Below are 144,179 nucleotides of genomic sequence, written 5' to 3'. Positions count from 1 at the left end.
TAAGTTTTGGAGTAGCTTCTTCCATAGCAGTATATCACTAATATAATTAGTGTCAGACAGTATGTTTCTAGCAAAATAATGCAAATATCATGATTATCTCTAAATGTTAATGACACTTGAATTTACATACATTTAATCTTTTTAAATGCACTATCATAGACTTGGTTTGTATGATAGGTAAGACAAATATGCTTATCTCATTTTAAAGATGAGAAATAGATACCAAAAAATCCTAATCATTCAGCCAGTTGGTATTGAAGAAAGGAGTGGGGGTTAGAATGGATTAAAGAATAGCATCCAGTTCTACATCCACAACAATTTCCAAAAATTCTTAAGATCTTAACTGGGTACATGTGAGTTTGATTTAAGGATTAAAAATATCAGCATCCTGGTAGCCCAGGCAATAAGGCAAGTCTTTTTCTCACCATTAGGAAAACTAGGGTGTTACCGCCTCTAATAAATCTGCTAAACAGAAGAAAAGAAAAAAAAAGAAAAGAGAAAAAAAAGAAAGTCCACATAAAACCTACACATAATTTAACATTAAATGTTGTCTGTCTCAGGCTTCCATGGTGTTAATTCCTCACTGAGAAGAAAAGGAAGCAGAGGGAATACTCACCTCTCTTACTTTGGTGTCAACCTTTGGGCTACTTAATAAACTAATTAAATTAAAGATTCAGAATGTACCAATCTTTACACTGAAATAACCACTGAGCAATCAATGATAATTTTAAAAATCAATTGGTCTTCTGTAGTAATTAAATTTGTCCACTTAGATATAATTGATATGGTTCGTAACTAATTATCCAAAGAAGGACTCTGAGGGACTTTTAGAGAATAAAGAATTGAGCCAAAGATTCTTCCTAATCTGAAATTGGACTGAAGGCCATGTTTTCTCAAAAACGAATTTAGTTTTCCCTGGAAACACAGTATTGAGCAAACCCAAATGCAGTCAGGGAATCAGTATTTCATTAGGGGCAGTTTAGCATAGCTGGTGCTCTGGGTGTGACGGGGGCCCAGTCATTTAACCCTGGAGTTGCAGTGCCCTCATCCATAAAATGGAATTGCTGTGAGCACTAAGTTATTATTAGTCAAGTGTTTGGAACAGTAAACCTTGTGTTAATATCATTATTAGTTATCTCTTGGTAATATCTTTAGAATGGTAAGATAGTCACCAATCCCAAATGTATTCCTCCTTCACACCTAATCCCTTTAGGTATTTTGCATGGAAGGGTTAACTGTCCTTTCCCCTATTATGTGATGGAACTGCTCTTCATGGGATAAAAGACGGTGAAAACAGGACAATGGGAAGTTCACATTTGCTGTGTGGCATATCTGATTACAAGTTATTAAGCCAATACTCCCTTCCCTCTCATAAGCAATTCATTTCTCAGCACCAGAGGGGAGGAATAATAATAAAATAAAATGCAGGACGATCTTATCACTGATGCTTAGCATTTGTATATTCACTTAAAAAGGTGGCAGAGCAATTTACCGCAGCCCTTGGGCAGCCTAAACGACATGTTAGTGAGTTCTATAGATATGCTATTACCTATTTATTCTGATATTCAATGCAACACTGTCAGGGAGATCTCTACTTAAGTACAATAAATTACTGACTCCTGGGGCTGCAAAGTACAGTGAGAACTTATTAGCTATTGAACCCATTGCTTGGATAAGAATCTATGGCCCACATAGATGCAAACAAACCTTTCCAAATTCTAGAGAAAGCTATTACACTATCCGCTACATTAAGAGTGTCACTTCCAGGAAATTCTTTTCAAGGTATTCGGGCTTCAATTTAGCACACGTGCATTTGTTCCATCATTTGACAGAATGCAAACAGTTGGTGAGCCTTCTGACACATGCAGCACCTCTTTGAATTCTCTCCTTTGTCCCCAAGCTGTATTTGCCAGCACCAACAGGACAGTTTTATCTGAACATCATGCTCTTATTCTACAGTCTGTCTTCTCGTATGAGATTCAACTACGAACATTCTCTGCACTCTGTTCTGACAATGCAGGCATCAGTCTAGGTATGTCTTCTCAGACCCTCTGAAACACCCATCAGTCAAATGAGGGTTAAGGAAAAAAGAATAGTATGGAGGTCAGACCCCACTGGTTACTGCCCATAAAGTGTTAAGCTAGCTATCCTGACAAGGATCAGAATTTGAGTCAGAAGGCCAGCGACAAATCATAGCAGATTAGTTCTTGGCATGTTGTAGCTCCAAAGTAAATGTAGAATTGAAAATTGGTAGGAATGAAATACAATAAAAAAGTAAACTCTTCAGTTTCTAAGTATATTTCTTAATTAAGGCAGTCAACAATTAGGCATTCTAACTGCCACTGGCGGAAGTGGGGTCCCTGTGGTGTCAAAAGGAAAAGAACTTCCTGAGACCCACATGGAGGATGTGGCTCTGTGGTATGGTTGATCGATGATGTACAGTTAAGAGGGATCCCCTCCTGACTTCCCAGTGTCCCATCTCTGTCTCACCATGGAAAAAGTCCAATCTTGTCTTCAGTAGGGCAGGATGAAGGCCACTGCCCAGAGTTTATGTTCCATATTGAAGCACAGTCCAGTCCAGCGTCTGCCCAGCTTGGCTTGTGTTTCCTGTTGTAGTCCATGTCAGGCTCCCTCCTGGAGCCTGCGTGTGGCCGTGGGCCATGTGGCTGCTAGGGCCACAGGACCACAGAGAGAATAGGCAAGTGCACAGTTAGGAGAGCAGGTCCCAAGCAGGAGAGAGAGTGTCTTTGTTCCCTTTGAATTTGAGATGGACCAGATGGCCTTTCAAAAGATCCATTCAACTTCCCAGGCTTCCAAAGACTTTGGATGGGCCCACCTCCCAACCAATCCCTTGTTTCCGCAGGCTAGACTGGGAGGCCTCTTTGGTCAAGCACCTCCCCCTTGCGCCATTTGGATTTCTATTTCTTGTGTGCCTGCCATCCCCTGCTCCCACTTGGCAGACTGGTACCAGAGGAGGGAAGGGAGGAGTATTAATTCTCTTAGCAGAACAAAATGCTGGGGGTCTCCTGGAGTGTGGAGCTATATCTTCCTGTTGAAGCAAACAAGCTTATGTTCCCCATTTTATTAAGCTCAAAGTCTAGTTCCCTTTACTCCCCTTTATCAGTATCTAGCTAAACACCGACAGTAATACAACTCTCCCTCACCCAGTCCCTGCTTCCCTCACTCTCTTACAAGTGTTGTTCCCTAGAGCTCCCCCTTTCAGACGTGTGATCTCTGGTTCAGAGTCTGTTTCCCCTGGAACAGAACAGTGACACTTTTCCACGTGCAATACACTTCAGAATAACAAACTGGTTGGTAACAGAGTTCTATCAAAAAAAAATAGAAAAGGATGATATAATAAGACTAACAGCATTTCACAAATTTCTAATCGAATATTGGATCTAGGCAATGATCATCAATGCTGCAGATATCAAAAAAAGAGAAACAACTGGATATTATATTCCTCCTGATGGAAATATACATCACCACCTATGGGGTATTCTTGCAAAAAATGTAATCTAAATTAGACTAAATCTCTAGGTCCAACTACTGGTTTATAGGAAATATGCAGGCAGAGAGTCATGCTAAATGATACTGTGAGTATACAATTTTTAAATACATAGTGTAGGAAACTCAACTGGACAGCCCAGTTCCTTCAATAAAGAACTTACAAAGGGGAAAGGGGGTGAGGGAGGAAAAAACCTGTTAACAAATTACAACAAAGTGACTTTAAAAACAAGTTATACAAAATTAGGAGATAATTAGGGAAATTTTAACCCTCAGTAGATATCTGATAACATTAAAGAAATGCTGTTAATGTTTAGATTTGATTAGAATATTTTGGATATTTTTAAGGATCTTTACTTTTCAGAGATACAACAGAAATTTACCAATGAATGATTTGGTGTGTGGTGCTTGCTCTAAAACAAGGGAGGGCTGGCGGGGAGGGGTATGGGCGGGTAATACAACCTTGGCCATGATGTGATAGCCGGTAAAGCTGAATAATGATACATGAAGGTTTGTAACAATATCCCTTCTATTTTTGTATACATTTGAAATTTTGTAAAACATAATGTAATATAAAAACCAATCCCACTGACTGCTAAGCCAAATGAATGGAATTCAGTACCCAAGATCTCCCATTGTAAAAGGGGGCAATGTCTTTTATTTGTCTTCAAATAATACATTGTAATTCATGGCATTGAACTATAATACAATAAAAGGAACATAATGGTAAAATTCCTTATTGATTTAAGGTTAAAACAGAGAAGAGCCCAGAAATGCATAAAAATGTTTTAAAGGTACATTAAATCCTAACCTATATAAAAAGATGAGTGAAACATAGTGGCTATTTTGAAGGGAAGTGTAATTTTAAAGACATTAAATGATAATCAATTCATTCAAGCAATAAGTATAAATATTTCTAGAATAATTTATTATAAATATCTAGAATATAGAATATTTATTAATATTAATAATGTTCTATATAATATTTATTAATATAAATATTTATCAATATAAATATTCTATAGAACATTTCTTTCATTGTGGAATAATTAGAACAAAACTAAGGGAAAAGGAGAGGACTTCATCAAAGGTTTTCTAAGAAAATATAAAACACTGAGTTAAATTTGCATTTCAGATAAACAAAGAATAATTTTTTTCAGGAAAGTATGTCCTAAATATTTTTATTTGCCAAATAGTTTTTCTCCAGCTTTATTGATACATAACTGACATATAACATTGTATAAATTTAAGGTGTACAATTAAACCTTTATTAAATATTTATAATATTTATAAGGTTATTATAATATTTATAATAAATATATATATATAATTTAATTTTATATATAATTATATATATGTATATATAAATGCTTTCACTTCTTTTTGTAGTTAATTTTTTTCTTCCTTACCACCATTTGACTGCCTGTCCTAAAATGTTATCCATATGGTAGGTACTTCATTAAGGCAATGATTATTTAAAACCTCTCATGTTAAGAAACCAAGGCAGATTTTCATACTGTCACTTTGGAGATTGCAGTTCTGGCGCAGGTATTTAATTTTGAGATCTCAAAACTCCAGCAGAAAAATTATCCCCTAGAGAATGAGGAACCTGGAAAATGTTTTTGACAGATCCACCACATTCTTACAACAGCAGAGACTGCCACTTTGTTCTCTCTCTTCCTCCCCTTTCCCTTGCAATAACATGCAAACTGTATTAATCAACCAGATAATGGTGGTGGTGAGTGGGGGTTGATGAGGCTCCGCTGTACTTACTGCACTGATTCAACCAGACATATGGCTTGAGGTGGGAAAAATGGGAACCAGAGTATGGCCCCTTCATTCCAACCACAGCCCTTTAGAAATGACCCCATCTCTTCTACGTCTCCACAACTGTGCACTCATACTTGTGCTGTTCTCAAAGTTCTCTCCCACACTTCCCTTTGCTACTCAGAAAAGCTCTAAGAGATAAAGAGGTTAAGCAAATGGCCCAAGGTCACACACTTGGGTGAACCTTGTACTCCTGGCTCTCATTTCTGGATTCTTGGCACCATAATTTAAATAGGATTGAGCTTTGGTAGAGTTAGGGATTCTTTCCACTGGAGTTTCTGTGAACTGGTAACAGTTCCAGACCCAGCCTTTGATCCGACTAAGTGAGGGGCTCACTGTGCACATACCCTTACATTCTCAGTTCATTCAACGCTCAATACGTATTTAATAGTCATTAGAGTAGCTATGAGGAAACAGTGGTAGACAAGGAGGAAACAGGCAATTAGATATGTAGCAACGATGTACTGTGAAAAGTGCTGTGACGTGTCAGAACACACGCTAAGAGTCTCTAGCCTCTATGTTGGGGAAGCCTCTGAGAAAGGGATGCTTAAACAGAGACCTGTGAGACTAATAAGAATAATGTAGGAGAAGGGAAAGAAGGTGAGAGAAAGCAGAAAAGTATTCCAAGCAATACGACTAGATGTGCAAAAACCTGGGGGAGAGAGGAGGTGATGTGGGGATGGTGTGAGAGACAGGGCTGGACACAAACACGGGGACACACAAGCCAGGTCAACCATTTGGTGCATCTGCAAACCAGTATGTTGCATGTGTTTGTTAAATATTTACTTGGAGAAGTTGATTAAGCCTGGAGAGAAACTAGTGAGAACACCAGTGGGCACTCACTACTTCTTTCTGGTCCTAATTAGTGACAGGCTTTGGCCTAGAACCTGCAAAGCCTCTCAGCAAGAAAAAAAAAAAAAAAGGTCTGCAGGGCCTGACTTTCTTAGAAGCAATTTAATGATCATCTATTGTTACTGAATTAAGCTCTCTGGAGGGATCATCCCCTTACAATACTTACTAACCTAAGAAGCTTCTTTGCAACTAACTAAAAAGGCAGTTGTTTCTGAGGTGTTCTACTAAAAGTAATTTCCTCTATCTTGCTACATTAATATATTTTGTTTTAGCGCCCTTTCTGATTGGCTGACTTTCCCTATTCCTGACCTTGTGAAAGGAACAGATGGGGCTGAAGAATCAAGGGGGCACCATGGAGGGAGCTTTTGTGCAGAGTATGAGGTTTTGTGCACAGTATGTACTGTGGTAGCTGCTCCAGCATCACTCATGCATTGGTCCGAATCTTCAGGCTGCACACACCCCAACTCGTTGTTCATACAGGAGTACTCTTTTTTAAAAAGTAAAAAGCTGTACAAGGAGACATGCATCAAAATTTCCCTTTAATATAAATACTTGGATTATTTAGCAATGTTTGTCAGAATTCAGTTTTTAAACTTATTTCATTTTCCTCACAACATCCTTATGAATTAGGTGACAGCACATGGTTTCTATTAAAAATAACATCTTTCTTGATGGCTTGATGACAGAGTCTGCTAACTGGTCTTTGATTTTCTGTAAAAACTGTTGGTATTTGCCATTCTGCTCTGCCACATTATTAAAAAGATATGGAATTAGTACTACCCATGTATAATGCATGCCCTGATTTTTCCCTCAAAAATCTGGGCAAAAAAAGTGCACATTATACACAACAAAATACGATACTTACAGTAGGAGAGCTACCTTGTGGTCATCTTTCTTCCATGTTGCTTAAAGTTACACTTCAAAGGGTTCAGCACCAGGTCATGTAAAATAACCAGTCCTGAGGGCCTGGAAGCCCCAGTTCCCAGTTTTTGTCTGAGCTCTATTCCTAACTTGCAGTCTGATCTTGGACAACTTGCTCGTCTCTGTGGTTTCATTCTATTTTAATAGATATCTTGAAGATTCCTTCCTGTTCTGACATGACATACTTTTGAACAGTCTTATTCTTTAAGATGCTCTTTTAGAACATTTCTGGAATTCTCCCTGTTAAAACGTAATTTGCTTGCAGTGGCTTCCTTCTGGCCATCAAACATCTTTGCTTCCATTCCTTGTTCTAGTCCAACCCAAGAGACAGTGCCTAGAGGAGGGCTCTATCCCAGAGTTCTCTTGTCAGCAGTACTGCTCTTGATCCAATCAACCAGGACTTCCTTCCTGGGTTCTGTGCCCGAGATGACCCTATTCCAGACCTCCTCTGGCCCTCCTCTTCCCTGAAGAGTGACTGGTCTATCAGGATTTGCCCATGTAGAACCTTCTCCCCCTCTTCTAGGCCAAGCTCTAACTACTCAGGAAATACGGAATTCCCTCATCCTAAAGCCCTAAGCCTGTTTCCAGTGCCTGCTTGGCTTCTGCTCATCTCTGCCCTCTGAAGGGCAGACTGTATTGCCCAAAGTGTGATCAAAATGAGATTCTTTGTGAAATTTGTGTTTGGAGTTATGGACAGGGCTTAGATATGTAAGGTGGAGTCTACACATTATACACAAGTTCTTGGAGGTCAGCATGGATGGAAAAGTGTGTGGTCCATTGGAGGGGAGATTGGAGACATCCGTTTGCATATTCGCCTCAGGTTCACAAATGTTAGCAATTGGCCTACTTGTGAGACACACTGTCCTGCACAGAGAGGCATAGAGCTGGGGAGAATGCTTCTTCAAAGACTCTATGAGTTATCTGTGGCCACGTGGAGAAGTCACTGATTGGAATGAATGAGCAACCGAAAGAGCATGGGGAAGCAACAGGCTTTGCATCTTTGATTCTAGCAAGATGCAAGTTCTGGACATAAAGATAATTTTATAATTTCTTGTTTGGTCTTTTTACTGCCAAACTAGAGTTATAATCTTGTGGGGGAAAAGTGTGATGTTATATTAACAGTAATAACAATAGATTGTTGAGCCTAACCTGATTCCCACATTCACATTATTTCTATTTGTGTTGGTCTGTTTTCTCTCACCTCCCTCCCCTGACAAAATAAAGATCATTAGGTAATGCACAGCAATCTTTGTAGGCTGATCTAGCCACCCCTCAATTAACTACTACACCTGAGACCATAGTTTTATTTTTTTAATTTTTAATTGTATATTTTCCATCACCATTTAACACTCTCTTACTTCCCTTCCCCCTGCAATCACCACACTTCTGTCAATGTGTCCCTTTTTGTTTTTGCTGAATCCCTATACCCCTCAACCTCCCCTCCCATAGCCATCATCCTGCTCTCTATCTATGAGTCTATCTCTACTTTGCTTGTTAGTTCAGTTTGTTCATTAGATTCCACATATGAGTGAAATCATATGGTAGTTGTTTTTCTCTAACTGACTTATTTCACTTAGCATAATACCCTCCAGGTGAGACCACAGTTGTAATAAATGGCCTATTAAAAAGAATGTTAATTCTAAATCTCATTTAATTATTTCTCACATCACTATATTTTTTAGGATTAAGGGTCATGATTTTATAAATTTGATTCTGTTAATTATATTCATATGTTAATTATATTATATTCATATAGTTCAAAAGGATCAAGATAGAACAGTAGGTGCCCTTTAAGATGGTTTTAGTTGTAATTCTACCCAAGTCAAAAACTAGCTTGGGAAAATTCTACCCAGTTTACAAACTAGATGGATGATATTTAACAAGTTATTTACCTTCTCGGAGACTCAATTTATTTAACTGAAAATGAGGTGGTTGAATTAAATGGTCTCTAAATTTCCTTAAAAACCTAGCATTTTATGATTGCCTGTGATTTTATAAGCAGTTATACCTATAACTATTTAGCAGAGAAATTGCAGTATGTGAAAACATTCAGGATTTAGTGAAGAAATGAAAAAAAACATTCATTGGGAAATGGGATCAAGTTAGAGAGCAAAGAGTGTAGTTTCCCAAGCAACTTGAGTCTGAAAAGAAGTTGTTACAGAGTTAATCCCAGACCTATGCAGGCCAAGAAGAAAGAAAAGAAAGGAGAGTTCCATTTATTCCTGTTGCCGTCCTGAGAGAGGAATCATATGACAACTGTGTGACTTTCTGCAACAGGGTGAGGCGAGCACACACATAAATACCCAATCATGAATACCCAATCATGGCTATAGTTGAATCTGCTAGGCTTTGCTCCTAGTGTTTTGATCCAAGTCTGAGAGTTTGAATGCCAGCTCTCCATTGATCATACAGTGGCTACTCACAGCATGCTATTTTTCTACCTCTTTCAGCCCCAGAAATTCTCCCACCAAAGTCCTTCAAGTATAATTCTATGCTGAAGCTAGGATTTAAAGCTGTCACTGAGCCCCCAAAATCTGTTAGTGATAATATGATGAAGTAAGACATTCAACTTTGCTGTAAAACTAAATTATGATCCAGCAGACAAGAACAAGAAGCTTCTTGGCCAAAGTATTCAGCCCAAAGCTGCAGTGAGACTACCTCAGAGAACACAGGGAGGTCCCCAGAAGAATGGGGCCCTGTAGTGCCGTATCTTCCTACTAAAGGAAAAGTGAGGAATGATATAGTTTGCCTTGGAAGTCTAACCATAGTATGAAAAACCAATTTCATACCCGATTACTCGTGCTTTGCAATCGATCAAAAGGCAAGAAACGGTCGAAGTAGACCTGTAAAATCTCATATCTGGCTAATCAGCTCTTGTATAAATAAAGATTGGCTATATTTCTAATAATATACTTCACAATTTGAAAATGTGAGGTATAAATATATATTGTCAATGAGTTTTATATCATTCTCTTGTATTCAGAGAGTCACCAATTTCCAGAGAATTCAGGTAATTTTCACTGTACTTATGTTTCTGAAATCTGACTCCGTATTTTTCTATAATGTGTTTTTGAAAATCTCCTCTTGTTAGAATATTTTGTTTAATACAGAGAATGTGCTAACAACTACCTAGAAAACAGACATGTATAATATATGTCCATTTACTCTTCAACCTAAATATCACTTCTCATTAGGAGTTTAGACTTCCAGAACAGACCACGGAAATATTGGGCATCTATGAACACTGCATAAAGAAACCTCTGAAGTGAAGGGCTGATGAGAAGGAGAAGGGAAATTTTTCACATGATATTTTGGGCAACTTCAGCTGTTCAAGCTTTGGAAAAGTGTGATGAACAGCTGCTTCTTGAGGAGACTAAGGAGAACAGTCATGGGTCCAATGACATTGTATTACTTTAACAAACAACTGTACAGAGTTGTGCCAGACCCTGTAAGTGCTTTACAAATATTAATCTTTGCTTTTTCATAACAGTCCTATGGAGTAGGTGATATCGTCACCATCATCATCATCGTCATCGCCACCACGCCCATTTTAATAGATGAAGAAAGTGAGGTGGGGGGAGGTTCAGTCATTTGTTCAAGGCCCACAGCTAACGAGCGACAAAACCTGGGGTATGTGGCTGCGGAGCCCGTGTTCCTAGCACCGCACTCTGCTCCTCTCGGAGTAGGTCATTATTTGAGGGGAAGGGGGAGGGAAAGAGTTCCAAAGAGTCCTGGATGTCGCAGCCCTTTATCATGTCAGCCGTCTAGTGTGAAAACACCACTTTTAACCCCTAGCAACTTCCACCTCTTAACCCAGAGAGCCTGGGCCTCTTAGATGTTCTTAGGATAAAAGATACAATATAAACACCAAAGGAGAATTTTAAGAGTAGTCTCCAGAATGACCTTGCTTAAAAAGCTGAGACCAGTGAGCTAAAGGAGAAAATAGCAAGATACAAATGGTTCCCACCAGATCACAACTCCCTTAGTCACCTCTATAATTTACATAAAATCAATAAAATGCTTTTTGTTGCTGTATTTTGTTGCTGCTAGATTATCTTTGGTTTAAGAGAAAAGAAGGTATCGGTTCCTATAAAATATATATGTTGGCCAAGGACCTAGGAGAGTGAGGTCCTTCACATATGACTAAGTAGTACAGGGATATTAATTTGAAAGATTATTTGTCATATTAAAAGTTAAAAAAAATAACCTATCATGGATTAAAGAATATCCATGCACTAGAATACAAAGCAATCATTAAGAAGAATAAGGTCAATCTATACATATTTATATGAAAAGATATATGTAACATTAAGTGAAAAAGACAAGTTGCACAATACTTTCATAGTATTATCCTATTTTTATGAAAAAATGATGTAAGAAACACTTGTTTTCTTATGTCTATAACATACAGGCATGTTTAAATACAAATAGAAAAAATCTGAGAGAATACATATAAACCTTTTACGAGCGGTTGGTTACCTCTGGAGAATGTGCTGGGGGGGTGAGTTGTGGTGAAAAGGAAATAAGCTTTACTTTATAGACTTCCACTTCCTCGTGGTAGGTAAGATGCACCAAGTGCACATAAGTTACAGCATAAGAAAGCACATGGAAACAATTAAACAACTGCAGGAGGATTAAGAAATAACCAATTATAAGCGAGCTGTGTGTGAGTTTGACAAACTGGCTCATGAGAGTTATCATACAACCGCCTTAGGCACCAGTTCCTCCATAATCACACCTAAATTACTGTGCTAGCTTTACTAGATTTTTATTTTGCCAATACTGTGAATTTTGAGGTTTTACTTTCATTAAAAGTTAAACAGGAAAATAATAATTCCTAAAGACTTGTAAGTCAATAGTTAACACACTCATCTTTTAAAATTATATCCTCCTTTTGAAAACTCAGGTGTGCCCCAGTGCGGACCATCACTGCATTGCAGATGGGTGGGTGGCCTGTGGGAGGATGAAACAAGGTGGTTTGGAGTTGGAGGATCAACCCAGGTCCCATCACCAACTTGCTCATTAGCTACTGCCACTTAACACCTGTGGGTCCCTATTTGCTCCTCTTTGAGATAATCAAAGCCTCAAAAAAGCGAGAGTGGTATCTCCACTCTTGGTTGACTGACAATGAGGTACATCTCCCATGCTGCCAAAAGCCTTGTTATGCAACTCAGAAGCAGCGGTGAAGGTGACCCTGGACCTTATCAGTTACATCAGTGTCCTCTCCCAGCATGTTTCCCTACACCCTCACGTTTTATTCACATGTCCCCTTCAGAAGTCTTGACTGCAGATCCCCACCATTTACAACAAGGCATAAAAACCTCTTTCTGCCATGGTCCCAGTCCACTTTTCTGGCCTCCTCACCTGCCTTCCAACCCCTGCCCAAATCTACATATGAAAGGGGCTTCAACCCATAAGGAAAATGCCTCCAGTTTACTATTTGCAGGCCCTTATTCCCACAGCAGAAATCCCATAAGCCGGAGGTGTTCCAGAATTCATAACTGTTTAGGTTTTCAACAAGTAACCCCATGCTTATTTGTATATTACACAATATCCCAGAGGGTCCCAGGCATCAACTCATCTTCAAACACATAAATGTGTTTGCAGCAAACCTCAAATATTCACGTTAAGTGTGATAAGGTTGCAAATAGCCTCAGTCAGTCCAGGTCTGGTTTTGCCCCGGAGCCACTCCCTTTGCCCCCCCGCCCCAGATCTGTTACCCTCACACCCTCCACCTGCTCCGTGCTAGAGAAGCTGACCTGTCTGGACTTTCAGCTCCACAGTGCATTGCCCCAGGCTTCTGATAAAGTAAGGCCAACGGGGAGCCCGGCACACTATCCAGGAGGCCTGGGGTATCTCATCTGTAGGCAGTTGCTTTTTAGGGAGTCTTCTTCTCATGGCTCTGTCCTTCTGGCTTCCAAGAGCCGCTTCCTCCTCTTGTCTCCTTGTCTCTAGGCATTGTAACAGCTCTGCTGTTACTAGTATCAGGTCATGCTCTCACAGGGCTGCCCCACCATCACATTCCTGTCCCTTTTGCCAGCTCTCTGCCTGCATCTTTGTAACTGGTCTCTTTAGCAAATCCTCTTCAGAGGGTCCCAATTTGAGAATGCCATCTGTTCCTTGAGGGATTCCTGGCAAATGCAGCCCACCAGTGATTTCAGATTGAGCCAGGTATTCCTGCCCAATAGGTTAAGAAACAGCTTTCATCTTTTAGAACTTTTTGGACTTCAGAATCACAACTAAGATATTGTGAACCCATACACTTGACCTTTTTTTCTTCTATTTAACACACACTGCTCCTTCTATCTGGAATGCCCTTGTCTCCTTGTCCAATTGGCTGACCTCAATTTAGTCTTTAAACACCATCTGTCCAGGGAGTATCAAGGGTAAACTCGTCCCCTGTAGAACCTCCCACCCAACAGTCCTGTAAAGTTGGTGGAACAGCCTTGGGGAACGTGAATGAGAGTGGGGCTGGAAAGGAAAACCCCGCCCAGGGAGACAACGCGTTCACAAGTACTGTGAAAGTTACGTAAGTCAAATATCTGCTGGATAAAAGGTTTAAAATTACTTAAATATTACTGTATTATTTAACAAAAACAACGGGTGAGTGTACCACTCACAAACGTCTAAAATATGGTGCTTTCTAGACTTCTTTGGTCATCTTGCACCAAAGACAAACAAAACATAAACAGAAATTTCCGAAAAATACTCATCCTTAGTATTTTACTCAATGTATTCTGGCATTTTCTAGCCTGTTGTAGCCAACACCACTCTTTAAAAATACTGATCATACCCCAGAAATGGGTTATGCCATGTGCAGTGTGGAAGACACCAAACTAAACAATATTTGTCAACTAAGGCTTCCAAACATTGTCAAACAAAGAACCCAAATGTTCACTAAAATTACAGCCACAGCTGACTTAGTTCTCTGCCATTCACACCTTTGTGTTGTTTCTCCCCGTGTTCAGTGACTTGCTCTCCTGAGCAGGGGCAGGAATTCCTGTCCTGAAGCTGGATGACCTCTGGCTTGAACCTTAGGACGTGTGCTAAGACAGAAACCAGAGCAGCCAGCCACTGGGAGTTGGGGCTGTCTTAGCCAATTTGGGGTATTTGGTCACCTTATCTGCGATTACATGTAAACTCACTTTGTTTCAGTCTCTTAGAAAACAGTTTTTATTGTGTAATTTAAAAATAATTTTTTATGTGTTGTTTAATGATTTGGGTTAATTTTAAGGTAGGTTTATGAAATATGAGCTGGTGTCAGGAAAATGCAGATAAATTTTGCTTCCCTAGAGAAAGCAGTGGTGCTTTTAATAATGAACCCTAGTAGAGTGCCTATATTTCTTTTAGGACTTAAAAGACAAAGGAAAATGTGGGTTGGAAAGAGGGTTTCTGGTGTGTATATGGACTAAATTACACAAGCCCAAGTAAAAAAAAAAGTGTCCTAAACAGAATCTTGTTTATAGCAACCAGATAATCATTTAGGTGACTTTAAGAGAAAAAGAGTTAATATGGCATTGCATTACTTAGGATTACCATTGGTTGCATGTGGTGGAAATCCAAAATAGCAGTCAATAATAGTCTGATCTTAAATAAGAGAGTATTTAGCTCTCTTGTAAAAGATAAGGGGTTGGCAGTCCAAAACTGGCATGGCTCCATGATGTCAAAGGACTAGGACTTTTTTTGTTGCTGCTAATTACTGGGATTCTGTTGATGCACTAAAATTTCAGACACCCAGAAGAAGGAAAGGGAGAGGAATGGTGTGCCCTCCTTCTTTAAGGACATGTCCAGCAAATTGCACATACTACATCCTCCTATAGTTTGTTAAACAGAATATGATCACATAGCTTTTCTCAGCTGCAAAAAAGGTTGGGAAATGTAGTCTCTATCCCAGCAGGCGATATGCCCAGCTGAAACAATGGAAGGTTTCATATATAAGAAAATGGGAAGGACAGGTATTGGGGTAAATGAGTAATTTCTCCCACAAATATACATGGCCTGGGATTGATAAACCTTTAGGCTCAATTTCTGCAGCCTTTGCCTCTCTTTAATCTCATGTTAAAGGGAATTACAAAGAGCACTACCCTGCCTAGCTTAGTTGATTACTTTGCCCCTATAGGGCAGAGCCTGGCATGGCAGGACACGGCTTGACCTAGAGGCAAGCCCTAACCACGAATTTGGGAAACAGGATCTACCTAGGAATCAGGAAGAGGGAAATGAATGCTGGGAGGTAATCCACAAATATCTCACCACAATGTCTGAGAAGCACCTCTAAATTATGTTCAAATCAAAATTCTTTATTTCTCTCCCAAATTGCACCTTCAAATGAACTGCCATCCTCCAGTCATTTAAGCCAAAAATTTGAGTGTAATCCTTACGCCTCTTTTTCCCTCACTCCTCATATCTAAGCAGGACCAGCTGCATAATTTGTGGGGCCCAGTGAAAGTGAAAACTCGGGCCTCTTGTTTAAAATTTACTGAGAAGCCACAACAGAGCATTAAACCAACAGCAGAATCCTCCTAAGTGTGAGAACTGATGAAGCTGCACCCAAAGCCAAACCTGCATCCAATATACTTCTGTCAATTGTACCTCTCTGGTAGTTAATTATATGTGTCAACTTGACTGGGGCCCAGATATTTGGTCAAACATCATTCTGGATGTGTTTGTGGGGTGGTTTCTGGATGAGATTAACATTTAAGTCAGTAGACTGAGTAAAGCCAATTGTTCGCCCTAATCTGGGTGGGCCTAATCTAATCAGTTGACGTCCTGAATTGAACAAAAAAGCTAACCCTCCCAAGAGTAAAAGGGAATTCCTTTGGCCTGACTCTTTGAGATGAGGCAGGAGTCTTTTCCAGCCTTTGGACTCAAACCGAAACATCTCCAATTCTTGAGTCAGACTGAAACTTTACCAATGGCTCTCTAGTGTCTCCAACTTTCCAAATGCAGATCTTGGGACTTCTCAGCCTCCATGATTTTGTGAGCCAATTCCTTATAATAAATCTCTTGTTTTCTTTCTATATATCTACATCCTATTGGTGCTGTTTCTCTGAGGAGCCCTAACTAATACAACCTCCAAAACATTTCTTAAACTGGTACACTTTGTCCATTTTCATGATATTTCTGAATCTCTGGTTCTAGATTAAATGGCAATGGCTTCCTAACACACGTACCTGCTTTCACTTCTGCCTGCTGCTTCAATGGTGTTTAATCAAAGAAGAACCATAAGAATGGATATATATATCCATATAGTCTGTCCAGAAGGATGAAGATATATATATGGTCTGTCCAGAAGGTATCCAGCCATGTAATATTAAAAATAGAGACATTTATTGAAGAAGATATAAGCAACATTCTACACAGGACAGTGATGCCTCAGTCCCTTTCAAAGTCAGCACCTTGGGACCTCACACACTTCTCCCAGTCACTATCACGTGTCCTGTCATGTTTTCCTGAATCTCATGAATGGTCAGAAATCTCTTCCCCTTCAAAGGTGATTTTAGTTTTGGGAAAAGCCAGAAGTTGCAGGACACCAAATTTGGGCTGTATCACCTGGGTGATTTGATGTTTCACAAAAAAACTCTGCATGAAATGTGATGCATGAGCGGACACATTGTAATGTAATGAAACTGCCTATCACCAGTTGCCCATAGCTGTGACCTTCTGAATCATCCAAATAGTTATCACAGAGGAACGTTCAAGCTTAATGCAAAATCTGATGCAAATCCATTGCTCTACTTCCTCAGTCATTTTGAATTCGACAGCCACACAGTACACATGCTCACTCAACAGTGTCTACTGCCCCCACTGACCAGTACAGTGAAGTCATCATTGTTCACACATGCACATTCCAGTCCACTCTCCTTGGCTGCCTAGTTACATCAATGTCATGCAAACTGTTCTCACATTAACAATGTCTGGACTTTTTCCAGATAGACCTTGTGTGTGTGTGAACACATGCATAAATGACAAGTATATAATACATAAAATATACATATTTCATGTATAATAAATATTTAAATATTAAAACATTACATATTTTAAATATAAAATACATTTAAATATATAACATATATACCATTTATATAAAATATATTTATATAAATATGTTAAAATAAACATTTATAGAACTATATAAATCTTTATATAGGTATATAATATATAAATTCACATGCGTGTATATGTGTGTGTATGTATATATATACAGGGTCCAGCACAAGTAACACCCCTTTTTTATTACAAAATCTTTTATTACACAATCATAAGCATGTAATTCAGTAACATAACAATATCACACTCAAGCACACCATATGGCATTTTAGATGAAATGTTCAAATTATAACTATACATTATTATACCCATATTATTACCCTACCAACCACACTCACGCAGGCGTTACTTCTGCCGGACCCTGCATGCATGTGAATTTATTAGAGAGCTTTGACCTTACACAGCTTGGGAGCTGATTAAACGTTGTGTCTGGAGCAGGAGCCTGGGGCTGGCACTTGGAAGGGATGATGACTGTGAAGAGGGGGATTCAAGGATCAGCTGGAATCTGTGAAGATAAACCTGAATTTATAAGGATAAGTTAGAATCATTGTCAGTCTCTCACCACCTCTGAGCCTATGACTTTGATGAAAGTATGTGCCACACAGAAGAGGCTGATGCCCTTAGTCATGGAGCTAAATATGCTCTTGGCCCAGGATTTAGAAAAGCTCCAGAAGAAAATTTGGCAGAAGTTGAAAGAGCTGCAGGCTGGATGTTGCCCCAGGACCACAAAGTGAGCCAGCAGAGATTACAATAATGTGAATACACTGCAATGGTGCCTTTTTACCCTGCTTCAGCCTTCCAAGTACAAGAACAATAGAATACTGTTTCCTTTTCGCCTTCCAAATAGAGTACAAAATTCTTCTTGTGAGGCTGGCTAACCCTGAGCCATGCAGAGAAGACAATTCTGGGATATATAATTCTGGTTTAGCTAAATTGACACCACACAAATCCTTCATACTCCAACATGGCAGCAGTAGATATCATTTCAAAATTCAAATCAGACTATTTTCCTTCTTAACGCCTTCCAAATGCTTCCACTTGCATCTAGAATAAAACCCAAATTATTTACTGTGCTTTACAAGGCTGCACAGGGTCTGACCTGTGGGAGACTTCTGCATGGCGTGGGCCTAGCTCCCACTGGGAGATACACAGGACCCACACCCGCGGATAGGTTCTCCCGTGGGGAATCAGGCCTGCGATGTGCCTAGGCCACTATAAGCCTTGCTTTTTGCTAAAACTCCCTCACCCTGAAATGAGGACATTTACTGCAAAGCAACTTCCTGAAATCCATGCTAAACCTTCCAAGGATGAGTGTAACTGGTCCAACTACTTTTGCCTTTTCATTTGCAAATATCCCTCTCCTGTGATGTTATTAGCAGCATTGGCTCCTTCGTTTTCTGTATAAGGTAACCACCTAAAGCGAGCCTGTGCATAGTTAATGAGGACCTTCTTCTCCTGTGCCCAGTAAGACAATAAAAGCTCATTGGAGCAAGGGTTGAGGCTTTTGCTCCCCTTGAGAGAAAAACCATGCTGTCCCTTTTCCTCCACCAGATTTGGTAGTCCATGTGAATGTCTCATTTTCATCCGTAATGACGCGGACCCCACGAGCTGGGGTCTGCATCACTGACCCCACCGTTCTCTGAGCTCATTTCATTTTCTACCACTTCCTCCTCAAGTGCCACCCTTGAGCCACTGGCCTTAAACATGATGTGGTCAGTCCTGTCTGAGGACCTTCGTGCTAGCTGCAACACTAGCCTGCAAATCTCTTCCCATTGTCCTATCTTCACATCACTAGCCCTTACTTTTTCATCAGGTTTCAATTCCTACGTCCCTCTCCGAGGAGACCTTCCCTGACTACTGCATCGAAAGAAGGCCTCACAGGCCTCAATTCTCTCGTATCACCCTGCCCCAACGTCCTTATCTCCACTGGAAATTACCTTACTTATCATTTGCTTGTTTATCTTCTCTCTCACACCACCATCACCTTCAGAATGTACCCTCTCTAAGAGCAAAGACCTGGCCTATCTTGTTTCTCTGCCTGGCATGTGGTGGTACTCAATAAACGTTTTGTCGAAGGAATAAATAAAAATATGTGGACTTACACTGTTTTCCTAGGGCTACTGTGACAAAGGATCAGGAAATGCATCATCTGAAACAACAGGAATTTATTCTTTCATGTTCTGGAGGCTAAAAGACAAAACCAAGTGGTCAGCAGGGCCGGGCTCCCTCTGAAGGCTGTAAGGAGGAATTCTTTCTCTCCTGCTTCAGTTTCCAGTGGCCCCAGGCATTCCTTAACTTCCACCTTAGCCTCTGCATCTTTGCCTGGTCTTCTTTGTGTGTCTGCGTGTCTCTCTGTGTCCTTTTCTTATAAGGATATCGGTTATTAGATTTAGAGTCCACCTTAAATCCAGGATGATTTCATATAAAAATCCTTAATTACATCTGCAAAAAAAAAAGCCTATCTCCAAACAAAGTCACATGCACAAGTACCTGGGGTTAGAACTGGAACACACCTTTTTCAAGGACACAAGGCAACTCATTACAGTGCTAATGAAAAATCCCTATTATGCCTGCTTCTTCTACCGAGACAGGGTTCCTCGCAGGTTCAAACTTCAGAATGCTCATTCCCCTAGTGAACACCATATACCACAAGAAATATTAACACTTTGTGGTAATACATGAAGGAGGATTTTTACATTCCCCTGACATATTAGAGAGGTGGCAGTTAGGTTGTGGACAGTAATTAATTACAAGTTTGCAGGATCCAGAATTAGGAATTTATGTGATCGCAAAGCTGCAAATGCATCCCTCGGGGTACCTGAATGCTTAACAATACTTGGTAATGTGGTAAATAAATCAGATGTTTGACAATGTAACAGCTGGAAGGAGAAATGACCTTTGCATTTGTGTTAAAAACCTAAGAGGCTTTGGCAACAAAGCATTCCTCATTGCAGTTGGAAAGCAGTTTGGAAAACCCCAGCTTGTTAGAGCAAGTTACTGTAGGAGGAATTTGAGGCAAGGCATTATAGGAGAAGCTGAGAATTTCCTGTGAAAATTTGAATTATTCTTTCTACTCCATGATGTTAAGGGAGTTATTCAAGGGAAAGAAGAGAGAAGACTTTGTTCGTGGTGAGAATTTAAGGCACTGGTCCAGCTGCGTGGAGTATGTAGAACTCAGCTACCCGAATTCACATTTTTAACTGCCAAAGCCACCTGACTAGAGCTGAGTGGCTTCCTTATTCTGGGTCAGAGAGTACACCAGAAAATCCCTGGGCCTTCTGGCCGAGTGGCTCATTTGATTAGAGTGTTGTCCCATGAGCCAAAATGTTGTGGGTTCAATCCCCAGTTGGGAGGGAGACAAATGATTGATGTTTCTCTCTCCCATCAATGTCTCTGCCTTCCTTCCTCTCTCTCTCTCTAAAATCAAAAAACATATCCTCAAGTGAAAATGTAAAAAACAAAAAAAGCCCTGAGCCTTAAACAGGAACCATGACTACTGAATTGAATCAGTTAGGAAGCCAGGTCCTAAACAAGAGATCAGCAATATTCTGCATGTTTTCCCCTGGAATCTAACAGCCACCAGAGACAGATTAAAAACCCACAGCACTACTGGAGGGTGGGGCTGAGGAAAAAACACCTCGGTCTGCTCTGGCTCTTCTGAAGATGGGTCCTTTTTTGGTAGAATGCGCCTGTGGGAAGAACTCTACCTTGTCTGCCAGAAATTAAGATCTAGAAATGAAGAGAGATCACAGTATTGAGTTCTCCTGACCCCATAAACAAAAAACTTTGATTTCGCCACTCCACCCTCCCTCCTTGGTTGGACTAGACGATTAGGGTAGTCAGAGGGCCATTTAGTGAGAGTCCAGAAGTCGGCCCAGTACCTAACGGTGAACAAATGTGGCCAAAGCCTTCTGTTGGGAATCCTGCCTGCCACCTGGATAACTGTGGAACCCCAGTGCTACCCAATGAACCAACACCTGAGGGGTCAGTGGGGTGGGGCAGGGTGCTGCTATATTGCTAGACCTAGAAATCCAATAGGCATTATCCCCAGTGGAGCTTTAGAGAAAATTTCCAGCAACCATTCAGGAGACTGGGACTAGAGAATGAGTTGGAGATGGTCCAACTGCCTTAAGTAAAATACAGCTGTACTCTGTTCTACCGTCTGATCCCAACTCCCTACTCCCCACCTCCAGCCCCTGTCACCCTGCCTTCCCAAGTTGTGCAGGAAAATATACAAGAGGCTGCAAATATTTTTCTGGAGCAGATTTATGATAGGAAGAGGATTTTATTCATCAAAAATCCACTTAAAAGGGGCCTTTGTTGGAAAATTTCTTCGATAGTTGCTTAGGGGTAGAAATCAACACCTGAGGAGGTACAGATTTTAGTGAATTATTTGCTAGAGGGAAGTGGATTGGTTTTATTAGTTGCTCCACAGAAGGAGGAAAAAGAAAAAGGGGGAAATATATATAAGAGGTGGAATAAAAACTGAAAATGTGACCTCTCTGCTATGCTGATCACTTGGGGTCAGGAAAAGGCTTTAACAAGCATTAAAACTTAGTTTTAAATGTTCTGCTTTTAAAATGTTCCAAAAGGCACACGAAAGATGCTGCAAGTGTGGGTTTCTTTTGAGTGCAATTATTTTGGATGCACTTGTCAGTGGCTCAGCTGCTCCCAGGACCCACGTCCTCTAAGCTGAAGCCTTCTTCCATAGTGACTCCTAAAATCTTCAGAGAAGCATTTTTTAAAACACACAAACACAACTTAATGTGAATGGATGCTTTTCTAGAAACTGATGAAGAAGCTAAGTTCTATACTCAATTCTATAGTCAACATATTATTGCTAAAAAGAAGATAGCCTAGAGGTCAAGGACAACAGAGAATAGATGCACACTAGGAGCGAACTGCGAGAACTCACAGGTATCATGATGATGGTCTCAGGGCACAGAATTGTATTTTCATCCAAATTATTTAAGGAGTAAGCAGCCCCCCGCTGACAGCATGGCTGTTCTAATTTTGCCTCCTCCGTGTCATTACCTACATTATGTCTGAGTGAGTTTTCTAAGACATAAATCTAAACATGCCTTACTTGTGATCAAAATTCCTCAAAAATTTCCAATTCTTGCTGAATAAAAAGAAAAAAGAAGAAGAAAAAAAATTGCTGGGAATTTAAGGCGTTTCCCAGCTTCTTGCAAACAGCCTGGGGAGTAGCAGGGGTTCCAAATGTGGAACATGGATGAGCTGGGCTGGCTCTCTGATCACTATTAGGTGTCGACTCAAAAATCACAGAAATTCGCAGTAAGTTCAGCCCCAGCTACCTACTAAAAAGCCAACAAGCCCTCTCCCCCAGATTTTTATAACCTCCTTCTGTGCTTATTTTCTCCTCAGTTCTTATCAATACTGAACGTACTGTATATGATATATTTTACTTTATTGTCTACCTCCCTCAGTAGGCATATAAATATCTAAAATATCATCTATGAATATAAACTCTATGGAAACAGAGATTTTTAACTCTTTAATTTGTCTACTACTCTATCTCCAGTACTTAGAACAGGAATTGGCACATAGCAAGTGCTCAGTAAAGTAAATGTAGGATGGCTGAATAGTTGGATGAATCATTAAAGCCTCAGCTCAAAGACCATGTCCACTTGAAGCTCCACAGGCAGATTTAAGTAGTCCCCATGCCCACATCTGCCCCATACATGTCTTCTCCTATTATACTGTACTTCTTTGTCTGCATGTTGCTCTGTGCTGAGAACTGCATTGAAGCAAAGGGCCTCACTCTTTCTTCTTTATATACTTGGAAGTGAATCCCTTGTGCTTGATGCATGATATATTATTACATAAATGAATGATTGATTGTATTCCCCATTTTAAAGATGGCGAAACAGAGGTTCAGAAAGGTTAGTGACTTTTAAGGACACACACTAACCAGGTGCAAAGATAAGACACTAACCCAAATGTATGTCATGATATCCCTTTTCTTCTCCTTACCACTACTCCCATCTCTCCCTTTGAAGTCCTGTCCCACTTCCACATATTCTACTTATCCAAATTATGCCTTTTACTAGGTTTTTGTTCCAACCTCACCTAATAAAAACTTCCTGATGACTCTTATTCATGGTAGTTTCCCCCCTTTCCCCAGAAGTCTCCTGGGACAGCTGTCAAGGTAAATACGGAAGGTTATGAGGTAGGCTGTGGCCTTGGAAAATAGCTTATCCAGGTCCCATCTGTGTTCCACTCTCCATATTCATGTTCTTAGTGCAAAGGCCTATTTATTTTGCAGGTAATGTACCCACTGTTAGTCCCTAGCCTCAGGTAATAGTCTCTCACGATCTACATTTTTCTCCTAAGATTTTATGTGGCTGGTGATAGATGCAATTGTTTGCATGGTTTGGCTGAGCTGAGCTCCCAGGAGAATCTGTTGAACAGAGCAAGTTTCCAAGGGTTATTTGAACAAACAGATTCCCACCATGAGAATAGCATACAGGGCACCTAAAGCTTGACTGCTTTTCTCTCCATTATTGCTTCTGTTGGAAGTTGGGGCTTCAAACATACCTAAACATGACTCCTTCAAGGTACCTACGTAAGAAGGAAAAGCTCATTTTCTATTAGTCATTTTTTCACGTTACAACATCCAAAATAGAGATTTACTTATCACTGGTCCAACATCTCCCTTTTTAACTTTAGAAATAACAACTTTTATTGTCAGTGATCTTTTAAAAGTAATGCAAAAAGTTGCAGTCCAAAAAATGTGCAGGTGGAGGACCCAAGATAACGGAGGAGTAAGTGGAAGCTACACTAGCTTCCCTCCTAGGACCAATCTGGAATTACAACCAAATTGTAGAAAAATCATCCTGAATACACAGCTGAACACTAGCTGGAGAGAAGCCTTACAACCAAGGACAGACAGAAGAAACCACTTTATCACAATGAGACTGATAGGGAATGAGGAGGAGACCAGAGAGGGCTGGCTGGCCTCCCACAGGTAGGACAACTGAAGTCCTTGAGGGATATTTCAGCAGCAGTGGGGGTTACTCCTAGAAGCGTGGGGTCTAAACCCAAAGCTGGGCTCCCCAGCTTATAGCACCAGAGCCAGGAAAGGAATCCAGATAACATTAAACTGTGAAAAGCAGCAGGGTTTCTGTGTGCCAGGGACAGATGATTGGACATGCAGAGAGCCTCCTAAAGGGCCAACACATAAAATTTTTTTTGCAGCCACTTAGCCTGGGTTCCAGCAAAGGGAGGGCAGAGTGGAGTAGAGACACTTTTGGAGAGTCTGGGAGTAGACTCTGAGGGTAGAACTGAAGGAAGAGCCGCCAGGATCCCTGTGCTGAGTGATTCCCCAAACTGCAGAGGCCATCTTTCTCAGGCAGAGCACTGCCCTCCAAGGGGCATCAGCCTGAGGGGAAGCAATAGCTCCACCCACAGGAATTACTCTGCCCCACCCTGTGAGGCTTAATTCCAGCTGCTGAGTACAACTTGAGGCTGTATCAGTGATTTAACAACTAAGATGGATCTCTGGGTGCTCAAAGACATCAGCTGCCCTTCCCCTAAGCCTGGTGCAGATAAAGGTGGCCTGGGTGTGCAGCTTGGTTCTTTCTGCACATAAAGAAGCCCACCAGAGTGAGCCACATGCTATGGATCGATCACTGATAGCTCCAAACAGGTTGACCAGAGCCAGTCACAAGCAGCATCTGACAAAGGCTTACACCAGAGTCTTTGTAGATCTACCTAATACAAAAACAAATCCAAGGAAGAGGCCATAGAGGAAAGACAAAGAAACAGACCCCAACAGAAAGAACAAGAGAATTCTCCAGAAAAAGGACTAGATGAAATGGAGGCAAGCAATTTATCAGATAGTTTAGAGTAATGAGTATAAGGATACTGAACAACATGAAAAAAAGACATAGAAATCATAAAGAGGACCATTCAGAAATGAAGAGTGCAATATCTGAAATAAGTAATACACTGGAAGGAATAAACAGTAGGTTAGATGAAGCAGAACATCAAATCAGTGATTTGGAAGACAGGTAGAAAAAACACCCAGGCAGATCAGCAAAAAGAAAAAAGAATTTTAAAAAATGAGGCGAGCTTATGAAACATTGTAGACAACATAAAGCATAACAACATCGATATCATGGGACTAACAGAAGAAGAGAGCGAGCAAGGGATCTAGAACCTATCTGAAGAAATAATGATGGGAAAAGCCTAATCTGGTGAAGGAAAAAGACACACAAGTTCAGGAAGCTCAAAGAGTCCTAAACAAATTGGACCCAAAGAGACCTAACCAAGACACATTATAATTAAAATGGCGAGGCTTAAAAGCAAGGAGAATCCTAAAAGCCACAAGAGAAAAGCAGGTAGTTACATACAAGGGAGCACCATTTAGACTGTCATCTGGTTTTTTAACAGAAGCGTTTTAGGCCAGAAAGCAGTGGCATGAAACATTCAGAGTGATGAAATGCAAGAACCTACAACCAAGACTGCTTTGCCCAGCAAAGCTATCATTTCAAATCAGAGGGAAAATAAGGAGCTTCTCAGTAAAAACAACAACAACAACAACAACAACACTAAAAATTAAAGGAGTTTGTTAACATCAAACTATACTACAACAATTGTTAAAGGGCTTGCTTTAAGAAGCAAGAAAAAGAAAAAGAGGGGAAAAAACAGAAAAGATTCTAAAAATAAAATGGCACTAAATACATATCTATCAATACTCACCTTAAATGTAAATGGCTTAAATGCTCCAACCAAAAAACAGAAGGTAGCTCAAGGGTTAAGAAAACAAGACCCAAATATGTGCTGCCTCCAAGAGTCCCATCACAGAACAAAATATAAACACAGACTAAAAGTAAAGGAGTGGAAAAAGATTTCATGCAAATGGAAAGGACAAAAAGCAGGGGTAGCAGTACTTATATCTGGAAAACAGACTTTAAAACCAAGGCTATAGTAAGAGAAAAAGAAGGACACTACAAAATGATAAAGGGAATAAGGCAACAAGAGGATAGAACCCTAGTACACATTTACACACCCAATGGAGGAGCACCTAAATATGTGAAGCAAACTTGGTAGACATAAAGGGAAAGATCAAGAGAAATACACTCATAGTGAGGGATTTTAACATCCCATTGACTTCAGTGGGTCTTCCACACAGATAATCAACAAGGAGACTGTGGCTTTAAATGACACACTGCATCAAATGGATTTGAAATCTTCAGAGCTTTTCACCCCAAAGCAGAAGAATGTACATATTTTTCAAGTGCATGTGGAATATTTTCTAGGGTATACCACATTTTAGGACAGAAAGCAAGTCTCAATAAATTTAAGGTGGTTGATATCATACCAAGCACCTCCACTGACCATAATGCTATGAAACTAGAAGTCAATCACAAGAAGCACACTTAAAAACATACAAAGACATGGAAGCTAAATAACATGTTATTAAACACTGAATAGGACAACAAGATAAAGGAATTAATCGAAAGATACCTTACCCTGGCTGATGTGGTTCAGTGGATTGAGCACCAGCCTGCAAACCAAAGAGTCGCTGATTCGGTTCCCAGTGAGGGCACATACCTGAGTTGCAAGCCACATCCCCAGTATGGGGCACGCAAGAGGCAACCACACATTGATGTTTCTCTTCCTCTGTTTTTCCCTCCTTTCTCCTCTCTCTAAAAATTAATAAATAAAATATTTAAAGAAAAGATACCAGCCCTGGCTGGCGTAGCTCAGTGGATTGAGCACGGGCTGCGAACCAAAGTGTCACAGGTTCGATTCCCAGTCAGGGCACATGCCTAGGTTGCAGGCCATGACCCCCAGCAACCGCACATTGATGTTTCTCTCTCTCTCTCTCTCTCTCTCCCTTCCCTCTCTAAAATAAATAAATAAAATCTTTAAAAAAAGACTCATTTAAAAAAAAAGAAAAGATACCTTGATACAAATAAAAATGAGGACAGATCAATACAAAATCTGTGGGATACTGGGAAAGCAATCCTAAGAGGGAAATTCATAGCATTACACACCTATCTCATAAAACAAGAAGAAGCTTAAATAAACAATTTAACTTCACACTTAAAGAAACACACACGAAAACAACAAACAAAGCCCAAAGTTAGTAGAAGAAAGGCAATAATAAAAATCAGAGCAGAAATAAACAAAATAGAGTCTTTAAAGATACAAAATATCAACAAACCCAAGAGCTGGGTATTTGAAAAGATAAACAAGATTGACGACCTTTTTCCTCAAATTATTTTATTTTTTTATGTTGTTCAAGTACAGTTGTCTCCATTTTGCACCACTACTTTCTCCAGTCCCTCCCATCCCCACCTCCCATCCTCAATCCTACCCACTTTTGGCTTTGTCCATGGGTCCTTTATACTGTAACATACTACACATAAATCCTTAATTGTGACTACATTAAATGCTGATATAATTTGGGAAGCAATCATGAATTTAAAGTGCCGGTCTGGTATTAGACTTCCTATGTTCAAATCCAACCTCCATTATTTATCAGATGTGTGATGTTGAGTAAGTTCCTTAATGTCTGGACCTCATTTTCCTTATCTTAAAATGGGATCCTATCACTTCATAAAGTTATTGTATTTAATATAAACACAGTAATTAATAAATGGTAATAACTATTTGAGGCTTACTACACAATAGGCATTATGTCGAACACTTTACACTCATCTGTCAGACCAAGCTGAAGAAACTAAGACGTTAAGCACAGATATTTGAACATAGTAGACTACCAAATAGGTATATCGAATGAACAGGGCTTGAAGAAGCCCACAAGGTCCACAGCTGGCAGGCCAGTGGTAGAGCCGGGAGTGGAGCGCAATTATGTCTGACCACAAAGTCCATGTCTCTGACCTCTATGCCATATCTGACGATATACAGTGTGCTGAGTTCAGTGCTAGTATAGAAAGCCCTAGGTGCGTGGCATTTTGTTTATCACTGGCCTTTTGCGTTAGAGGGGACGAGGCAAATGGGCTTTGAAGGCTGGCTCGCTAGTTTCCAGTCTGGCCTTATGCCCAATGGTGAGGGCTACAGGATTTCTCTAGTCGAGACTTAGGGTTGAGACGGGAAATACACCGTTCTTCATTCCTCAGATCTCTTCCCCCGCGCAACAGAGGAGCGCGGTGAGTGGCGCCGTGTTTGGAGACAGCTGTCTCGGAGCATCCTCTTCACCACGAGACTCACGGGTAACACCGAAGCGAGGGAGGCCTTAGGGTGCAGGGGAGGGTGTTTCCAGCCGGACCGCGTCCCTGGGCGCTCCTGAGTGCTGCGCCTGCGCGCTCAGCCCGTCGCCGGCCTTGCCGACCTGCTCTTGCTGCTTTGAACTTGAGCATGTAGCCTTCGTTGACTGCTGGGCCCTGAGATGTGCGGCTGCCGGGTCAGTGCCAGCTGCAGGTGCGTGAGGAGCACGTCAGGAACCCAGGTGTGAGGTGGAGCGATCCCCGGGAAGGGTCGGACCTGTCTGGATCCCTCCAAGGTGCTCAGGGACCCAGAACGGGGACGCCACGACCTCAGCTCCTTTTCCTTTCCCACTTCCCCGCGCCTTGACTGCGTCTCACGGAGAGTGGGAATCGCTGAGAGGAAGGCCCAGAGAGACTGCTTTTCCTTTGTTGTGACGGGTCGTGTCACATAAGGCATATTTTTCCTGGCTGCGGCCAAAGCGATTTTCACCCTTGTTTGCCCTTCCTTTCCTGTTGTGGGATTTTGCAGCCTCGGGACTCTGTTACCCCCCTAGGTGCTTATTGGTTATGGACGATTAGGGCAAGGACTAGAGGTCAGGATCCTTTCTCCAGTGCATTCCCCCTGAGAGGAAGAGGTGAGGGTTCAAGGCCAAGAGAGTGGATGGGGGTGTGGGGATAGAGAAACTAGAATGAGGGAAACGCTGTAATAAATGTCGCCAGAGATTATTCCTCAACTGAAAATTGTCTTAAGTTTCTCTCAGGTCTTTCGTTTCTATTTCATTGCCTTTTGTGATATCCTTACATCGTTTTCATGTTGTTAGTTAAGGCTCAAAAACCAACAAGTTTTCAGCCTTGAAGCAACCTTGGAGGTTTTTGAGACCAGTTTTCACAGACTTTTAATGATTATATCTTGCTGTTGTCAGAATAGTTTTCAGATCGAACCATTGAGGTTTACTATTTTATTTTTATTTTCAGTTTAACATAGAAGAAATTACATGGTTTGGGTTTAAAAAAAAAGAATATATATTATTGACCAAAAGAATCAGTTGAGAGCCCAGAAAATCAGTTGAAGTGGGATTTGGACCACTATCAAATTAATACGCACCCTGTATACATGTGTAGAGGACTACACTTGGAGCATTGGGGATCCCTGAGCTGTCACTTATAAATAGGAGATGAGATCACTGCTTGCCACCAATAGCACTAACAATAAAGAGCTCCCAGTAAGTGTTTTCCCACGTGGTTTGGAGACTGGTGACAATAGTATCCATTCTTAGTCCTAGCGGTGGATTATCAACCATAGCCTCTTTGGCACAGGAGCTGTAGATACTCAATTCCTATTATAATCAGAGATGGTTGTTTGTGTTTGGTTCTAGTGTGGGATTTTTTTTTATGTGTTTCATAGACACTATTAAAGGGAAGGAGAAACATACAAAAGGAATTGAGTAGTTCAGTCCCAGGCCAAAATCCTTTGTGTGATCTTTCAGACCCAACCATAGATAATCGCAAGACTTTGCCTGGCTGTCTTGGGTAGGGAGCTGGGGAGCTCCCCTACTCCCAAAATACACCAGACTTTGTGCCCGGTCAGTGCATTGCAGTTTTCTGGAGGGAGTTGCAGTTAAGGGCTGATCCTTTCCTCCCATTAGCCATGCGCATGTACTGTACTACATTCCTGGCTTAGGTACCTCAATTATGAGGACCTTGGCTGAGGCATTTCCCAGATGCCTACACCAAGACGTGATTGGGAAGGGAATGCTGTGACTGATGCACTTTTCTCCATTTTGACCTAGGACCTTTCCACTCCTAGCCCTTCTTTCCTCCCTGGCCTGGACAACCTGTCCATAAAGAGGCAGAAGCCTTTTGTTTGCACCTCCTCGGCAGTAAGATGATTTGTGCACACTACGCCCACCTGACCCTCACCTAGTGTCATTCCGGTTAGCCTTTTTCCTGCATTGTCACAGTAAGTGAACAAAAGCTTGATTATTTTTTCAGTTTGGCTCAGTCTTAATTGACCACATCGACACCTGATTGCTTGACAGGAATTAAATAAAGTACCGAGTTCTTGGCAGTTCACTGGATTCATGACTTAATTTTAATCCTCATAACACAATTGTTAATGTGTTTAGGGATATGGAGGTTGTTCACCTGTGATTTCTCTAACTTGGTGTCATGAAAATGGATATTAACAACACCAACAGCTGATTGTTCCTGACATGGATATCTGGGTATTTTATAAATTAATATGATGGTTTGCACTCAGATTATTTTGCATAAATTTCTATGGTATATTTCATTTGCCCTCTAATTAGATTTTTGATAAATGGTTTGGGATTATATGGGCCAATTGGACAAAACCAGACACTTATTTTTCTTAGTAATCCTGTCTCATCCTTAGCCACTTTGAATGAAGTGATTGATTTGTTGTGGGTTCCTCTGTCTCATGTTGTGTGAAGAAGTATGTCAGGAATAGCCTTCACAAATGTTTTTACCTCTTCCTATGGCAGTTTCATAAAACAGTATTTGTCCTTGCTATATGTCATGCAATCTGATATTTTATTCTCTGTTTTATTAAACAAAAATGCTGATCATGATCCACTAAATTGATTTCATAATCCATTAATGGATAGTGGCATGCAGTTTGAAAAAAATTGATCAAGCAACTAGTAGAAGATATTTGCTCAACAAATAAATTGTGATTTTATTTTTGTCTCTGATTTAGATTGCTGAAGAGAATCACACAGTGGGTGTGTTTGTGATTTTGTGTTTAAGGTGTCTTTTAGGAGAGGACAGTAAATAGCAAGTAGCATATATATGTTGGAGGTGGGCTAAATCAATGGACAGAAGAACTCTGAGTTTCTGGTAAACTCACCAACTCTGATCTCAACTAGGAGATACAAAATTAGAATGAGAGAGTTAGAACAGTGGTTGTTGTTTTGTTTTCTTTTAAATCTCTGACTTCCTTATTCAAGGAGAATGCAGTAATAGAAGAAAGATAAGAAGAAAATTGGCTCATAAAAGAAGGGAAGATGGGTTGTAAGATGGTTGTGAAAGTACCTTTTTTATGTGTCCTACATAGGTATATTAGAGGGAAAAGTTTTATCTTTATATTAACTCTGCAAACAAAATGATCCTTTTATTATATTGCCTAAAAAGTGAACCACACACAACTTCCAAGTTAACCATAGACAGATATATGTAGCCTGTTTGTGGATATCATTGCTTGTCTTTTAGGAACTGAACAACAAAATAGAATGGAAAAATAAAAAGAACTATAGATTTAGTTAGTGTGTTTAACTCTTAGTCAGAAACCCTAGAAATAATATTAGGTAGAGAAGGATAAAGTTTTAAAATTGAATTAGTATTGAGCTAAATAATACCATAACATGTATATCGTTTCAGTTTTCCAATAGACTCAGAGGCATCAGGAGGCATTTTTCTCTATTTTACAGATGAGGAATATGTTTTTGCTTCTTCCCGCCACCAAGATTACATGGTGGGAAATCTAGGGCTAGAACGCAGATTTTCTGGGACATTTTCTCCCAGTTGTCCATGTTGTCTTTTGGTCCAAAGAAGTAATTGAGAATAAGTATTGCTATTGATGTGGCTAAGGAATCTAACTTTGATAAATAAAATATTCCATTCTCAAATCATGTTTAGAGTATGCTACAATTGAATGCAAATACATCATATTTTTAGTATTATATTTTAATTCTTACACTGTGTACCTTATAAGCCCAAAGTTTTAAAAAAATGAAAAGCAACTATATATTGATAAATCTACTTAATAGTGAACTAGGAAAATTGGAATTAAAAGATCTATTTAATGTTAAAAAATTCAGTTGAGTCTCATTTTAATATAGCATCTTAATTAGAAATAGAGCTTCAAATTATATAGGTATTTGAATATTTCCTATAAAGACATTATATATATGAAATTATTTTTATGATTCTAAATTATTCATCTAAAACAGATATTAACTTTTAAGCACAAGAAAAGTCCAGATCTCTTTCTTATCCTTAACATTTTAGCCAAAGGACCATTTATTTATTTTCATATGAATAAACAATTTTAAAATTAATTTTTATTTTTAATTTTTAGACATCTGTGGAGATTGAGAATACTATGGAGTTTATCAGAATATACAACTGAAGAATATGATGGCTGAAAACAATTTAAAAATGCTAAAGATTGAACAGTGTATAGTAGCCAACAGACTACCAAGAAACAGGCCATATATTTGCAACATTTGCTTCAAACACTTTGAAACACCATCAAAGTTAGCCAGGCATTACCTCATTCATACTGGTCAGAAGCCATTTGAATGTGATGTGTGTCATAAAACCTTTAGGCAACTAGTTCATCTGGAGAGACATCAACTAACTCATAATCTGCCTTTTAAATGCAGTATTTGTCAGCGCCACTTTAAAAACCTGAAGACATTTGTGAAGCACCAACATCTTCACAATGAAACCTACCAGAATGATGTTAAACAGGTCAGAAGATTGCTGGAGGCCAAGCAAGAAAAACCAGTGTATGGAATGTATCATACTTTTACCACAGAAGAGAGAAGGGCATTACAACCATGTACTATGTCTGATCCTACCTACAGCCCTACAAAGAAAAGAAAGAATATTCATGCATGTACAATCTGCAGCAAGATGTTTCCATCACAATCAAAACTTGATAGGCATGCACTTATTCACACTGGTCAGAGGCCTTTTAAATGTGTCCTGTGCAGTAAATCTTTCCGACAGTCAACTCACTTAAAAATCCACCAACTTACACATTCAGAAGAAAGACCTTTTCAATGTTGTTTCTGTCAAAAAGGATTTAAGATTCAAAGCAAACTTCTAAAGCATAAACAAATCCATACCAGGAATAAGACTTTTCAGACTCTTTCATTAAAGGTGAAGAGTCCAGAATCATGCCCCCTCCCTAATAAATTAAACTCAAAGCAGGATGGTTTTGAAAATGGTGATATAGGTGAATCCGAGGAGAATAATCAACTTGATGTCCACTCTATTTATATCGTTCCTTTTCAATGTCCAGAGTGTGAAGAGTGTTTTGAATCAGAGCAGATTCTCAATGGACACAAGTGTTTTCCTGCCAGAAGTGGCAAAATTCCAAGCAGTTTCAAAAGAAGCTTCAACTATAAAATGATTGTTAAAAAAATCTTGGCCAAGCTGAAACGTGTTGGGAGTAAGAAATTAGATAATTTTCCATCTGAGAAAAAAGTATTTAAAAACGGTGTCTTAAAAAACTGTGATTTTATTTCTGGTGAGCAGAACCCCGAACAAACCCAGAGAACATTTATGGGCTCTCTTGGCAAACATGGAACATACAAGAAAGTTGGCAATAAAAAGAAGAAAACATTGACTTTGCTGTCTTCTTGGCAAAAACACTTCCAGAGTCAAAATATGGGAAAAAACTTGAAGGGTATCCTTACAACAGAAAACATGTTAACAGTGGATAATTCAGTGAATAATAAAGAAATATCTCTCAATGGTTCATCAGGTGAGGAATTCTTTGATAACTGTGAAGTGCTTCAGTGTGGTTTTTCAGTTCCAAATGAAAACATGCCCGCTGGACATAAGATGTGTCCTTGTGACAAATGTGAGAAAGTATTTCCTTCTATATCCAAACTGCAAAGACACTATTTAATTCATACTGGACAGAGGCCTTTTGGCTGTAATGTTTGTGGGAAATCTTTTAGACAGTCAGCTCACTTAAAAAGACATAAATTAACTCATACTGAAAAGATTCCTTATAGAAGATCTCTTTGCCAAGTGGAGTTTGACAAGTTGAGCAAACTTTTCATTCATCCGGGTGATAATGTCAACTATAATGCTTCCCAACAATGCCAGACTCTGGGTTTTCAAAAATGTGAGGCCCCAGAGTCGGATCAAACATCAGAAATAAAAGCTCAGGCAGAATCAGAGGATTTCATTCTTGGTACCCACTATAGGAACAGGCAGCCCCATCTCTCTAGTGCACTTCTGGACTCAGAGCAGAGCCATCATAGCCACTGTTGTAGTTACCCAGGACATACTGAGAAGAATGATGGCCTTCTTTACCAGTGCAGTGTTTGTTCTAAAAGCTTTAGATCTCCATCTAAACTGGAAAGACACTATCTAATTCATGCAGGGCAGAAGCCATTTGAATGCTCAGTTTGTGGCAAAACATTCAGACAGGCTCCTCACTGGAAGAGACATCAACTTACTCACTTTAAGGAATAACCACAAGAAAAAGTAGTTGTCCTAAATTCGGTTATGTAACTGACAGACCCGCTAACAGGTTTTCGGTCTCTGCTGATCTTGTTTTTAAAGCCTGTATCATTTAAAATGTATTTCTATCAAAAGGCCTGCATTAGATTGAATGATTTTATAGGCTGTTGCTTGTCTTGCAACATAGGTAAGATACATAGAAAATTAATACAATGTTTTAGGAACAGCCACATTTTTAGAGGGAAGAACATGATTTGATGCCAGAAAGTAAGCATGAATTGTATTGTAATATATACTTTGGCTGTATTGGAAGTGTTAAAAATCCATGATGTGGTACAAACAATTCAGCATTGTTCATTTTTTAAAGGAATTATTCCTTGAGACATGCCATCTCCTATTAGATACAGTCAAAACTGAGGCAAAAATTGGTTTTTGGCTGCAGCAAGTAGCTCTACAAAATTTCATTTATTTTACAATTCACATAAAAGCACAATTTTGTTCACTGATAGCTCAAATTCCATTGCATAACTTTTTTCTTGTAAGTTTAAAAAATATAAAGGTAATAAAAGTGAAAATGGATGAGAATATCAGCATTATTTCCACTGGTCTTTTCCAAGCTATTTATTCTTAGGATTCTGTGGTAGCTGCACCTTCTTGTTCACAGGTGATTAGAATCAGTTTTTTGCCCAGCCTGCTGTTGTCTTTCCCAAAATACTTTAAAAGTAGGAGAGAGGCTGATGCACCTCCACACATTTACATGTTTACTTATCAGGAATATTGTCCAAGTGCCATAATCTTTTGATGATGTGTATGCATGTTACATTTTCAGAGGAATAAATGTAATTTGTCTATTTGCATACCAATGATTGACAGCAGTTGATTTTTAAATTCACTTTAGTAGAACTTTCTTTTAATGTCTATTAATTGAGTGGTCCTATGACTTAATATATTCTGTTAAGTTTGATCAAAATGCAATGACTAGGTCTAGTTATAGTTTTTATTCCTCTGTTTTTTGCAAGATTCTGATTCTAAAGAATGTTTTTTGATCCTTAGTAAGTTGTTATTTTAATTAGTAAGGTAATTATTCCTGTATAGGAATAAGATGCTAATAGAATTGAGGGTGTCATTTTTCTAAACAGTATTGTCATGATTTCTGAAATATTTCATCTTAAACTATAAAATATTTATCACAAAATGCCCTTCATATTTGCCATTTTTTATAAAAATCTTTAACATTTCCTAGCAATAAAAAAAAATACATGATCTTTCTAAGGTGAAAAGAATAGGTGGGAATTTATCCTGGCACACTTAAATACAGTGATAAGCCCTCTACTAAGAACAGATAAATGAACAATTTTAAGTTTTGCATCAAGCTATACGAACTATCTGTGTGTGGTGGTGGGGAGAGGGGGAAAAATTTTGAGAAACTTAGATTTAATTTACAGAGATAAAACAGTACAGCTAAAACACCCAATGATGTATAAATATGCAGGAGAATCATATTTCAAGGAAGTTCTTTTAGGTTTCCTTGAGATTCATAACTCCAGTGCAAGCAAAGTAGTTTATAGAATTTGCTTTAGGCAAAACTTTTCAAAAACACATCTGTTACAGTAAGGCAAGCAATAAAAAGTTCATATTATCTAAGAATAAAGGCTCAAGGGATTTTTTTCCCTTTTTATGTCTGAAATTATGTATTTTGGGATTTTCCTAAGCTGCTAATATAATTTTATTTGAAGTAAATATCTTATATATTTCTTTCCCACCTAAACAGGGAGAGTTCTTAACCATGTTGTGCTTGTAAGATAATTAGTTGTTTTTTTTTTTTTGCCCATGCCTTTTTAAGCTGTTTCATATTGAAAGTGGGACACTGTACAAATTTTGTCAAAGATGTACTGTAGTGCTATTTGAAGTACCTGTAACAAAATACTTACCTTTACTATCACTGCAAGCTTCTTGTGGAAACTATAGGAGTGAAAGTAAACTGTATACATCCATGATAAGATTAAATTTTAGATATTAAATGATGATTTGCAGCATGCCACAACTATTATGTTGAGTCAGTTGCATTAGTTTTCTGAAAAGAAAAAATAAACATTATAAATATCTTCAAAGAGAATTAGTAGAATTTTTTCTTTGGGTGATTCCAGGTTGTAGCATGATTATTTAATGAAGTAATTTGATTTGCTGAGTTAGTGGAATTAATGTTTCTTGTTTTGTGCTGTATTAGGTTCTACAATTTTCAGACAAAAATGTGTATGTATTGAAGAAAAGTAGATGGTGGTTAAGATTCTTGAAAAATTCAGATTTCACAATATTTTTAAAATAAACTTTCAGATTACACAGTTTGGACTTTTTCTTTTCTTTTCTTTTTTTTTTTTAAGGGAAAGTCACATCGTACTGGATCAAGGTACCGATTATGAAACACTTTCCGGAGCCCACTCCAACCCACCTTCTACACTGAACTTCCTAAGATGGATGTTTAGTCTTTTTTGTTTGTATTACTTTTTTTTAAGATTTTATTTATTTATTTTTAGAAAGGGGGGAAGGGAGGGAGAAAGCGAGGGGAAGGGAGGGAGAAAGCAAGGTGAAGGGAGGAAAATATCCATGTGTGAAAAAAACATGGATCACATCCCAACTGGGCGTACACCCCAACTGGGGACTGGTCCACAGCCCAGTCAGGTACCCTGGTCAGGACTTGAACCAGTGACCTTTGGCTTTGTGGGAGGACACCCAACTCACTGAGCCATGCTGGTCAGGGCTCATGTTACATTTCTTTGATAGCTTCTCCTCACCCACAAAGGATGTGTTAACTCCATTGCTTGCCGCATGATCTACCTGTCTGCCATTTATCCTCCTCTTTGGCCTTCCTCTCCAGAGCTGTATTAAAGAAGTGTAGAAGTAGTTCCTCCAGTGCACAGTAGTCTTGTCATTCTTCTACTTCCTATTAATTTAAATTTGATTTAGACTCACACTTTTCAAAGAAATTTAGTTGAGCCAGATTTTATTGTTTTCCTCCATGATTATGAGAATACTAAAGTGTTCAAAGCTGACTTGTAGGAAACAGATTTCTTTTCCTGTGTTATGTAAGATAACCAATTAGAATTACAGACTTTTTAGGAACACTTTCAAGTCTGGATATCTTACAAGAATTCTTTGTTAGAAATAACATTTGCAAGGGTCTGTTTTATGATGCAGAATACTTGCTTTTTAGAAGCTTCAGGGAAAGGGAACATTTAATTCCTATCCCGCTGAGATTTCTCTGATTGGCACTTTGAAGGGCTTAGAATTTCAGAGCTAACTGCAGGGATTCTATTAGTACTAGGAGAAAAAAGAAAAAAGTAGTACAGTGGTACAATTAAATGGAATATGGAACACCTAGTATTTTGTATCTACATTAGCAAATTTCCATGCACTCGGACATTTGAGCTCAAATGCCTTCCCCTGGAAGCCTATCTGATACACTCAGCACTCCATCCTGTGCACTCCCACTGCCTTTTGTTCATAACGCTATTGTCACTGCTGATCAGTGGTTTTCAAACTTTAGAGTGCTCTGGAATCATCTATAGGGTTAGTTAAAGACAGATCGCTTGCTGCATGCTCAGAGTTTTCGATTCCTTGTCAGACGGAGCTTGAGAATTTGTACAGGTTAGCTGTTGCTGCTGCATTGAGACTGCACTTTGAAAACCTCTGAGCTAAACTGTGCTCCTGGAATGCAAGGGGATGCATCTTTTAAGTTTTATATACACAGTTTAAAACCCTTTCTGTGCATCTTGTTTGTACATCTTGATATCCTCAAATATATACTGAATGTATGGATGAAGAAACGCATGGAGCTATTCTTACAAACTCTTAACATTCTCCATAAATCTATAACTTCATTTAGAGGTTTTCCTTCACTCTTGGAATGAGTTTGGTTTCTAACGTGTTGAGATCAAATCCAACCCAATACGTACTCTCATAACTTTCCCCTTCCTCACCCCATAATGTCTTTTTACCTTTACAGTTTCCTTTTCTCGCCATATATCCTGGAATAATAATTTTCCTTCACTTTCTGAAGCTAGGTTTTCCTTATTCTCTTTTGGTACAAGGAATATTTTCAATAGTCCCTTCGTTGCTTTTTTGTTTTGTCTTTTGTTTTTAGGGAGGTTTTTTGTATGCTTAGGTTTTCCCTCTCCATTGGTTCCTTCCCCTCTGCTTAGGAAAGAAACAATGTGTTCTATTCAGTTGTGATGATTTTGGCTGTAACTGACAGAAGGATTGACTCAAACTGCTCTAGCAGCAAACACCTTTATTGGCTTACAGAACTTGAATTCCAGCGCCTAGATAAGCTCTGGGTTGTGAAATAATACAGTTGAGTTGACTCTGGGTCCTTTCATCTGCTCTGCCTTTCATAATGACAAGGGTATTTCCCTTATGGTTTTTGTATGCTTTGTTCCCAAACAGGACCCTATACTTCCTCCATGAAGGTGGGAAGGTGGGACAGCTTGCAAAAGAGCTCCAGAAACACTCTCGAGAATAAAGAACAACTTGCCCAGAAGCCTAGAGTAAACATTACCTCTCAGCTGCCAGAACTGCTTCATGGGCACATTCCTGAACCAACAAGGATGAGGGAGATAGAATTACCTGGAGCTGGAGCTGGGGCTCAGCTCCCTTTCTTTGGGTACATGATTACCTGAAGATGATATGGACACCAGTCAAATCTGAGGTTGTTTGGAAAGAAGGGAAGATTTGATAGTCAATGATTTCCACTGCATCTAGCTTAAAAAGAGATAACAGGACAAACAACCTGTTATTCTGGTATTTGTTTTATTTTGTTCTCTGCCTTTTATAGACAAAGTTGTTGAAAATTCATTTTGCACCTACTTGCTCATTGCCTCTTCCCTCACTAACTTCTTAGCCCTTTCTCACCTAGAGATTTCGCCACCTCTTGGGAGCTGCACTGTGGATGATTATTGTAGTAGGCATTGTTAGTTGCAACCATGACATCTGTCCTTTGCTGTGGATCAGCCGAGTAGTCTGGTTAGGACGAACCTTAATTGCAGCTTCAGCAGTAGGTCAGCTTCAGCAGCAGTAGATTATCATCTAAGACGATCAAAATGTCCATATTCTCCTTTTCATCATGACCATTCAGAAATGGGTAACCGAAGTCTAAGCCAGTCAACACCCAGCGTTACCTCGGCTATAGTAGTTAGCTCAGGAGTGAGCACTGACCTAAGTTGAAAGGTCGTATGTAGCTTCACAGTGAAACCTCATGATTGAGGAAAGAGAAGTGAGTGCAGAAAAGCTTTCTCTAGTTTGACAGATGCTAGTCTGGTGAGGTGGTCAAACACACAGCAGGGTGAGGTAGGAGGGACAGGGACAGCAGAGCCAAAAGAATCATTGAGAAAAGGAGCTGGAAGCCAATCAAAATGCCTGAAGTCTAACCTTTCTCGACCAGGGGTGTCCAACGTTTTGCATCCCTGGATCACAATGGAAGAAGGGTTGTCTTGGGCCACACACTAAATACATTGCAACATATAAACCACAAAAAAATCTCATAATGTTTTAGTAAATTACGATTTTGTGTTGGGTCGCATTCACAGCCATCCTGGTCTGCATGCAGCCTGTGGGCCCCAGGTTACACCCCCCGCCAGTTCCTTTATTTTAAAGCCAAATTTGAATTACATTTTTTTCTTACAACAAGAAATCCCAACTAGTAATGGTTATCAATGGTCTCCTAATTGCCAAACCTATGGAGTTTTTGAAGTCATTGTCCTTTTAGCTTTCTTTGAAGCATTTCACACTACTGATAATTGTGGGTTTTGAAACTCTTGTTTTTTGATTACATGCTTCCTTTGCTTTCTCCCTTCCTTATTTACAAAACAGATTATAGAAGTCTTGTAAAAATAAAAGAAAAATAAAATACACATTGTATAGTATCCAAACCCATCAGTCAAAAACTTGGCTAGGAGAAATGATAGGAAAATAAAGGAGAGGAGGGTGGGGAACTATTGAGAAAGAAACAGATATTATGATACTGCATTTTGTCACAGGTATGATAAATTAGAACCTCTTAAATAGATCACCAGGAAGCTACATACGACCTGAAGCTTATTTGCTTAATATTCTCTTGGCCACAAAATTATAAGATAAATTATGAATAAATATTTAAATTGGCAAAAAAGAAAAAAGAAAGAAAGAAAGAAAACCCTGCTCATCACCACCTGGATCACTTCCTGCTACCTCAGGTCGTTCCTTTGTAGAGAATAGAATCACCTCTTTTTAAAACCTGCTCTACCCTCTGTCTCCTCTGCTGTGCTTTACGGTCCCACTATTCTTCCAATTACTTAGAACGAAATTCTCTTTATTTTATCTTTCCAGTGTTTTCCATGTTTATTCTTTCCTCTTCCTTTTTATTGCCAGAACCCAAATTTAGGCCTTCTGTGCTTTTGTCTTAGATTTGCAATAGCCTCCCAACTGGTATTCCCATCCCGGGTCACCTACTCTAACCCATCTAATATACTACTGAAAAGGCATCTTCCAAGAGTAGATCTCCGATTGATGGTTTCCCATTGCCTCCCATAGTAAACACAGTCTCCTTTCCCTAGCTTTCCAGGCCCTTGACGTGTTAAGCCTTACCAATGGTTCCTAACCTAACATGCCCAGAGCATGGCCTGCTTTCTTTATCTGTTCTGTGACTATTCTACAGATATTATCCCTGCTGTTTTTCCGTATCAAAATGTTGTCTACTTCCAAACTCATCACAAAAGCTATTCATAAAATCTTATTTTACCTCTCCCTTGTATTATAGATATATTTGTAAATAAAATGTCAATAGATTTTATTATATATTCAAAATCTGTTGCATGTAAAATAGTGATCATGCAAATTTTCATTTCTAGCTCTATCAGACTTTACATAATAGCATGTAGCAAGAAAAAGGACTCCACAATTAATTTCCATATCTACACATTTTTTCCTTTCACAGCTTCTTACTTTCAAACAGATTATAAATGTTACAAAACTCAAAAGTTAAAAATGCTGTAAATGTAAAATAAGTCTTTCCTCACTCCTGTCTTCCCCTTCTCCAGTCCCTCCACCCTAGAGGCAGTGTTACCAGTTTCTTGCCTGTATTTATCCAGGGAAACTTTACCAGAGATACATGTTTAATTTATGTGTGGACTTGAGAAGAGTACAGGTGTGTATTCAAACTCAATAATAAAAATCAAACAAACAAGCAATCCAGTGTAAAAATGGGCAAAAAATCTAAAGAAGGGTTTTCCCAAAGAGCAATATGGGTGGCAAATAAGCACATAAGTAGATTCTCAACATCATTAGTTACTAGGAAAATACAAATTAAAGCCACAATGAGATATAGTACATTACTAGTAAGATGGCCATCATGTAAAAGACTGACATATTAAGTATTGGTGAGGAAGAGGAGTAACTGGAACTCTCATCTGTTACTGGTGTGAATGTAAAATGACTCAACTACTTTGGAAAACTAGCAGTTTCTTTAAAAGTCAAACATACACCTACCAAATGCTCCAGTCATTTCATTCTTAGGTATTTACTTAAGAGAAAGGAAAATGTATATTTATATTAAGACATATATTCACAAATGCTCATAGCAGCTTTATTTATAATAGTCAAAAACTGGAACCAATCCAAATGTTTATCCACTGTGAGTAGTTTAACAAACTGTGGTATGTTTGTTAAATAGGATACTCAGCAATAAAAAGGAATAAACTACTAACACATGCATGCACATGGATGAATCTCAAATCATTATGCTGAGTGAAAAAAGAAGAAAAACAGTACCTACTATATTGTTTCATCTATACAAAAATCTATATAAAGTAAAGTAATCCATACAACTGCTTATTATCATTATTTTGGTGATGTTTTCCCAGATGAAAACGGATCAAATTTTATTCTAAGCATGTGCAGTTCATTATATGTCCACTTAAATATCCATGAATCTGTTAAAAACAGTTAAAACCAAGCCCCGCATTCCCGGTCTGTTTTTTTCAGGGTTGCAAGAACCTTTAAACCCCTCCAACCCCGCCCGGGGCCCGCCGCGGGCCGCGCCGCCACCGCACCTAGAGAAACCCAACCTAGCACCATCTACTTGACTCCTCACTGAGACTCAGTCCGGCGTGGTGGGTGTCTTCTCTGAGTCTCCCGCTAGAGGGAGCATGCTGAGGAGGCGGACGCCGTCGCCTCTCTAGCTCAGCACAACGCTTCGCAGGCTTCCGGCTTTATTCCACTCGGCTTCCGGGGGAATGTACGGCTCCTGGACTTGTACCTTGCGGGACTGGGGGAGCTGAGAAGATCCGGGCCGGAGGGCACTTGCTTTGTGGGGTTAGGCGGCCACAGCCACCTCTCTGGGAAAGTGCATCGCATTCACCGTTGCTGGAAGAGGCCCTATTTACAACCCTGGAGCAGAGGGAGAGTGCTGCCATGGCGGCTCCTGCGCAGCCAAAGAAAATCGTGGCCCCCACGGTGTCCCAGATCAACGCGGAGTTCGTGACCCAGGTGCGATAGGGCGAGTCTGGTGTGTATGAGGGATGAGGATGTGCCAGGTGCTGTCACGGGGAGGGGGCCTTCCTGCTCCGAGGAGGAGTTCACGTTCCATGGAAGGCAGACCTAAAGAGAAAGCCAGTGTGCGAGCTTGCTGTATTAGAGTCTGTCATGGGAGAGACGGCTTCACCCCCGTCTACCTTAGACTGGCAAGAATGTTTCGTAGCAGAGGTGATGCTGAACTGATGGTTGAGAAAAGAATAGGCTTTTTTTCTGAGCCGTAGGGTAACCTAGGTTTCTGAGTAGAGTGATGAGAACTTGCGCGTCTGTGAAGAGAGCAGTTCCGTAGTTTGAGAACCTTTATTTAGAACCTATTTACATTACTGCTTCATGAACCGCGCGGTTGACTTTGAATAGGGAAACACAATTTTATAGCTCCGGGCAACATTCCTAATTCTTAATTGTTGCTTTGGGTATTGGATGAGATTGCAGAGATCTCAATGCAGAAGTTTGTTAACCCACCTGCTTCCTAGTCCCTGTCTCAGAGAATTGGCCGGGGCAGAAGCCTTGTAATCATTTGACTCTTTCTTTTCCTTTAACCCCACACAACTACTACATTCTTAATAATCTCTTAAATCTGTCTGCTTCGCTACACCTCTCTACTCCAAGCCAGGTTGTCCTTGACTGCTGCCTGTACCTAGACATCCTAACTTGCCTTCTTTCCTCTTGTCATCCTCCAGCCCATTCTTCATATTGCTGTCAGAGTGATTTGACACAAATGCAATTCAGTGCCCTTAGGATAATGACCCGAATCCTCCAGAGCGTTGTGTGATCCAGCAAGAGTTTATATTCACTTTCCTCTCTCTGTCTAACTCTGTGCTTTAGCCACACTGAACAGCATTTATTTGAATGTACTTTGCTATCTTTAACTTCCGGGCCTTTCAGCATTGTTACCGGTGCTTGAAATCCACATCTGCAGCCCCTCTATTACTTTAATTCACTATCTTTCATCTTCATTACTTTGGAGAGGCTCTTTCGACAATTTAGATTAGATTAGATCTTCCATTTTCCATATTCTTGCATTTTTGTGGTGAAAGTCATTTATTAGTTTCCTTTTCTCATGGAGCGTGTATTTCAGAGGAATGAGCCAGCCAAACAAACAGTGTAGTTTTAGACAGCGATAAGTCCTGTCAGGGAACTGGAACAAGGTGTTGTGACAGGGACTGGGGTGATGTCTAATAAAAAGCAGTCAGGAAGTCACCTTTCTGAAGTCACCTTTGAGCTAAGACCTGAATGGAAACAAACAAACAAGAGACAACCAGTTTTGGGAAGAGCAGAAAAAAATCCAGGGAATGGCAGGTGCACATGGGTCTTCCCATGTGAAGGTCCAGAAAGCCAGGATAGCGAAGAAAGGAAGTGAGAGGGAGAATGAATGGTGTGAGATGAAGGCACAGAGCAAATGTGTAGGGGCCAGAGTCACATTCAGTTTTGGAGGCTGAGGTTTGAAGTTTGGATTTTATTATAAATATAGTAACTTTTAATTGCAATCTAGTGGAAAAAATTAGGAAGATAAGAAAGATCACTGTGGCTAATGTGCTGAAATTGAATGAGGGTAGGAGAGCAAAAGTAGTAGTAGTAGGGTCACCCTTTAGTCCAGGTAAGAGGTGATGGCCTCTGTGTTAAAGACTGAAGCTGACTGATACACTGTGAAACTAGAGGCAGTAGGATTTGATGATGAGTAACTGGAGGGTTGGAGAGTGAGACACACTGAACATAGTTTGAACAATTGGGTGAATAATTTGGACATTTACCGTGATAGGGAAGACTGGGAAAAGGGATGGTTTAGTGGGAATGTCAAGACTTCTTTTTTGTCCATGTTATGTACGAGGTGCCTGTAGACATTCAATTGAAAATGTTGAGAAGGCTGTTGAATAAGTGAGTCTAGAGCACGTTGGCAAGATCTGGGTTTGAATATAAATGTGGAAGTTAACCACCCAAGATGGTATTTAAAACTGTAGGACTGACTGGGATGTGCTACATAATGTTGTTTTTAAATGTGAGATAGTTCTTGTATTCTGTTTCAATTGTCAGAGCTGAGGGTAGGGATTGTGTCTTTTATTCTTCTTGTAGTGCCAGCACGCAGCATGGTGTTAGGGCATACTGTGTGATGCATAAGTATTTTGCTGAAAGAGTGAGTGAATTAATGAATAAATGTACCGGGACATAGGATATAGTAAAAGGAATAAACATTCTCAGAAATCTTTGGCCATGATAGAAACATTAATGTTTAATATTTGACAGATAACTGTCTTGGGCTCCTTAGGCTGCAAAGGTGAATCAGATGTGGTCCTTGTCCCCAGGGAGTATGCAGTGTGTGAATGGAGACTTGAAGAGACGGAAAGAACTCACCATAGTTCAGTATGATACAGGCTAGAATAACGATGTGAGGGGAGTGCTTTGAGAACAAAGTTTAAAATGATTACAATTTGTCTAAGGAAAGAATTTCCAGAAAGAATTTTCTTATTGAGAAAGTGCCATTTGAGATGGACTTCAAAACATAAATAGGAAGGTGGGGAAATGGGTTTTCTTGGTAGAGAGGACCTCAGGCAGTCCTATTCCTTTTCCTCCTCCCTCTCCCCTCCCCCTCCCTCAGGCACACCTCACCAGGGAAGATGCTTTTTAAGTATTATTGAATGAATGAAATGTAGGTGTAAATCTTAGTTTTAAGATTACGGATCTGAGCTTTGACCTATTTTTTTATGCTACTGTGTTTTTCCTTTTTGTCTTTCAGTCAGATTTGTTTTGAACAATTTGTGCTGTCATTGCTGCACTGAGTGGAGAATGGAGAGTTTCTTCCTTACATGAGACTAGAGTGTGAAAGAGGGCAGTGTATTCCTGGAGGGAGAGGTGTCTGAAAAGTCGCAGGCTAGACCCCAAGAGAAAGGAGAAACTCCGAAAAAAGAGACACGATAGATGCTTAATAAATGTTTGCTAGATCTTTAATGAAGTAGAGATGTACAGTAAGCAGTGTGGATCAGAAGATAGGATTTGAATATTTATTTGGAGGTCCCTGAATCCAAGGAAATAGATCAAATTCAGTTCTCTTAATGGTATGGTGCCTATAGGGAGCAGAGTGAGGAAGTGAGGATACCACAGAATAATTGGGGGTGAAGTATTTTCTTTTTGGTTAGAGGGTGATTGATGATTTGGGCAAGTGTCATATGAGTGGGCCATTACTGTAATGTTCTTGAGACTTCCTCAGGTCCAGTGTCCTCACTGCTGGCGAGGCTCTTCGTGAGTGCTGACTGCCATGTGTCTGCAGCTATAGTAGCAGAGAACACATTAGGTGGGCAGGAAAGTTAGATAAGCAATCAAATGATTAAAGAGGGAGAATCAATAGATGGCCATCAGGTAGGGTAGAAAGGCTCATAGAAAGCCTCATAAAAGAGGTAACATTTCAGATTTTACTTCATTCGTCCATTCATCAGCTATTATTTGAGTGCCTCTAATATAACACACTCAAATTAACCTTTTTTATACCTACCAACTCTTATTTTCTGTAATGATCCACTGAGAGACTACAGTTTTTTAAGGTTTTGTTTAGGTGTGTATGAGTGTGTACTGCTCACTTAAAGATTTATTTTACAAATTAACATTCCCAAAGATTTTGATTCTGGTTTTTAGTACTGGTTCAACCGTTAACTAATTGTAATCTTGGGCAGCTCCCCTAATCTTTCCGGACCTGGCTTTCTTTATCTCCGTGCCAAAGGTATTTGGCCATGGTCTTCAACTTTGCTCTGTTGTTTCTCTGTGGATGGTTAAAAAGTATGTTAGGTTTTTAAAATCACAGTGGCAGGTTGCAGTGCAGGGCGTTAGTGGCATTCAGTGGGTTGTGGCAAAGGGTGTCAACTGAAGTGCAAGCCCAGAGAATTTTCTGAGAAGGTAGAAGTACTCTGGTCCCCAGCGTCAGTAGTGCTCTGTTAAGAAACAGTTGTCACTGAATAATCTCAGTCTTTCAGCTCTACAGTGGCATGACTCTGTTACTTACTGTTAACACTCTTTTCTTTTGCAGTTAGCATGTAAATACTGGGCTCCCCATATCAAGAAAAAATCACCTTTTGATATAAAGGTAAGTATATTTGCTTTGCAACATCCTTTTTGAATAGGTATGCTCTTTGTATCTCTTTTTAAGAGCTAATTCAACCAAAGCATTCAGAATGTTTTTAAAAGTTAAAACTACAGTTTCTGATTATCAAACTAATAAGTATTAATGTTAGAAAATTTGGAAAGAATGGAAGGTAGACATAAAGAAAAATAACTACTCAGGGATGACCTCTACTATTATAATGTTAAATTTCTTTTAAGCTTTTAAAATGTGAGTGGATTTTCCTGTGTAAGGTTGTTTTTAATTTATTATTATTATAAAAGACAATGTAAATATAGTAAATTTTGATAAATATAGAGAAATTTTTCTACAATTTTTGACAGTTTATTTAGAATGGAATCTGTTATTTTCTTTTTCATATTTAGTTGATGAACTTTGATAACAATCTTTAGTAATGATCGAAGAAGTGGGCGTTGTTTAATGTAGGGGGTTAGATGACTAAGGGTCAGCAGTAGTCGATAGAGGAATGGATTTATGGCGCCTTTGATGCAATTTCGAATGAATGAAAGGAAGAAGTTCTTCAATGTAGAATTAATTCTCATTGAAATAAGTTCCTAAAGAAGAGGTCTCTAAATGAAATGGGGTTGGACATGCTGCATGCCATTTCACAAGCAGTCGAGACCTGCCTTAAGCTTTGCCACTATAAAGTGAATGGTGGTGTTTAGGGAACCCTTACACTGACTTAACCCAAAATTTCTTACATTGAGCTTAAATGTTTTGTTTATAAATATATTTTGTTTTGCTAGCAATTCCATTTTATTCCTCAGGAGGATATTATTAAACATGGCATACATAATCTTAATTATTAGCAGGGTTGTTTTCTCTTATTATATGCTGTTTATATAAATGTTATGCTTGTATATCTTGGGTTTGGGGATTTCTAGGAACATTTTTCATTAATAACAAAAAATATCTTGATGACATTGCTAGATTGAATTGAACCTAATTATATTAAGCTTTCTAGAAATTGAGTTTCTATCCAGATTGTTTTTGTTAACACAGAAATTCTAGATGAACCTATATATGCCTGTTTAGAAGAACTGTACTATTGGTATTGAAGGAAGATTATGTCCTTCATTTTATTATTTGAATTTTGAATTTTGATAAAATGCAATAACAAAATATTTCATAAATTGAACAAGATTTGTTTACCTAATTGTCTTCCTCTAACACTCACATTTATTTAACAAATATACTTTCAGCAGTTAAAAGGCATTATAGTTACCATAAAATAAAATTGTACCATGTTAAAGCACTTCATAATTTTATAGTAGCATATTGGTTTTTTTTTCTATTATCACTAGTACTGTTACTTCTGCTGATACCTACTAAAGGCTCACCATATGCCAGGACTTATACTAAATTTTTTACATGTGTTATCTTATTTATAGCAATCCCATGGGGTACTTTGTATTATTAAATTCTTTTCTAGATTGGGAACCAGGCTTCCAACTCCAAAGCCTAAATTCTTAAGTATTGGGTTGGCCAAAAAGTTCATTTGTTTTTTTCCTTTTCGATGGCCCTAGTAGGGCTTAGTTGCCTTTAACTGCATTTGAAACTATTTTGTAAGATTGTATTGTGACAGCTGTCATATCAGTGTATATTTTTTAAAAAAACATCAAAATCAGTGATTTTTTTGTGTAGCCATTTTAATATTGAAGATGGAAGAAAATAAGCAACATTTCCAGCATATTATGGTTTATTTCAAGAAAGGTAAAAACATAACTGAAACACAAAAAACAATTTGTACAGTGTATGGAGAAGGTGCTGTGATTGATGGAACCTGTCAAAAGTGGTTTGTGAAGTTTCATGCTGGAGAGTCTCACTGGACAATGCTCCACAGTCAGATAGACCAGTTGAAGTTGACAATGATCAAATGGAGATATTAATTGAGAACAATCAACATTATATCACATGGGAGATAGTTGACATACTCAAAATAAACAAATCAATAAAGTTACTGGTGAAAATGAGAAATGTGTCTTGTTTACAGAAAAAACTAAACGAACTTTTTGGCCAACTCAGTAATTATATCATCCTCCCCACCCTAACCTAAATGAATGGAAATTCTGATGCTCTCTTGTATATATTTGGAAAACTGTAACAAATTAACATTTGCTTCTATTATATCTTTATACTTTTAATTTACTTTCTTTCTGGCTTTTGAAAGCACATTGTTGTAACTCTTAGATGGAGTGTGATAATACTTAAAATTAAGTTTTTTTAAATAACCTGATCTTAGGAACTTTTATTTTCCCTAGAAATAATACAAATGCCTCCTTTTTAAATTAAGTTCATTGGGGTCACATTCATTAATACAATTATGTAAGTTTCAAGTGTATAGTTCTGTAATACGTGACCTGTATACTGCTCTGTGCTGAACACCCAAAGCCTAGTCTCCTTCCATCACCAAGTATTCAACCCCCTTTACCCCCTTTGTCCTCCCCCCACTCCCCTTCCCCTCTGGTAACCATTATACTGTTGTCTGTATCTATGAATTTTTTTGCTTGTTGGTTTCTGTTTTATATCCCACAGGTAAATGAAATCATATGGTTCTTGTCCTTATCTATCTGACTTATTTAGCTTAGCATGATACTCTCAAATTAAGCCATATTGTCCCAAATGGAAATATTTTATCTCTTCTTATCACTAAGTAGTATTTCATCATATATATGTACCACATTTTTTAAAATTCAGTCATCCATCAAAGGACATCTAGGTTCGAACACATCCTTTTAATGATTGTTTCTAGGACTCTTATGTAGATATATTTTCTTATTTATGTTTTTCTGCTATTTTGTTTTCTTTATTTCACATTTTGAGGAATGTAATGGGATTATGGAAAATCTCAAGCATTATTTCAGTGGTAGTAATATTAATAGCTTTCTTAAACCAAATTACTTTGTGTAATCTCGGTAACTGAAAACTAGGGTCTGAAAAAAGTTTTTTGAGATAGTTAACATTTTTTTTATTTTTAATACCAGGTCATTGAAGATATATATGAGAAAGAAATTGTCAAATCAAGGTAGGAATGACTTTAATTTTATATATATAGGGATTAGATTGTACTAACTTGGATCTTATCACAACTTCTTAACTAAATGTGTTCATAACTTAGATGTTTTTTTTCTTTTCTGGTTTGGTCATCAGCAAAATTGTGACTAGAAAAAATTTAAGCTAGCTGCTGAAGAGCCATAACGGTTTATTTTATTTTTGAAAGAATGTGACAGAGTAAATACAGAAATTTTAAAATTTCAATTCAATTAATTTTTAAGCCATTTGATGAATCATTTTTAAAAATTTTAAAGGTAAAACATATATAATAGCTGAATACAAAATAATAAGTGCATTTATATATAATGAAAAATAAAAATTAGTTTGTACAATATACAGAATGAGGTAAGTTTCAATAAAACTTCTTTCCCATCCTTAGCCTTCAGTTTATTTGTGTGTGTGTGTGTGTGTGTGTGTGTGTGTGTGTGTGTATTCCAGTCCACTGCACTCCATATTTTTTTAAACAAGAAAGAGTTTGTAGTCTATATACCATTTGGCATCATGCCAAAAACAAACAGCCTCAATAAAAACCCCAAAGTATCTTGGGTATAGTTCTGTATCTGCACCTACAGACATGTATGCCCAGTAATTATTTTAAAAGGCTAACTGACTAAAAATGAAATAAAATGACTTATATTATGAATGTCACAGAACTTTTATAAAATCTCAGATTTGATATTTATTATGTGTTTGAGTCTTACAAGGTAAATTTTGCTAAATATAGTAAAGGCAAAACCATGGCAATATCAAAATAAGAGACTAGTTGTTTCGTTGTAACCATTGTTTGGCAAGCCTGTAGGAGAAGTAGGCAGGGCCGAAGACCATGTTACCTAATTTTTTTTTTTTTTAAGTGAAGAGAAAGGGGAAACTAGTGAAGAGGTGTAAGCACAATGGTAATATTTTTAGAAGAGAATTTGGAGAGAGCAAGAAGCAAGAAGTTAATTAGGTGAATATTATAGTAGTTAGGTTCAAGATAATGATGGCTTGGATGAGTGTAGAAAGTTGGGATGGAGAGGAGTTGCCAGTTTGAGAGAGAAGTGGAGAGATGGTAGGTGGTTGGATGTGGTGGGTGAGGAAAAGGGAGGGACCAGTTATGACTCCAAAGTTTTGGGCTGAGGTTGCTGGGTGATTATTGGTGCTATTACCAACTTTTGTTATTGTTGTTCAGATGGGATTGGTTGTAGATACACTTTTGGAAATGTTGAATTTTTGGTACTAACAAGCCATGCAGGTTGAGATGTATAATAAGCAGCTAGGTATCCAGGCGTAAAGTGCAGAAGATGACTGGGTTGAGCTCACTTTGTATGAGCCTCCTTTTCTTTTAACTTTTACATTAACTCTGGTTTTTTCCCAGTAAAACTGAATTTTTTTTATTGTTGTTCAAGTATAGTTGTCTCCATTTTCCCCCTACCACCACTGCGCCGCCCCCCCCCATCCCCCGCTGTACTCATCCTCACCATCCCACTCTCAAGCCTACCCACCTTTGGCTTTGTCCATGTGTCCTTTCTACATGTTCCTTGATGACCCTTCCCCTCCCCACCCACCCTGTTGTCCACTCCCCACTCTTTTCTCGTTACTGTCAGTTTGTTCTTTGTTTCAGTGTCTCTGGCTATATTTTGCTCCCTTGTTTGTCTTGTGTAGGTTCCACTTACAGGTGAGATCATATAGTATTTGTCTTTCACCACCTGGCTTGTTTCACTTAGCATAATGCTTTCCAGATCCATCCATGCTGTCACAAAGGGTAGGAGTGCCTGCCTTCTTGCTTTGTGCTGTGTAGTATTCCATTGCATAAATGTTCTGTAGTTTTTGATCCACTCGTTTGCTGATGGGCACTTAGGTTGTTTCCAATACTTGGCTATTGTAAATTGTGCTGCTATGAACATTGGGGTGCATAGGTTCTTTTGGATTGGTGTTTCAGGATTCTCAGGATTCTTAGGATTCCAGCAGTGGAATTGCCAGGTCAAAAGGCAGTTTCATTTTGAATTTTCTGAGGAAATTTCATACAGTTTTCCACAGTGGCAGCACCAGTCTGCATTCCCACCAACAGTGTAGTAGGTTGTACACACACCAGCACTTGTTGTTTGTTGATTTGGTTATGATGGCTGTTCTGACTAGTGTGAAGTGGTATCTCATTGCGGTTTTAATTTGCACCTCTCTGATGGCTAGTGATGCATATGTCTCTGGGACCTCTGTGTGTCCTCCTTGGAGAAGTATCTGTTCAGGTCCTTTGCCCATTTTTTAATTGGATTGTTTGTCTTCCTGGAAAGGAGTCCTGTGAGTTCTTTGTATATTATGGAGATCAAACCCTTGTCCGAGGTATCACTGCAAATATATTTTCTCATACAGTTGGTTCCCTTTTCATTTTGCTGATGTTTTCTTTAGCTGTGCAGAAGCTTTTTATTTTGATGAAGTTCCATTTGTTTATTCTTTCCTTTTTATGTCCCTCACTCAGGGGACAAATTGGTGAGAATATTGTTGCATGGAATATCTGAGATTTTCCTACCTATGTTCTCCTCTAGGACTTTTATGGTGTTGTGACTTATATTTAAGTCTTTTATCCATCTTGAGTTTATTTTTGAGTATGGTGTAAGCTGGTGGTCAAGTTTCATTTTTTTTGCATGTAGCTGTCCAGATCTCCCAACCCCATTTGTTGAAGAGGCTATTTTGACTCCCTTTTATGCTTCTGCCCCCTTTGTTGAATATTAATTGACCGTAGAGACTTGGGTTTATTTCTGGGCTTTCTATTCTGTTCCATCAATCTATGTGTCTGTTCTTATTCCAGCAGCTGACAGTTTTGATTACCATGACTTATAATGTAGTTTGATGCCAGGTATTGTGATCCCTCCTACTTTGTTCTTCTTTCTCAGAATTGCTGTGGCTATTCAGAGTCATTTATGGTTCCATATAGATTTTTGAAATGTTTGTTCTATTCTGTGAAATATGTCATTGGTATTTTAATAGAGATTGTGTTGAATTTACAGATTGCTGTGGGTAGTATGTACATTTTGATGATGTTTATTCTTCTAATCCATGAACATGGTATATATGCTTCCATTTATTTGTTTCCTCCTTAATTTCTTTCTTCAGTGTTGTATAGTTTTCTGTATACAGGTCTTTTACTTCCTTGGTTAGGTTTATTCCTAGGTACTTTATCTTTCTTGTTGCTATAGCAAATGGGATTTTTTTTCCTGATTTCTGTTTCTGATATTTCATTGTTAGTATACAAAAATGCCTTTGATTCCTGAATATTGACTTTGTATCCCACTATTTTGCCAATTCACTTATAGGTCAAGTAGTTTTCTGGTGGAGTCTGTAGGGTTTTCTATGTACACTATCATGTCATCTGCAAGCAGCGACAGTTTTCTTTCCTCCTTTCCAATTTGGATGCCTTTTATTTCTTTTTCCTGTCTGTTCACCGTTGCTAGGACTTCCAATACTTCAGTCTCCTTTTCAGTGTTAAAGATACGACAATGAATATGGCAAAGTCTCAACTTAAGGAGAGTATCTTCTAATAGTTGTCTAGACACAAAAAATACATAGATATGTAATATCAACAAGTAGTCAATGCTATGAATTAAAATAAAGTATGGTTAGAATTTAGTGACAGAGGCTGCCCTTTGGGTTGAATGATTAGGCAAAAATCTTCTGAAGCTATGACATTTGAGCAGATATGGGAGGTCTGTCCAGGAGGTGTCCATCTACGTAATATGAAAAATAAAGACATCTGTTGAAAACAATACAAGATAGAAGAAAACTGTTCATAGGACAGTGCCATCTCAGTCTCCTCAAAGTAGGCATTTTGGGACCTCACAGAGTTCTCCCAACTGCCATCAGCTGCCCCCTTGTATTTTCCTGAGTCTTATCAATGGTCTGAAATCTCTTCCCTTTCAAAGGTGATTTTGGTTTTGGGAAAAGCCAGGAATCACAGGGCACCAAACCTAGGCTGTCGGGGGACTGAATCACCTGGATGATTTGATGTTTCACCAAAAAACTGCACAAGACATGATGCATGAGCAGGCATGTTATAATGAAGCTGCCAATCATTCATTGCATCATCTCTGAAAGCCTTCTGAACCATCCGAGTAGTTTCTGCAGAGGAATGTTCAAGCTTAATGCAAAATTTGATGCAGATTTGTTGCTCCACTTGCCCAGTCATTTTGAATGCAAGGGACACACAATGCACATGCTCACTCGTCGCTGTCTACTGCCACCACTGACTAGTACCGTGAAGTCGTCATTGTTCACGCATGCTCATTCCAGTCCACTCTCCTTGGCTGCCAGGTTACATCGATGTCAAGCAAACTATTCTCATATTAGCAATGGCTGCACTTTTTCTGGACAGACTCCATGTATAACATATGACTTGTTGGTCTGAGGGTAACTATGGATGAAATTGCCTGAGGAAACTTAACTAAAGATGAGCAGGTAGATAAATTCTAGGATCCTTTTTTCTTATACACGATGGATTTACCAGTCTGAAAATTGTCCTGAACTTCAGAACTAGTTCTCTGCCTCTTTTCGGAACAGGCTTTCAATCCAGTGGATAGTAATTGCTTGTGTTTTTTGTTTTATTTGAACCTTTGTTCCTCAAAGATAATTTTTGTATAATGAGAAGCTGCCAGTGATTTTTACATTATGTACACTCAGCTGCATTATTTCTAAATTGCTGAAAGTACCCATCATTAGCTGGTCTCACTTAGATTTATCAGAGTACTTTAACAGCCACATTCTCATTTTGTACCATTTTTAAATATTTGAATAAAAGTGAAATGATTGTATTCTACCCTCAAGTCTCAAAGTTCAAAAAATTAAATGTACCTTTATAACACAAACTGTATAAATACAAACTGTTTATATCTACAAACTGTCGTGGATATTTAAAATTTTAAATGATTATTTTTTAGACCAATGCCTTGTGGCTATGTTATGTGCTCATAGCATCTTCATTATTGGGGAATGGCTAGATGTTAGATTTATTAATTTGTTTCTAGCTATCAAAATAGGCAGCTTATAGCCATAAGGCATTCTTAATATTATAAATTAAGGTTTTTGTAATACTTAACTCTAAATTTTTAGAACATCAACCCTATGTCCCTAGGAGGCATCTGGGAATTAAATCAGTCAGTTCTTAACATTCTTGTGGTCCAAATGATCATTTTTAGGATCACAGAATTAGACCTTAAAATATCACATTGCCTAATGACCCCTCTAACATGTGGTATATTATACAATTGATTGATTTGCCATCCTTCTCATTATCAAATTTGGCAAGCTTGTCTTAATATATTTTTTGATTTTACAGTATTAAAAATAATTGTACTTCTTGAGTGCTTTTTATCTACCAGATTCTGTTCTAGGCACCTTGCACCTAGTAGCTTGTTTATCCTTATCACAACCCTGTGGTAGTCACTGTGACCTTCATCTTAGTGATGTGAGGAGGAAACAAATAGAGGTACACAGAGGTCAAGTAACTAGCCCAAGATGCTTCTTAGTAGTAAGAGGCAAAGCCAGGTATTAAATTCTTGTCTCTGACTCTTATTCAGTGCACTGTTCTTAAATAGGACAAAGTTCATTGCCCTTTAAGAAGCTGAACCAGCACAGTTTGGTATGATTATTAGTCCTGTTATGAGTTTCATCCAAGTGGTTTTTATATGGAAAAAGGGGTGACTTATAGAACAATTTACTTTTGCCAGTATTTACATTTATTTTTATTCAAAATGTTTAAACCTCTTTACTGTGAAATGTTACAGAAAAGGGCACAAAACAGCAATGTATAACTTTCTAAATTATTATAATTAATAACCACCACCAAGGTTAAAAAAAATTGTCATCATCCCAGAAACCCTTGCATACCCCTTCCATTTACTATTTTAATATGTAAGTATGCAAATATGAACAGTATAGTTCAGTTTTGCTTGTTTTTGAACATTAAATCAATAGAATCACATAGCATATAATCTTGTGGCTGGCTTCTTCTGCTCACAATTATTACTTTTTAATTGTCTCTTTAACAATAAATCTGGAAGTAGGTGGACCAGAAGTTCATAATGTCAGGGCGCTGCTCAGCCTTTTAACAGGTTTTGTTGTTGTTTTGTTTTGCTTTTTTGGCTTTCCCTGTGTGGTTGCAGGGGAGCTTCCACAGCTCCAGACCTTGTGTTTTCACACAGCCGTATCCTAAGAAAGGAACAGGGGAGAGTGACAGTAGCAACAGAAGTTCCCTTTTCGTGCCCTTCTCCACACTTTCCTTCAAACTTAATGAGCCAGTTAACAGTACAGTTAATGGATTTAATTCATTGTATACAAACTACCCAACTGTACGAGGGTTTAATGAAATTCATGTTAAACCCTTGACACAGAGTGAAGCATAAAAGCATGCTTTCAGTAAATATTGGTGACTTAAAAAAAATTCCAAAATTCTTTAAATTGCTTACATTTGTCATTGTTACTTTTAACTTTTTGTTCTTATCTTTATGTGTCTTTTGGCATGGTGTCTAGCCCTAGACCCATTTTAGTATCTTATATGCAACCTTTAGTTAAGCTCTTCACTTCGTCTCAGAAAGATATTGGCAGAAGCATAAAACTAAATTTAATGAATACCACCAGATTGCTAGATGAGAAATTTAGTCTTTTTCAGTATTATTTTTTTACTTTTTGCTTTATCTTGACCTGTCAAGACTGATTTTCACTTCTGCAGTCACTGGCCACTCTACCTCTTTTGTACTGAGGAGACACTGAGTCCGTCCTTGAGTGTCTGACAGTAACGCTGAGGTATGACTAGTGTGCTGATGTGTCCATCTCATAAGCCAAGATTTTCTTTCTTTCATCAAGAGGTCCTACTTGTGGCTGAAGTTATGTGCAAAGTGGGCACTGAGTGAATTCTGGTGTCCAACATGCAGTTAAAGTGAAATGTCTGCAACTGGAGATCCGGAGTGCGTCACAGCAGCAGTGTGGACTGGCTGGCTGGAGGAGCCAAGACCGTGGCAGTGTTCTATCTTTTTGCCCTTTTTTGTACAACAAAAACCTTCATTTCTTTCTCACCAAAATTCTGTGACATTACTTACTTAGCAAAACTATTTAAGAGATTAGAAATCAGTGGAATAAAATTTCGACAGGATAATGGTCTCTTAGGACATTATAAATTCATAAAGCATTTAATTTTTAGAGCTAGAGGCTATTATCCAGTGACAGTGTTCTATTCTGGCTACTTTGTTTCTAATATACAAAACGATAAAACTAAATAAGCGGATGTTTGGACCTGCATTTGTAGATACCCTGTAACTACAGCATGGTTTATTCGTATAAAATGAAATGCTTCTATTTAAAAAAGATAATAAAGAGAGATATTGGGAAATCCCTCCACAATTTTGTAATATTTCAGACTTACTGTAAGACTACAAAGCATGTGAAAAGTCTTATTTCTGTGTTTGTGACATGTATACATGTGCCTCTTGTGCTTATAGAAAGGTGTGACTTCAGCAGAATATGTCTATTTGAATATTAAATTAAAGAATATTGGTCACTTTTAAGAAATTAAGACAGGCTAGCATTTGGAAGTTTCAGTCCAATATTATGAATATTAATGAACATTTGCTTTTTTTTAAGTTTTGGATTTTAGAGAGGGGAGAGAGAGAGGGGGAGAGGGGGAGAGAGAGAGAGGGAAGGAGAGGGAGAGAAAGAGAAAGAAAGAAAGAGATAAAGAGAGTTCTATTTGTTTTTCCAACAACACATGCATTCATTGATTGATTTTTGTCTGTGTCCTGACTGGGGAGCAAACCTGGAACCTTGGTGTATGAGGAAGATGCTCTAACCAACTGAGCTACTTGGCCATGGTGAAATGAACATTCGTGTTTTGATTAAAATCATTTGGCTGTAGTGTTGCAGGTTCAATTCCCAGTTAGGGTACATGCTTGAGTTGCAGGCCATGACCCCCAGCAACCGCACATTGATGTTTCTCTGTTTCTCTCTCTCTCTCTCTCCCCCCGCCTTCTCTCTCTAAAAGTGAATAAATTTTAAAAAAATCTTAAAAAAATCATTTGGCAGTGAATCTTTGCATTATATCTCAGTATGCTGTGGTGCTGATTTTGTTTCTTACATAAGTAGGGTAAGATTCTACTTGTTATTGTTCTTAGGCAATTTTTAAAAATAAACTACTCTAAAACAAAATACAAACTAAGAAATAGAAAAGCAAAATTAACTTTCATCAATGCACATCTAAATATGATTATTCTGATATGTGAGTCATTAATAAAACAAGATTCCAAAATACATTTGCATTAATAACTCATGTTTATATTTTCTATTTAAATGCTTTTATTTATTTTTATATTTTTAGGTTTGCCATCAGAAAAATAATGCTCTTGGAGTTTAGGTGAGTTAAAGGTCTTTACTTTGATGAAGTTAAAGATGACAACACAATATAACTTTTAGTTAAATTTTCTGTGCATTTCTGTAAGTGGTTAAAAAATTCTAAATTTCTTGAGATTCATATTTTTGTGATTTGCTTATTTTGGACCATGTGTATGAAACCTTTGTTTTCAAAGATGATGCCCCATTGTCAGTATAACTTGTATTTTGAATTGTTTCTCACTAATTAAGATAGTGTGTGCCGAGCAGTTTCTGAACTTAGTTCCCCTATGATCAGTGTGAATAAATTGGTGTTCATTCTATAGCTCTTTTTTCCTTCCAAGCTAAGTTGTTATTATCAAGGCAGTTTTGTTCTGATCTAGCTACTTATAAATATTTCAGACTAAAGAGAATGTACAACTTTTACATCATGAAGGTAGATTAGGTTATATTTCAACCAAGTATGGCCCATAGGCTGGCAATAAAAGCCAGGGTTGTTGTTGATGATGGTAATATTTACAGTTTATTGAATACTTGTCTTTACTAGGTAGGCACAGTGTTAAATATTTTATATACAGAGCTCTCATAGCAATCCTGCAAAGTCAGTATTATGCTTTCTATTTAGTGGAGGAAGAAACTGAGATCAGAGAGATTAAGTAATTTGTGGAAGATAGTGCAGTTAAGAAATTGGCAGAGCTGGGATGCCAGATTCTGATGCCAAAGCTCGTTTTTCTGCTTCTCTGCAGTACCTTGAGGTTTAGTCTGCATCAGAGGTCAGAGCCTCTGTATTAGTAACTGTTACTTCCTACACACACACACAGTAGGTGCTCAGTTCTTACCATTTTTACAGAGAGAAATTAAAGTTTGTAGTTGTGAATTAACTAGTAAGCTGACTGCTGACCATATCCTAAGAAGTGAGTTGTTATTGAATACTTGATCTCATATAAGGTCTAAATAACCCTGGTAAGATCTTCCTTATCTTATAGCGGAGAATACCGAGTCTAGAAATTGGACCCATCTGGCTCTTAATTAATATGCCCTTTCCACCATATCATGCCATCTTTCAAGAAGACAGAAAAATTGAGAGGATGCTGATATACAATTGGGATAAACTCTATGGTTCTGGCAAATGCCAGACACTAAGAGCATTGCGGGAACTGAAGGAGAAAGCAACAGAACAGATTGAGGCACCAGTGACAGTGAACAGTTTTTAATAGCTGAGAAACTGGGTTGTTACCTTTCAGGAACTTTTATGTAATTTCTATGTGAGGATACAGACTTTGAACAGAGCAACTGCAGAGCAGCAAAGAGAGAGTGAAGATCTTAAGATTTGCTGAAGGAAAAAAAAAAGTCTACTCAAAGTGGAAGGAGGAAAATAGATTGAATGTAAAATTCTCAATTGTAGTAATAGAGGAGATAGTAGAGTGAGGTGGATAATAAAAAAATAACTATCAGCCTAGAAAGAATTCTATAGCTAGCTAAACATTCATGAAATAAAGATACTCCAGACACATTAACGTTAATAGGCTGTTGCTAACAGAAGTTCTAATGGACATAATTCAGGGAAAAGTAATGAAATGAATCTTCATGAATTTTATTTATGGAAAAGCATGGTAGCCTGTAACTTGGAGGCTTTTGACCATTATTTTGAGTAAAATATTACTTATCCAATTTCTTAGGTTCTCGCAAGTTAAGCAAGAAGGATTGCTAAAGATAGACTCATGGAAATACCAATGTGAGCAGACCTTTGAAGCATAGAAGTAGTGGAAAAAGTATGCACATAGCAAAATCTGAAACACTTACCCCTGTGTGTATGTGCACATGTGTGTGTAAGTGATTGAAACATTATGCATGTGAATAATTTAAAGCAGGAACAAAAAACCCTTTTTATTTTATTAGTGCTTTACACTGCATCCCAGTACAGTAATAAATGCTTACAACTATCCTGAATGACTGAGCTATGTTTTGTAAATTCAAAATATGTAATTTGTTTAAGGAATATTTTCACCAAGGTCTTAAAATAAGAATTTTGGCATCCTTAAGGGGAAGATGCCAGTTATCTTGAAAACTGACTTATGTTGAATACCTTATAAATTAAATATCACAAAGACTCTTTGTTATCTTTCTGTTTCTGGAAGTCACTTAGTTCTAATAGGAGTTAGTGTAACTTTTCTAATACATTTATCTTTGAAATTGCCCATCTTATCATTTTTGTTTTAGAGTTGATATTTATTAGTAGGTAGTTTTACTTTTTACCCTACAGAGAGCCTTAGATAAGGGAATATCTAGTGTTCTGATGATGATAACTACATGTCAGTAACTTTTGGTGTCTTTCTATTTAAAATATAAGACTCTCATTCTCCAAAACTGAATTTGCTATACATTAAGTTTGTAGTAGGTAGCAGGGACCTAGATTACAGGTAAATCTGTGAAGGATTCTCAAATTATAATTATAGATATTCAAAATGTTTTTAGGGAGTTATAAATAATTATGCCTTTTCAAGTGAATAACATTACAAGTGTTACCAACTAATGAAATATTTTGTGCTTTTTATTCTTCACAGCCAGTATCTTGAAAATTACCTCTGGATGAATTACTCTCCAGAAGTGTCCAGCAAGGCCTATTTAATGTCAATCTGTTGTATGGTGAATGAGAAGTTCAGAGAAAATGTCCCTGCATGGGAGGTAACAGATTTAAGCAACTTTGTACTGTGCTCACTTAAGCCATTTATTACAAAATAGCAGAACTTTTTACTGGTGATAAATAATGCTTTTAGAATAGAACTTTATCCAGTAACAAAGTAGATGTTGAGATAATGAATCGATATATGAAAAATAATACTAGATTTTATTTAGTTTCAATACTTTCTTCAAACTAACTTAATTAAAAAATTATGAATGTGGAGTTATTTTTCTGCTTTGTGCTTAAAACAAAGAATGGCATCGATCACGTACACCTTCACATGAGAGGAAGGGAAGTTTGTATTAATTGGTGCAAACAGATGGTGCTCAAATGAGCTAATATTTCCCAGTGCCTTGTTTCCCACCTGGAAGTGCAGAAACACGTTTGTAGTTCTACATATATAAAATAGTGTTTCCAAGGTCAAGACAGATGTCTATTATGATTTCAGTTTTCTCTGTCTCTGACTTGGGATCTGTTTTTCTTTTCTGAAATTTCTAATAGACTGACACTTTCTTCTTGTGCTTAGTGTAATGGTGGCATGGTCAGTAGAGGTTCAAAATGTAGATTTCCTTTGGCCACCACAAAATGGCCAGCTCATCCAGAGTTTCCTCCCTTCCAATCATTCTTTTTAAATGGAGAAAAGGCAGGGATACTTGCCATCCCTTATGAAGGGATGGTTTCTAAAGTGAAAAAGTGGTAGACTCTTTAAAATTAAAACCATGGTCACTTCTGTCAAATATTCATTAAGTTACTACATTTTATGGCTGATTAGAGTCCAAACTAAAATATGGGCCTTGTACCTCATTGAGAGATCTTAGGAATTTCTTGAAGTTGCTTCTACCTATTGTACTATGGGAAAAGAGAGGGAAAATCTTTTGATTCAGAGAATGGCCTGATCATTTTGTATATTATAAAGACCACTTTGGTGATTTGAAATAGAGAAATGACAATACAGATTAAGAGAAGAGGTTTCACAGAAATTTAGAAAGTAGAATTGATTGGGTTTGATTACTGCTGTAGCATTAGAGAAAGGTACTATTTTTAATAACTTTCTAAGCTTGGGCAACTGAATATAGATGATAATGCCACTTAACAAGATCAGTAAAAGAGGATTGAGGAATACTTTGGAGGGTAAAAATTGTTGAATTGAGTTTTGGATTTACTGGGTTTAAATTGCCTTTGGAATATCCAGATGAAATTATCTAGTAGATAAGAATGTAAAGATTTCTGTAACTATCAATAGTCCAGAAACATGTATTTGACTTGCTACCATTAATTATAAGTAAGCAAATAAACTTTTGGTAATTGTTTGTTTTTTTAAGACCTAAAAAATTTACCAGTGCTTGTTTAAGGGAGAAAAAGAGGTGAGCAAGCCATTTAAAAATGAATGTTGTATTTATTCTCTTTTCAGACTTTCAAGAAGAAGCCAGACCACTTCCCATTCTTTTTCAAGTGTATCTTGAAAGCAGCATTGGCTGAAACTGATGGTGAATTTTCACTGCATGAACAGACAGTCTTACTGCTTTTCCTTGATCATTGCTTCAATAGTTTGGTAATTTTACTTTATCTTTTGGGAGAACTTTTAGGTGTTCTTGTTCTTTTATGTTTAATGTAGATGAGATTACCTCTGTAGCCACCTCTTCAATTCATAGTAGTGGGGAATGAGGATAATGCTAAGAGCCTGATTTCAGCCACTTCTTAACACATTTCGTACTGCTCACCAGTTTTCTCGTGTTTCACGTGCTATGATACGGACCGCTCATGAGTTTTCTAGTGTTTTGCACGCCTCAATCCACAAGCAAAAATGAAGCATAAACAGTTTCTGCTATCAGAAGAGTCTCACAAACAGTGGGAAGACAACGAAACAATTCCCAAATGAAAGAAAAGGAGGAAGCCTCAGAAAGAATGCTAAATGAAATAGAGGCAACTCATCTATCAGATACTGAGTTCAAAGCAATGATTGTCAGGAAGCTCAATGAACTCACAATGAGCTACCAGAAACTACAGGGAAGCTACAATGAGCTCATCGAAAACTATATCAACATGAAAAAGGAAATAGAAACTATCAACAAGGGCCAAGAGGAAATGAAGAACAGTTTCTGCTATTGGTGGCAAGAAGACTGGATAACGGATGACAATATTGAAGGCTCTCCAGAACCAGAGACAAATCCATCCAGCCCTTCCTCTGGAGGTGCAAGGAGAGCACCTCGTAAAGATCCACCCACAAGGTTGTCAGGTGATACGAAGAAGCATGAACCCAAGTGTATTCTAGTGAGTGGAAAGAAAAAATTTCCTACAAGAGCCTGCAGAGTTTGTGTTGCCCATGGAAAAAGGAGCAAATCTAGATACTTATGTAAATTTTGTTTGGTCCCTCTTCATAGAGGAAAATGTTTTACGCAGTACCATATGTTAAAAAAGTACTAGGAACTTCAATTGTTTAATTAGTTGTTTAATTGTTTTTGTAAAGAAAAATGTTATAATTATTGAAGAACAACACCTGAAGTACATTATGATCTGTAGTTATGATGATTTAAATAATGTGCAGTTTGCCCAAAAATGTGCGGTCCCTGGCGTATGTCTTAGAGACTTCTATGCAGTACGCAATGTGTTAGTAAACCATTTTGTAAGACCTGTTTGCTTTTCAGTAGATCTGGACTTGCTCTTTCCTTTTTTCTGTTAGACTCTAAGAAAAAATGATAATGAGAATGGAAGTTCTCCAGGGTAAAGCAGCAGAGAGTCTGGTTATTAGGAGCTCTGAGTGATGAGGTCTGTGCTGCGAGCTGCACACAGGAACGGTCTCGTGCCCTTGGGTCACACCTCACGCCCTGGTGGCAGGGCGGCAGGGCAGCAGGAGAGCCTCTTTGAGTCGACTGATCAAGGGCGCTTGAGGATGATCTTTGAAAATCTCTTGGGTTGATATGATACATTTCTAATCCTTCATAAGATTATCTTCGAAAAAATTAAATATTTACAATAATTAATATTTTATGTGTGCTTCCCTACTGTGGTTATCTGAGGTATGTGCCTATTTATTTAAAGAAAAGTGCCTCTGAATTGATAGTGCACTTAGACTCCTAAGGGAATGCACGGGTCGTTTTTTATCCCGAAGACTAAATGTATCAAAAGAGGAATGGTTGTTACCTGTTTCCATGTACTACCTCACATGGATCTTGTAGACACGTAAAAAAATAGATTTATGATGCCCCATTGAATGCTACTACTAAACTTTAATATTGATTAAACTAAAAGAAAATATAAATTTAGATAGATGTGATTCCTTATCAAAAATTGAACAGAAACAAGATTTAATTAGTATTAGTTTGGTGTTAGCTTTAATGAACTTAAAAGCTAGCTTATTGAAATCCTCTGTCTTTTTCAGTTTACTGTCAATTCTATCTCAGGTAGTTCTTTAAAGCTGTGGGCACTGAATTAGCCAAAACTGAACCATCACTCCTAAGGAATAATATAGGATTTTTAGGATCAGCAAGCCTTTCTAGTTCACAACATTTTCATCAGCTAATCAATACATACTCTTGTTTTATATGTGTTTCTGTTTAAAGACACTTTACATATTATATATTGTTGATTCATTAATGTTGAACTTGGCAAATGGTGCTACAACTTACATCTGAACAAACCTTAGATAACACACATTTTCACGGTAAGGCACATCACAGCCTCCTTGAGCCTGGGCACACTAGCCAACACTTCAGCCCTGTGGTTGCGGGCCATTTTAAATAACAAAGCCACCAACAGAAGGCACAAAAATGTGAAAAAATGACATTAAATAGACCACAGGTGGCAAACACAAGGCCCTTGGGCTGAATCCAGCCCTCCACCTTGTTTTATCCAGCCTGGCACTTCGTTTCTACCCAGCAGCAGTGCCCAGCTCTCACTTAACTGTTAAGGAGTAGTTACATTTATACAGACCTAAAATTACATTCAGCCCTTTAAAGGCAACCATGAGGCTTATGTGGCCCCTGGTAAAAATGAGTGTGACATCCTTGCAATAGACCATGACACTTCTTTATAGAGGAGCTGAAGTAAGAAGGCAGAGCTGAGAATGTGCATGTTGGGCAGTTCACGATTTTTGCTACTATGAGCTGTGAATGGCTGTGAAAGTGTGAGGAGTATTGAATTTGGGGTTACAGACGTGATTCTGCAAGGAGAAGAATTCCTGAATGCAGAATTTGCAAATAATGAGGACTGATTATATCTTTTAAAACAAAGTATTTAACTTCTTAATGTTACAGTGTCATTAATTTGGAAGTATTGGTGGCATGTTCTCCCCCCACCCCTCTTCCCCCAGAACTTAAAAAGGCATATGTAAAGACTTAGGTTAAAATGCTGGTGCTGTTTATAAACTTGTTTTCTTCATGTTTTAAACAGGAAGTAGACTTGATACGAAGTCAAGTACAGCAGCTTATCTCCCTCCCAATGTGGATGGGCTTACAGCCTGTAAGTATCTAATTTCAGAAACTTACTTATATATGTAAGTGTAACGTGGTTTTAGACTATGTAGCTTTAATATAAAATGGTAGCTAAAAATTCTCTTTCCTACTTAAAAAGAAATGATCAATTTACTATGCATTAATTCAATTATAGATGTAGTTTTTTAGGGTTTCTTTTTTTTAAGATTTTATTTATTTATTCTTAGAGAGGGGAAAGGAGGGAGAAAAAGAGGGAGAGAAACATCAATGTGTGGTTGCCTCTTGCATGCCCCCTAGTGGGAACCTGGCCCACAACCCAGGCATGTGCCCTAGACTGGGAATCGAACTGGTGAACTTTTGGTTTGCAGACCAGCACTCAATCCACTGAGTCACATCAGCTAGAGCTAGTTTTTTTAGTTTTGAAGTTCTTATTTGCAAGTTAATATATATATTTTACCTAATTTTAGTATCGTAAGGTGAAATAAGGTAATATCTATTGAGCTCCTATAGAAGGGACTTAATTTAGCAAAATATGATTTATTCTTATGTCTCTGGTTGAGACTCAGTACAGAATTGAATTTTTATTTTCCTGGGTTGGAATATACAAAAAGCTATAGGAGAAGGTGTGGATCATGTTTAACATTGATGACTTCATTTTTTATCAGATCCTTATTAGAAATACTTACTGGTATCAAAGTCAGATTAACAGATCTTAGTGAGTAGAGTTAAAACTATAATACTTTATTCAGTATTCCATTTCCTGCATGCAAGTGATTTTGCAGACACTTAGATACGCAAGCTCATTCACAGGTGCCAGTTTATGGGGATGAAAGCAGACACATAATAATTAATAATAAGTTAAAAACCATAAGTGCCATAAGAAAGAATTTGGGGATGTGGACATTACCTTGTTTACTTGTAATATGTGTTGTATGTTCATTGCTTCAGACTCATTTTTCAAACTTTTTCAATCATTTTTGCTCATAAGTGTTAATGTTTGTTTATATTTTTCACAATGGAATTAATTTTAGAAATAAGAAAAGAATTTAAATGACTATTGAGCTTAAAATCTTGGCTAGAAAGGCAGTTCCTTTGTCTCAGTTTTCCTGTTAACTAGTGTTAGAATTGAACAGTCTTTAAACATACAGGTGTCAGTTTCTCAGTTTTCAGGATTTATCCCATCACTCTGTATGGCATTCATGAAAGATTAGGAAATGAGTAGTTGATCTAATCTTCATGTGGGTTGGCTGCGAAGTTACTGGTGATTTAATATCTTACTGTTCTTTCAGGCACGATTGGAATTAGAATTAAAAAAGACACCTAAGCTAAGAAAATTCTGGAACTTGATTAAAAAGAATGATGAAAAGATGGATCCCGAAGCAAGAGAACAGTATGTTGCCAAAGCTTTCTTCCCTGTTAGTTCAGTGTGCTGGTCTGTGGGTCTTAGATGACACTGGCTGGTTTGTTACTTCCTTTACAGAGTCTGAACCAAATACATGGCTAAGAAGTGTGTTTGCCATGTTTTTCTTCTTTCTTTTCTCTCTGGCCCGGGCATAAATATGTCAATGGTCTTCTCCCTGCCTATCATTTATAGTCTGTCTGTCATGGATGGGTCACAATTTTCTCTACAATCTTCAGGCTATTATCACTCTAACTTTTCTTTGTTTTTCTTGCTCCCTCATTCTTAACAATGACTTGTATAAATTTCAACCATGATTCATTCATTCAATAAATACTGAGTGTTTATTATTTTGCCTTCTGCTACTGTGGGTACAGGGAGTATAGCAAAGCACATGATGGAAAGGAATTCCTGCTCTTGTGGAAGTTACATTTTAGTCGGGAAAGACAGCATACACAGATGCATTTTATAGTGTATTAGATGGTGATACATGCGAAGGAGAAAACAAATCAAGTGTAACGATTAAAGAAGCAGGTGAGGGTTTGGGGTTATTTTAATAGTGATTGTTAGTGATTGGATAAAAGTCTGGCCGCAGGTGTGCATGGAGGAGAGTGCTATCGGTAGGACGCAGGGGAGGGATCTGCACCCCCGGAGAGGCTTCTTTCTGTCTCTCTGAGGCTCAGTGGTCCAGTCGTGCTTTTGCCTCATTTACTCCATGACTATTCCAGCCATGATCCTTTATCTTCCTCCACCTTTAACTGCTTTTTTCCTCTCCTTTTGGACTAATTACATGATATCTTTGCATTACCTGAGTACTTTTTTAAAAACCTTCTCTTTCTATTACCTTAGTATGATTTACCCTTACTTAAACCTCTGTGTCCCTGATGTTTATGCTTTCCTGTCTTTGTGTAACTCTTTGCTCTGTACTTCTGTTTGGATGCATTGCCATGAACTTCAGTTTGGCGTAACGAAATAATACTGTTTTTCCCCCCAAACTTACCTTTCTGCCCAGTTCCTCTGAATTCTTTCAGCTACTTGGGCTTGGAACACTAACGCTCTGACTAGCTGTTTATATCCAGCCAGCCAGTCCTACTGAATTCATCTTTTGTCCTTTATCTTCTTTTTTGTCTATTCACACTGCTATTGTCTAATTGAGGCTTTTACCAGGGGAGGGACCCCAAAAAATCAGGATTATCTTCTGGAGGGCGGGCCCCTTATAGTACAGGCTTCCCCCACTAGGTGAATACCCATCTGCATCAGTGTACCAGCTGGTGGTCTTGTGAGAGAGTCAGTTCGGCTTGAGTGAAATTTTTTTAAAGACTCAAATGTTTGCCATTTCATGATGGGCGATTGATTTACTAGTGCAGCCGTCCACACCGCGCTGAGTGTTCAGCAGTTTTTGAACAAAAATGGCATGACCTCTTTGCCCCACCCTCCATATTCACCCAGTCTAGGTCTGAGTGACCTCTTTTTTGTTTCCCTGAATGAAAAATGTCCTCGTAGAGAAAAGGTTTGCAGTTGTGGGAGAAGTGAAACCAAAAACTGCAGAAGCACTAACAGACATCAAAATCAATGAGTTCAAAAACTGTTTTGAGCAGTGGAAAAAAGTCTCGATAGGTGTATTGCATCAAATAGAGAGTATTTTGAAGGTGATTGAAGTTTAAACATGCAAGAGTAAATAACCAATATTTGATATACAAAGGGTCCCCCTTTGTATAGCCAGCCTCCTGACTAAACCACTATTATAAATTCCTATGCAATGTTTCTTCTAGATTTCCTATAATACTGAGCCTAACTAGCCATCCTCATAGAAAACTATGTTTATTTTGTCATATTCCTACTCACAAGCTCTCAGTGGTTTCTTAGTTCCCATAGGATAAACTCTAAACTCCTTACAGTGGCACTCGAAAACCTCCAGCCATTTCTTGTGGCTCTCCCCAGTCACTGCGCTTGCCTATTCATTGTTTCTTAAAAATCTTCCTTCCTGGAGTGCCCTTTCCCTCCACTCCATTTGATTGAAGGTTAACTTCTAAACACTCTTCCACACCCACTGTGTTAGGCCATAGTGCTTCCTTGTGGTTCGAAACCCACCAATGGTTAGATTAAATGTTACAGTTGTTTAGAGCAGCAATTTACAGTGGGTGTGCTGCAAGAATTTTTGAAACATGCAGTACCTGCCTATTTATTTTACATAAGAAGAAGAAAGAAATAGAATGTTTCAACATTGTAAGAAAGGTTTGTTCAACCTTTTTTACTTTTGAAGTAATTATTTTTCAAAATAATTGACCGATGTTATGTCTTTGATTTTAGAGCCTATCAAGAAAGAAGATTCCTTTCACAGCTCATCCAGAAGTTCATCTCTGTGCTCAAATCAGTCCCACTTTCTGGTAACTATCTTCTTTTACTCAGCTTATTTGTGACGTTATTTAGATGCACCTATAGGACTTAACTAATTTTTACTCCAAAACTGCTCTTAGAATAATTTCAAATTGTAATGACAGAAGTGTATGTCCTCCCCTTTTCAAATATATTACCCATCTGAATATTAAATTCCCATGTATTGAAGACATCAGCAGGGTTATTGAAATGTTCATTAATTTAGTAAATATTTTTTGAGTTTCCTGTAAGACCCAGGTCCTGAACACAGGAGCTAGGAAAGAGTGGTAAACGGGGTAGTCACAGACTCTGAACGCATGGCCTCGACCGCGTGGTGCTGCACAGTGTTTTCCAGTGACACCACGTGCTATCTGCAGAGGGAGAGGGTTTTCTCAGGTATGAGGTACAAGACAAGATGGAAAGGATTCCCCTCCTTTGTGCCCCCATTTATTGATGAAACCAATATAAGTTTATACTATGTAGAGTATACACTTTAAAATATATCATAATCACATTCTATACAGATATATGTGTGTGTGTGCATACTATAGATTGGGGTGTGTGTGTGTGTTACATGCTTACATGTCAAGCAGGGCCAGTTACTTTATGCTGGTTTTACAAGATCTTTATAAACATTTGTGAATGCAAATAGAATATTGTTTACTTAATAAAGGTGTATATATGCCATGTAAGAGATGTCATTGGTTAATAATGTTTTATCCCTAACTGAAATATAATCTGAGAACAACTCTGTAGATGTAACATAGTTCTATTTTCACAAGATTGTAGCTTTGTTTAAACTAAAAGTACAATAGAATTACTTACAAATGCTGACCCTCCAAATAATATTTTACAACTGAAAATCATGCCATCATTCAATGAGGAAGAGTACTAATGTTATAAATCAGTTGTACCTGATTAGAGGCATAATATTACTATCAGCATCAACATAAAGTCACTTAATTATTAGTATATTTAAATATTTCAGTTAAGAGGACTTAGATTTGATTTTCTTACAGCAATTAGTAATAATGAGTGCTTGAAACTACAAGTATGTAATAATTAGGTCATAAAAAATTGATGCCTCTAGCTATAGAATGTTTACCTGTGATCATTTAGTAAGGTTTTATAGTCAAGGAACAACAACATTGGACCTGCAGTAATTTTATTTACTGTTGCCATTGTTATTTCTGTATTGTCAGAAAACAAAAGTATTTTAGATTGATCTTGAGTTTCGATCAAAATTTATTAACTTGCTGCAAAGGAAGAAGCAAGATGTTGAAGGCTGTGGGTTCAAGAAGGGTATAAAGATAGATGAATTACATAGTTGGGAAACAGAAAACTGATTTTTAAAAGAATAAGAAGAATTGTAGTTCCATTGTACAGAGTCATTAAAAACAACATGAACCTGTCAGTTGTTATAAAGGAAGTCTGTGCAGGATAACCTCAGATGCCAGGGTTGCTGTCAAGAGGAAGGAAAAAACACAGTACACGTTAAGCCGATGATAGGATGTACTGATATCTGAAATTGGAATAACAAGCTTTCAGCTCCAAACGACATGCCCAGTAGGGCCACCTACTTTAAAAACATGCAGCTTTATCCGCCAGAGTGCAGAAGTTAAGTGCCAAGCATCATATTCAAACTTATCTGAAATTATCTCCTTTTTGGTTGAAACAATCTTGACTGGATGGTTTTAGGTGGTAAAATGGTAGGCCATTTCCTGGCATGGGGGGTGGAGGATGAGGGACTTGTACTCTGAAAGGATGTCATGTCACTACACCGTAATTATTTAAAAACAAAAATGTAAAAATGCGCAGTGGGGAAAAAAGTCATAAAAAGTATCCCTTTAATTAGTTTGGCGTATATCTTTCCCACCCATTTTTTAATGCATTCTAAGGTATCTTTGTATGTACACATGGACACATATATGTATGTGTGCATATAAAGAAGTTCTAGCCCTGGCTGGTGTGGCTCAGTGGATTGAGTGCCAGCTTGCACACCAAAGGGTCACTGTTTCAATTCCCAGTCAGGGCACATGCCTGGGTTGTAGACCAGGTCCCCAATTGGAGGTGCATGGGAAGCAACCACACACTGATGTTTCTCTCCCTCTCTTTCTCCCTCCCTTCATCTCTCTCTAAAAGTAAATAAATAAAATATCTTTTAAAAGTTCTAGAAGCTTAGTATGTGAAGACAATATGAAAAGTAGGGCAAGAATTAATGTAAAACTGCCTTTCTAGGTTTTATATCTCAAGTTTTTTAAAAATCTAATTATTATTACAGATTTTTAAAAATTAACACTAAAATATTTTTGCAAATCTTCTTTTTATAATATTTCTGATCCAAGTTTTCATTTTCTCATATTTGTAGAGCCAGATATAAGAAGGCCGGCTTTTTTGTGAAATCTGTGGGAGGTCCTTACTTTGATCATAGTTCAGTCCTGATGAATAAGAGACAAGTGATCTTGTTTAAGTAACTGCCAATTTTAGGATATAGTGCCACATACTAACCTAAGTAAGAAAATTGTAACCTGTTTTCTCTGTTATGTCTAGAACCTGTCACTATGGACAAAGTTCATTACTGTGAAAGATTCATTGAACTTATGATTGATCTAGAGGTAAGAAATGAGTAGTTACTTTACTATTACACAATTTAAGGAGGCTAAGATTAAGCATATGATTATATGTGAAATACTTTTTTATCACCTCAAACTGGCCTTCATATTTATTTCAAGGTGTCTTAGAGAAGCAAGTCAAAAGCAATTGACTCTTGAAGTTTTCTGATGGCTGCTGTTTGTAGGAAACATGGGTCTTGGTGCAGTTATTAATCATGAATAGTGGCAGTTTATTCCCTGTCATGTTTCAGCACTCCTTCACAGAATTGTAAACAGTGGCTGAAGTCATGGGTTTATGGCCATATCTTAATGATCGCACTTTTTAAAATTTGCCTACTGTGGTTAATGAAGAAAGTTAGAGCTGCTATTGTCAATTTTTTAAATTAAGATTCTTTTTAAAAAAAATTTTTTTATAAGATTTTATTTATTTATTTTTAGAGAGGGAAGGGAGGAAGAAAGAGAAAGAGAGAGAAACATCAGTGTGCGGTTGCTGGGGGTCATGGCCTGCAACCCAGGCATGTACCCTGACTGGGAATCGAACCTGTGACACTTTGGTTCGCAGCCCCCACTCAATCCACTGAGCTACGCCAGCCAGGGCCTAAATTAAGATTCTTTAAAAAAAGATTGCGTACTAGTAGGTAAAAGATTTTGATGGAAAGTTCAGATGCAGAGTTGCTGTAGTTCAGATTGAATTTATTTTCTTTCCTTTCCCTCTTTAATGAAGGAAATTGAAAGAAAATCCTGTTTTTTCCTGATCTGGAAAGGTAGGGTGGTTTCTTGACATGAGGATTAGAGTGTTGGACTGGCAGTCATTTTTGAGATCTTCATTCAAGTTCTTGCTCTGCCAGTGACTGATTTATAACCACTGAGGATCTCGGTAACCTCACCTGTAGAATGAGGGTGTCTGACTGCATTAGTGATTTTCAGACTGACTGGCATAGTTTCGCTGTATTGTCTTGCTGGCTGCTGTAGGGGGATGTGGGAAGTGGAAGAGGGGTCTCCACTCAGGGTTCCTCACTCCCTTCTTTCTCAAAGCAGCTCCATTTTTAAACCTACACACAGTACATACTGGGATTTCATACAGGGTTTTGTTTGAAAACTACTGGCTGATACATTGAGATTTTTTTCAGTGCTGTATTTTTTGAGAAATAACAACACTGATTTTATTTACAACATGGACCTTGCTTTGTGCATGATGTCTTCGTGAGACTGGAGGGTGCTTTGGATGTGATTAATGTTTTCATATCAGTGATTTTCAGCTCTAGCTGCAGAAAACCTGCAAACTTACTGCAGTGATGTTTATGTTTTTATAGGCCCTACTCCCCACAAGGCGCTGGTTTAATACCATCCTGGATGACAGCCACCTTTTGGTTCACTGTTCCCTTTCCAATCTTGTTCATAGGGAAGAGGATGGCCATCTTTTTTCCCAGGTAAGCATTTGTGTATCTGAACATGACTTACTGTTCTTATTTCTAAATTGATCTTTTCTTCGCATTGCAACTGAGAATACCAGGGTATGACCCAAAGTAATTTTGCTTTATATTGAATTGAATAATGAAAATTCATAATTGTTCATTTTAAGTAACATCAAGTCTACAAAATGAATGCATTTTTGCCCTGATTGGTGTGGCTCAGTTGGTTGGGCTTCATCCCACAAAGCAAAAAGTCGCCAGTTCGATTCCCAGTCGGCATATACCTGGATTTTGGGTCAGCCCTCCAGTCGGTGTAAGGCAATCAACTGATGTTTCTTTCTCACACTGATGTTTTTCTCTCTATTTTTCCTGTATCTCTTCCCTTCTCTCTAAAAATAAAGAAATAAAATCTTAAAAAACAACAACAAAATGAATGCATTCTTGTATAGGTGGCCTCTAGTACTGATATATTACAACCTTTTGTTAATCTTATGTGAGCTTATTATGATTTTACTAAATTATGTAAAATTTAGTGATGTAGCCCACATAACCACTGTGGGATGTAAAAGATGATGAGCATTAATTTCAAGTGAACTGTGCCCTAATTCCATGGCTCTCCTTCCGTGAGATGGTGACAGGCAGTTGACAGCGTGGAGATGTATATGCTTTGTTTGCTAACTTGGATAGGAACATGCTATTATGGTTTTGCATTTCCTGTAATGTCATCTGGAAGAAAAGTCTTCTAACAAAGTTCTAACACTTGCCTTTAAATAAGATCATAGTTAGAGATACAATTTTAATGTGTTTAGATGTTACATGGGTTGGTCAAAAAGTCCATTTAGTGTTTTCTGTAAAATAAAAAATACATTTTTCATTTTCACCAATAACTTTATTGATCTGGATATTTTCAGTATGTCAGCTACCTCCTGCTATTGGCTTTTAGTAGGTAGAGGCCCGGGGTGCTGCTAAACACCCTCCAATGCATTAGGCAGCCCCGCAGGAAAGAATTATTTGGCCAAATGTCAATAGTACCAAGAAATGTCACAAACCACTTTTGTACTGCACAAATCTTTTTTTTGCATTTCAATTGCATTTTCACCTTTTTTGAAATAATAAAGCATAATACACAGAAAATGTTGCGTATTTTCTTCCAACTTCACTATTAAAATGGCTGCACAAAAAATTCACCAATTTTGATAAGGTTTTTTAAATGCATGCTGATATGACAGCTGTCACAATGCAATCTAACAAAACTGTTTTGAATGAAGTTAAAGACAACTAAGCACTATTAGAGCCATTGTATAGAAAAAACTATGAACTTTTTGGCCAACTCAGTACGTCTTCTTTTATCTTGTATCTGTGAGCATTCCTCCTCTTCTCATTCCCTTATTAAATTCCAGTGATATTGACTCATATATTAAAATAAATTAAAATATAATATCTGATATGCCACAGAGTAGCATTGAGAGTAATAAGGATTTGGGGGGAAGGTAGTCAGTGAACTGTGTTGTTGTGGCCGCTACAGGGGGAAAGCAGGCCTCCATTAGCAGCAGGAACGACGGTAAGCTAGAGAAAGGGCCTGATGGCCACAGGGACTGAGAGGAGTAGATCGTTTAGCTTTCCCCACTTTGCTGATTTCCCCCATTGAAGCAGCACATAAAGAAGAGTATCTCCAATCACGAATTCCAGAACCCTTAAGTGGCATTAGTAAAATACCTCCGGGGTTCTCTCTAGTGGTATAATTTCTAGAAATTTGCAGTGATGTAGATAGATTTTTTTTCCATTAAAATGCTTGGCTTCCTTTGATTAGATCCTTAATGTCTCTTTATTTTGGCGATCGTAGTTTGAGTTCTTCTCTGAATAAGTAGACCATGTATATGATATAGACTTAATTTATTGACAAGGCACATGTGTACCTGTTCCCACATAAATAAAACTGCATTTGGATATGTTCTGAAATGTTTGTTGCACTGTTTATATTACAAAGTTTTTCAGAACCTCTGAGAAAGTAAATATACTTGTCTATTATTTTAAATAAATAATGTTTGTTCATGCTTTTATGTTCACACAGTTTATTAATTTAAATATTTCCTTTCAGCTGCTGGACATGCTTAAGTTCTATACTGGTTTCGAGATTAATGACCAGACGGGAAATGCACTGACAGAGAATGAGATGACTACAATTCACTATGATAGAATCACTTCCCTGCAGGTAATTGAAGTGCATTATAGCCTTTGCTTCTGCTCCATAAAGTCAGGTCATGAATAATTAGTATTTGTATAGTACAAATAGAAGAGGTATTAATTGAACACTATTTTCATCTTGAATTTTGAGTTCATGAAAAAAATTTCTTTCTTTCCTAGGCCTCGTTCTGAGAATCTATATGTGAATATTTGATACTCGGAAATATTAGTTACTGGGATAGTTTAGTGCACTTAAACATCAGTTTTATTTTATGAAAGAAGATATGTCAGCATATGACAAAGTGGTGTGAACATTTTGTGCATTTTAGAGATAAACGCAGGTAATGGACTTTACCGATACAGCTCAGATGAGAAAAAGTACCTTTGTGTTCTCTGATCTCGTCTTCCTCATGAGCTCTGTCTCCTCTGGTAGCAGAGCAAAGCTTTCATTGTCAGTGTAAAGTGATTCAGTTCTTTCTGTTCTAAGAAGTCATTTTTGGAGTAAAGACTCAGTCAGACATAAGCTCAGCTTTCTTTTAGAATCAATTCTACCATCTCCCAAGGAGTCTCTGCTCTTCCTCCTTTTCCCCAAATGGCATCTGAGCTTGTGGAGACACTAGGATAGCCTCCTGGTGTCCTAGTTAGCTCACCCTTCCAGTTTGGGCTGTGTGGTCATTTTGCCATTGCCTGTAGTAATCTGTGGCAGGCTCATCTGTAACTTTGGCACCCTTCTGCATGGTACTCTGTGGGTGCATGAAAACTTCTGGATCTTCTCTGTGCCACGTGGGCATCAAGGAAGACTAGGGATGTTATCTCACATTTTCCTATCAAATCAGCATAATGCCGCTGTTTCTGCTTTCTCGGAGCTTACTCTGTTGATGGGGGTTGGGACCCTGCGAGGTCCCCTTTTCAGAGTTCAACACAAAGCAGGACACAGCATGCTGCATTTTTGGCCTTTCCCTCAAGCTATCTCTTTATTGGGAATTTTCCTTGAAAACTAAAACTTTCTTTTAGTTTTGTTAGGCCAGGTCTTGAGAATAAAATGTTTTGTTTCTCCCTCATGTCAGGGAAGCTAGCTTTCCTGTATATTCAGAGTACAAGCTTAGAAATAAAAAAACGAGCACTGACTCCTTGTTTTTCCATTCCTGCCAGAACAGATCTGGTTCCTCCCCATTGCACTGAATGCTTCTGGCTCAGTGAGGCAGAGGTCACATGTGAGGAGCATGTAGAAAAGAGAAGTCTATTAATATTTTTTAAAGTATTTCATATTAGAGTATATAAATTCTAGTTGATTGTATTAACAGGTATACATTACTTATTGCCTTTTTTTATTTTGCTGTTCTTTTCTAGAGAGCTGCTTTTGCACATTTCCCTGAACTCTATGATTTTGCCCTCTCAAACGTGGCAGAAGTAGACACTCGGGAATCCTTGGTCAAGTATTTTGGACCTCTCAGGTAAGGCGACGTGAAAGGAAAACTGAATTTTAACTTTCTTTCTTTGAAGCATTGTTGCACCGCTTTAGACTGTGTTACATGTCACCCTGTTTATTGACGACTAGAACTAGTGCTTCTCTCTAGCATTCTGTATCTTTGGGTTAATATGTAATTATCCATCTTCTCTTTCTTTTTTGGTAAAATTTGTATTTTTCATAACATACACTTTTCCTAGATCTTAAATTTTTCTTACAATTGAACATAAAGTTCGTATTCCATCAGTCATAAAAAACATACAACAGAAATAAAAAATGTTCATCATACATTAGCTTCCCCTGTAGCCACGGTTTTGCTTTTTGCAGTGTCAGTCATTTGTGGTTGTCTGTGGTCCAAAAATATTAAATGGGAAATTTCAGATATAAACAGCTCATCAGTTTTAAATTGCACACTGTCCCGCTCCATCCTGCCCAGGACGTGAATCATCACTTTGTTTAAAGTCTTTGCTAAATGCACTTCCTGCCTGTTAGTCCCTTAGTTGCCACCTTGGAAGCCAGGTTAACTATTACATTATTGCAGTGCTTGTGTTTAAGTAATCCTGATTTTACTTACTAATGGCCCCAAAATACAAGAGTAGCGATGCTGGCAATTTAGGTGCCAAAGAGAAGCCATGAAGTGCTTCCTTGGTTTAGTAAGAAAGAAAGTGTTTGCCAAGGTTGCTAAGATCTACGATAAGAATGAATATTCAGCCTTGAAATTGTGAGTCTTGAAACTGAAGAAAGAGAAAGAAATTCATAAGCTAGTATGGCTGTTGCATCACAAACTGCAAAACTTACGGCCACAGTGCATGATAAATGCTTAGTTAAGATGGAAAAAGCATTAAGTTTATGGGTGGAAGAGTGCTCACTTCAGCAGCACATACACTAAATTTGTGGGTGAAAGACATAAACAGAAATGTGTCCTGATTGCTGTGCTGGGAAGCACTGAGCTTATACAAAGACTTTAGCATGAAAGACACCAAAGCATTTCCTGCAAGTAAGGGACAGTTACACACATTCAGGAGTAGGTTTGGACTGAAATATAAAAATTACTGGAGAGGCTGCATTGCTGATGAAGAAGCTGCTGCCACATTTCTGATAGAGGTGAAGTTGGTTAAGGATGAAAGGTACGTGTGCAGGGGAAAAAACACAGTACGTACAGGGTTTGGTACTGTTTGAGGTTTCAGATACCCAGGGGGAGCTTGGAACATGTTCCCCATGGCTAAGGAGTGGGGACTGCTGCATGGAACATTAGAGCTGTGTCTTAGGAAGATTTTTGCACATTTACAATTTATGAAATTAGCAGTACTCTCTCTTACTTAGCTCTCTGCTACTATATTTTTTTAAATAGTAATAATAGCATACATTTATTTACTGTATGGTAGGCACTCTGTTAAGTATGTAAATAACTTAATCTTGAAAACATCTACTCCAGAGGAGTAGGCACCGGGTTACACAGAAAGTTGCTGAGGCATGGAAGAGTTAAGTAATTTGTCTAGGTCACACAGCAAGTAAGTGGCAAATACACAGTCTGCTTTCTGAACCCTAACGTTAAAAAAACAAAATTTTATTGATGTATGATTGGCATTCAATGTTATTTAGTTTCAAAATACAGCATAATGTTTTGATATTTGTATGTATTTCAGAGTGAATACCAAAATAAGTCTAGTTAACATCTGTTGCCATAGTTACGGAATTTTTTTCCTTGCAATAGAACTTTTAACATCTGTTCTTTCAGCAACTTTCTAATGTGCAGTACAGTGTTGTTACCTGTACCACCATGCTGTACAGTGCATCCTCATGATCCATTTAACTAGGAGTTTGTGTCTTTTGACTCCCCGTCCCACCCTGGGAGCCATCCATCTGTGCTTGTATCTATGAGCTTTTTTTTTTTTTAAAGAGCCCACATATAAATGAAATCATACATTCCTGATGGAAATTCAGAGTCGTGATACTGAAGAAATTTGACAGTTTCTTGTGTCTTGTAAAGTTAAGCATGCACTTGTAAGTGTTCTCACAGACACTCCCAAGAGAAATGAAAACTGGCTTTCACAGAAAAAACCTGTACAAAAATGCATATAGTGGCTTTATTTACAGTTGTCAAAAACTGCAGTACACAAATGTCTTCTAACTGGAGAACGAATAAACATGCTGTGATATAGCCCTATAATGGAATATTATTAAGCAATAAAAAAGAACCAATAATATTACTCAGCAATGACAAGATACAACAAAGTATCTTTCATAATACATTATTGTATCTATAATACATTATACTAGTGAAAGTAGCCAATGTCAGAAGGCTGCGCAGTGACTCATTGACCTTCCGGGAGCAGCACAGTTGCAGAGATTGGAAACAGATGAGCGGGTACTGGGGACTGGGACAGAGCGAGGGAACTGGGGTTGGGGGTGGCTACACTGTACCGACGGAGTAGAAAGCACTCAAGCTCATAGTGGCAAATGCGAGTTTTCCAAAATTCCAATTTTTCACTTGGAAGTTCAGATTTTTCTCTTTGGCAGCAAATTCTGTTAGTTGTTTTTCTTGAAAATATGGGTTTCCTAAGCGAGGTTTTTGAGGGGTTTTAAAAACTGTGTGTGGCCTGAAGAATGCGGTGACTACTTATAGTGCTGGTTGATGCCCCTGCCTTGATCTAGGCCAGCAGTATACCCACCATTGCTTTTGCACTGTCACTGTGTATGTACGGACAGTGGGGAAAAAATAATGACTTAGTGATGTGAAAAGGGCTTGTCCTTGCAGACTCCCTGCAAGGATCTCAGGGACCATGACAGGTTTTTCAGGAGGCACTTCGAGAACCCTGTATTAGGGGTTTCTTTCATTGATGATATTTTCTACTTGCTACTCATGTCATAGGATTATATTTGCTAGGTAAAACTTTTTATACAGTCTATAAAATTACATGTTTCAGAAGTGAAGTAAAATAATGAAATAGTCTGATTTGAATATTCTCTACCCTGCAGTTCAAATACACTCCACCAGGTGGCATCATACCTCTGCTTGTTACCAACTCTTCCTACAACTGAAGACACAACTTTTGACAAAGAATTTCTTCTAGAATTGCTGGTAAATACATGTTAATGTTCTTTGAATTTTGCGTGTGGTTTTTCCTACCTATCTGAAACATTCTTAAAAATGTACATTGGTACAGATTTTTTTTCTGGACTAAATATTAGATAGACAATTTCTCCTTTGCAAATTAATTTATTTGGTTTTATCCAGTTTCTTTTCTCATCTCTTGGATTTCTTTTCTCAAGTATTTTTGCCTCTTAAAACTGCTTTGTAGCATGAATTTATTCCAAGCAAACATGTATGAGAAACTTCTGTGTCAGGCTCTGGAGTCAGGCATTGGGGGTACGTACGTAGATGGCTGACACCATTCCTGCCTTTAAGAGGTCACGGTTACACACTGTTATGTAAATATAGCACCTTGAATATTAAGCCAGACCTTTATCACTAGAAAATTCAGGCATGTTTAGATACAAAGTTATCACTAACTTAGTGGTTGAAGAATTCTAAGGGATTTCTCAGTCATGAAGGCTTTAACTCTCAAACTGATACTTTTTTTTGTCAAGCTGTATTTTTTCTTTTAGGTTCATTGCAGAATTGAAGGGAAGGGATGTACCTTATTTTTAACTTCAGTAAAATATTTCATAAAATGGATGAACATTTAACCATACTCCTATGAAAATTTAGGATGTTTACAGTATCACTATGAAATAATGATGCATTGCTTGCACCTGTGTGTTTATTCCCTGTCCTCTTCATGTTTATTTAAAAGATAAAAGATGCAGCCATATTATCCTCCAAAAAGTGTGTGGTCCCACCAACAATATATTAAAGTATGTCTCCTTAAGCTTTTACCAACATTGGATGTTACGAGTCATCCCAGTTTTTGCCACTCTCAAAAAATAATAGCTTGTTTTAGTTTTGTGTCTCCTGACTGCCAGAAGGCTGTGTCGTTTTTCATGTGTTTCAGACTTTTATCCCTATACAAACATGCACTGTGGATGAATGTATACTTTTTACACCTGTGGGACAATTATGGGCACACTGTTTTGTGACTTACATTCCAAGCTACTGGTAGGATGTAAAATATAATCTCCCACTGTAGAAAGAAAGATGATATACTAGTTTTGGGGGTAGTAATAGGAAACTCTTTGTAGCAGGTGTTTTAAGCCTGGCAACAGGTGTGTAAGTGCCATTTGGAGAGAATTCCTTGGGAAGGGGTTTGAACTAATTCACATATGAAAAATATTTTATCGATATATTTACTTGCATAAAATGTGTATCCTGGGTCACTGTCTTTGCCTTCTTTCTTACAAATCATTTTTTATGCTGTCTAACCGCAAGTGCTTTCTCAAAATCTCTTGTACTGTTTCCTGACAATGTAAAATCATCTGTGGTAAGTCAGGATTTGGAGATTTATAGTAACTCCTTAAAATTTAAATTACTATGTTAAAAGAACACAATTTTTAAAGTTTATATTGTTCCAGCATTACTTTACATTTACCCGTCTACTAAAGGCTTTCCTCAGGCTTTGGATTCTTCTAAAATTCCAAATCATGATTAAACAGTTGAAATATGGCCCTGGCTGGTGTGGCTCAGTTGAAGTATCATCCTGTAAACCCACAGGCCACAGGTTTGATTCTCAGTCAGGGCACGTACCTGGGGTGCATGTTGGGTCCCTAGTTGTTGCTCATATAGGAGGCGACTGATCGATAATTTCTCCCTCACATCAGTGTTTTTCTCCTTCCCTCTCTCCTTCCCTTCCCCTCACTCTAAAATCATAAGCATGTCCTTAAGCGATGATAAAAATAATAACCTTAAAAAAGTTGAAATATGAATATTATTTAGATAATATCCACTACTTTTTTTTCCTAAAACAATATTATCTCTATTAAAGAGAATGTGACACATTTTTCAGATATATCATTATTTTAGCATGTGTTAATTAGGCAACAAACTTATTTCAGTATTTTAAATAAATCACTCTAATATTAACAATGCAAGATTATATAGAGATCACCAAGTCCAACTCTCTCATATTATAAATTAGACTGAGGTCAGCTTATTAATAAACAGTCCCAGAGTGTGTAGCAAGTCAGTACTAGAGTGAAAACTATAACCTAGGACTTGGGGCTCCCATTTTTTTCTTACACAAACCAATGCTAAGAGCTGTGGTTTTTAAGATCTTGGCATGTGCCAGGTGCTCTGACACTATTTTACGGCATTTCATTTTATTTTCATAAGAAACCTGAGAAATGTCAGGCATTTTATCTTTTTCACTGAAACAGGAAACTAAGATCAGGGAGTTGAAGTAATTTGCCCGGCTTTTACATAGCTCATGAGCAGAGGCACTGGAAGTTGAACTCACATCTCTCTGACTCCAAAGGCCATCACGACTGGGACCTTCTTCATCTTTGACTTCTGGGGGAAGAATGGAAAAAGGGAATAACATTTCTTGTTAAGTGCTACAGTAACTGCAAGATGTGAAACATCTCATTCCATACTTCTGGTGAATTTCTCCATAAATTATTTTGATTAAAAAAAAAGACACTTCTAACTTTCTGCCTGAACCTGTTCTTTTAGGTGTCTCGTCATGAACGTCGAATTTCTCAGATTCAGCAGTTGAACCAGATGCCTTTGTATCCAACAGAGAAAATCATTTGGGATGAAAATATTGTCCCAACCGAGTACTATTCAGGGGAAGGTACGATAAGAATTACAGGGCCCAGGTGTAGCGTGAAACTTAATTTGGAATTCACATGTAACTGGAAATACTGCTATGTGCTATATACACTGGGATAATTTTATGGTACCCTCAGGTTCTACTTAAGAAGCTAGAAACTATTTAGTATTTTGAATGCTTAGCATTAAGGGTTTTTATTAAATTTAACTGTGTGTGTGTGTGTGTGTGTGTGTGTGTGTGTGTGTATCATCCTGTGAAACATGACTGTAGAGCAGTCAGTTGTGTTGTTAGGAGACCTGGTAGCACAGGAAACACAGCTGGTCACTGCGTCCAAGTAACAGGCTTTGTTTGGAAGCGCTTTACTTCCCAAGCCTTTTGTAGAGGCTCTTTTTGCTTATAGAGCCAGGTGATGACCACCTTAAAAAGACATTGTCATTTGTTAATAGTAAACCTTTAGTTTTGATTCACAATGGTATTGCTTAGTTTGTTCACCTACCTGTTTTAACATATTGTTTCCAAATGCTTTTGCTCATCCTCTAAGGATGAGAATTTGCTACACCTGAGTGTATGCCAAAGTGCATTTGGACACATTTTGAAGGCCTATTTCAAAAAAGTTTATGTAAATCTTTTGAACAACAGTATTAGAAGAAATGTGGCTATCTTAAAGACATCATCAGTATTGGTACATTTATTTAAAAGTAAAACTGTTACTTCAGAATCACGTCCTGAGCCATAACTCCAATAAACGCAGTGTATTAAAACTGTACTGGGTTTCAGGATAAGCAGTCTTTCTACTTTTCAATGTACTGACAATGGGTAATACATTATTTTCCCACTTTGCTAATTGTTCATGCTAAAAGCATTTGTGACCATACATGTATGGCATCTCACTCTTTGACTGATCAGTCCCTAAAAGGCACATAACACTTAGGAATATTTTGTCTTTTTAATAAAAAGTTTATGTGTCTTTAAACATGTAAACAGTCTAATGTCTAGCTTTTGGTTCTATTCAGTGATGGTCTTGGTTTAAAACATCTTGCTTAGTATAAAGTATTACTTTTCTTTCATTCCCATGGTTAATGAATTTAAGTGAAAAAGAATACTTCTCAGAATTTCAGTCTTTACACTTTTCACAGAAGGAAAGTATTTCAGAACAATATTAGTTACCAGATGGTTGAATGTAACACAGCTATTTGCAGAGACTTGGCTCCATCTTGCATTGTTCCTCCTTGGCCGTGGACGGGACTGTGTTGCGGGCCCAGGATCTGATGCTGAGCGACAGGCAGAGATCAGGCTGTTGCTGTATGATTGTGCAAGCTGCTTGAGGCTCCCAAGGAGGGAAACTAAGTGTAAAATTGGAGTAGATATGAAAAACACAGTGTAAGAATTATGAAGAAGACCTTGGTGAAGCTTTGCCTTTTAAAAGCCTTTTAATTATAAAATAGACACAAATAGGGAAAGACACACAATATAAATATGGGGCTTTACAAATTAGCGTAAGGGAAATACCATGAAACCCTTGTAACCACCTTGTCTGCTATCCCAGAGCCCTCCCATTGCACCTTTCCAGTCCCCACTTCCCCTCTCTACTTGAATATGACCGTTTATGTCTTAGCTTTTATAGCCATCAGTATGTTGCATTTTAAAATAGTTTTATCACCCAAGTGTGTAGCCCTAGACTCTAAGGTCAGTCTTGCACATTTTAAAAACATCTTTTACTTTACAGGTGGCCCCTATATCTCTCCTTTGTCTTTCCATTGAAGACCTGCATTGTTTGATCTGTGTAGTTTCTCATAGTCTAGATTTTTCTAAGTGACTGTGAGCCTGTCTCTCTGCCTGTTTGTTTGTTTGTTTGTTTGTTTTCCTTGCAAATTGGCAGCTGGATGCAGAGGCTCAGTCAGGGTGAGGTTCTCTCTCTCTCCAGCAATAATCTTGGTAGTTGTGCATTTGTTTTCCAGCAGGAGGCGCATAATGCCTGGTTGTCTTTTTGTCGTGTTAGTAGCCATTGCTGCCTACCAGCTCAATTTGTTAATTCAGTGAGCATTGTGAAGTGGTGACATTTCAGTTGTCTTTTTTTTTTAAATAAAAATATGCGATTGAAGGAGATGGTTTCTCCCAGCTTCTGACCTTAAAGCAATTGAATTAGATTTTAACTCAGAGTTTACTAACATAAACAGTGTGAAATTCTTATACATGAAGGTTTCTTGTTTTTAGGTGTGTTACAGCTTTGGTAAGCATAGATAAAGATGATGAAAAGAATATGAGTTTCAAGTAAAATATATTTTGGCTTTTTTTTAACGTTTTGATATCGCTGCTGAGTGCTCAGTCATTCAGTATCTAAGGGAAGTGCTGTCCAGTGAGGACCGTGCGAACAGTGCTCATCAGTAACATAGACGCACGAGGGACGTGCAGCGCAGTCAGGGCCTCACCCTGCAGGCCTCCCAAGAGGCAGAGGTTCTGAAGGGTACAGCCGTGGTCGTTGGAGACAGCTCTGTGCGGTGTGACATGCTAATTCGGTTTTCTTGGTAATTTGGTCTTGGACTGATTTTATGGTAGCACTATTGATTTTGACATTTGCCAAGTGTAAGTTAGGTGGTAAAGAATTTTTGAGTTTCACTTATGTATGGAAATAGGAATAGGACCTTATTAAATACACTATATTTTAGACATCATTAAATTGCATTCTTACCAAATTTGTGATGCCTTTTTTATATAGAGAACAGATGTCTGGTTAAAAAAAAATTCAAACATGGATGTTATTTGCCTTTTCAGGTTGTCTTGCTCTTCCCAAGTTGAATTTGCAGTTTTTGACTCTTCATGATTACCTCCTAAGGAACTTTAATCTCTTCCGCTTAGAATCAACTTATGAAATTCGTCAGGACATCGAGGACAGTGTCAGCAGAATGAAGCCGTGGTTAGTAAATTGGTTCCACTTGGCAGTGAAGAGATGCAAACAGTGACAGACTTACTTCTGTCAGAAAGCTCATAAGTGCATTTAGAAATAATATACTTGGCATGAAGAGGCCCTCCAAAATATGAGATATTTACTCTTTGAGAAATTCTTTAATGTAAATTAGAATATATCATAAGTGCTAAAATACAAAGTCTGGGTATTTGGGGATGTGGGAAGGTAGGTCCTTGTTCTTGAGGTGAAGGGAGACATAGAGAGAGGACTGGGCTGGGCACTAGGAAATGAGAAAAGGGGAAAGCGTGTGGCTGGCCAGCAGGGCAGTTGAAGCCCCTGGAGAAGCTTCTGACAGAGGGGTGTCTGCTGCCCTCATGGCTCTGGGACAGTCACCGCTCAGCTCGGCCGATTTGAGGAACCCGGCAGGCACTGAGGGTACTTCTGAACACTGCACTGGAGAGTCTTTCTGGTCCTCCACCCTGAGGTGCCTGGAAGAGCCTAAATCATCAGCATTTACTTTTAGGGCCGGTTGAGTAGGTCTTGTTATTTGAGGAATTCATCTGCTTGAACTCAGCTCCCCATCTGCTAGCTCATTTCTTTAGATACCTCCTTTAGCTAAGGAAAAAAACCTTTCATTCTGGTGATTGCAGGCAGTTCTATAATGTACTTGTGAAGGTTAGTTTTGCTTTTTAGTCATGATTGATTTGCAGTGAGTGTCCTTGGTCACTATTTCATTCTAAGTATAAAGTTGACAGAGATAAGTTGTATGTCACAAGTGAGTATATAAATGAGTAAAATAAATCTCCAATAATAAATGTAAAATGAATTTTTGTTACATGATAGTTATACCACACACACATCTATACACAATTATACTATATTCTGTATGAAAAGCTTAACATATTTTGAATGTGAGCTGATGCAGGTACCTCAGGCTTCTGCCCTTACTAATTATAGAGAGCTACAGGGACACAGTGATTATGATCTATTTTTTCCTTTTCACATTTTATTTCATACTCAGTTCTATTTTTTAATTAATTATTATGTGAATAGTTATTTTGGGTGAGCCTGTAAAACACAAAATAAAGTATTTTTGACTTAATAATCAGTTGAGTCAGTAGCAGGCTAGCACTGTGAAATTTGTACACCCGCTGGCTGATCGTCCCGCCCACAGCTTTGCTGAAATTATTGCCCGTTGTTTGGGCCCCGGGGGAGTGCTTGATCAGGAAGCTTCCTTAGAATTCGTGGTTACCTTGCATTTATGTGCTCAGATCCTGGGCCTAATTTTGGTCATTTTGCAAAGTAGAGATTTATTAACTAGCAGTTCATCAAATAGAATTTACTTATTTTTACTTAAATGCCAAGAAAAGCAATAACAGTTTTTATGGTCTATTAATAAGGGATTTTGTTTTTAACTTACAGTTTCTGCTAAGGGGGAAGAAAATGTCACTTTTTGTAGTTAAGTTGTGATACTAAATTTTTCTAAAATTTTATTCCTTATTGCCCATGACTGAAAACTTAAAAAGGGGCCAGGTCTCTTTCTGTTCCATGTATTCTGAATTTGGGAAAGGAGCGGGGTCGTTTTCTGATGGTCCTGGTTTCACACTGATGAAATGGCCGAGCAGGGTCAGAGAGAGGGCGTGCCTGTGAGAGGCTGAATCTGTACTTTCCGTGTTGATTGGTGCTTGCCCAGAGGCCGGAATAGGCATTCACTGCAGTAGAACAGGGGGGATCTTTCTTAAGTATGATGGAAATGTTCTCAAATTGGATTGTGGTGATAGATGCACAATTCTATAAATTAATTAAAATTACTGAACTGTACATTTACAATGAATGAATTTTATGACATGTAAACTATACTGTAGTAAAGTTGTAAAATATGAGGGCAGTGATAAAAAGTTATTACAAAGGCTCTAGACAAAAGGCAATGCCTTTTAAAAATTATCCAGGTATGAACCAAGTCATTGGATTGCAAAATTTTTACTTTTAATTTGCTTTACTCTTTGATGTTTTGAAGTTCTACAGTTTTTTGTTATGACACAAAGCCTTTACTTGGAATGTAGCTATCTTTGTGAGCATGCCATTTTTGGCAATACTTGCAAATTTTGGAGTATTGCTGCAATTTTTTTATTACAGGTTTCCCAAATACACTATTTAATGTAAAAATTAAAGTACTACGGAGATTAATATAAGCGGGAAGAATGGGTGTTTGGGTGTTGGTGGGTCTAGTTATTACAACTGACTTAGTTATGTGTCCCCCCAGCCCGTGACAGCACCTTTTACGTGGTTTACATCTTATACCCTAAAGAAGGCATTTGCATAAATATTATTGTTTGCTTGTTTTTAATTTTTTTTCATTCTGGCTTGTTCTAAAATGTTTTTGAAACAGCTTTTCAAAATACGTAGAGCACATAAGATAAAATTAAACTGCTGAGACTAGATAAAAAAGGGGAAAGGATAGGAATATAAAATAAAACTAAATGTGCTCGATTGTTTCATTCTTTGACAGATGGCTCAGCTCCTATGTACAGAGTTACCTTTTTCTCGGGGGCTGTACAGGATGTTCCCCTATTTCCCTTTCTTTTCTGGACCATGTTTGCCTCTTTCATTCTACCATGTATGCTCTCTATAGGTTGAGACTTAGATTTTTTTTTTTCAAGTATAGAAATAAAGAGTTAACTAAAGTTAGGCTTTAAACATATATTAAGCTTAAAATACTAGCTAAATGTGTATTCTTAACTAGATTTACTTGTCCAAAAGGTATGTTTTGTTTGAGTAATCATCCACTTCTTTGGTTTTCAGGCAGTCTGAGTACGGTGGCGTAGTGTTTGGTGGTTGGGCGCGAATGGCTCAGCCCATTGTGGCTTTCACCGTGGTTGAGGTTGCCAAACCCAACATAGGTGAGAACTGGCCAACCCGAGTCCGCGCAGATGTGACCATCAATCTCAATGTCAGAGATCACATCAAAGATGAGTGGGAAGGTAATTCTACATTTCAAAAAATGGTTACCTTTTAACTTTGTTGTTTACTGTGGAGACTTTCACTTAGAGAATTAGCAGAGCACTTTTACTAAATGTTACCCTTTTAAACTCTTTAAATTTTATCCTTAAAATTTGATTTGAAGAATGCCAATTGTCTTTATAATTACTATTAGTAAAAAATACCAGGGATTGTAGAAGAATGACTCAGTACCTTAATACTTTAATAAAAGCATAAAATAGCATTAATATCAAAGTGTTTTGAAAATTGCAGTTATCAGAGTGAAAGTACTTTAAATCTTAAATTTAATAAGGTAATGTTAATTAGTTTGTGAGATCAATACAAAAAGGGTAAAAGTATTAGTGTTCACTAAAGAAAGGGGGAACACACAACAGAACAAGGAAAATTGATATTTTTAAAAGGTAAAAGCAACCAAAGTTGACAATAGGGATGCATACCATTTATGGAAATAAAGATGCACAGTCAAAATTAGACTCAAAAGAAATTATAGGGGGATCTGGCAAAAACAACTCAAAAAGAAATACTAATAGTTTATTTATACCAAAGGGAGGAAGTCAGAAAATCAATGAAGTCCTATGTATTCAAGAGTAAATAATAATTGCAGAAAGTTAGGAGTCTTTTTTTTTCTATTTTTTTTATCAGGCAAGAGTTGAGTGATGGGAGTTCCACAATTACTGTTACTTAGGGGCAAATATGCTCAGAGCTACTAAGTCGTACAGAGTTAAAACATTGCTGGCACCTATGTCAGAAATGGCACGGAACTGAGTTTTAATTGGCACTTGTCACTTTTTCTCCCAGCTGTCTGTGAGAGCTCTTGCTCCCTTGTTGTGAGAAATAGTAGCTGGCAGGTTTTATCTCCTTTCACCTTCTTGGCATGCCAGAAGGAAAGGGATAGTCCCTTAGTGGTTCAGTTTTCAGAAATCACTGCTCTCGATGTAGTTGTTTATAACGACAGGCTGTATACGATATATTTATCACATAATTCTGAAGGAATGCTGCAGCGAAGCTGGCCAAATGTTTTAACAAATGGCCACTGTAGTGGGTATAGTTTGTGACAGATTTTGTGACTCCAGATTCCTTCAAAAGAGTTCCAGTCTGATGTATTACGTGTCCAGAATAATGTGTACCTTTATTATGTCTGAATCTTGAGAAAGGCATTAAGTTGCTGGAAAAGGTCTTATGTTTGTTAACTCTTAGTGCTTAAGGAGGCAGTAAACTGAAATAACTTCTTGGCTACCCATAGATGTAATATTGGAAATAAACTTAAAAATATATAAAAGACCCTTCACAGAAATTTATAGATGACAGGTGACCAGTCTGCATTACTGTGTTAAGGGGAAAAGGCTGTTTCTCTAAACCCCATTCCTCCATTACTTTGCAGACTTCTGTCAGGACGTCAGTCTTTTGGGGAGGGTGAGGGGAGCTCTTTTTTCTTTTAAATGTAGGCCTCTGGTAGAATGAGAAATAGAATGGGTGAATTTTGATGGGCAGGATAGCGAACAGTAGAGTATTGTGGGAGAAGCAATTCATACTTTGAGGAATGGGGGGGAGAAAAATGTTTTATGGGAGGCCAGAGCTAAAATTCAGACCCAGTATTGATCACAAAGAGAATAACCAAGTAGCAAATTGAGGCAAAATGTGAGAAGGAGGTTGTATAAATAGTAATGAACATTATTTTGTAAAAACAATATTATCTTGTGAGAACAGAATAGCTTTTGCCCTGGCCAACATGGCTCAGTTGGAGTGTCATTCCATAACTGAAAGGTTGTGGGTTTGATTCCCCATCCCCAGTCCAGGTCCGGGTGTGTATGATACCCAGTCTGGGCACATACAGTCTGGGCACGTAAGGGAGGCAACCATTTGATGTTTCTCCCTTCCCCTCTCTCAAAACAATGAAAAATGTCCTGAGGTCAGAATAATAAATACATACATAAGAATAGCTTTGAAGAGTTTAAGCTAGATACTATCAAACATTATTCTTGTCCCTGCCAAGAAGGTGTGTTCAGGCCCTCATCTTCTCCATATCTCATTTAAAATTAAGGAAACAATTAAAGAAATTGAAATGCCAGATTCTGTTCCAAAAGGCACATTCCAAAAGGAATGAATGTAGATGGTTGAAAGGAGAGAGGTAGTGGACTTCATTGTAATGTAGGTACTTTTAATGTCCCACAGTAAAATGATCTGCTTTAGGAGGAAACAGGCCCTCATCCCTCAGTGATGCCCAAAACTGACATCAGTAGGGACTGAATTACTTCTCAGGGCCACTTCTTTGGCTGTGAGACGGAGAAATTTTAATGAGACATGCAGATCGGAAGTCATATGGGCGGTACAAGTCACAGTACAGCAGTTCCCCTTAGTTCTCATGCTGCTGCTCCTTCACGTAGCACTTTTTGAGAAATAAACTCATTATTATATATCAACAGTTAGGATTTCTAGCACGCTCATACTCCATCTACTCCCTACTGGAACAAACCAGAATGGCCCCGACACCGTCAGCCACACACTCACATTGCTGATTTGATTTAGTTGTGAGTCCCATTACCAAGGTTACAAGCACGCAGACTGTCTAAATTTGCATTTGTGTCATACATTGGCTAACAAAATCAAATCAGAAAAGAAATAAAATTAAGTAGTATGACAGCATATGCTTTGTAATCTAATTTTATGTTCCTTATCTTCCACTGTCTACTTTTAATAGAACAGGGAATCCAGTTGCATTTATTATTTGACCAGATAGCTGAGAAGCCATGGACTTTGGGGCAGGTCTCTTATTTCTTGACATTCACTTAAAAATTTTTTTTAGTATTTGCCAACTGAAACTATATTCAGCCTTAAAATGGTGTCTGTAAGCATTGCTGTTGTGCCTTGATGAATTGTTTTTGAGTTGACCTTTTTTAGTGAAATACACTTAGACTGTGTTGTTGGAATGATTGATGGGTAGTTTAAACTGATGTTAGAAACCTGCTAAATATGACATAGATGGATTATATGCCAGCCATATTTTTCGTTACTTATTCAGAATGTTAAGAATAAGAATGAAGATGAGCATTTGGTATTGGAGCTGTTGCCTGACTTGGAGGATTTATTTAGTAATGTATTCATGGCATAAAAGTTTCAAATTTTAATGTAAAGAAACCTTTTGTTTTAATTATTACTATAAAACACTGAGTATTAGAGGTTATAGGAAAGCCCATGCATGATTATATTACAATGCAAATGTAATCATTGGCCATCTCTGATATTTTAAATGTTTTTTTATATCTCTGTTCCTAAAATAAGAGGATGAAAATTTGCCGGAAAGGTGAAAAACAACAATAAGTGAAAATGTCTTTATGTTTTACTAGGCCTTCGTAAGCATGATGTCTGCTTTTTAATTACTGTGCGCCCCACAAAACCGTATGGTACCAAGTTTGACCGCAGGAGACCTTTTATTGAGCAGGTGGGCCTGGTTTACGTCCGAGGCTGTGAAATCCAGGGCATGCTGGACGACAAAGGACGTGTCATTGAAGACGGTAAGGGGATCTGTGTTTTTGAAAGCCTGTGTACCTAATGGTAAATTTCTTTGCTTTTTTTTCCTTTTGCATCTCAAGTGCTATTTTTAGTTGTTTTGTGTACTAAGTTGACACAAAGGATTATATATAAAATATGTATAGTGTACTTACCACTCAGTTTTAGAAATAAATAATACGATTTCTAAACATCTATGTTAGATGCTAGAAAGGACAGGATCTTTTGAAATTATCTTTATGTAAAACTTCCCTTTATAATACTTTACAATATTGCTTTTATAAAACTGAAAATCTCTTATGGTTGTTCAATGATATATTTGTCTAATTTTTTCTTAAGTTTTATTGATTTGATTCATTATAGTAGTGGTTCTCAACTGGGAGTAGCACTACCCTGCATCTTGAAATGTTTGGTAGTATTTATGTTGGCAGGTGACTGGGGTAGGGATAGGGGATGGTTAATTACTGCTGTTTGCTGGTTGGGGACCAGGCATGCAAAGCATGTAGACAGAACAGTCTGGGAGAAGGAATTGCTCTGCCTGGAATGCCCATGCCAGCATGACCGCATTTAGAAACATTGCCTTTTGGTGTCTCCGTGCCACACTGGAAGAAGAGTTGTTTTGGGCCACGTGTTAAATACATTGCAACACGTAATCACAAAAGAATCTCATAATGTTTTAAGTAAGTTTACGATTTTGTGTGGGACCGCTCTCATGGCCATCCTGGGCTGCACGCGGCAGGAGGGACGCAGGTCAGACACCCCTGCCGTGGTTAGTTTGCTCTTTGAGTCTTAGGCTTATCACTGATTGTTCTCTGAAATGTTTATGTTGTCCTCACCTTTTTGTTAGTACTATTAAATTATAACTGCATGCTCGTCCAGTGCTTATTTTATCATTTATAGTTTTATAATTTACTAAACCTCTCATAGAACTTAAAGTAGTTTCTATTATCTGTGATTTCAAGATTGCACCATTGCCAACGTACTGACAATTAGGCCACTTTTATCACTGGAATACAAGTAAAATAGAAGGGAATGGTGGATATTAGAGTAAACATAATGGGACCAGAGTTGGAGGCCTAAGAGAAAAAGAAGCAAGCTCTGAGCTTTCAGCCGTCGGTGGGTGAAGTTCCCTTTCACAGCAGTGGTATTAGTGTGGGATGTGGAAGGACGCGCGTGGTCAGCCAAGTACAGTAGCCACGAGTGACTGACACAAGTGAAGTGCTTTCACTTCTGAGGCTCCAATTTTAGTTGAGTCATACAAAAATAATTGGAATTCTTGGCATTGCATCATAAATGTTACATGACTACTTTAGGAAGAAATAGTGAGAATTTAGAGAAAGAAAATATTTTCTGCTTTTTAGAATTTGAAGTGGATGCGTGGAAAGCATTCTAGTCAGGGGAGTGGCTGGAGTTAAGTCTGGACAGTTTATTCATTATTTCTAGAAAAGGAATACTGCTAACTTACTTTGATATTTAGAAAATACATATTTTGTTTAACAAACTTTTTCAAAATATTCAGGGCCTGAACCCAGACCCAATCTTAGAGGAGAGTCGAGGACATTCAGAGTGTTTTTGGATCCAAACCAGTACCAACAAGATATGACCAACACTATTCAAAATGGAGCAGAAGATGTATATGAAACTTTCAATGTAATAATGAGGAGAAAACCAAAGGAAAATAACTTCAAGGTAATTTGGGGGCTATATAGCTAAAAATACTTCATAATTCGAAAAACTTTTGAGACAAATATGTAGACACTAGGTTTAAAGGATTTGTTAAGAAAATAGTGATTGCTGCTTTTTGATTCTAAAAAGTTCTTTTAGGTTAAATATAGAAACTTAAGGAATTTCTTTGCTAAATCTATTATTTTTTGATGAATTAAAAAACTTAAAACATGAATTAATTCATGTATTATATTTTTTATTTACTTTTTTAATATATTGATTTTGAGAGAAAGGGGGAAAGAAAAGGAGAGCGAAAAACATCGATTTGTTGTTCCATCTGTTTATGCATTCATTGCTTGGTTCTCATATGTGCCCTGACCAGGGATCAGACCTACAACCTTGGTGTCTTAGGACTGCGTTGTAACCAACTGAACTACCCAGCCAGGGTATAATTCATGTGTTATTTTAAAGGTCCTCCTTCCTTGCTTTTTATATATTAGATATTCAGTTTGTGCCCCAGTAAGAGGTGAAGAAAACTGCTTATTGGTTTACTGTGACTTCTTTTATGAATATAAAGTATACTTCCAAATCACTAAGGATACTGATGTGGAACCTTAGGACTTTGAATTACTCTGTGATATAATGTATTTATACCTTACTCATTAGTGGGAAAAGGGAGGTTTGGGTGTTAGAGAGTTTTACTTTCATAATAACTTTGTGTGGAGAGAAGTATTTTAGCAAAGGAAGATTTTTAAAATTATTATTTGGCTCATAGATAGCAGAATGACAGTATAGAGGGAGTTAGAGGGTGGAGGGATCGAGCAAAAAGGAGAAAGGACATCAGGGTGGTGATTGTCGGGGGAGGAGGTATAAGGGGGATACATGGTAGTAGAAAAATACAATTAAAAATAAATAAGAATTATTGTTTGAAACTGCATTGTAAAACTTAAACACTGAGCACTTCTAGCACTAGTAACACTGGCTTTTGCACAAGTGCCTTTCTTTCTCCACTGAACACAGTGCTGCTTCAAACACTCACTTGATTATCTTTACTTGTTGTAATTAAAAAAGAAAACCTCACATACGAGGGAATTTATTCCTCATCTCATTCTGTTGTCAAAGACAAAACAATGCAAATATGCTGATGTTTTCTGTCCTCACACCCTACATCCAGTTCCTCCGTCAGCCTGCCACCTGCACAGATTAGTTTACCACCTCCACAGATGCCATGTCCTTCATCTCTGACATCCCTGCCTCCGTTTTTGATGGGTATTATTGTGCTAAGTTGTATGGAGCTAATAAGGATGAGTAAGACACAGCTTGTATCTTTAGGAAGCTTAGATTACTAATGAAAGGGAAGTTAGAAATATAGACAACTACCGTGAAAGCTTAGAAAGTGCTGAAGCCATGAGGAGGATGCCGGTAGGAGCCCTGGAGGTTCAAAGAGACATTCAGGTCCTGATGCAAGAAAAAGGATAAATGATTAAATTGGCCCGTGTTTGGGAAAGGAAGAGTGCTTTTTTGGTATCTTTGGTGTTTCATTACATACCTGAGCAGCATCCTCCTTTATTCTTTCTTTTCCTGTTTGTGCACCATGTCCTAATCTGGAAATTTTACCTCCTGCCTGAATAGTTTCAGAATAGTCTTGTTTCTACCCATGTTCTCCTCATAGTCTGTCACCAGTCAACTGTTTTTCATATGCTTGTACTGATCATTTCACTCCACTTCTCAAAACATTTCTGTGACTTTACACTAATGATGACATAAAGCTTTCTCATAAATCCTTTACTTGAGCTAAGTTCAAATGCCACTTTTTCTCCGAGAAACCTTTGCTAATGTCAAGTCTCCCCTATATCCACCTCTTACTTCAAACTGTGTTCCTATTATATTTTGTAGTATTTTTTTACACTTTGCCTCATCCTACTGCTTTGCATCTTTGTTAAGGACATATTTATCATCCCACTACAATCATAATTACCTTGGAGAGTGGGCCCTCATCTTACTCGTCATGTGAACATAGCTATTTGTCCATCCATCCATTTACACCTGCCATATTTAAACTGTCCTATGTCCCTGCTTTCATGGAAATTATATTCTAGTAGTGATTAGACAAATGATAAACCAGTAACCAAGGACATGAATAAGAGAATTTCAAGTAGCAGTAAGTGCAAGAAAATAAAACAAGGCAATGTGGTAAGAGTGTGATTTACATACACTAACCCGTGATTTTGTTACCCTGTTGGATCGCGTAGCATTTACATTATAAAAATGGCTGGTTTGGTTATTTTAGTCTTTAAAATTAACAGCCTGGCCTTCTGATTTACATATGTAGCATAGAACATTTTGTTGAAATAATTACTAGAAAGTCTAAGGATTTGCCTTGGCTTTTAGTAATTACTTCTGACCATGTATATGTTAACTACTGTAATGTTCTTTTGTTGTAGTCTTGATTCTTTCATCCTGAAATTTTATTTGACACTTCAATGTTATAATTTTCACTTTATTTTTTATTTATTTCTAACAGTGCTAACTTTAATATTTCTAAATTATGATATATTTCATAGTTGAGGCATACATTAATGTTCGTTTCATTGTGTGTTCTTCCCATTGAGTATCAGTGAATTATAAAGGGGAAAAAACTCCAGTAGTTTCTAAGAGGAATCATTTTTTTTAAGGGTTTGTTCTACAGGGTTTTGGGGGTGGGGAGCGGTTCCACTGTATGGACCTGATTGGAGTTTTGCCCTACCCAACAGAAGTCAAGTGCTCAACTCATTTATAACGTTCTATCTAAATGAACTCTTAACGGATAAACTGTTCTTGCTAAGTTTGGTCTTTTGTTTAACCCAGTGTATGGCATCAGCTGAAAATATAGCTGTTGATTCAGTCTAGCCAAGCACCTGTCAGCAGAAAATAGCTTCTTGCCCTGAAACACTCGGGAATTCTGGATTAGTGCAGCCAGCTCTGCATTCCACTGAAGTGCACATGTTTGAGATGTCTTCTTGACATGCTCCTTTTCTGTCCTTTTACTGACAGGCCGTGCTGGAGACTATTCGGAACCTGATGAATACTGACTGCGTGGTACCTGCCTGGCTGCATGACATCATTTTAGGTTATGGGGATCCAAGTAGTGCACATTATTCAAAGATGCCTAATCAGATTGCCACCCTGGATTTCAATGATACATTTCTCTCCATTGAACATTTGAAGAACAGCTTTCCTGGTCATAATGTTAAAGTAATTGTGGATGACCCAGCTCTGCAGATACCCCCTTTCAGGTAAAGTCAGAACTGAACATACACCTTTCAGGCTTTCTGTACCCAGTCTGAGTTAGGCCATTAGGACTGTCGCCAAAGTAAGTTTTGAGCATTATACCTGGATTTTGTTTGGGCAATCTTTACTTTCACCATATAATCACTGGGGTACATTTATTTTATTTGTCTCTGTTTTACATTATTTGTGTAGTAGTTATTTTGAAGCCACCGTAAAAGTAGCTTATGTCTTATGAGGGATCAGGAAATGCCTGTCTGAAGAGCAGTGTCTAAATGCAGCATGTGACTGAAGAAATATGTGTGCACATTCTGTGTCTGGTGCATTTCCTAATTAGTACACATGGCCATGTGATTTTGAACTTTATTTTGTTTTTAAGAAAAAAAAATATTTTTTAACCTCGCTTGCTTTCACAAACTTTAAATGTTTATGATAGAGTTATATTTAATATTAAAGGAGCTTTGGTTTTAACATTTGAGTAAAAGTAGAACAAAGCACCCGAAGCACTGACTGCTCTGCCCTGGTTTCATCTTAAGGGTCAGTGGCGAAGCACTCAGTGCACCTGTGGGGGGTAGGGAAGCGCTTACTTTTTATTTGGGAATTAGAACATACAATTTTAATTGACTGTTAAATGTAAATATAATAATTCTACACGTTAAAATTGCACATCCTTTTAACATCTAAACCTAGTCTTCCTCTGTACTTTCCAAATCCCGTTAATGGCAGTATTTTTGAACCCTTCTACTCCCACAACACGTGCTATGCCTTGTAGATTCGGCACTTTTTATATATGTCATTCCTGACTGTTGCCTCTAGGCCCTCAACACCTCGGTCTTCAGGGAGGGAACGCTGTCTTTCCTGCCTCCGTCTCCTCATTTGAACCTATCACATGCTTTATTGCTAGAGTTATTCCACTCCCAGCTAAAAAAAACCCCTGATTTTTCCTGTTGCTTATCAAAATAAAGGCTGACCTCTTAGCCTCTTTGTTTCTTAACATTTGGGGGGGGCGGTTATTATCTATCCTTTCAGAATGGGAAGAAAGACTGGTAAAAGTGTGCATAGAGACTATTATAGTTTAATTTTCAGAGTGCATTGACTTTCCCCAGATGCCTATGGGGAGTTGCCTGCTCAGGTATTCCGGGCCCCGGGCCAAGAACTTCTGCCTTAAAGGCTTTCTCCCCAGCCTTTCTCTCTGGCTCTATTTTCTCTACTGTGTCCTACACTCCAGCAAAACTGGCTACTGACACTTGACCTTCTGTGTTACTTCCTGGAGTGTCTCCCCTCCCACATTTATATGCTTCGAAACTCATCTTCAATTCCAACTCTCCTGTGAAGCCTTTTCTAATTAAATAAAGGACAGTGTGCAAAGCATTTGACAGAACTTGTGACATAAGTGTACTCGTCATATAAATGTTTTTATTTTCCCTTAATCATATGACTTTCTAATCTGAACACCCTTAACACACATTTCAGTGCTTTTAAATCTGCTTTTTTTTTTCAAAATTTATGTATAGATAGTAAGTTCCTTAAATTACAAATGTTTATTACTGATCTGATTATTTTTTGTACAATGTCATGCACAAGATAGGTGCTCGATAAATTATGGTTAATTGTAAAACTGAACAAAAGTTTTGGTGTTGTAGGATAACTTTTCCAGTAAGAAGTGGAAAGGGGAAGAAAAGGAAAGATGTGGATGAGGAAGATGAAGACACTGAAGAGGCAAAGACCTTAATAGTTGAACCTCATGTTATCCCTAATCGAGGTCCTTACCCTTACAACCAGCCCAAACGGTAATTTTACTCTCTGTTCTAATTGTGATAGTGAATAACGGTTTCCCATTTGAACTGGATTTGTAATATGTTTTAATTTTCTGATTCTTTAAAAGTCCCAGGCAACTTCTGTGCTGTACCCACTTTCCTTGTGGTCTGTCAATTGGCTGAATAGCTCAGACATTTTTGGCCATTCTGTGGCCATATTACAAAAAGAAACATTTTCAGGTACTATAAGAAATAAGTATTAGAAGATTATCTTGACTTAAGCACAGGCTTCTTACAACATCACGACCGTATGTTTCAGATTATAGCTACTTGTACGCATGCGCCATAACTGGGGCATGACATTTGGTGCTAGATTGTGAACTAGAACTTTGATGTTCCAAATGAGGTCTGGAATGGGCTGAGTGTATTGAAAAGTAACTGTAGTCTTTTCTTTCCACAAGTTTCATTCCATTTTAATTGATCTGTAGATGAGCAGGTATGAAGAGAGTCCTTTAAAAGAGATTGGTTCAGTCGTGTAAGATGTGAAAATCTAGAGATCTATAGCATTGTGCTTATAGTTAAAAATACTGTACTGTACATTTAAATTGTGATGGCAGCGTAGGTTTCATGTTATGTATTTTTACCACACTCACACAAAGGCCTGGGGTAGGGGCGGGGGAAGAGATTGGGAGGGGAGGGACAGATGCAGAGCAGAAGTGTAGAACTCTGGTCTTTGTTACCTAGATTTTTACTAATGTCATTCATCTGTATTTTCAGCCAACTTTTAATCTATTCTCATTTGCAGTAATACGATTCAGTTCACTCATACACAGATAGAGGCCATCCGTGCTGGAATGCAGCCTGGGCTAACTATGGTAAGAGCATTATTGTTACATGTGTTTTTACATGGATTCAGACCAGAAGTTAGCACAGATTTTTATAGCGTGTTCTACTTGAAGCAAAAAAGCCCAACTTCATTTAAGTGTTTCTAAGTACTTGTGGGATCCTATGCATATGGAGGTCTTGCCATTCATTTCAGTACTCATAAATAAAGCTTTATTAGAACACAGCTGTGCCCATTTGTTTACACATTGCCTATGGCCACTTTTGTGCTGCATAAGCAGAATTTAAATCCACGAAGCCTGGACTGTTTACTTGCCAGCCCTTTACAGAAATGTCTGCTGACAGTTGATTTAGACACCTGTTTAATTTCCAAGTTTTTGGAGATTTTCCTGTTACCTCTCAGTTATTGATTTCTGGTCTAAGTTCATTTTGGTCAGAGAATGTACTTTATATGATTTCAGTTTTTTTTTAATTTGTTGAGGTTTGTTTTATGGCCCACGATAATCTGTCTTGGTGGATATTCCATGTGCACTTGAAAAGAATGTGTATTCTGTTGTCTTGGGTTGGAGAAGTACAATTGGATTCATGCGGTTGATAGTATTATCAGTGCTTCTCTGTCTTTGCTGATATTCCACCTAATATTTCTGTTGACTGAGAGAGGAGTGTTGAAGTCTCCAACTGTAATTATGTTTTTGTCATTTCTCCTTTAAGTTCTGTCAGTGTTTGTTTTATGATATGTATATACACATTCAGGGTTGTAATGTCTTCTGGGTGAATTGATGCTTTTATCATTATGTAATTTCTCTCTTCATCATTGGCAGTTTTCTTTGCTCTGAGCTGGGGTGTCCAACCTGCAGCCCGTGGGCCACATACAGCCCAGGTAATGCAGCCCAACACAAAATTGTCTGTTTACTTAAAATATTATGAAATTTTGTTTTTGTTTCTGTTAATGTTTATATTTTTAATATGTGGCCCAAGACAACTCTTCTTCTTCCAGTGTGGCCCAGAGATGCCAAAAGGTTGGACACCCCTGAAAGTTTACCTTGATATTACTATGTTTGCAGTGTATAATGCACGCCCGTGTATAATGCACACCCACATTTTAGTATAATTTGCATTATACATGGGAATTAGTACTGCCCATGTATAATATGCATCCTTATTTCTCCCTCAGAAATTTAGGCAAAAGAGTCCTCATTACATATGACAAAAATACAGTAATATAGCCTTTGTAGCTTTCTTTTGAATAGTGTTTACATGATATCTTTTCCCATCATTTTACTTCTAACCTACCTATAACATATGAAGTGAGTTTCTTGGAGACAGTATGTAATTGGGGCATGTTGTTTACCCATTCTGGCCATCTCTGTCTTTTAATTGTTATGTTTAGACCCCATATACTTACCGGGTGTGTTTGGATTTAGATACACCATTTTATTAGTTATGTTTGTTCCTTTTGCTTTGTGGTCCTGTTTTTCCTTTTCTGCCTTCTTATGAGTTATTTGGGTAGTTTTTAGTTCTATTTTTTTAGTGATCTATTTTGTTCTTTTATTATATCTTGTATGATTTTTTTTAATGGCTACTCTAGAGAATTAAAGTATACATACTTGACTTTTCACAGTCTGCTCAAATCAGTATTTTGTTTCTTAAGTTGAAGAGAGGGTCCTGACCTTCATATAAATCCCTTTACCTTCATCTTTTATGTTGTAAATGTCATATGTATTACATATAAATACATTAAAAATGTCATCAGCAATGTTACAGTTTTTGTTTGCAAACATCAAACATTTTAAAGTACTCTAGAGAAGAAGAGTCATCCATTGTTATACTTACCACTAGTCCTTTATATCATTTCCTCTGTGGCTGGAGAATGTATTTTACCGCTCTTAAGAGCAGGCCTGCTAGCAATGAATTCTCTTTGGTTTCTTCATGTGAGAATGTCTCTAATTCACCTTCATTCTTTAAAGATACTTTCACTGGTTATGTAGTTTTTTCCATTCAGCATTTTAAAAATGTTGTTCCACATCCTCCTGGCTTTCATGGTTTCTGATGAGAAATACACAGTTTTTTGAAATCCTGTTGCTGTGTACTGCATCATTTTTCTCTCGTTGCTATTAATAATTTTTCTTTGTCTTTTGTTTTCAAACATTAAATTACAGTGTATCTGGGCATATATTTCTTTGGGATTATTCTGTTTGGGGTTTGCTGAGCTTGATTCTATAGTTTTATATCTTTTGCCAGATTTGGGAAATTTTCAGCTATTATTTCTTCAAATACTTTTTCTATACTGTTTAGGTTCTATAAAGTATAGATTGTCTTCTTTTTCTAGGACTTCAGTGACATGAATTTTATAGATTTGTGAGACTCTGTTTATGATTTGTTTTAATCCCTTTTTTCCTGCTTATTATTTAGGTTAGGTGATTTCTATTGATCTGTCTTGAAATTCACAGAGTCCATCTTGTCCGTTATATTATTGAACTCATCCAGTGAATTTTTAAACATTTTATCTTTCAGTTTTAGAATTTCTATTTTCTAACAATGTGATAATTCAGTAGTTTGTTATGTGTCCATCTCCTTTTTAGGTAGTGGGCCCACCTGGTACAGGAAAAACAGATGTGGCAGTTCAAATCATATCCAACATATACCACAATTTTCCAGAACAGAGGACTCTGATTGTTACTCATTCCAATCAGGTAAGAGAGAGAGAGGGCATGTGCATGTCCATTTAGACATAAACGTATAGACTGGACCTGGGGGGAGGTAAAGAAGGAGTGAAATCACAGTGGATATTTCTGCTTGTGTGATAACCTGGTCACAGGTAAATGGGAAAGGCTGAGGAGTGTAGTGTGTATTATTGAGTCACTCTTAGATTATTACTAGTCATGACCAAACTGTATTGAGGAAAATATGAAAACAATCTTCTCTGTCTAATTGAGGGGGGCAGTTATGGAAAAGCTAAGAAGAATATTTAGATATGTAGTCAAATATTTGGCTTAGATTAAATTAAATTGCCTTTTCCTCCCATCTTATGTGCTAAGCTAGAGCTTTTACTTTAAGATCAAAAGCACTAGTAGCATTTGTTCTGCAAGTAGAACAAGTACTCCTGAGATACTAGGTCTAAACTATATTACTACTGGATTGAATTTTACATCTTTTTGAAGCATACAGATGAATGTCGATATTACATGGAAGGACTATTTTAGGTTGCAGGTTTATTACATAAGGCTTTATAAACAGCTAAAACAGTGAAAACAAACTCCTTTCTTGTAAGTAGTGGTTGAAAAATTATCTTTATAACTACTTGTGTGATGTGATAGTTGTTCTGAAACTGTCACTATCATAGAAAGAGAGGAAAACAAGTAACATTTATTAGTTCTCTTGTAGCATGTGACAGGCAGCTCTCAGGACATCCTGAGACATCTTATGAAACTTGCATGGTAGTCTGACCTTCTGAAGGTACTTATTTTCTCTGAATGCATGTTAATAATGGTGATTCTAGTTGACTAGTTTTGTAAAGTGTTGGTCTACAAAGAAGCACTGAGTTTTCAGAATGGTAAATTTTAATTATTCTATTTTTTGTCAACTTTTAATTTATAGGTTTTAAAAATAATACTATTGTGTTCATTCACTTATGTTTTTACATCTTTGAAGTTTATAGTAGTGGTGGCATATTGTACTGAAACTGCACTGAAGAAGGTGGATTGAGGTTTTATCTTGATCAAAGAAACAAATGTGTAAAGACTTACTTTTTTTTCTCTTTAATATAATTTAGTCTAATAACTTTTCTATTTGCATATTCTTAGAATGAATAAAGAATAATTGCCCTGGCTGGCGTAGCTCAGTGGATTGAGTGCGGGCTGGGAACCAAAGTGTCCCAGGTTCGATTCCCAGCCAGGGTACATTCCTGGGTTGCAGGCCATAACCCCCAGCAACCGCACATTGATGTCTCTCTCTCTCTCTCTCTCTCTCTCTCTCTCTCCCCCTACCCCTCCCTCCCTTCCCTTTCTAAAAATAAATAAATAAAATATTTTAAAAAATAATTTATGTAATTTTTTAGTAAGTTTTGATAACTTGATAATGACTTTCTATGGTATCCTCTGTTAGTGATTGACTTGTATAGCACAATTATAAAGAAGGTTATTTTGTAAAAATAGCCAAAGACTTACTGTTTCCTAAGGGCATTTTTTGACCCTTTGACCATCAAATCACCTTTCTGCCTATCTATCAGATGGTTGATTTTTCACAACTGTTTGTTTGCCAGATCTCCATTTGCACATATAACTCAAGCAATTCTCCAATATCACTCTAGTGCACACTGACACCATGAAGTTTTTTTTCTGAGATTGTGGTGTGGCAAAGTTTTTGCCCTCTGAATCTATGTGGTTACTGAGTTTAGATAGCAGAGGTTAGATAGTGAGTAATGTGTTATAGTCTGATCTCTTGGGCCTCCAGTTTGGCTGAAAAATATTAAGATTTTGGATAGTGGGGAATTTTTCCAACAATTTATGTTTATCTCTTCAGTTTCTGAGCTCTAATAGCAAAGGATATCCATGTTTACATTATATAACCTGGATATTGATGAGCTTGTATGTCCCTCACTTGGTGGGCAGTGTCCACCTGACAGCAAATGGGCAGAGATGTTTGAGTGTGGGCTAATTTTTAAAAGACATCTTGATTAGTGTACCTTCTCATGCTATGAAACTTTTCCTTTTCTGAAAAACCTGGTAACTACAGATGTTTCGATAATAAATACTAGGATTTGAGGGAACCCTAAATAAGAACATTTCATAGGCAGAAAGGAGTGACTTCTAAATGTCCTTCATCAGGAGAGTTTGCAATGAATGAGTGCTCTGCTTATCGTTGCATATCGATCTTTAGACTTGCAGTCTAAGGTTTTCACTCTTGGTCCTCTTGATGTGTTCCGCCTACACTCACCACCTGAGAGTCCTTCTCTAACCGCAAACACTTTTCAGTTCTCTACAACCCATGGAAATTTCATCGAGTGAAACGGAACTTGTTATGGTTGTTAATTACTTTAGTAATTGTTAGTACTTGGAGGAAATAGAAACTGAGCTCGAAACTTTCTCTTTTCATAAGTTAGAAGCAGAAATTTAGTTGTTAGATGTTGTTTATGGTTTCCAGTTACTCATCTGGCCAAACATACATAGGCAGAACTATCAGAATTCATTAAAACAACTACTTTGTTTAAATTCCAAATGGACTAATATGTTTCCTTTGTGTTTTGATTTGACTCTTATCTGGCCGAGCAATTCTTATTCTCTTCAATTTTTTGAATGTTAGTTCTTGTTACTTTCAAAGGAATGCTAAGTGGCCCTTCTTCTGTCATCCTCCAGGCCCTGAACCAGCTGTTTGAGAAAATCATGGCATTAGACATTGATGAGCGCCACCTGCTGCGTCTCGGCCACGGAGAGGAAGAGCTGGAGACAGAGAAAGATTTCAGCAGGTGCGCAAGTGGGATGGGTTTTGAAATGGTGGGCAAAGGAATTTTTAACCTTCTTTTCTTGACTTAAGAAGTGCCAGGCGAAGAGAATAATGAATAATCAAATTGCATTCTGAAAGATTCTAGGGTAACCTACTTAAACTGTATGTTGCCCTAAAAGTCTAGACGTGATCTCCCTCAGCTCTGACTCTGTAAGTTTATGCCATTTTTATCCTCAAATATACAGGTATTTCATTGAAGAGAGTTACTTTGTTCTGCATTTTAAAATTGCAGATTGCCATGTGCTCTTTATTTATTGGGACAATTTTTAATGTTACCAAACCCAAATTGCAGAAATGATTCCTTTTCATGTTTCATCCAAACATCAATGTACATATATTTCAGGCACTAATTAGGAAGTTGATTCATTTAGTGAAAGGCAATTAAAGATTAATGTCAGTGTAAACTTTGGGGTTGTAAGTATTATTTCAGGTACTTATTGGCCAGTTTAGCTGGACTTTATGTTTAATATTGCATATTGTAAAGTAATTAAAATTTCACCACTCAGATTTCTTCTATTAGTATTTTGTTTTTTTTTCAAAGTTGCTCTATAATAGCTCATTTCATTTATATTTACATTCATTTTTAAAGCATAGTTTTAGACAGAAGGCATAATTAACAGCTGCACATATTTATTGTGCATATTTATTAACAGCTGCACATATTTATTAAAGGCTATAGCCTTTGGCTATGAATATGACCTTTGACTAAATTGATCATAGACTTCAAAAGAGCTAAAAGAGGGTTAAATTTTTACATTGCATCTACTTTGTGTTCTTGTATTACAGAGCTCACCAAACATTTGTCAGCTTCTAAAAAGTCAAAGAGCAAAGAACAGTACACATTAAGTTATTTGGGGCTCTAGGTTTTTAATTTTGTATCAGCCAGTGATACTTCTGAATATCTTCCCATGGGTTACTTCCTCACGTTAACCCTAACTGATGAGAGGGCCCGAGTCTAAACTCTAATAATACAGAATTCAGTGAACATATAGGTGCTGATAAAATTCTAAGTACTGTAATTATAATTGTATTACAGTAGAACTTACAGTTTTTAAAGAATATTATAATAGAGCAGAGGTAGGATTTTTAAAATGATTTTGGTACTACTGAATTTCAAGGGAAAAAGTTCTTTTGTTTCTGATACACAAACCAAGGCCCAGATCTTGTTATGTATGTGCTTGATTGTTAGGCATATTCTTTCAATTTTCTCCCTTTGTTGTAATTTTTTTTGAAAAAGTGAATATTTTGTCACAATGAAAGTAGTAACATTTTTCATAAAGAAAAAATTCTAAATCAAATGAAATGAGAGAAGTAATGATCATCCGTAATTTCACTTATTCACTTGTACAAAACAAGTGTTGATAGTCCTTTTTCGATAATCAGCTAGAATCTTACTATATCCATAATTCTGTACATTGCTTTTTTAAATTAATAGATTTACAGAATAATTGAACAGATGTCACATAGACTTCCATTGTATATTGCATTTCAAATTTAACATTATATCACAAGATTTTGGCATTTTTTTACAACCTCTTTATAACTATTCCCATTTTTTTCTCATTACCAAAGTATTCAATATAGGACAAGTTTTAAACTATAGATAAGCATACAGGAAAAAAATTTACCTGCTATAATGTTTGTATTCTTCTAAGTTGGAAAATTCTTAAAAACATAGACCATGTCTTAACTCTTTTTTTATTCTTGTTCATTGCCTGCTGCCTCAAAGGTAAATCTCTGAACTCTGGAGCAGCCAGGAACATGACTTCTTTTTTTGTTTACACTGTTTGCATCTTTCTTACTGTTAAAGGGTTCTAGTGGGCACTTTGTTACAGTGGAAAGAGTATGTATAGGCTTTGGGATCCAGTTCTGGTTCCACCACTTTTTTTTCTTAACTGTAAATCTCTGGGCCAGATACTGTCCAAATTTTGGTTTTCTGACTCATCTAGCAAATGTTTATTAACCTACAGGTTCAGGTGCCAAGCCACATGGTAGGATGACAGAGTGAAAAATACATTACTGTTTAAAAGCCTTTAGAACTAATCTACAGTATAAAACAGTGCTTCAGGGCTTCTATAAAAAAGCATTCAGTCTGTAAACTATATGTTCTTGGTCTGTGATAAGATGAACAGGCACCAGAATGCCCTGTACTGTTTGCTTCTGTGTGAAGATATTGTTAGGGAAAAATTGATAGCTAAACTAAATGGTGTACTTAGTGATGTATTTAATTTTTTTTCCTCACAGACCACTAACACATTTGCAGATGTGCACTGATTCATAGGGTGCACTTTAAGTAGCTTTGGTGTGAAATGACCCAAAAACTACCACTTACAGTTAAATATAAACTATCTTTTCTGTAATTTGGCCATTTGTAGTTTCTAATATGATTTTTCTTGACTATTTTTGCAGACAGTTTACTTGAAAGCCTCTTCATTACATAATTTTCCTTTATCCTTAATTATAATTTCTAGGTACGGAAGAGTTAATTATGTCCTGGCTCGAAGAATAGAACTTTTAGAAGAAGTCAAACGATTGCAGAAGAGTCTTGGGGTTCCGGGAGACGCATCATATACTTGTGAAACTGCAGGTTATTTCTTTTTATATCAGGTAAGAAGCTAAGGGTTTTTAAATCATTCTTCACTTATATGGTCTTCAGTTAGAAACCGAGATGGATTTTTTGAGATATTTCTTGAAACCTTAATTTTTTCCTGTGAGTAGATTAAGATAGGTGCTATTGACCAAAGCAGAATTTGTGAGTGTTAAATGTTTGTGTTTCTTGTGATCTTCAACATTCTGTGCTAACTTTGCTTGATGACTCATTCATTCAATGAAAGGCCAATGTTGGTACTTTTTAAGTTTTTCTTTTTTCCTTTTTTCTATTGAAAAAGTTTCTAATCTTTTTCGTTACTGTAAATAACTAAATATCCTAGCTACCTAGTGGTAACAAAGTGCAGTTTTGTAACTTAATTTTACTGTGCATATTAATCGATTAATAAAGAAAAACATAATCTCCTTTAAAATTTTAAGCAATAAATTATGTTATAGAATTAATTTCAGTGTAGGAGTTTAAGTTAACATTTTTTTTACTTCTATTTAGAGATGTCCTCTTTTGCTTTTATGACGCTAGTTCTTTGGGTGTGAACCCAGTGAGAAATAAAGACAAATAAAATGAATACAAATAAACTTTCATAGTCAGTTGGTTTACTCATAATTTTGAATCGACCAAGTCTCAATCAAATAATGAAGATTTTTGTATAACTTTGTTCTCTTTGTACTAATTTTAGCTATAAATCATACCATTGAAATTTTAAAATGTAAATGAATTTGCGCTCATTATAAGTGAGTACCCAAACTGGTTGAGTTCATTTAAAATGAGCATATTTCATGGTTTCTTACAAAACAGAGAAGATATGCATCATCCTGCAAAGTAGTTTACATTAAACTCAAACTGTTTAGGACCTTGAATAATAAAGATCATGCTTAAATACGTATTTGGCACAAAATAAAAATCACTAGGCTATCAGTAAAAACTACCATATTTTGCCATGTATAACATGCTCCCATGTATAATGCACACCCACATTTTTTGCCAAACTTTCAGAAAAAAAGTTTCACTTTAATTTTTTAATTCAAATATTTATTTATATTTAGACACTTGTTTTTTATTATAAAGGAATTTTAGCACTTATTTTTTAACATATTATGGTATAAGAAATTTTATGTAACAAATAGTCACAAAACACGAGCAGATACAAAATATTTCAGGTACTACCCTTGTATAATACACATTCTTATTTTCCCCTCAAATATCTGGGGGGGAAAGTACACATTACACACAGCAAAATGCGAGTACTTTCATCTTTTTAAATTTTTTTAAAGATTTATTTATTTATTTTTTAGAGAGGGAAAGTGAGGAAGAGGAAACATCAATGTGTGGTTGCCTCTCATGCACCCCCCTACTGGGGACCTGGCCCACAACCCAGCCATGTGCCCTGACTGGGAATCAAACTGGTGACCTTTCGATTCACAGGCTGGCACTCAACAACTGAGCCACACCAGCCAAGGCAAAATACGAGTACTTTTAAAAGTAAGAGAAATAATCTATAAAATATGGAGACCTAAGTGATACATGTGGAAACTATGAACTTGAGGCTTCACAGTATAGATCAACAATTTTCAGCACATAAGGATCACATTGGGAAAAGTTGTTTAAAAGGAAATTCTCAAGGTCTATCCCCAGAAAGTCTCTTACAGTACATTCTGTCTAAGGACCACACTTTGAGAAGCACTGAAGCTTTAACAGAAAAGACTTGGGAGAATTACAGAAGTTGAGATTAATTAAGTAGGAGCTTCATGGTAGTCATAGATAACATTATACCAGGATGTATTTGAACTCTATCACAAAAGTCATAAAATGAGCTTTCAAATGTGTACTCAGCTTAACCAGAAGTTCTTTAAGTTCTTTATAAATGTACTGAAGAGAATTGAAAAAATTATAAAGTTCTGAGAGAAGGGTTAAGTGCCAAACTGATTAAAAAACTGCTAAAGCTTAACTTACCATATATGAAGAAAAACTGAGATAATGAAAACATAGGGAATGTCTTCATTTGTTTTAAGTCTTAATAATAAACTGCCTTGCATGAATGGAGAATCTAAAATGTCTGAGATAAAGTCCCACAAGATGACCCTGACTGAGGTTTTTTCCCCTTTCTGCATTTTTGATTAAAAAGACTTTTTCTATAATGTTAAAGGTTACTTTTATAAAAGAAGGGCAATCCCATCAGTGACTTTGGTAAGAAATATTTCTTTTGGGTCAAAGATTGCTTTTCTTTTCCTATACCTAGCAGATCTTATTTTTACTAATTTTTTTTATTTTATCATGTAAAGCTATTAGCTGGCAAATCTAACCTCAAGTTCATTTTATAGGTAATGTCTCGTTGGGAGGAATATATCAGCAAAGTGAAAAATAAAAGTAATGCATCGCCAGATGTTACAGAAGTCTCCACTTTCTTCCCTTTTCATGAATATTTTGCAAATGCCCCTCAACCCATTTTTAAAGGTCGATCTTATGAAGAAGACATGGAAATTGCTGAAGGATGTTTCAGGCATATTAAGAAAATCTTTACTCAGCTTGAGGTAAGGTTTCTCAAGTTCTTTTAACTTTTCCTTTAAAAATTTTAAGTTTAGTTTTCTTTTTTTAAGTGAAGTAAATGAAATATTCAGATGTGACAAACCAGATTATTACTTTTAAGTGAGCTTATTGCAAATATTATAGTTCTAGTTCAAAAAATAAATAAAAATTCAATATGAATTGAATTATTCTGGCTTTTCTGGTGTAAAAGTCTTAATATTTAAGAAAGGAATGCTTTTTAAAAATTTTTTATTTTAATTATTGTTCAAGCATAATTTTCTATCTTTTGCTCCCATCCCAGCCCACCCTCCTAGCCCTCCCCACCTCCCTCCCATTTCCACCTGCCCCTAGTTTTTGTCCATGTGTCCTTTATACTTGTTTCTGTAAACCCTTCCCCTTTTCCCCTGAAATTCCCTCGCCTCTCCCCTCTGAACACTGTTAGCCTATTCTCTATTTCAGTGTCTTTGGTTATATTTTGCTTGTTTCTTTGTTTTGTTGATTAGGTTTCTGTTAAAGGTCAGATCATATGGTATTTGTCTTTCACTGTTTGGCTTGTTTCGCTTAGCATAATGCTTTCCAGCTCCATCCATGTTGTCACAAAGGGTAGGAGCTCCTTCTTTCTTTCTGCTGCATAGAATTCCATTGTGTAAATGTACCATAGTTTTTTGATCCATTCATTTACTGATGGGCATCTAGGTTGCTTCCAACACTTGGCTATTGTAAATTGTGCTGCTATGAACATTGGGGTTCATAGGTTCTTTTGGATTGGTGTTTCAGAGTTCTTAGGATATAATCAAAGAAGTGGAATTGCTGAGTCAAAAGGCAGATCCATTTTTTTCTGAGAAAATTCCATACTGTTTTCCATAGTGGTTGTACCAGTCTGCAATCCCACCAGCAGTGCACTAGGGTCCCTTTTTTTCTACAACCTCTCCAACACTTGTTGTTTGTTTCTTTGTTTATGATGGCCATTCTGACTGGTGTGAAGTGGTATCTCATTGTGGTTTTAATTTGCATCTCTCTGATAGCTAGCGATATTGAGCATCTTTTCATATGTCTCTGGATCCTCTGTATGTCCTCTTTGGAGAAGTGTCTGTTCAAGTCCTTTGCCCATTTTTTCAACAATGGTTCTTTGGAGTGGAATTTGAGATGGCCACATGGCCATTATAAGTTCTTTGTGCCAATTTTTCAATAGACAAGAAGTGAGATTGCTGGTTGGCCAGGATGGTTGATGATGATTACTATGGTGAAGTAAGAATTACCACTGTACAAAGGGGATGGAGAAGAATATGTTGGAACCCAGGGGACCCCTGGAGTGCTTCCTGGTTTTCTCACTCCTTGTAGAAAACATCATTGGAAGACTATATATAGCAGTCCTGTAAAGGGACCACATTCATACCCAGATTCCTCAATAAGAGGGTTTAGGATTATTCCAGGTAAAAGGGCAGAGACTTTGCCTCTTTTGTCTTTGTACCTTTAAATACGATTATATCCCTACTTCTTGGAACAGTATCTTGCACATAGCACATATTCAGTAAATATTAACATGTAATATGGGTAGGTGGGTGGATGGTAAATAAAGAATAATAAATGCATAGTATGATAATAAAAATTTAAGACCTGCAGAACAATATTATAGTATGTTTATAATTACGTAAACAAAAAGTAAAATGATAAAAACTTAATTATTATAGTAGCTGTCTGGGGAGGGGGTGGGGCGAAGATATACAGGGTATCTCACCTGTACCTGTAATGTTTTAATTATTTAAAAATCAAAATAAGAATGTTATTTAAAAAGTCTGTGTTAAGTATGATGCAATGTTTAGATTTGATAAAACTCTGTTTGGGCTTATTTGCCCCTTGCATCCATCTCTGGTCCATCCCTGTAGTCTGCTCCATGGGGGATCCTCTGCCATGGTCCCCTAAAAGCAAGTTTAATTTCCCTGCTTCCCATGTCAGCAGACTTTTACTGGATTTAGCCAATGAAATTGTAGAAGAAACACAAGAAAAAGAAAAGTCAGGATATTTCTCCACTGCTTCTGTATGCCATGGGCTCCTTCTCTTCTGTGGCTCCAGTCTCTGCTGGCCTGGTCGTCTGCGGTTCCTTGTCCCTGGGCTCTGATCTCACTGCCTCCTCCCTTTGTTCTTCTTAGTCTAGGAAAAGTTGTGACTTCCTGCTGTGCTGATCTCTGGGTTACTCTGCCGTTCCTCAGTGGCTTTTCTGCTCCTCTGTCCCCGTGTAACCAGTCCCCTGTGTTAAATTCCCTTTGTTATGAATACCTGAAATAGTTTCCAGTTCTCTAGAGGGACCTGGAGTAATATAGGTACAGTGGTGATTGATATTTTATTCAACATTCTTACTGATCTTGCAAATGTTTTACCTTATACAAAAAACAGTCCAAATAGTAGCCTGAATATCAGTTGTTACTTGAATTCACTTAGTATCTAATTAATAATGAAAAGAATTATGATTCTTTAGCCCTAGTTTATGATATATTTATATTAATTTATCAGGAATTAAGTCTAATTAACTGAATTGTGTGCATGTATGCATAAACTATGTTTATTTTCCTAAAGTAGTTTCACACTGCCCCCCCACCCCTACTCTTTTAGGAATTCAGGGCCTCTGAACTGCTTCGAAGTGGACTGGACAGATCCAAATACCTTTTGGTGAAAGAAGCCAAAATTATTGCCATGACCTGTACTCATGCTGCCTTAAAACGACATGATTTAGTCAAGTTAGGTTTCAAGGTAAAGATTTATATTTTAGTTCCTTGGTGTATCATTTGTTCAGTTGTTAGTTGTTTTTTTTTAAATGTAAGTCATTTCCCTTGGAGATTGACTCACCTCTTATTGTAGTTTGCATTTATAATTACTTTAAAATGTCTCTTAAAACTGATGAAAACTATATTTATGTGATTAGTGAACTCTAAATGTATTTTTTCTAAGTAATATGTCCATTAAATAACATTATAACCATATGATTATCTAACCAAATTCTAATACTTGTTAGGTTAGATCAATATATTTTCCCTATGTGAAAAAATCTCTGAACAAAACTAAAAGCTATAAAAATAACACCTGGCACCCTGCCAGGTGGCTCAGTTAGTTGGAGCATCATGCCATACACCAAAATTTGCAGGTTCAATCCCTAGTTGGGCACATACAGGAGGCAACTGATGAATGTTTCTCTCTCACATCATTGTTTCTCCCTCTTCCTGCCTCCCTCCCTTTCTTTCCCTCTAAAACCAATAAACATATCCTGGGGTAAGCATTAAAATAAATAGGTAGGTAGGTAGATAGATAGATAGATAGATATCATTTGGCGATGTTTTTTATCTGTTAAACATCTATATGCTTGCATTGTTCATGTTTCAAGCACACATTCAGTCCCAGTTATTTGTTCATTCAATAAATAAAAGCCTTCTGTGTGAGGATATGCAATACTCTTATTGTGACTGCAAAGATGAGATAGTAAATGACTTAATTACATGATAAAGACCAGAGAGCTAAAGAGCATAATATAGCCTATGATAGCCTATAGCCTATAGCTCAATTGAAATGGAATGTAATAATTGAGCAGTAAATGTGAATTTGCAGACTCCGTGATTTTGCTAATGATACTGACCTAAACCCTGATTTTAATGCACGTCATGTAACTATTCTACAACTGGTTTATCTGTGCTTGTTTAAAATAGGGTTAATGTAGTGGGTTGAATTAAGAGTTGGAAAAGCATTTGTTGTTGATGAAAGTAACTGACAATTTTTTACTATTACACACTCACTGAAAGATAGGTGCTAAATAAATCCAAGGTGACAGAATTGTTCTTGGATGAAGGGCTCCTCAGTTCTAAGGTAGGACAAATGTGATGATTTATTAAAGGGTAGTGTGAAGTTCCCTCTTGCAAATTATTAGTGAGAATTTTTCACCTAAATATTTTATTCTTGGAGCTGGCATAAGATATGCTTTGAATTTGATATGAAATCATATTAGTTCAGTAACAAGGGGAAATGATGCATGTTAAAATTAGCATGTTATACTTTCATGCAGTCTTTCGTATTCATATTTGAAAAAATATTACTTGTAGCTTGTCATAGTTTTATTAATCATTTTCCTCACTTACATTGTTCTACACATCTAAAGATAGCGTGAGTGCTTGATTGATAGTGTCTCTTAGATTTTTTATGTTTTTAATTTTAAAGTTTTATTTTTATACAACTTATACCTGTATCTGGTTTAAGAGCTTAACAACCTTGTAGATCTACTTAAAATTTTAAAAGGCAATCCCCTACTCTCTAATCCTCCCCAATTATTTAATCTTTCAACTCTTAGTATTTCCTTTGATATTTTAATCTATATTAGTAAAGAATATTAAATTTCCATTTTAGGCCTTGTCTTTTGACTCTGTGTTGTCACAAGGAGACATGCATGCACATTTGTGGGCTTTCTCCTTCTTAATATTCCCAGTATAGTATGGCATGATTTTGCTTTGTGACTAAAATCTGCCCTTTTAAAAGCAAAAAATATATACACATATATATACATACACACACACACACACACACACACACACAAACATATGTATATTCATAAGTTAAATTGCATTGTGTTTTCAGAGTTTTCCAGAAAGCAGGCTCTTTAAGCTGTCTTCTTGGAGTTTCTCCTGATCTCTTGCGTGGTGTATCTATTATGCTGAGAGCCCATGCAGGGACTTCTGTAAAAATGTGTCTTTTTGGACTCCTCCTTCAGAGCTCACACCAGGATGACATAACTATCCCCCTACCTTCCACTTCCCCAGAAAACAAAATAAGAGGAGAAAACCTTAAAGACAGGAAACAAAGGAATTCTAATAATGTATTTGCGAGATTCTCAAAGAAGGTATTTTACCAGTTAAACAAGGAGTAAGATACACTAAGTAGCCATCAGAATTAGAAGTAGAGGGGAAAGGTAAAACATGTTGAGAAGTGACAAAAAAGAGAGTTAAGCAGATAAAAGAGAAATAATCATCAAAGAAAGAATGAAATCTCATGTGGGAGAAAGGTTTTTTTTTTATTATTTTACAACTGCGCAGTGCCTAACATTACTATAAACTGGGCTAGTGAGAGGATGCAGGTATCAAACAGATAAACACACAGAATTACAAATTGTGATGTTCTGTGAGGCAAAGAAAAATAATATTTGGAAACCCATTTTAGATTGGGAGATCAAAGAAGGCTTAATACAGTGGGGTTTAACCTGATATTTTAAGAATGAGAAAGAGCCAGGCAAGTACAGAGAGAATAGCATGTGCAGAGGGCCAGAGGCAGGAATGGTTTTGCCATTTCTGAGAAAATGAAATAGTTCAACTTGGCTGAAGCTTAATAAGGAGAATGACAGATAAAGAAGAGGAAAGCAGGGTCCAGGTTGACTGTAGATAGGCCCTAAGTTAATACATCTGTTGCAGGCCACTTTAAGGGTTTTTTTGTCCTAGGACAGTTGGAAGCCAATGACAGTTTGACACCAGGGAGGGTAAGTGATTAGATGGCTGCTGCATCAGTGATTTACGGGGTGCAAGACAGGAAGTGGGGGGACTGGTAAAAAGGTGGCTTGCAGTAGTCAGAGTAGTGGCTTAAACTAGAGTGATAGGCGTGGTAGAAATGGAGAAAAATTAATAGATTCAAGAGGGAGGTTTTGAAGGTAAAGTTTACTTTGGTGATAATTGAGCAGTAAGTGTGAATTTTCAGCCCCTGCCTCTTGCACACCCTCTACTGGGGGCCTGGCCAGCAACCCAGGCATGTGCCCTGACTGGGAATGAAATTGGCAACCCTTTGGTTTGCAGGCCGGGATTCAGTCCACTGAGCCACACCAGCCAGGGCTGCTTTTTCACTTGTTTGTTTTTGTGTGGTGGTTGTGGTTATGACATGAGTTGTTTGACTTTCAAGCTGTCTTTGATGAGCTTTCCCATTTCTCCTTTTCTCAGTATGACAACATTTTAATGGAGGAGGCTGCTCAGATTCTGGAGATCGAGACTTTTATACCTCTTCTTCTACAGGTAAGATACTGAGATCTGAGACAATGCAAAGTTTGAAGAGTTCTCATGGGCCGCATCAGAAAGCTAGATAATTTGGGGGGTGCTGATTGCCATAAGTATGTATTTTCCCTAACATCATTATGTTTGATATTCTATTTTAAGCTTGTAAACTTCCTTTAATCTATTCACTGGCTATTTAGTAGTCTGTGTTGCTTCTGGGAGTACTATTTAAAAATTCATAGTTTAAGTTTTGAAAAGAGTAATTTTAATCAAGAAAATTGCATTTTTATGCAGTTTGGATGGAAGATAAGCTATATTTTCATCTCTTTTAGAGTTGTTTTTAGAATTATTTTTGATGCTTACTGAGTACATTGCTTTCTTTATTTTATGCCTAAATTTTTTTAAGCTGCATGATGATGTTTAAGTATGTTTCTTATTGTACAATAGTCTTTACTGTGTAAGCATTAAAAACAAAATGTGGAATTCCCAATTTAAGAATAAAGACTGCTCTAACTTACAGATACACTGGATTCCAAAAGTAGTTTTACAAGCCAAGTTATTTGGGACTTGAAATGTGTTTTATCAGGATATATTTCAAGGAATAAGAAGACACACAGAGTAGGAAATTGAAATAGTGTAAGAAATTTAGAAAGGTGTAATTTTTAGTGCTGGGGGTGGGTTCAGAACTGGCTGTCTGCACAGTTGTGACACGGGGTGTTTACTCGGACAGCTTTCTCTTTCCCTGTGTGCTCTCTTTCCTGAATTCTGACCCAAGCCTCCCAGACCCCTTTGGATGACCCCACCTATTAAAATGGGGCACTCATTGCTTGCCACCTCAGTCCCCCTTCCTCACACTGACAGCCAAGAGCAGCGGTGCCCATACTGGGTTCACAGGTCATTCCATAATTTGCCAGGTTCTGCTCTGGAGCTGGTGAGTATGAAGAATTAGTAAGCTAATGAAGCCATTTTGTGACTAGCAAGAATCTTGTGCAATAAATTGGAAACTAGTAGGGTAGTACATCAATTAGAATATTTTGCCAGTTCGTCACTTGTCTTTTCTAGAATCCTCAGGATGGTTTCAGCCGACTGAAAAGATGGATTATGATTGGGGATCATCACCAGTTACCTCCAGTCATTAAGAACATGGCCTTTCAAAAGTATTCAAACATGGAGCAATCTCTCTTTACTCGCTTTGTCCGAATTGGAGTTCCTACTGTGGACCTCGATGCCCAAGGGAGAGCCAGAGCAAGGTAAGGAGGTTGGGGGAGGAGAGGGGGTTACTCCAATCTATGGACATCGATTCCATAATGCAAGTGTATGAAAACGCTTTCTATATAAACTCAGCACTCCCTGTTGTCCAGGAACTGGCCATCTAAATACCTGAAAGCACCTCTATTGCCTTTGACATGGAGTGTGAATTAACCAAGTTACTTTTTCCACTGGCCCTTCTTTTTATGCCCCCAGAAGATATAGAGTTAGTATCATTTTGAAATATAAGCCCTGGCTGGCGTAGCTCAGTGGATTGAGTGTGGGCTGCAAACCAAAGTGTCGCAGGTTCAATTCCCAGTCGGTACATGCTGGTTTGCAGGCCATTACCCCCAGCAACTGCACATTGATGTTTCTCTCTCTCTCTCTTTCTCCCTCCCTTCCCTCTCTAAGAAATAGATAAATAAAATCTTAAAAAAATATATAAAGCAAAAAGTAAGCAAGAGGAGAACACCCAATTCTTGCTTCATAGAGTGTACAGGGCCTATCTCATAGTTATCTCAAGTTTCCCTCAATTTATAGAAGTTTCCTTGCTGTTTAAATTTCAGTGGAGATAGCGTTTACCTTAGAGAACACAGTGGAGCTGACATTTCTGTAATATCATCTACCTTCTGATCTGGTTAGTTGAAGTAGGGAGGCAAAGGTTGAAGAAGCGTTACTACTAGGAAGATAAGCACAGAATGGGTGCCTTGAGAATGAACAGGAGGAGCACAGTCTCTTAGAAATGCTCTTAGGTACATTAAAGGGGATTTCACCTTTCTGATGTTTCCTGTTGGGGGGGCTTTGCCTTTGGAAAGCTTGTGCAACCTCTACAACTGGCGATACAAGAAACTAGGCAACTTACCCCATGTGCAGCTGTTGCCGGAGTTTAGTACAGCGAATGCTGGCCTGCTGTATGACTTCCAGCTCATCAACGTCGAAGACTTCCAGGGAGTAGGAGAGTCTGAACCTAATCCTTACTTTTATCAGGTAAGAAGAAAACATGAAAGTTTAGGTTTACTTTGCAAATGCTGGGCTGGATTACTACCTAGATCAGTTATACAGAACTACTCGACTAGTCTTTGAATAAAGGATGTTAGATTCCCTCCATACAGACAACACAAAAAATTTAATTTCAGTTGGGTTGAAGATGCATACTCAAAAGAAGCTATAAGCGAACGTTCTAGAAAGAAGAAAATATTGATGAATATATAATGTTCTGGTGAGAAAGGTCTTATTAACTAAGCTTGTTACCAAAAGCAAAAATGATAAAGAAAAATACTAGTTTGAGAAAAATTTATTTTCAGTATTTAACAAACAGTGCAGTGAGGTCTGAATGTATATAGAACTCTTATAAATCACTCTTTAAAAAAATCAGTGCCCCAACAGAAAAATACAAAAAGGACAAGAATATGTAATTCATACACACAGGAAAATATAGATTTATAGCAAGCATAAGTCACTGGAACATGTTTTCAGCTCTACAGGGGTAGATTTGGGGAAGTTTTATACTCACGCAAAACTAGTAGGAAAGTAATTGGGTAGACAGATTGTCAGTATGTATTAAAAGCACAATGTTCTCACTTCTAGGAATTCATCCTTTAAAAAATGAGATGAATTTTTCCAAAGACTGGTATGCTAAAATGCTTATTTTTTTCTTTTACTACAAGTTATTTTGGAAATGAGAAATGACCTGAATAATCATATTGTTACCTATTCTATGTAATGAAATACTGAATCACCACAAAGAATGATGACATTATAACTTGGTTTACTAACAGGAGAAATGTTTATGCTATATCAAATGAAAAAAATCAAATTGAAGTGTATCTATAGTGACCCATTTTATTTTTTAAAAGAAACAGAAAAACACATATAGAAAAAATATATGCTGATAATCTATACAAAAATATCTGGCAGTGTATACACCAAAAGATTTCTTTTACCTGTGTTAGAGTTGATGCTTAGATAAATGTAGTTTGCTATCGATAAAAAAAATCAGTAAGATTTACAGTCATGTGACTTCTTTTCCCTCCTGTCCTCCAAAGAACTAGAAAATTTAAGAGAGAGCTCAGGCTGTGTGAGCATCACCAGAATAAAAATGATTTTTCTGAAGGTCTCCCTGTACTTTCCATGTGTCCTTGACATGAAATCCAGTTTTTTGTCTTTCCTTTTTGATTGTCATGTTATGCTTATATTCTCATTTTACTTTCTTCCCTCATCTCATATTCCAATTTAGTCTATACTGAACTGGACTAAATAGGCTTGTGTATGCTTCCTGACTTTCAAGTTCAGAGAAGCCTTGGTTTTAAACTCAACCTCACCGATCTTGGACCAGTCTCTCACATCACAGTAAGCCAGACTGACCAGTTTGGAGCCACATCCTCTGTCCACCTAAAGTGGTCTGGTAGAGGTGGCAGACATAAGAGAACAAATATAAAACACACAAAAAATACTATGAAGTAGAAAGAAGAAGGAAAAACATTGTGTGAAATTGGAGAGTCAACTACAGTAGTGCTAGATATATATGCTTTTAGACTGGGTTTTATATTGCCTTCTAAGACAGGTACCTCACCCATTTATGTCAGTTTCTGTCCATAACATGGGTAATCATAGTCCCAGTACACTGTAGCAGGACATTTCTGATCTGTGTACTGTAACCATTGTGGTCCCAGAAATGTGAAGTCTTCAGGTTGGTAACTTTTATTTTATGATAATGCATATATTACAATTTATTGCAAATGTCAAACAGTAATATTTACATTATTCTATGTTTATTATCAATATCATTCTAGGATAAGGTTATCCGTCGGTTTTACATAAGATGTTCACTTGTCCAAATTATTTACCTCTTCACCTCTTCAAGAGTGATAAATGAACAAACTGTGCTAGTGAACCATTGTCTCTATAAAATTAAAATAAAAGGACATAAACGCTCAACCCAATTATGTTTCATTACAGAATCTCGGAGAGGCAGAGTATGTAGTGGCTCTCTTCATGTACATGTGTTTACTTGGTTACCCTGCTGACAAGATCAGTATCCTAACAACTTATAACGGGCAAAAGCATCTTATTCGTGACATTATCAATAGACGATGTGGGAGCAATCCATTGATTGGAAGACCAAATAAGGTAATTTTATGAATATAATACATATGTTCTCTTATTCATGATTTTGGTAAGATTGAAAGATTTATATTTATTATGAGTTATTTATATCATTCCACTTTGTCTTTTTGTTATCTCCTTTTAAATCATGAGAAAATGCAAGTAATAGGAACTATAAGTAATTCTCTGACAATCCTATCTGACATTGTTATTGGTCTGCTTTGAACTTCTGTCTCGGCTGCCACACTGAAGGTTTTTATTGACAGTCATCAGAAGCAAATGTGTCTAAAATCTTTTGTTGGCAAAATGATGGATAACAATATATTATTTAGGCACTGTTAGAGTAGAAGTAGGAGTAGAAGATGTATCACTTTTTGTTTTGTTTGCAAAGGTGTATTCTGCAATGCCTCTTACTCTGTGTGTATAGCGGAGTGTTTTTTCTTGAAGATAAAGGAAAATAGCAAAGTGAATCCAGATAAAGGATTTTTATAAAGTTTTTTTTTAAATTATGTGTAATATAGGCACAGTTATTTAAAGTTAATAAATTTTTATTTAAGGAATTTCACGTTTTGATTCCACAAAATCACATGTAACTTGTATCATATTGTATTGGACAGTGCTGATCTAGGCAATGAACATAAGTTAAAGTTAATAAAATGTTCCCAATAGACTGGATTCTTGCAATGTAGCCAAGAAAACTTAGTGGCAATAGTGTTTTGTGGTCATGTCCATAGCAAATGAGAAACCGCTAGACCTAGGATTTTTTTATGTTTTTATTTTGTATGTGGTTTGATGGAGTAATACTACATAAAAGTGAATATGCTGGATTTTATCAATAAAAGGTGGAAAATTTAAAAGAATGATGGAACATATATTAATAATGATGGAATTAGGGCTTTGGTTGTGAACATGGCTGTATAAAAACTCTTTCACCTTTTCTTGGAAATAACCCAAAAGTAAGAGGGAAATGGGAGGAAGAGAAGACGAACCCCATTTTTCATGAGATGACACAGTATGGTGACTAAAATCATGAAGGAATTGTGGGAAGAAGAGAATGGAGTGGGCTAGTTTCTAAAGGCCAGCAAAGTACACCTCCTGCAGATGAGTGGAGTACTCTGAAGTGTAAGAGCCACATCCCAGTATCAGTAGTGGGTGCAGATTGGGGTGAGCAGAAGACTTCTGGGTCTCAGTTGGTTCAGAGAAGCCTGCAGGTGAGCTACATTTTCAATAGCTTTATTTTCAAATAGCTGTATTTGCAAATAGACTGTCTCTGTAGTTGCAGAATAAAAGAGAACCTTCTGTTGTGAAAACCACCCAGCATTTAGAAAACAGTCCTGCTCACCCCAACCTAATATCTTAATCAGTGATGAAATAGTGGTGAAAAGGAAACTAGCACAAGCTTGATGTATACGGGGGCGGGGAACAGGTAAAGAGCTTCAGAACATACTAATTGACAAGATACATGTTCTAGAAAACATGTTGGCCTGGAACATGAAAATTTTGAATACACATTTGGCTTTGAATTTTAAAACACTTAATGAAATAACCGTATCTGTGACAGAGCTACAAAGTAGAGAAATTGAAGAATTCAGGAAGAGTCAAAATGTGAACTAGAAGAAAATAAAACAAAATCATAGAAATGAAGACAAAATCAAAAGCACTGCAGTGAGGAATTGGCACGATAAAACACTCCCTACGGGATGTAGAGAATGAAAATGAGAAGCCAGTAACTTTGAAATGTAGGAAGTTTAGAAATAGAAGGTCCTCAATACCTGAGTTATTTTATTTATAAGTAACAGAAAAACTTAAATAATAAAGAAAGTTTCTCTTTCCCATAGCAAGATGAAAGTAGCATGGCTCCAGGGTGGGGTTGCAGTGACCCAGTGCTGTTCTCAAAGACCAGGGTTCATCTCCTCCTCTGGCCCCACCATTCTCAGTTTGTGAGCCCAGTTCTCAGACAAGGTCTCCATGGGGTCAGGATGGCAGCAAAACTTCCTAGCAATACTGCCACATGCAGGAGCAAAGGACTTGTATCTAGAACATAAGGACTTCTGTCAATGTAAAACTCATTGTTAAATGATGAAAACCCAGTACTAAATTGGCAAATGTATTGAACAGACGTTTCACACAAGAAAACATACAAATGTCCAATAAGCCCGTGAAACAGTGCCTACCATCGTTTGTTGTCAGGGAAATGCAAATTGAAACTATTATAATGTACCACTACATGCCCAAGAGAAAGACTAAAATTAGAAAGATTGACCATAGTAAGTGTTGACAAGGGTGTGGAGCAACTGGAATTCTGGAACTGGAACCTGGCTGGTGAATGTGTAAAGTGATACCACAACTTTGAAAAAGAGTCTGCCAGTTTCTTATAAAGTTACACACACCCTTTCCATATAGCTCAGCAATTTCACTTTTAGATTTTATCCAACTGCAGTGAAAACATGACACAAAAATATTTATACAAGATTTCTCATTGCAGTTACATTCAAGATAGCCCCAAACTAGAGACAACCCAAATGCCATGAACAAGTGAATGGGTAAACAAATTGTAACATGCATTCAGTGGAATACTAATCAGTGGTTAAAAAACAAAAAAAAAACAAAAAAAAACATGAACTTTTAATGTACACAAACATGGATGAACCTCAGGAACACTACACTGAGTGAAAGAAGTTAGACAAAGAATATGTAATTTATTATTCCATTTTTATGGAATTCTAGAATTAGGGGGGGACTGTAGTGACAGAAAGCAGATCAGTGGCTGTCCAGGGTTGGGGGCATGCAGATTTGATGACAAAGGGACTGAGGTCTTGGAAACTTTGGTTGTGGCAGTGGTTGTATAAGGGTATGTGTTGTCGTCCAGTTGTGCACTGAACGTGAGTGTATTTTACTGTGTGTAAATTATACCTCTGCAAACCTGGGTTAAAAATAAGGGTTCACTTTCTAAAGGTAGGACCATGACTGTAATCTATGCAGGATAAGCATTTAAACTTTTTGTTGAATTAATGAAAAAGAGATAAATGCCTGAGCACCAACACTAGACCAAAAGCTCCCTGAATCTTCTTATTCATACATGTATTTTCAAACTGAACAAGAAGTACTATGAAGACTACTTGTGTGTTTTTTGTCAGAGGAAGACTTTAGATGAGAACTGAAATGTGTTAAGTAACTGAGCAAACTAAGTTACACAGACAGGCGTCAAACCGGGAGACCATAAGCTAGGTAATAAGCTAAATACGGTCCCTGCTTTGTGGGCTTGCCTGGTCTAGTAGGGGAGGACCGTCAGTTATTCGGCCGGCAGCACAGGGGAGATGAGTACCACAGTGTGAATAACATGGGGACATGGCCCAACCTGGTGACCGTGGCTCCAGATCTCAGGTAGTGTTTGTTGGCTGGTCCTTTGAATGCCAAGAATACGGTCATGCTCGTTCAGGGACTGATTAAGAGTCTCATTGTTCAAAACATGTCATATTCTCCATTTTTTCTTCCTAGGTGACAACTGTTGACAGATTCCAAGGTCAACAGAATGATTATATTCTCCTTTCTCTAGTACGAACCAGGGCAGTGGGCCATCTGAGGTACGTAAGGAAACACTGTCATAATATTACTGAACTTTACTATCTGCTTCAATCTTAAACTTCTGTGGCTAAGTAGTTTTACTTTTTTTAAGTTTAAGGTATAATTAATTGTTAGGGCAGCTTTTGATACTGTATGTTGGAATGTAACAATATCAGATTCAAACCATCACATTGCGTCTAAATTTTTTGAATCTTAAATGTTTTAGTAGTTTAAACTTTTTTAGTCTTCAGTAAAACTCAGAAATAGCACTTTATCATAAAATCTTAATATATATTCTATATCTGTTGGATACTTACTACCAGAAATTAAAGGAAATGAAGTGGTTCAAAAGTCTCTTCTGAGTGGGTTTTTCACCCCACAGGGTTTCTGATGTTTCTCCACAGTCTCTCAGCTTCAGTGTTAGAGGATAAAGGGGCCATTTGTTCTCCCGGGATTAAGAATTGTCAAAACAAACAGTAATCTATTTTTGTCATTTGTCGTGATGTATTTATGTGCTAGAGATTTGTAGGAATAATATCTTCTTATTACAAAACAGCTGTTTAGTTTTATATAAACCTTCATCTCTCATGACTTAATAGCAAAACTATATGGAGAGTTCATTTTATTATTTTATTTGGTAGATATAAAAAGAAAATTCTCCAAGCTCTCATAATGTTACCATTAAGTCGAGATCTGATTGGAGCTTAGCCCAGTGATCAGGTTCCATTAGACTGATAACTTTTATGTAAGAGTAAGCAAAGATAGGATGATTCAAGAGACTGTTTTAAGACAATAACGTTTTAAAGCACAGTTTATTTTTGCTTATTTCTTTAAGTGTCAAGCATATATTTGGAGTCTAACCTTTCTAAAAAGCAGTTCCTTTCCTATGGTGAGATTTATAGCTAGCTACTGTCTGACTGGGGCATTATTAGGATTTACATAATTAAATCTCTGGAAAACTCACAGTGTGAGTACTTGAAGACTGCTTTCTTCTCCTCCCCACCTTTTTCTTGCCCTGTGGGCCTTTGTCTTTTCCAGATCCCCATGAGTTTAGTTCTGTGCTTTTCTTGGCCTGAATTTTCTGGAAACTTAAAAAAAAAAAGATGGTAAAATGCTTATTATAAATGAAGGGTTAAAAAAGAACCTGATTTCATATTGTCATACATATCAAGATTTTCTGAGCAAAAATACTATTTTTCATGTAATCAATCTTCTTTGTATTCACCAAAATTTGCTCTTGAATATCCAACTTCTTCTTGGCGGGATGGGGGCAATGCAGGTGATGGTTCAGGTGTTGTTGAAGTATGTAGGGGATGTGTCAGTTTAGCCATCACTGTTACATCCAACTACCCAGATTCCTTACCCAAATTGCTTAGGTGCCTTAGCTAGAACTTCATCAAACTTTTCATAGAATATTTTGTTTTACAGAGATCATCTTTCGTATCTTTCCTTTTATTTTATTTTGTTTCTGAAATTTTAAGAGACCAAGAAAACCTACTTTCTTTCATCTCTCTCTTAAATAATAGCTTTATTGAGATATAATTCATACAGTACAGGTCACGTAGTGTGTCTAAGTCGGTGGGTGTTAGTGTATGCATAGAGCTGTGCAGCCATCTTCAGAGTCAGTGTTGGAACATTTCCGCCACCCCAGCGAGAAACTCCGCCATTACAGCAGGCACCCCGCCTTCTCTCTCTCTCCTTAGGGCCTCGGCAACCACTGTTCTCCTTCCCGTCTCTGTAGATTTGCCTATTCTAGGCACCTTGTATAAGTGGAATCACTTGGCATAATAACGCTCTTTATGGTTTAGGGCTCTTTCATGTTGTACCATGTATGAATACTTCGTTCCTTTTTATTGCCAAATAATATTCCATTGTGTGGATATATCACATTTCATTTTGCATTTATCAGTCATTGGATATCTGGGTTTGTTTGTTTTTTAACTTTGTGGCTATTATAAATAATACTGCTGTAAACGTTCATGTATGAGTTTTTGTATAGACATGGTTTTCATTCCCTTGGGTCTGATTACCTAGGCCATAAGTAACTAACTCTTTTAGTTTTCCAGTGCCTGTCATATTTCTTTTGCTCACATCTTTTTCATCCAGGGTAAGTTCGGGTGATTGTGCAGGAGCCAGGCTATTCAGCTTTTAGTTCCAGAGACCTGACTTAGGATTCTGTGCACTCTTTAGAAGCAGAGTAATGAACATTTCTACTCTCTTTTCTAGCATTCATTGTTCTTGCCCACACTTGATTTGAGTAGCCCAAGTACCAACAGAAATGCCTGGGACTTGCTCCTTGCAAAGCAGTGAAACTGTAACTGTTTTGTGTTGTGTCTTTGTAAGGGGTTCTATCAGAATGCTGGTTTGTTGACCAGTGCTGTTTCTGTCCGGTCGTGTTCTAGGGATTATGAAAAAAGAGGGTAATTCTTACTGCCCTGAGTTCAAGATACATTTCCAAGGAACCCTGTCTACTCATTTATTTTTTTGCCTGGTAAATTGTCATGTTCACGGTGTTTGGTCATTCATTTAACAAACACTTTGAAATTGATCTATTATTTGGTAATGTGCTTATAGAAGTAATTGTAATATTTATAATCTCTGCCCTCGTGAAGCTTAGAGTCCACATAGGGATATATTAAGCATATCCCCAGAAGATACCTGCATTTGAATCTGTAGAAAACTGTAGTCTGACTGTCCTCATGTGCAGTTGGGTCAGTTCAGTATCACTGCAAGAGCACTGTGTCTGTGCTCTGCCCAGAGGTGCAGAGCCTTCTCCACAGGAAGGGGAGAACTGAACGTTGCCACAGTTGTTACCATGGAAACAACAGTTTGCATCCTGCTTCTACCACTATCATCCTTTTTTCCCTGACAGCATTGTTTTAACTATACTTTCCTTCATAGTGTTGTGTGAGAAGTCCAAATGCCAGGTATTTCTGGCCTTGTATACCTAGTTACCAGTGTGGGAGCCACCCACCTGTAGCCTGACCCCTTGGAGGCCTGAGGAAGTGTAGGGAAAATAAAAAGTTGGGTTTGCAGTAACCCAGAAGATAATATTTCTTTCTGACTTCCGTGTGTCACAAATGTAGAAATTCCTCAAAATGCTACTGCAAAGGGATATGTTTTCTTCTACCTAAATGAACCTCTCGTAGTTTTGTAAGGGGGTGGGAAGTAGGTATCCCTGGTTATTATGTGTTCTTTGTAATGTTTGATCTCTATAGCAGTCTAATATTTACATTCACAAAAGTTGTCTTTTTTGTAGAATACTCACAAATTCAAATAGCCTCCTAAGAACATCTCAAGAAAATGGACTCTTTTCTGTATTTGAAACCAAAATGTGTTTTTCTTACTAAAAACACATAGTAATAGTAACATGAAGTTAGACTTAATAAATAGCCCTCCTTTTATAAATTTACTTGATTCAAATAAAGTTTTAAAAACATATATTTCCTTTAAAAGATAAAGAAAACTGGCATAATTTATTAGTCACATGTATAGTTGTATCATTCAATTTATCCATTTTTATTACTTTTTATGTGAACATTGAATACTTACTGTAGTCCAGGTATTGAGCCTAGGTACTGGAGTAAATACATGAGTAAGGCATGGTATTATGTAATGTTGTATCATATCATTATACTATGTGTTTATATTTGTAATTATTATTACAATAAGTATAAAACAATGTGGTGAGAATTCTCTGGGAAGTAAAATTTGATTTTGAAAAGTCAGAATTTGGCAGGAAAGAGGAAGGGTTGGTTCAGATTGATTTAATAGTGGTGACTCAGAACTGAACCATAATACGAATATGGTTACTGAGATCTTTTTAATCATGCATTGGTTATTTTATGATTCCCCACCATGCCTTCCCCCCAAAAAATAACCACTGTAGAGATTAGTAATAAAGCATTAACTTTGTACTCAGTTCACTGGTCACATAACATTGATTAATTTAATGTTTGCTCTGTTAAGTTTTTTAAAAATTTAACTTTTTATTGACACAGCTTAACAGGAATAGTTCATGAAATGTGTAAGAAAAAACTGCATAAGTAACATTATTAATCTTGATATGGTAATTAATTTTGTTTATTTTCCAAAGGGATGTCCGTCGCTTAGTGGTGGCCATGTCTAGAGCAAGACTTGGACTTTATATCTTCGCCAGAGTATCCCTTTTCCAAAACTGTTTTGAACTAACTCCAGCTTTCAGCCAGCTCACGGCCCGCCCACTTCATTTGCATATAATTCCAACAGAACCTTTCCCAACCACTAGAAAGGTAAGACTTCTTTATCCATTGCATAGATGACCCCATTAGCAAGGAACATCATCAAAAAGTTCACCAATCACTGGCTGCGAGTGCTGCTTGCATTAAGGAACTTAATTAGATTTTCTATGTAAGAATAATGTATGCTAGCATTTATTGAGTACTCACGACATTATCAAGCAATTAGTTCTTTATAAACATGCTCTCGTTTCATCTCAGTAACAGCCCTGTTCAGTAGGGCTGTTTTCTTATTAACCCAACTTACATATGCAAAAATGGAGAATTAGAGAAAGTAATAAATGGTGGGACTTTATAAACATTTTATAATTGAGTGTAAATAGCAAAGTTGTTTATCTTTATTTAGCACAGTTTAGGAAGAAGTGCAAATTTTGCATTTTCTTCATTTGCTTTACCCACAATGATAGAGCGCTGTTTCTCAGATTGCTGTCAGAAGCCGCCCTGTTAGAATCACCTCCTTCTGTCTCAGACTTACTGAATCTGAACCTCTGGGGGCTGGAGCCCAGGCCTCTGTGAGCGAACATGCTCCCCCAGGTGGTTCCAGTGAACACCACCAAGCTCACACTTTAGACTACTCTTTGCCAGTGTTTTTGACTATGTAGTTTATTAGTAAAAATTCCTTTTGAATCTTCACCTTCATGACTGACAGTCTAGATACTGTTAGCTTCTTACTGTAAATGTCAGTTTATTTTTTTAGAAAAACATAAATAGGAAGACTAGTTTTAATATTTTCTTTCTGAATAATCTTGAGAATTGTCTTTGGAGCATATGTAGTATTAGAGACCGTTACTTTAACCATATTGATTTTTCTCTCTCATTTCATTGCACATCTCTTTCTTCTGCATTAGTTAGTAGACCAAAGCTCATATCCTACTCACCAGCCTGAAATTGTATTAAAAGCTACTGACTCTTAGTTCCCCCCAGTCTCTATATTTTCTAAATTTAAATTGAATCATTCTTTTTCATACTTTATTGGAATCTCACACTTACATCTTTATGTCCTCTAAACCCTAATAGTGTTTATACATAAAAGGGAGACATGGCCTTTTAATGGAATGTTATTTTCTAGTGTTTTTCACTTTATATTTAACTTTCTGTTTGCCTTCTTCTAGAACGGGGAAAGACCATCTCACGAAGTACAGATAATAAAGAATATGCCCCAAATGGCGAACTTTGTGTACAACATGTACATGCATTTGATACAGACCACACATCATTACCATCAGGTGAGTTGTCTCAGAACTGACTCTTGTTTTTCTAGAAGAATCTTTTTTGTTTCAGGATAAACCTTTTTTTTTTTAAACTTAAGTATAGTTGGTGTAAATATTATATTAGTTATACTAATTTCAGGTGTACAGTATAGTGACTTGGCATTTTTACACCTCACGGTGTGATCACCCCACCAGTTCTGGTACCTGTTTGTCCCTGTTCCACCTTTCCGCAGTGTGTTGACACTGTGCCCCTGCACGTCGGAGTGAATCTTTAAATACTTGATTCCTTGCAGAAGACCAACCAGATCAAAGTGGGCTGTCATTATTCATGCAACATCCATGCTTTCCAAACATTTTTATGTAGATATGATTTGGCATAAAATAAATTCTACATATTTAAAGTATATAATTTGATATGTTCTGACATATAGAAATGATAGATAGATAGATAGATAGACAGACAGACAGACAGACAGACACACAAACCGACCTATGAAACCATCTTCACAATCAAGATAATGGACATATTATCCCCCAAAGTTTTCTCATGCTCCTTGGTAATCTCTCTTATTTTTCACTGGTCCCTCTCCCACCTTTTCCAGGCTCCAGGCTCAGCATCTAGAAATCTAGAGCTGCTCCGGTGCTTGAGGGGACCGAAGGCTTGTACCCTCCTGCTCCCTTCCTCCCAGGGCTTTGTCCCACAGCTGGGTTTCTCCCCACCCCTCACAGGGCTCCTTGACTGAAGTTGGCTCTTCTTGAGTGGGTGTCCCAATCACTCCTAGTCAGCCAGTGTTTTTCCAGGTGTGACAGCAAATACCTTTGCTAAAAAATTGAAGTTTTTTTTTATTATTTTCCTCTCTAAAGATATGGCATATATTTTGATCATTATTTGTGATACCTGTGTTGGCATATTCTTGGAGTCAGCAAAATCTAGGCCTTTGTCATCAGACCTGTTTCATCTGTGATACAAAGTGGCCAGCAGTGTTGTCGAGAAGACTAGAGTAAACATTTATTAGTATTTATTAGAAGATATGTGAGAGCTTAACCTCATAGGCCAATGTTTTTTCACTTGAATTAGTTCAGAGATATTTTCTTTTTTTTTATTAGACTTTATTACAGCTACCACCTGCTATGGTAGAAGAAGGTGAAGAAGTTCAGAGTCAGGAGACAGAATTGGAAACAGAAGAAGAGGGCATGCCTGCGCAAGCTGACGTACCCAGTCCAACAGATGCCAGCTCTGGTCCAGAAACATTTGCCTCTCCACCTGATAGCACCCCCAGTCAGCCTGACACCACCGCCGATCAGACAGGAGCTGGTTCCAGTCCTGACATCACCTGTGCTGCATCTGAGGCCCCTGCTGCTGGGGCGGGACCTGAGGCTGTGCCAGCAGAGGCTAAAGGTTGTGCAGATGCCACACCTGCCCCAGAGGAGACCAAATAGCCACTTGCTTACCTTTTTGAGGGAGACATTTCATTTGCAAAGTCAAAGTAAAGTTACTTTTTGTATTTTATATTTGCTTTTGCCATTTTGAAGCTAATAATTAATGTTCATTCCTTATTTTTGTTAATTGATCAGTGCCCTTCTTGGATATATTTGTAAAAAGTGTATGTGTATGAACAACACCAATTTCATTTGTTCCATCGGAAGGTAAAATAATCGTTCCTTTGACATTATTCTCATTAACTGAGTGTATCTGTCATCATACCTACATTAAAATAACTTTTTATAGAATATGTAAGGCATACATTACATTTTTAGTGAACTTCAATAAGGAAACAGATAGAACATACTGGAAATAATAAGTGCCCCTAAGCAAGTGTTGAAACTGGGGAGGAAACGGTTTCTTCTCTCATAGTACCAGATGCTCAAGTTGTCTTTTTTATAACCTTTCCTTCTTGAATATAAAGGCATTAACAGCCATAAGATATAGGTTTTTCAAATCCATCAAAGAGGTTACATGTATTTCCTTCCCCAAAATGTCATAATCTGTCAGAATCACCTAGGGTGTCTCTTCTTGGGGTCACTCCAGAGCTAATGAATCAGAATCTCAGGATCAGGGCCCAGGAATCTGTACTTCAGCAGAAGCTTAGAACGTTTGAGTTGCAGGCACAGTGGCATCAGGTAAGGTTGGTGAGTCTGAGCCAGGATTTGTCATTCAGCTCAGCAAACAGAAGCTGGCAAATCCATCTGGACAGGAAGAAAGATCCAGTGTAGGCAGTGAGAGTCAGTGAACTTGGCTCCAGTGTGCAAGGTAGGATTCTGCAGTACCGGCAGAGGTTCTGAGTTTTCTGCCCCCTTTAGTTCTCTTCATAGATAACCCGCCAGAAGGAGATACTAGGATCTTGATACTCAAGTGTGGTTTGCAAATCAGCAGCATCATTGTCCACTGAAGCTTGTTAGAAATGCAGGCATTTGGGCTCTACCCCAGACCTACTGAATTTGAATCTGCATTTCTGCGAAGTCCCCAGGTGATTCATAAGCACTGTGTAGCTTGAGAAGCACTGCACTGAGATGACTGTGCTCGCCTCACATGAATGGTGGTAGAATTAACTGAGTGTGACTAATGTTTTCTGGCAAAGACTTCTGCTTGTAAGGCCACTGCACGTGGCGGTCAGAGAAAGAGGTGAATTTGTACATACGGGGAAGGAGGAATTGCCCTCCAGTTCCCTCTCCCCCATTCTACCATCTCCTGGAGCAGCTAAGAGAAGCACTTCCCCAAAGAATCTCCTCTAGCACATGTACCTATGGGCTTCACCAGGTCCAAAGAACCTTTGATGAAATAAAAAAGAACTGCACACTGCTACTGAAATACTTCTGATCCTGACATTTTGAAGGAATGATCAATTTATTAGGAAACTAAACCCAGAAAGCCAAGTCAATGATACAGTATTTTTAAGTGACTGGTGTTTACTCAACCTGACCAGGCTGTGGTGGACATGATTCACTCACCTTACAGTATGTCTTGCTGCATCAGAACCCAAGTGTAATTGTTGGGTAAGGAAGGAAAATCCAAGTGATGGGATAATGAGGGGAGTGAAATGCTAAGGAAACTGTACTCAGAAACCTAGGTCTGTTTGTTGTCCCAGTAGGGATTGAGCCCGATAGTCTGTTATGTAATTTCTCTGATTATAAGAATTTGAAAGCAGGTGTTGTGGGCGTCTACATGAGCTAGCACTCACAGAATTATTTTCATTTGTGAAAATGGAGTATCAGACTAAGCAAAAGGGAAAGAAGCTTTACTGTATTAGTCTTTCCTAGGAAAGGTGTTTTTTTCCTCTCTGTCCTTTTGAGGACATGAATCATGATACCTGCAACCAAAATAAGCAAACTTTGATGCTACTGTCTCATTAAGTAAATCGTTTTCTGGGTCACATACCTTTTTTTTTTTGCTGCTTGATTTCCTATCAGACTCAAAAAGTTTTTTAATTGGAAGATAGTTTAGTCCTTTGCCTTTGTCAAAGAAATGTTAAAAAGGATTAGGTGGTAGTAATTGAATTATTTCAAATTGTTTAATCACTGGAAAGGCCAATGAATTGCAGTTAACTATAGATTTTTTTAAGGAACTTAAGAGAGCAACTCATTTTAAATAATGAGGAAACAGAATCAGACAGACCTAGCCAGGGTGGCAAGTGTAGGAGAGTGGGAGAGGACCCAAGCCTACAGTCCTAGGGGACTATTTTATTTATTTTTTTCAGTCCCAAGCACACAGGAGTGATTGTTTCATAAATTCGAGAGTTTTCTATTTTATTTAGGGTTAGAACAGATACAAATACTCTAGCCATGTGGCCATTTCACATTAGTGTTCCCATTGCTCTCCCTCCTGCTTTTCGTATCCGAATATGCAGTGATTCGGAATCTATTTTTAAAAGCAAGCCAAAAAGATTCATGCAAAAAGAAAGAGTGTGAAATGAAGCAATTCAAGTATTTAGACTTTTTTCACCAAAATGCTGAGTTAAGAAAGTTTATTACCAGCAGTGGAAAATAAATAGCTCCATTGATTTGGGCGAATGAATGAGAAGATCTAAACATCCGGTCTCTGATAGAAGTTGGTGTGATGATAAAAGTTGAGATGCTTTGCTGGATCCTGGGAGAAATGGGCTGTTTATACTACCATAGAAAATAAAGTTGTTTATAGTCAGGAGATAGCATACTGTAAAGTTGACCTTGGACTCACTCAGACCTGGCTCAAATTTTAACCTAATTTACTCATCAGCATTTGGACTGACCTTGGACTGGTTTTATAACCTAAGCCCTAGTTTTCTTTGTGTACAAAATAAGGAAAAGATTTGTTTGTTTGTTCGTGAGGTAATTTGTATGAAAATATCTGGCCAAGTAGGTGCTCAGTAAATATTAGTTGCTGTCTCTCCACTTTTCCCCAAATCTTGCAACAATGTAAGATTTTGCCAACCCATCCTCTGACATGGGTGCTAGCTGTGCCCCTATCTGGGGAGCATGGAGGATGATGAAGAAGGGGACGGGTGGTGGCAATTGACCTTTCAGGATCAAGAATCAGGTCTGCTGATTGGGAACCTCTGACTCTGTCCGTCATGGCAGTGAGGACGGTCTCTGCCACAGTCAAAATCTGGGCACTGAGAACTGTCAATTCTGATGACTGATAACTTCTCTCAGTTCTGAGTCCTGTACTCTCCTGCCCCAAATCCTCTATATTGTTGTAGTTACTCAGTTTTGGGCCTTGAATGCCATTTTCCTGTTTATCTTGAAGCCACTCAAATGGTATTTTTAGATAATTTATTTTTCAATTAAAATGAAAAAAAGATTTTCAAAAAAATGCTGACCCTTTTTCACATGCCAGAAGAGCAATTAAAGACAAGCCGTGCCTTGCTTCCTGAGAAAAATACTTGGCAGTTAGCCTTTGTATAATTATGAGGCAATCATGTTAATAGATGTTTAAGAATAATACCACTGGAGCTGTACTGAGCCAAGGATGGAAATGAACAGGAGACCATATTTCCTTCATCCATTGGTGCTCTTTAGTGCCTAAGAAAGAGCTTTAATTCAGTGGGATCCAGACACTTTGGGTGCTTTCATTTTTCTTCCTCAGAACACAACAGAGCTCGGTCCCCAGGAGCAGGAGCCCGGAGCAGGAGCGGGAGCGTGATGCAGAGCGCAGCGGGGTCACTGCTGACCAACACTGGCAAGCGTTGTTAAATTAGCTCTCTCCCTTTTGGCTTCTACTTATTTCCGTGGCTCCTTAAACTTTTGCACTTAGATGCAAACATGTTGATCCCATTATTTCTTGATAGGAAATACAAATTTCTTCATAGGAAACACTAATCTTGAAACATACTCTTCAAAACCTCCATGGTCGAGTAAGCGTGGGAAACAAGTGATTACTCCCCTTCTGTTAAATCACTAGGTATTGTTAGCTAATTAAAAGTCCTGGGATTTCTGCTAGACAAAAATCATGTTTAACTATTTAACTGAGCATTTCTCAAACTGACTTGCCCATAGAACTTTTTTAAAAAAATAAAGACACCTTAGGGAACTAGCTCCACAGAACACAGGTTGGAAACCACTGTTTTTTACAGGAGCAGCTGAACTTCGATTGCTTCTTAGAAAATAATGACATGCCACCCTGAAATATGCCACTTTAGCATAAAGATCATTTTGCGCTGAAGCCAACTGAGAAGAGTAGGTGCAGGAAGATCTCTGTCCTGCTTCTTTCTGCCCAACAGCATGACATGAATGTCCCTCCATAAGGTGGCTCCTCTCCTTTCCTTGGAGCCGTCCCTCTGTAAGATGGCTCCATCTCCTGGAAACAGGCAATACTAAGATGAGACCACGTAAACAGGCTTTGACTAAAATAGCCCTGACTTTCTATCAGTTTCTCTGTGTATTTTACTTGTCCACAGTTTGCCACCCCTAAAAGCCTAACCCCCTTTTCTTACCTGTTCACTTCCCCATTTACCACCTTGTGTTAATGTGTTGTGTCAGCTTCCAAGCCTGACTGCTGCTTTTGACTTTCTGTCTCTTTCTGTGTGGCCCCTGTGAAAGGAAAGGTTAAAATATCAATTAAAGGTGCTTTTATAAACTTGACCACTTTGGGATTTTTTTCTTCTTGTTTTTAGGTCAGTGGTTTACAAGTATATATGCTTTTTCTCCTGTTAATCAGCCTTTTGTCCATTTTATTCACAGCCCTCAGCCACAGAACTTTAGAAAGTTTTTCTTCCCCTACGAAAAAAAGACTGTAATACATTTTTCCCTATAAGTGACCAGAGGCTGCAGCAACACAGCTTCAGAGGAAACTAGAGGTGAGGTTATCTGTACAGAATTCCACGTTGTAGTATAATTTGGTCAGCATCATGTGGTGTTAATAGAAACATCCTGAAAATGCAAATGAATAAAAGTCTGATCAACGAGCTGTGACATTTCTTCACCAGAGATCCCGGCAAAACGGTCGCTGAGCATTCTCTCATTTACTTTTTCTCAGACTTCCGCATTTCACGTTAGGCTTTCCTCATTTCTTACCGTGTGGTGGAAAAACAGTTTATATTTCCAGGGTGTCTTATGTTCTCAGTTCTTTAAACGTTTGTTTCTTTAGAAAGTTTAAGTGTCTGTTTCCTTTAAAAGATGTGTATTTCAAAAAGGGAAAGGAATGGCCAATAGTCATGGGCCAGAAATAATAGAAGGAAATAAAGGCAGGTATAAAAAAAGAAGAAATTTCCCTTCACAAGAACATTTAAGATAGAGGACCCCCAAAGTTGCCGTGCATCAGACGTGTTGACTCTCTCTCGGTTGCTCCCCAGAGATGGTGGTCTCCACGACCCCCTTCTTCCCTGTCGCTGACTTACACTGCACACTCACCCAACATACCTCTTCTTGCAGTAAATCTGAGTGCGGGAATCTGACTGGTAGCTGCTTCTGCTTGGGAGATGCTCAGTGTAATATATAAATAGCTCTTTTGGGAAATTGATTTTATTGACATTTCTCAAAAAGTTAGGAGTTCGAGATAGGAAGTCGTCATGTAAAATATTATCTTTTTCTTCTTTAGTTCATTGGTTCATTTTGGGGGCAGGAAGTCCTGGTTTTTTGTTCTGTTTACAAATAAATGTGCTTCTTGTGTCACTGTATTTTCATTGCCCCTTTGCTTCTAGTAGTCCCTTCCAGTGCTGGTTCCTTCAAATCCCAGGCTGCCCCAAGAATAGTAGTGGAACAGGAGTAGACCTGGTTAATTAGCATTTTATGTTGCTGGTTGACTACTCTTCACAGGAGTGGATTGAGTTAAATACAAGGACAAGTTGGAGGATGTGTTTGAAACTATGTCATTCTTGTACGTTCATAGGCAACCGAGCACTACTGTGTGACAGAAAACAGTGCCGGAAATGCCCGGCTGACTCACAGATGAGAGCACTGAGGCTTTTTGGGTGATTTGCTTCTGACGCCACAGTCAGCTAAACCAGGACCAGACCCACCGTCTGCCTTCCAGGCAAATCCCTTTCCATGCTGTTCTTTAAACTTACTTGAGACAAATCAAAGTAGAAAGACCAACAGTTAAGTCCACACATAAGCTCAGAAAAAATTCCTTCCAAGGTTAGAACACCAGAGAAGAGACTGCCTTGCCAGAATCAGAATAGGAAATAGGTCTATAGACTGCTTATGCTTCAGTGTTTACAATGTTTATACTCATGTGAAAGTCAAATTAATGCTTGTTTTGGCTTGAGAAAGGAGAGACGTAATGGAAGGGGACCCTAGTAAATAGTACTTAGTCTATGTCTCCAAAATGCTAGTTAATCATCCTAAAGTCAGAACAGGTTATATAGCTTTTAGACAGTGTAATATATAATGAGGGGAAAATAAGATTTACTAAGACTTGCTCTTCACCATTATACATCCACTGGCTCAGCCTCCCAGTTTCACTCTACTTATCACAAAGCCAGCCTTAGCACATTTGAGAGCTAAAATGAACGTCCAAGTGAATTGAAGTTCTCAGGAGTATAAGTCTACTTTAAAAAAACACTCAAACTAATCAAGTGTGGTAAGATTTTTAGAGGCTACCAATGCACCTATTGATGTAGTTGGATGCATTAAATAAAAGGCAGGCTCATCTGAGCAAGTAAAGAATGTGTCTCCGCAGAAATGCAGTTCTAGTTGTGATGAAATGAGTCCGCGTCAGGTGGCACTGATACTAAAGTTGATCAAGCCGTTCTCTTAAATTGCTATGACACTATTAACATTGGGCACCAGAGGTGAAATTATTGGTTCTTGCCTGCAGTAAACAGTTGTAGGGATTACCTGCCGGTGACCTGACTAGTTGGAAATGTAGAATGCAGGTCAAGTGAGTGCAAAGTTCTTTTACGTGGTGCTCTCAGAACAGATTTCAAGTATCAGCTCTGAGGAGTTTCTAAATTAGTGGGACTTTGCCTAAAGCAGGAGGTGCTACATCTCAGTAGGCATGCTGGGATCCTAAGGGATACATTTCATAATATATTGTATGAAATGTTTACATTTGTTTTTAGGACAAAACAGCACTAGAAGAAATTATTTTTGTGTATGAAATATATACTTTTGGTTCCTATGCAAACCATGTGTGACCACTTTTTTTCGTTAGTTAATTTTTTGGTAAAGTATTTTAAACACACAGAGAAGTACACATGTCAGAGGTGAACAACTCGATATATTTTCAGGAAGTGAATACAACCATGCGATCACCACCCAAATCAAGAACAGAACATTGCCAGCTCCCCAGGAATTCTCTTTTGGGCCACCGTGGGTCATTCCCTGCCCAAAGAAACACCCTGGTTTTTTCCCTGATCAATTGTTCCTGTTTCTGAGCTTTATGTAGATGGAATCATAGAGTATGTACTTGTTTTGTGTCTCCTCAAATAGATTTCTCTGTATAATGTGGGGCAGGGATCAAGAGTAACTGAGCACTCTTGATTAGAAGCCGATCTTTTCCCTCACTGCCCTGTAGTGTCATCTTTGTCAAATCAAGTGACCGTGTTTGCATGGGATGTATTTCTGGAATTGTTTCCTTGGTATGTTTTCCTAATCTTGTGCCAACATTTCACTGTTTTAATTATTACAGCTTTATACTAAACCTTGATATCTGGTTGTATATATCTTTTAGCTGTATTATTCTTCAAGATATTAGTCATTCTTAGTCTTTGTATAAATTTTAGAATCATCTTGTCAATTCTACAAAAAATATTTTTTAATGTGATGGGATTTTTATTTGAATTGTATTAACTCTATAGATCAATTTGATAAAAATTGTTCTTTACAATCTAGGAATATCTCTTTTCATTTACTTAAATTTTTTAAAATTTCATTAGTTTTCTATATAAAATCTTGGCCATCTTTGTTAAATTTATTCCTAGGTATTTGATCTTTTTATGCTGTCATAAATGGACTTTTTCATGCATTTTGTAATTAATTGTTACTGGTATAGAGAAATGCAGTAGAGTTTTGTAGAATGACATGGTATGCAGCAATCTTGTTGAAGTCATTTATAGTTTGTCTATTTTTGTGGATTTTCTACATACATAATTCTGTCATTGTGAATGATGCTAATTTTATTTCTCCCTCTTTAATCTTTATGTGTTTACTTCCTCTGTAGTCTGTACGTCTTTTATTTCCCTTTTCTGCTGTATTGCCCCTTTGAGAACCTCCAGTACAATGTGGAGTAGAGGCGGTCACATCAAGCATTTTTTCCCAGGTTTAAGAGCAAAGGTTTCAGTGTCACCATTAAGTGCAGTGTTTGCTCTACCTAGAGTGTCTGTGACACTCTATCAGAAAGCCATTTGATTTTTAAGCAAAGTCAGAACAGGTTAAATAACAATAGCTTTTGAAAAGTGTCGTATTTACCAAGACTTGCACTTTAAATTACTATTATACATCAGCTGGTTCGGCCTCCCAGTTTAACTCTATCACAAACTAGGATTGTTTTCCTAGTTTGCCAAGGATTCAGAATCAATGAGAGACACTAAAGATGGACTTTTGGACAAATATCAGAGATGTTTACTAGTATCTAGTATTTGCCAGTTACTGAGATTTGTTTACGAGCTTTCTCTCACCTAATCTTCTCAATGACGTTGAGACTTAGGTGCTACTTTAAAATCCCCATTGTACAGAGGAGAAGACTTCTGTAAGCCTGATTGGTCTAAAGTTAACAAAATTTTTAAGTGTTGAGAACTGGTATTTGAACTTTGACTCCGAAGTCCATCATTCCCTAAACTGCTTCAAAATGTAACCATTTTGTTATATTTATCAACAAAGGCCTGGCTCAGAGTTTAGGTTGTATTGTCTATGACGACACTGGAAAAGTTGCTTTATGATCCTGAGATCACCATAAATCTACTTTTCTCCCTATTACATGGAGATGATAAACTCTTTAGTCTGTTTTCTGCTCAAAACAGCCATAAAGTGAGTTTGCTTCAGGCACCTCCTCTTTGGTTCAGTCACCATAGTTATGAAACTAATTACATCATTCTTATTTAAACATGTTTCAGTTACTTACAAGTCAGTGCCAGAGAAATCTCCATGGGCATGTATTCCTAATTTCTGCCGTAGTGCATTTAATTTAGAATACCAAAGGGGTGTGTGCTTGTGATCATGTCATTATTACAAGAGTCAGTATTTCTCTGTGTGTTACAAGAATCAGAAGGGAAACAAACACACTGTTTCATCTTAGCAGGATCTGGAGTTGCGCTGTTGCCGTCTGCCAGCTCTGCTTCTGTAGTTCAGAGGAGGAGCACTTGCCACTGTGGAACAGACTGCTCCCCAGAGAGGGCCTGGTGTGCAGCGCCCCGCCAAGTTCCCCATTAGTTATGGAGAAAGGCCATTTGTATTTGGAAATTGCAAATCAGCCAGGCAATCACCACGCAGAAATAGCCCCCATGAAAATAAAGCAGTGCTATATTTGAAGCCTTAATCATGTATATTTATAGACCCAAGTTTAGTTCCATTTGGAAATGTTCACATTATACAGTAACATCGTGATTACCAACATTCTCAGGGAGAGGGGACGGGAGGTGTGATCCACTCACATTTTATGAGTAACGGCAAATCCATCACAAAAGAATTGGCCTGTCCACCCCTTGCTAAATGCCTTTCAAAAATTGCTTCAGTCAGCTCCTAAGATCAAGCCACCTGTGATGGGGTGGTGGGGACCAGTATGGAAATGGGTTCTCCCAGATTTGCACATAAAAACCCAGCATTGGAGATTCAGTCTATGGCTGAGGACCTTTTGCCACATTAAAATGGAAAGCACTTGATTCAGTTACCAAACTGTACTTACTAATATTTTAGGACTCAGTATTAGTCCTGAGTTTATCAGGATACTTCCTGAGAGAAGACTTGAAAAGATTTTGGATCCATGAGGGCCCTGGGTACCTGGAGTGAGAGTGATGTCATCCACCCATTTCCCAACACTACCTTTCTTCAGTGAATACTGTCAACGATCTGTGACGACTCAGCGTTTTGTGAATGACTCAGATTCACACATGCAGAATGACTGAGCTCCCTCACCCTCAGACCTGCCCCTGCGACATTTCGGCATTTGCTGTCTCCTCTTCTAGTCACTCAGGCTGAGCATGCCCGGGAGGAGACGTTTGGATAACTGGAGAAAGAGAACCCCAGGCAGAGGCAATGGCAATGTGAAGGCCCTGAGCCAGGACACGGCCCAGGCGTTTCAGGTGAAGGAGAGGAGGCCAGAAAGGAATGTGTTGGCGTTCTCCACAGTTCAAATTAGAAAGCTTGGATTTGGCTTTGACATGTGTTTCTACCCCTATATTTTAGTTCACTTCTTCCCCCCATGCTCTGAAATATTTCTTGCCCCTGTGAGCCGCTTCTCCATTCTTGCTGACTACGGCAAGAGGTCAGTTCCTCCTAGAGTCTCCTGGCTTTCCCTTCCCCAGTCCGTCCTCCCTGTGCTGTAAGGCCAGCCTTTCACACCCGTATCTGGTCACGTGGTTCCCCTTTTGACACCCTCCAGGCTCCCCCTTACCTCTGCCAGCACCATCCCACAGGACTTTCTGCAAACAGGGAAGTGTTTCCTAATCTGTGCCACCCAGTGTCCACAGGTGCACTGGACATGCGGTTAGCGAGACTGGGAAACTGAGTTTTAAATTTTATTTAATTTTAGATAATTTAAATAGTCACATGTAACTACTGGCTTCGGGATTAAGAGTACAGCATTTCTATGGTTTTTAATCTTTTGAAGAAGTCATATTGCCTTTTGGGAATCTAATGAAAGCTTAATTTTTCTTTAGCAATTCAGTTATGATACTTTTCCAAGAATTCTTTTTCCCATTTATTAATTTTTATTTTTCAATTACAGTGACATTCAATATTTTAATGAGTTCTAGGTGTACAGTATAGTGGTTAGACATTAATATAACTTACAAAGTGATACTCTTGATGTGTCTAGTACCCTACCTGGCCCCATACATGGTTATTACAATATTTTTTCTGTATTTCCTATGCCATGCTTTATATCCTCATGACTATTTTGCAACCACCCATCTGTACTTCTTAATCTCTTCACTATTTTCACCCAGCCCCTAACCCCTGTCCCATCTGGTAACCATCAGCTTATTCTCTGTTATCTGTGATCTGGAATTCTAATGGTTCTTGATCCCATGGAACCCATCCATGGATCCCTGGTTAAGATCCCTGGCCTACAGAGTAAACTCCAAGTACATTTCTGGGGCTGGAAACAGATGAGGTTGACCTTGTAGAATGAGGAGTTTGCCAGATCAATAGGGAAGAAAGCGTTTTAGCAAGAGGCCATCTGAGCAAAGATAAGAAAGCCCATTGTATTTGGGAACTGTGACAGACCAGAAAAGTGTGAGGACACATGTGGATAATGTCCTCAGTCTCAAGCTAGATTGGAAGGGTGGGTTGTCCTGAGCTTCTGGAAGCAGACCAGTTGGAGGGGTCAGTGATGATCAGGAAAGGAAGCCAGAGGTCGATCCCAGAAGGGCAGTATTAAGTGTCAGGCAGTGCAGCATGGGAAGCGAGGGGAGCAGGAACCAATGGGAGTGCAGTGCCAGGTGGCGCAGGGCAGCATGGACCACAGTGCAGGGCATGGGTGAAGTGAGGTGGTGCTGTCGGTGCCAGGGCACACTAGCCCACTTACAGGGATGGTAGCCCCAACCCATGTGCCCTGGTTCACCATCACATTTTGCCGGTCTGTCATGGTTCCCCAAATACAGTGGGCTTTCTTACCTTTGCTCAGATGGCCTCTTGCTAAAACGCTTTCTTTCTTGTTGACCTGGCAAACTCCTCATTCTACAGGGTCAACCTCATCTCCTCTGTGATGCTCCCTCACCTCTCTTCCTTGGGAAATGGCTCACTCCTCAGCCACACTCTCTTACCACCGCCTCTCCCAGCCTCCCATCCACCCAGTGTGGGTCAGTAGTTTTGGAATAAGGAGAACCTAAATTAAAAGTTGCTAGAGTAGCTTTGCCACTTACTAACTGGTTGACCCTGAGCCACAATTGCATTAGTTTTCTCATCTGCAAAACTGGGGTAATAATACCTTCCTAGAAGAGCTGTTATGTGCTGACATATGGGAATGGACTAACGTAATGCAGGCACAGCGTGGGACTCCATACATAGTAGCTGTCGTCCACATTGTTCTCATCTCTCCAAATGGTGGAGTTTCTACATGATGCCACCATTACTTGCTTATAAATGTTCTTTCCTCCCATATTAGATTGGATTCCAGAGTGTCTCTCCCATTTCAAGCAGATTAGAACCCACCTGATATGAAGAAGGAAGATGTGACCTGGTTTGTTAGGCAGAAAATTCCAGGAATCATTTGTGTGGTTAACAATTTCAAGCCACTCTTTCTGCGATGTGTATCACACCCTTCCACCAGACAGACCAGCAGTAAACGAGTATATCCCTTCCAAACTGCTCTGCCTGGCTTGAAATGTCCAAAAAGGTTAAACTAAGAATGGACAACTATAACTGAACAACAATTAAAAAAAGAAATTTAACAAAAAGTGTTCCTTCCCAGTTCTGGCATTTGTCCAAACCCTCTGGTTTTTGCATAGCTTGGGCTAGCAGACCAGTGTCAGAGACAGCACACGATCTGCTAGCCCAGGGACGATGGGACTGTCCTTGCCTGCTGAGGGGGAAGACAGAGAGCAGGCACGGTCTGAGTGGGGAAAGACCCGAATCGATGGTGACCAGGACCACGACGATGATGATGATATTTCTTGTGCACTCGTGCATCACGTTCTGTGGCATGTGTCTTGTACAAAGTATTACATTTGATTTTGACAATGGCCCTTGGTTCCATGTGT

General features: G+C 37.9%; 2 protein-coding genes across 6 annotated transcripts; both read left to right on the top strand.

Moving 5' to 3' along the window:
* The first annotated feature begins 28,439 nt into the window (after positions 1 to 28,439).
* On the top strand, positions 28,440 to 39,402 carry ZNF770 (zinc finger protein 770). 5 transcript variants are annotated; one of them, XM_045823301.1, is made up of 5 exons: positions 28,461 to 28,597; positions 30,146 to 30,315; positions 32,455 to 33,870; positions 36,962 to 37,071; positions 39,024 to 39,402. In XM_045823301.1, the coding sequence occupies exons 3-4, from the start codon at positions 32,511 to 32,513 to the stop codon at positions 37,039 to 37,041; spliced, it is 1,440 nt and encodes a 479-aa protein (XP_045679257.1). In that variant the 5' UTR covers positions 28,461 to 28,597; positions 30,146 to 30,315; positions 32,455 to 32,510; the 3' UTR covers positions 37,042 to 37,071; positions 39,024 to 39,402. The 5 variants fall into 5 exon arrangements, with proteins under 5 accessions (XP_045679254.1, XP_045679257.1, XP_045679256.1 ...); XM_045823298.1 differs by lacking the exons at positions 36,962 to 37,071; positions 39,024 to 39,402 and having other exon boundaries at positions 28,440 to 28,569; positions 32,455 to 36,922; XM_045823300.1 differs by lacking the exons at positions 36,962 to 37,071; positions 39,024 to 39,402 and having other exon boundaries at positions 32,762 to 36,922.
* Positions 39,403 to 42,844: 3,442 nt separating this feature from the next.
* Positions 42,845 to 136,997, top strand: AQR (aquarius intron-binding spliceosomal factor). The gene is made up of 35 exons (XM_045821980.1): positions 42,845 to 43,097; positions 47,155 to 47,211; positions 50,232 to 50,272; positions 58,634 to 58,669; positions 61,209 to 61,329; positions 62,739 to 62,879; positions 65,717 to 65,785; positions 67,047 to 67,147; positions 69,467 to 69,543; positions 72,083 to 72,147; positions 73,458 to 73,574; positions 75,655 to 75,768; positions 77,091 to 77,194; positions 80,188 to 80,290; positions 82,817 to 82,937; positions 85,689 to 85,830; positions 88,624 to 88,802; positions 92,166 to 92,333; positions 93,848 to 94,017; positions 97,027 to 97,268; positions 98,904 to 99,050; positions 99,823 to 99,892; positions 102,443 to 102,553; positions 105,215 to 105,324; positions 107,834 to 107,969; positions 110,289 to 110,498; positions 113,104 to 113,241; positions 116,451 to 116,522; positions 117,564 to 117,751; positions 118,565 to 118,736; positions 120,708 to 120,878; positions 124,353 to 124,438; positions 128,515 to 128,689; positions 129,808 to 129,921; positions 131,014 to 136,997. The coding sequence occupies exons 1-35, from the start codon at positions 43,023 to 43,025 to the stop codon at positions 131,344 to 131,346; spliced, it is 4,476 nt and encodes a 1,491-aa protein (XP_045677936.1). The 5' UTR covers positions 42,845 to 43,022; the 3' UTR covers positions 131,347 to 136,997.
* The last annotated feature ends 7,182 nt before the right edge of the window (positions 136,998 to 144,179 follow it).

Source organism: Phyllostomus hastatus, unplaced genomic scaffold, assembly GCF_019186645.2.
Source record: "Phyllostomus hastatus isolate PE091 unplaced genomic scaffold, TTU_PhHast_1.1 phas_scaffold_501, whole genome shotgun sequence".
In the NCBI taxonomy this organism is placed as follows: Eukaryota; Metazoa; Chordata; class Mammalia; order Chiroptera; family Phyllostomidae; genus Phyllostomus; species Phyllostomus hastatus.
Note: the sequence above shows the minus strand (reverse complement) of the source record. Positions and strands in the feature narration are given on the sequence as shown.

Coding starts and splice junctions, on each gene's coding strand:
- AQR (XM_045821980.1), top strand. CDS start 43,023: ATGGCGGCTCCTGCGCAGCCAAAGAAAATCGTGGCCCCCACGGTGTCC. Junction 61,330..62,738: donor AAAATGTCCCTGCATGGGAG/GTAACAGATTTA, acceptor TTCTCTTTTCAG/ACTTTCAAGAAGAAGCCAGA. Junction 128,690..129,807: donor CTTTCCCAACCACTAGAAAG/GTAAGACTTCTT, acceptor GCCTTCTTCTAG/AACGGGGAAAGACCATCTCA.
- ZNF770 (XM_045823298.1), top strand. CDS start 32,511: ATGATGGCTGAAAACAATTTAAAAATGCTAAAGATTGAACAGTGTATA.